Source organism: Solanum stenotomum, chromosome 2, assembly GCF_019186545.1.
Source record: "Solanum stenotomum isolate F172 chromosome 2, ASM1918654v1, whole genome shotgun sequence".
NCBI classification, from domain to species: Eukaryota; Viridiplantae; Streptophyta; class Magnoliopsida; order Solanales; family Solanaceae; genus Solanum; species Solanum stenotomum.
Genome location: NC_064283.1, coordinates 3,162,601 through 3,304,388, shown reverse-complemented (window position 1 = coordinate 3,304,388; position 141,788 = coordinate 3,162,601). Strand labels below are relative to the sequence as shown.

Sequence of the window (141,788 nt, the reverse complement as noted above, 5' to 3'; positions counted from 1 at the left end):
CACAATTCTTATCGATAGTCCTTTTCATTCAAGTCTTACCAGATTAGTATTTTTTTTTTCTTTGGAGCTAAAAAAAAGGACAATTATTTTCTTTTTTAAAAAACAAAAATTGGTGAGGGGAGAACACAGAAAGAAAAGGAAAAAAAAAACATTATATTTTGAATGTGGGATAACAGTTTTTATCTGTGAGTTACGATTTAAATACGTGACGATCTTTTTTTAAAAAAAAATGAATTTTCATTTATGACCACATTCTTTATTTTTAAAAATTCTTTATGATATTATTTTATCTGGTTCAGAAAAAGAAGAGTACTGTAGTTTTTTTATACTGAACTCTGACAAATGACAATTAGATGACAATTAAATTAACAACAAATTGTACAAGCATCCCTATTATTTTATTTTATTTTGAAAATGAGAGAATATAGCATTATCCACATTCAACAAACCAAATTATTCTTTTCTATGACTTTTGTAGGCAAAAATTCATTAATCCGACTAAATTTAAAAAATTCCATGTTACGTACATGGATTTCTACTATAAGGCCATGAAAGCAATCGCTTGGGGGTTACAAATTGAATGTTAACTAACTAGTTACTCGTATTACAGTGATTACACATGAATATAACCGAATGGATGAGAATTCACTATTCTTAATCATAGACTTAGACTCGAGCCTTGATAACAAAAAAATTGTAAAGCCTATAATATAAAACGTGAATTTAATTAGTTATATAGGTGAATTTTAAATATTAGATAGCTCAATAAAAAAAAAGGAAGATTGTGTATTATAGCAAATTATTAATTCAAAATAAATGTTATAGCTATAGTTTCATTTAATTTCAATTCGTAGCAAACACATTTTTTTTGCCATTATATTATCGCCTCTCTCCCCTGAATCTTGCTCTCCACTCTCAATTCTCTCTCTCGCCTCTCTCACTTTTATACAAATACAAATGTATAAATTGTGTTTGTGTTTGTATTTGTATAAAACGAGAGAGACTATATATACAAATACAAATGCATATCTCTCCATCTGATATACTTATAATTATATTTATACAAATATTCCCCTGCCCAGTTCTCTTTCGTCTTTCTCTCTCGTTTTATACAAACACAAATTATACAAATACAATGTACAATTTGTGTTTGTATAAAGCGAGAGAGATTTGATATATAAATGTTTTAACTCGATTCAATTGTATACAAATTCAAATTTTATGCAGATATGCAAACACAATCATTGATACATATACATAGTAGTTACATATATATATATCTAACAGATATAGATATACAATTCACCTCTCTCCACTTTCTGCCCTCTCTCGTTCGCCTCTTGCCAAATCTTGCTCGCCACTCTAGCCTAACACAAAGAACATATACATATACAAACACAATTTTCATAGACATAGATATTCGATTTATACAAATCGCTACGATTTATACACATTACTACGATTTTATATAAATCAGATGCGTGCGATTTAAACAAATCAGACGCTCCATAGTAACTATGTTTGTTATGGAGCGCAAATAACAAAATTGTAGCTATAGAACGCTAATATAATTTTAATTTTTGATATTCCTAAAATTTACTCTTAAAAAAATCAGTATGTTGTCACCAATTTGACTCTTCCCTCTATGATACTTTGCCTTCTCTTACTCCAAAAGTCAAGAATATAACTGTGAGTTTTTGCATTTCTACCCAAGCAAAATATTCTAAGAGGTACAAAATTATATGGACTCACTAACATTTATGGAAATTTATTTGCAAATAATGAAGGGAAGATATTATCAAAATTCATGATGGGTTTGGAGCTTAAAATTGACATTTCTCAAAAAGAAAGAAATAAACAAAGAAAAGGAGAAATTTTTTTAGACAAACTAGATTGACATTAATGTTAGTAACTAAAAAAAGAAAAGCAAAGTCCCCAAAGTAAAGCAAAGGGGTCACTCCTTAAGATGAAAAGGGTGATAGCTAATGAAGATTGTGACGGAGTGATAAATATTCTATTATTTTTAATTAGAAATTTTGGATTCAAATTTTAAGTATAAAATTATCTTTAGTAAAAAGTGTTTTACCTTCAAAATGAGATTTCTCGTCTCGAACTCAAATTGGGTGGATCCCAAAACATATCGGACACTAGTGAAAAAATAAATTAAAAAAAGGTAATGGCGCACGTTAATTTATGATGATACAGAAAGATGGGTTGTCTGGTAGCGTACGGCACTATGATGCACTTATTAGATGCGCATTTTAGCTTGCTTTTTCACAAAGCAAACTAATTTACCTTTCAATGCTCTTCACTCTTTCTCCACGAAACATATCTATATTAAAGTTAAAACCAATTTAGAAATTTTAATTAACAAATACGTAATATGGTTACATTAAATAATTAATTTTCGTGATAAAAGAGTGTTAAACTTAACATAAATATATAGTTTTAATTTTTTTTTATACGAAATCCTTAATCCTAACTAACTCAATTTAAGAAAGTATATCCGATTAGTTAACTAATACTCAAAATTAAATAAAAAGATAACAATTCACTCCCTCAACCAATGCGAGACAATTATAATACCTCCTTACACAACTTGAAACTGTAACATGAATAATATAACATAATAATCCACCATTAGTTTAACTAAAAGTACGATGAATCTAAATCTCATATCATACTTTTGAACTCAACAATGAATTCATTGAATAAATCATGTATTGTGTCAAAACTATAGGTGAAAGTAGTACTATATTGTTAATTTAATATTTTTCATATATACTATATATTTCTATTTAAAATTACAAAAGTATAATAAATATAAAATTTGAATATGAACCCATAATTCCAAAGTTCAATATGTCAAATTGTATAATTCTAAAAATAAAAATTCATCAAATTTAAATTCTGAATCTGTTTCTGATTCACCGAGATAATATTTAACACATGAGTTCATTCCCCCATACTCTCTTTATTAACACAACACAAGTAGAACAAATTACAGTCCCCCCACGCCTGCTCCATCTCACTCTGTGTGTGTATATATATATATATATTTATGAAACAATACATTATATATATACATATACATATGCAGGTCCTATTGTATCTAATAATGTTTGTTCTTGAGAAATGGTGAGTACGGATTATTGCAGAAGAAGAAATGGTGGGTTGGTGCTATTGACTTCACGCGGATCAAGAAAATGCTAGGATCCAACTCAACATTTTTTTGTCCTTTTTAGCCTATTGGGTCTCCAATTTTACCTCTTTCTTGAATTGAAATTCAAGTTTTCAATTTTTCACCATTGTTTCCCGCTTGTTCTGCATCTGCTCTGCTGCAATGAATTCATTCCTCTGAGCCTCTTATTCTCTCTGTTTTGTGTTTTTTCCTTCTTGGGTGTGAAAAAAGAAAGTTAAAAAGATGAATGCTAGAGTTAGAACCAGTCTGCAATCTATGAAAACTCCATCAAAGAATGTAAAGGTGAGATTTTTACTGAAATTTATGAGTAGAAAATTTCTGGGTGCTGATTTGTTTTTGTTTATCTTCTGGAAATTACCCAGAAAATTGTTTCTTACCCAATGAAATATTGTTTTTAAAAAATGAATCTTTATTGTCTTGTTGAAGTTTAGATGATCTAATTAGCTTAAGGTAGATTTGGGTTTGTAATTTGTGTTTTTACAGAATTATTTGAAAAAAAATGTGAGTTTTTATTTGATACTTATCCACATCAGTTTCATATTGTTGTTTGCTTTTTCCTCCTTTTTATCTGGATGTTTGTGCTTTATGCTTTTTCCGTTACATCTATAATTCCTTTTTTGTGGAAGCTGAGTTTGTTTTCTTGTTTGAAGGAGAAAGTGGAAATGCAAGGAAACAGGAAAATGAGTACTGAGAAAACACCGATAAATAGACGAAAAGCAATCAGGGAGAGAAAGATAGCATTGTTACAAGATGTGTGTAAACTCATTTGATTCTTGAATTGTTTAGCTTTGCAGTGAATCTGTAATTGGTGTTTAACTTGTTATTGTTATGTGTAAATTGTAGGTTGATAAGCTAAAGAAGAAACTCAGGCATGAGGAAAATGTGCATAGAGCTCTTGAAAGGGCGTTTACTCGACCTCTCGGTGCACTTCCTCGTCTTCCTCCTTATCTTCCTCCAAATGTTAGTATTATTTGTTCTTCAATGATGTTGTTGCAATGTATTGAATACAATTGATGTTGTTATAAGTTTGAAGATGAGATTTTCTTTGTTTCCACTTTGGCAATTGCAATTCTAAGTGTGATTATGTAATTGGAAATTCATAGACACTGGAGCTTCTTGCTGAAGTAGCTGTTTTGGAGGAGGAAGTCGTTAGGCTCGAAGAGAAAGTTGTGCATTTCAGGCAAGGATTGTATCATGAAGCTGTGTATATTTCGTCCTCCAAGAGGAATATGGATAATGTGACTGATACTGTTGAGCAAAATCAAGTGAAGAGTCCGAAGCAGAAGCAAACGAAGCTATCGCCCCAACTAGAATCGAATTCAGCTTCATTCTCGGGAAGACATTTGCCTTCTCTCTCTGGTAATCTCGTGGAACTGGAATTCATTGTTGTTCCAATTGTAAAAGGAAAATGATAGTCATGCTTGTCAAGGTAATGGAGTAAGAGAGTGAGTTTATCCTTATGAAATTCATATTTTTTCAGATGACGGCTGCTTAAAAGAGAATCACTCATTGTCTTCCACGAAAAGCAAGCATCGATCAGTAAATGCGAAAGTGAAAACTGTCAGAACACCTGTTAAGAAGCTTCCTGCTGAGAACAGATTAGCAGAGAAACGCGTAGATCCTCAGAAATTGCAGGTTGATAATTCGGTGACCTTCATTTTTTCCAAACTTAGAATCTTGTGCAGCATAACAGATATAGATTTTTTTACAATTGCAGCTGGAGGATCAAGTAATGTACCATGGGAGTCTGGAAGAGAGAATTTTTGTTACTCAAGATAGAAAACTGTCACCAGATGAAAGTCCAAACACAATCTCGGAAAATATTTTGAAATGCTTGTCGAATATTTTCCTCAGAATGAGCTCTAGGAAGGGCAGGACTACAGCAGATACATTGCCTTCATTGACAGGATATAATTCATGTGAGAGCATTGAGAAGAAAGAGTTTGGAGATCCTTATGGAATATGTTCAAAGTTTGAAAGGAGAGATATCGGTCCATATAAGCATTTATATGCAGTTGAAGCTTCTTCTGTCAATCCAAATCGAACAACAATATCTGTATTCCTAGTTCGTCGACTGAAGTAAGTTGGTAAATATATAGCTTAGTGAGACTATATAATATTTCAAGATATTCTATTAGGATGTTTTCTCACATATATTAGTCCTCTTTTCAGACTTCTGCTTGAGAAACTTGCGTCAGCGAACTTACAGGGCCTTAGCCACCAAGAAAAGCTGGCTTTCTGGATCAACATTTACAATTCATGCATGATGAATGTAAGATTTTAGATTTCAACAGTTTAGCGTGTTCTGTGTATACTGATTTATGAATACGCCACCTTCCAAATTCTGTTTTAATTATTACTCATTCCGTCATTCGGTTAACATTTCAGGCCTTCCTGGAGTATGGCCTACCTGAGAACCCTGAAATGGTTGTGGCATTGATGCAAAAGGTAATGCTTCGGTGTCCTATCCTATCCGTGCAATATCAATTGTACTCTCTCATTCGATAAGCCTGATAATTCAATCAGTTGATAATGATATGATGCATTTTCTTTGCTTTTTAATTGGTGAAATTCTCCCTTTCACAGGCAACGATAAAGGTTAGTGGACACTTGCTTAATGCCATAACCATTGAGCATTTCATTTTGAGGTTGCCTTATCACTCAAAATTTGTAAGTCTTTTCAACTTAGGGAATTACCTTTTGTCCTGTTCATGCTTCTTGAGTTTAACTTACAAGTCTACCATGTTTGCATGCTCTCACCAGACTTTTGCTAAGGGTGTAAAGAATGACGAGATGACTGCACGCAGCGTCTTTGGCTTGGAGCTTTCCGAACCATTGGTGACATTTGCGCTCTCTTGTGGAAGTTTTTCCTCTCCTGCTGTAAGTTATAAGAGCCTTTTACCTCAAAATTTATTTACATCTGATACTTCATATCATTGTAACAATCCCAACTGTGTTACATAATTTTCAACTTGTAAACACCACAAATGACCAACCTGAATCTTCATATTTTCTACTCTTCCGTGCCTCTGTTATACACAACAATGCTAATTCTGGAGCTGTCTTAAAACAGGTGAGAGTATACACAGCAGCAAATATTGAAAATGAGCTTCAAGTTGCAAAGAAGGAGTATTTGCAGGCATCCGTTGGTGTTTCAACATCAAAGAAGTTGGTAGCAATACCAAAGCTGTTGGACTGGTATCTGCTAGATTTTGCAAAGGATCTAGAGTCACTACTTGATTGGATATGCCTTCAACTTCCAAACGAACACGGAAAAGAAGCAATCAACTGCCTCGAGAGAAAGAATAACGAGCCTCTTTCCAACGTTCTCCAGATAGTGCCTTATGAATTTACTTTCCGGTACCTTTTACACATGTAAGTTTTGTTTCTCAATAACCAAACTAGACTTAAAAGTTTTTGGTGGTATAGTGAGGGATACAGATACATAGTTTAAGTTTTAAGTGTATATTTTGTAAGTAAATTTTGACACTTGTGAGGAGTAATTATTTATAGATTTCTAGCTGATTTACATAAAACCAACAATGTGGATTGAGTTCTTGATTGGGCTTTCTTTCTGTTTTCTTAGTTTTTTGGTTTGTTTTTATTTTAGCTGATTTTGTACATGAAAAAACCAAAATCTCTTTGGCTAAATTTCTTTTATGAAAAATGTATCCTTCCAAAAACATGGCAAGATAACAGCTCTTGAGTTTTAGTATAAACAATAAGAATTTTTTAGTTAATTTTTATTTTATGTCCAAGAACTGAAAAGATGGCCAACTGTATATTATAATAGAAAGTGGCATCAAGCAGATTGTGTGAATGGAGACACACTAATATACAAATCTGTCAAACATTGAATTAAATTGGATTTGTTACTAATATTATTTGAAGGAGATATGCAGCTGGATCTTCCTCCATAATGTCTACTAGAGACAAATATAGACACTAGAATCCCAATTGCCATTACATTATGTTCTATGTAGATCTATTTCTTTGGACTTTTCAAAAATGATGATATGTACGTGTTGGATTCTAAAAAAATAGTGCATCCTTTTAGAATCCAACATGCTGCGTTGTTATTTTTAGAGGATGGACAATGTGGCACAAAACATTCACCGAATAGAGTTAAGGTTTTTTATAATGTGTTGGGATTAATTTGTGCACACCTCGATTATTCATCAAGCACATGCATTAGGTAACTTAACTCTGTATGGAAAGAAATCACTTTGATATGTTTTTAATTAGGGGTGTACAAAACCGAATCAAACCGCAAACCGAGTCAACTCGAAAAAAAAAACCAGACTAGTGGTTTGGTTTTGAAAAAAAAAACCCGACTATATTTGGGTTGGTTTGGTTTTAACTAAAAAAAACCAATCCGAGACCAAACCAATCCGACATTATATAATATAATTTTAAAATTTTATTTTATACATAAAAATATTTACTTTGATATAATTTTAAATATTTCTTATACATTTTTATAGTTTTTATCTTTTAATATATTATTTCAAGTTTGAAACTTAGAATTATGAATGAGCCAATAAAAATTATAGTCCACAGATGTTGGTAATTATAATAAAGCTTAAATCAAAATCAAATTAATACTAATGCAAAAGAAAAAAAATTTCAACACTAAGAATAACAATAATATTGAATATTTGTTCTTTAGTTTTACATTGGTTTAGACAATTAAAATACATAATCTAATTTTAATTTCCTTTAATATTTAGTCATGTAACTAATACTTATTAAACTTAAATTTTAGCATGATTTAGTACTTTTAAATTATGATAATTTTCATTATGACTTGTTAATTTGCAATATTTGTTTTACACAATTTCATTATTATTATTTTTGTTGGATATTTTAGTGTCATTAATCATATCATACTGTGTTATATTTTTAAGAAACATCTTAGATAGTTGTATTTTGGTAGGACTAAAGAAATATTTAAAGTACAAGTAAATTATATGTTTGTATGAATACTTTACCGGAAAAACCCGAAATAACCCAAAAACCCCGAAAAAACCCGAGTTTTATTGGTTTGGTTTGGTTTATGAATTTAAAAATCCGACACAAATAATTTGATTTGATATTTGAAAAACCCGAACCAACCCGGCCATGTACACCCCTATTTTTAATGTTAGGTTTTGGCACAATATTGATTTATTTACAATCCTAAAACTTTTAAGTAATTGAAAGTGCTTAAATACTTATGGAAGAGTAGACTTTACCCTGAAAGTGTGAAAGAAAATGAGGTTACTATTAGGATATAAGAAGGTTGAGTGGGATTGGCTGAGTTGGGTGGCATTTGTGCACATAGTTATGGATGCATGGAACATGCCAAATGATGCTAGGCTGTTAATAATGTGCAAACTATGTATTGGATAGTGACTTAGGTCACAGATTTGTTTCATCAATTATTTACATTTGACTTTATTAAAGTGATCATCTACAATCAGAGGTTTTGGGTTTGAGTCTTCCTGAGTATGAAATTGTCTTTATTAAGAAGCGGTTTATCCCCTAACGTGGAACTTTCTAATGTAAATTCGGATTTAATTAAACGCCAATGTGGATATCAAACACCAAATGAAAAACAAAAAAAATAAAGACTTCATAAATGTGTTCAATAAAACTTTCATGAATCCTGTACTTACCCCTCCGGCCTCCACTTCTTCCTACTTTATTTTTGCTCATTAACGGAGGCGGACGTAGAGGTAGATGCAGAATTTGGATTATTTGAATTTTAGATTTTAGAACAACAATTTCAAATACTTATAATTGGATTATAAATTTAGAATATATATATTTGATTAGTTTATTAATACATAAATACTATTTGAACAATAATTACGATGAATTTGTTCTTATGTGGCATAGCTTGCTAGAGATATTTGGTTACTAATAATTTAGAGAACAGACCACGTTAGATAGTTGGTTGTTAAGTGCACTATATTAATGCATCATTAAGACTAGACTATATTAGATAGTTGCGTGTTTATCCATCATTTACTGTATTATTATATTTTCTTATTTTTTTTCACGGTTTTCGTATTATTTATTGGTGCTATTGTTCTATTTTCCATTTAAATACTTAATTTTTGATATGTTTTACTTGAAATAAGGGTCTATCAGAAATAGTTTCTCTACCTGCGCAAGGTAGGATAAGACTGCATACATATCATCCTCTTCAGATCACGCTGAATATATTGTTATTGTCCTTATCAATTGTATATATTCAATAGAAAGTGAAGTGAATTGATGTTAATAAGGAGAATCTTCATTGTATAAGTCTATAAGGCCCTTAAATTTAGCCCTAAAAGAGTTCTTATTTTGATTTTTGTTAAAAATGAAATCTAATATTCAAAATTAGAGAACCAACTATAAATGTGTGTCTAGTTCATGACATAATGCAAATTATTATGTTTTTGGTTAATATGGACTAGCTTACTTATGTAAACATAAAATTCTCTTCTAAAACCAAATGACAAAAAAACTATTTATCAATTTATAGATGTTGGAATATGAATAATCATATTATAGGACTAGTGTATGGTCCAATTTTCATACGTCTTGACTATTTCATCGATTTCTTGCTACTGATTATTAAGCTACCAGTACTCCAGTAGAACTGCATATAGGCATCTGATAACTTTAAAACTTGATCTCTTATTATAAAATTTTTACTAAACATTGAAGGGATTTAATTGGACTTTTACTTCTTAGAGATACAAGTGTCAACAACCCTCTCCTCATGACGGAGCCAGGATATTGAAAGGGAGTTCATACGAATCCCTTTCCTTGAAACGAAGTTGGTTTTGACTTCTTTGTATACTTATGTCTTTATATTTTAAATCTTGTAAAAATTCTAGCTCCGTCTCACGCCTTTTTTTTTACTTTGGGGGGAAAGGGCAAGAGTATGATTGAAGAAAACACACATGCTTGTTCAGAAAAGGACTTCACATGTTCATCCAGAATCCAATTTTGTCCCTAGCTCCACCCAAAAAAGTAAAGTCCTTAATTAGACATAATAAAAACTTAGTGGTCCTGAAGTTAACAAGTCATTTTCATGTGGGCCGGGTCATCATTTTGAAGTAAAGAACAAAATGCCTTTTCCCATAAAGTGGATAGTTACAGAGATATCCAGTAACAAAAGCTAAACTCTATCCATATCCAAACAAAATTGGGCCTGGGCCCGTACATTTCAAGGCCCATTAGATTTGCATGCTTCTGAATTTCTTGCAGGCAAGTCATAAATATCAACACACGTTGCTGACATTAAAAAGTACTAATAATTATAGACGTAGAATTGCAAGTTTCTTTTTAGAGATAATAATTTTTAGCCTTTGAATGGCCTAATCTTTAATTTAAGGGCGCGAGGCATAACATATGGAATATTACGATAACAATAATAATATATCCAATGTAATCCCACAAAGTAAGATTTGTGAGGGTAGACTGTACACAAACCTTGTCACTACCTTAGAGATAAAGAGAATGTTTCTGATAGACCAACGCTCAAGGAAAAAAGAGTCTTAAAGTAGTATAGAGAAGAAAATGACGGAAATGAAGACAACCACGACAAAATACTACAGACAACCTGACAAATTATCCTAAACAATTGTCATAACAAGCTACGATGATAAAAATTGTCTGAGGGATAAAAAACAATAACTACAAATGACCCGATAAAAATTGTCTAAGGGATAAAAATTAAAGACCAACACAAAATAGGAACAGAAGTGCAAATGACCCGATAAAAAATGGTCAATAACTGGGCTTGTCATTAGCTGGTCCAATCGTTGTTTGTGCATCATGGTTGCCCATTAGTCTTTTTTCCACAAGGCTATCCTTTTAGCCCATAAAACTTCATTTAGGCCCAATGAAGTATTTCTCAGTTTAATGATTAAATTTTAGGGAAAATTATAGAAATCACATACTTTTAAGGCAAAATTACAATTTATCCCTTAAAAGTTTATAATTACAGAAATCCCTCAAAATGGATACAATAATATAAGCGCTGATACATTAATCTGATGCGCGAGATACATTAATCGTTGAGTAAGATACATTACATTTTATACATGATACACTAATTTGATGTACATTTTATCGATGATACACTATCTGATGCGCGAGATACACTAATCTGATGCACATTTTTATAGATGATACACTATCTGATGCGCGAGATACACTAATCTGATGCGCGAGATACACTAATCTGATGTGCGAAAATGAGGGATTTTGGAGATTTGTAAAACTTATAGGGGATAATAGTAATAAGTAAATTAAAAGGTGGAATTTCTGCAATTTTTCCTAAATTTTAATTTGTTTCTTCTCTTTTTTTCTTTAAATTTCTCAATTTAACTCACAAGCAAAAAAATGATGAAAATATTTTCTTATGTTTGGAGATACGTGTAAAATGCTCTTTTAGATGTACTCTTGAAAAGTTTTAGTCACTTAAGTTTGTTGAAAGTGAGCATCTTTAACTTTCGTCAAATATTTAACCAATTCTATTTGTTAAATTTAATAAAATCCCGCTTGCTATATGGTGGGTCCAAGGAGCAGGAGAACCTCATTGGGGTAGTATTATTAAGTATTTTCTAGATAAGTGATGTAAATATAATCGAGTCATGAAATTTAGAGATAGTTTTTACCTATTTTGTAGCTTTTTATTGGTTATATATCAAATAATTATCCCGAAACTAACTATATTTTAAATGTATCTATCGTACTGACACGTGTCCAATGTGTCCTATTAGATTATAGTAGTATCAATTTAAGTTGAATTAATTTGCCACCTAAAAAATACCCCAACTTTTATTCTCTATAAATTATTTGGAAAATTTGACTGATCCCTAAAGTTGTTTAGATTTTAAACACCTTTGAGGCTAGTGGACAGGATTGAGAGTATTCTATTTTTTCAATTTCCATTTGATACTCGATGTAGGCACAATTAAATTAGATTCACATAATAAATAACTTCATTTAATTGTTTGAACTCGATCCCAAAATTATTTAGCCACAAGTTTGATGGTATGAATACGAGTTTTTGACTAAAAACATCCCTCAAATATACTCTAAATTTAAACAACATCCTTTTTACTATCACAATGAGCAAAAAAATCCCTTAACTATCCTAAAAATGGTCAGATTCACCTTCCATCTTTTTCTTGACAGAAACTAACGGTTAAATTCATTTCCTTTCACGTAAATGAAGCTAGATTAACTATGGATAAGTATGTGGCTTTTTTCACATATTAAAGATGTAATTCTTCTCACGTGAATATGATGAAAAATACATAGTAAAATATTTATAAAAATTTCACATAGTTTGTATCTTAAGAAGCAAAAAACGTCACATAAATTGAAATAAAAAAAAATATTTTTTATGCAATATCTAAATATGTTACTTTTATATTTTTAAAAATACAATAACTAGTGTTTATCAACAAAAATAAAATAAAAATAGACTACCTTCATACTTTAAATTCCCTCATTCTCTACTGTGAAGTTGAGGATGCAAACCTCTCTTCCTAGCTCATTCAATTTAGTTAGGATTGTCTAATACTACTATAAGCAAAGAGAAGAATGGGAGCAAATAAAATAGGGGATTTGTAGGTTGATCAACCGTTAATTTTTTTGATAAAAACTAATTAAAGGATGAATCTTGCCATTTTTAAGATAATTGAGGGATGTTTTTTGTTCATTGTGATAGTGCAAGGATGTGGTTTAAACATAGAGTATAGTTAAGGGATGTTTTTAATTTGGCCAAAGACTCGTATGAATACCAATTAAAATTATATTCTCCTCATGCATTAAATTGGAATTATTAGGTACAAAAGTCCAAATAACCGTCCCAACCACACTTGCACGAGTTGGATATTTTTTTAATAGTTGTATGTTTAATGCTCAGATATAATATTATTTCATTAGATACCATATCTTATATACTTTATTTTATTTTATTTTATTTTTCTTCAAACTTTGGTAAAAGCTGTTACGTATACTTGCGTTCTAGAAGGTGACTTTAAAAGACAAACTTTTTTTTTGCGGTAGTAAACTAGAAATTAAAGTCGTGAAACTTTTGCAATTTTCGTCATACTCATCATTACTTTAGGGTTAGAAAAATTATTAAAATTTACCAAATTTACCAAATATCTTCGATGTCTATATTTATTTTGGGACAAACTAATTCAATAAATAAATAATTAATGTTTTTCCAATATTAGGGTAGGGGCGCATATTTTCTCTCTGGAAATTATATTACCGCAAAGGAAAAAAAAACACTAATTAAGATGCTATTTAGATCCCGTAGGTTATAGTTTATACAATTGGTTAATTACTAACCATACAAACAAATTAAATAAATTATATCACTTTTTAGATATGTTATGCTTTTAAGAAATGCTTAAAGTTATTGACGGGAGGTTTATTCCGTCTAATTCATCTTAAAATTTATAGCTGATTGATTTGAAATTAAAGAAGGAATGATAACGACTTCATCTTAAGAGAAAATTAGAGGTTGTAAGACTTTAAGCGAATCAAAATGCAGGCATATAATAAATATCTAGACCTAATAAATATCTAAATCTAATTTTAAAATAGTTAATTTGAAATTAAATAAGGCATGATAACAACTTCATCTTAAGAGAAAATTAAAGGCTATAAGACTTTAAGCGAACCAGAATGCTGACATCTAATAAATATCTAAATCTAATTTAAAACTAGTTAACTTTAAATTAAAGAAGGCACGATAATGACTTCATCTTAAGAGAAAATTACAGCCTATAAGACTCTAAGCAAACCAGAATGCAGAGATATAATAAATATATAGATCTAATAAATATCTAAATCTATTTTATAGATAATTAATATGAAATTAAAGAAAGCATGATAACGACTTCATCTTAAGAGAAAATTAGAGGCTATAAGACTTTAAGCGAACCAAAATGCAGACATATAATAAATATCTAGACCTAATAAATGTCTAAATCTAATTTAAAGATAGTTAATTTGAATTAAATAAGGCATGATAACGACTTCATCTTAAGAGAAAATTATAGGCTATAAGACTTTAAGCGAACCAGAATGCAGACATATAATAAATATCCAAATCTAATTTAAAGCTAGTTAATTTTAAATTAAAGAAGACACAAAAACGACTTCATCTTAAGAGAAAATTACATAAATAAGACTTTAAGCGAACCAGAATGCAGACATATAATAAATATCTAGATCTAATAAATATCTAAATCTATTTTATAGCTAATTAATATGAAATTAAAGAAAACATGATAACGACTTCATCTTAAAAAAAAATTACAGACTGTAAAACTTTAAGCGAATCAAAATATATACATCTAGTAAATTTCTAGATCTATCTTTTGATACTCTAATGGGAGTAGTGTGCATTTTATGTGCCTAATCAAGGGGGGCAAGGTAGATCTAGTGGTGGCATGCTAAATTGCCAAGTATGGAAGGGGTTTGTAGTAGGTTACATATCGGGGGTCCATGTAGGGCTATATGATTTGCTAACCACAATCTAAGTCAATATCATAGCTTGAGCCAAACATATCTCTTGTTGAATCGTCTCAATTGATGTGTCACAATTTAAATTTTAAGAGTTAAACAATTTAAATTTGACTGTGAATTTGATCATGAAAATTTTAAATTTTCTGAAATCAAAATATTTTTAAAATATATAAAAAAATTACGATAAAAAACATATTTGTTCAAATTTCGATGTTTGAAAGATTCCACATAAATTAGAACAGATAACGTACTCAATATAAAAGCCTATCTAGAAGCTATGAACTAGTCATGAACAACCTATTTTTTGAACAATTAATTCAATTAAATATAAATGTCAAAGTAGAATAACAGCTGTAGGGGTAGTATGGTTCCAAAATTAGAGGATTAATAAATGTAATTCAGCTAATAAATAGAAGGAGTTTTCTTGTAGGTTGGTTGGTGTAGGATTGTTTAAAAGAAAATTAGGAATTTCAATCTAGAATTAGTTTGACTTTTGGTAGTTAACTTCTCTAGGTAATTAAATAATAAGCAACTTTTACGTATAACAAACATAAAAAATTTAGTATTGTATAATCTCACATTAATTTGAACTGAGTTCACCAATTAGTTTAAGTATTGTAAAAACTTATTTCCGATATTTATATTAGGGATGTACATGATCGGGTTGGTTCAGCTTTTTCATATATCAAACCAAACCATTTGTGTAAAAATTTTAAATTTATAAACCAAACCAAACTAATAAAATTTGGATTTTTCGGGTTTTTCAAACTCGGGTTAGTTCGGGTTTTTCAAATACCAAACCAAATCATTGTGTCAAATTTTTAAATTTATAAATTAAACCAAATTAATAAACCTCGGATTTTTATAGATTTTTTCGGTAAAGTTTGCATACAAACATATAATTAAGTTGTGCTCCAAATATTTCTTTAGTCCAACCAAAATACAATTATCTAAGGTGTTTCTTAAAAAAATAACACAAAATATGAGATGAGTACTGATGACACAAAAATATTCAATAAAAAATAATAATGAAATCATCATATAAAATAAATATTGCAAGTTATAATGAAAATGATCATAATTTAAAAGTACTAAATCATGCGAAAATAAGTTTAATAAGTATTAGTTACATTACTAATTATTTAAGGAAAATTAAATTTAGATTATGCATTTTAATTGTCTAAACCAATGTAAAACTAAAGAACAAATATTCAATATTATTGTCATTCTTAGTGTTGAATTGATTTTTTCTTTTTGCATTAGTATTAATTTGATTTTGATTTAAGTTTTGTTATAATTATCAACTTCTATGAACTATATTCTTTATTGGACTATTCCGAATTCTAAGTTTTAAACTTGAAATAATATATTAAAAGATAAAAACTATGAAATAGTATAAGAAATATTTTAAAATTATATCAAAGTAAATATTTTTTTCTATAAAATAAAATTTTAAAATTACATATCTAATGTCGGGTTGATTTGGTCTCGGGTTGGTTTTTTTTAGTTAAAACCAACCCAACCCAAATATAGTCGAGTTTTTTTTCCCAATACCAAACCAAGTCAAACCAAACCACTAGACGGGTTTTTTTCCGGTTTGACTCGATTTATGATTTGATTCGGTTTTCGGTTCGATTTTGTACACTCCTAATTTATATCATGTCCGAAATGCATATCATATTGTATTTGTATATATAGAATTTTAGTACTTAACTATAGTTAATTAATTTTAATTTTTTACTTTATTAAATTATTTCATCAATATATATTTAAAACTTCAACAACAATATCTCTTTAAATAAAATTAACTGACCATTCAATAAAGTGCAAGTGAATGATATTTTTGTACAAAAATTCAAAATTTTTAGTTTTTACACCTTGAGAAATAAAACTTTTAAAATGTAGACATCTTTTGGTAATATTATTGTTATTATTATTATTGTTACTACAATTATTATATTTTTATTATTATTAGTAGAAGAAAGGGTGTTCACCTTTTTATCAAAAATTATAATGTGCACATATGATTAAATTTTTGTTTTATGTATATATATAATTTTTTAGCAAAAAATGTCAAGCTAAATATTTTGGCTCCGCCACTAAATAATAGGACAGAAAACATTCCTCCACTTATAATTAGAGATCTCAAATTTAAAATTTATGAATAAAAAAATTCTAATAAAAAGCATTTTTAACTTTTAATCATTCCTACATGTTGCAAATGAGAATTTATTGATATTAATAACTTTTCCATTTGCATGCAATGATGCAAAATAATTCAACACAAAACAACAATTAGTCAAAGGAAATATATAGTTGTTGAAAAGGCAGAATTACTTTTTGTTATGTTAATTACTGAGCAGCAGTAATTTTGAAGCTTCGTTTTCCCTTATTATATTACCATTTACCACTAATAATCTTGCTTCCCACGTTAATTATATAGTATAATCAAAATATAATGATAATCCTATCTTTTATTATTCTAATTATCTCACTTGTAATCAATTTGTCTTCACATTAGCCAACCTACTATATAGTTTGAATATTACTAGAACATTTGTTTTAGAATAAACCACCCGTAAATCAGCAAAATTCACATAACTGTCCCTTCTATTTCTTTAATTAATTTTTTCTTTTAAAAAGCATCCCTTATTTATGCAATTAATCCAATATTATTTGTACTAATAACTTTCTTTTTAAAAATGAGCTCAACCTTTGATGAATTTATGCGGCGTTTTATTCATTATTTCGAAATTTAAAAAGAAAAAAAAGAAATAAATAAAATATTCGTCATTATTAGGCTCTTACTATTTTCATTTTTTAAACTTTCATCACCTTTTAATTCTCCAACAAGAAATAGACTAATATAGATTTCATACCCATACTTTAATAATATGGAGCCACCTTTGATAACGATCATTTTATCTCATTATGAATTTATCGATGCAAGGTTGGATCAATAAAGTATATCGAACACTACATTAAAAAAAAATAAAAAATTAACACAAATGACAGACCTAGGACTACGAGGATATGTTAATACAGTTCTGTAAACTATAGGGTGCTTTTTTGTAATTACACAAGATGATGAAGGTCATTACGCATGGCTCTACCCTATTCAATTATATGTAATTCTTCCATGTCATTTTCCAAGTATCTTTAACTTTTACTTGAAGGACAATCCAAAATTTATATAATTGTGGGTCATTAATGATCATATACCTTCATGACGGACTCCAAATTTTCATAAAGAGATTTAAAATATTAAAAATAAATATATAAACTATTCGAAGAGGATTCAACGTGTACTATTAATCATGTATGGATAATGTAATTTTTCATCGATGGAGTTTCATCCAAACCCTTTAGCTTCAGACTGGTTTCGCCCTGCCTTTAAAGGTGGAGTTAGAGTTTTAGTCAGAAATTCAACAAAGCTTAATAAATTTGATCCAAAAATTATATTTATATTATTCTTTAATAAAATATATACAAATAATGTATTTATGTAACGACCTGATTTTCGTCGTTATTGAAAAGCCAATGGGGAAAAAATTGGGGCCAGAAATTTTTTCGTAGTAACTTGGAATTTTTCAACCTTATCCAGATTTGGACGAAATTGGAGTCTTTGAGGTGTAGGGAAATCTGGTAACAATCGGGTGAAGTATTTGTGTTTTTGATTTCATGAGGGGATAGATAACTCGTAAAGGAATCCGTATGACTTTACGGAATTGAATTCGGATGAGTAGAACTCTCGAAATCGATCTTGGCATAAAGGTATTTTCTAAGCATCGTGGGTTAGAGGTGTGTTGTGAAATGAGAATTTTGGAATTCTTGAATTAGCTCTCTGGTTCGAGAATGCCGCCTTGGCGCCGCTATTTGCCACTTTGGTGGAGCCGCTGTGGCAGGGTGGTGGCCGTTGTGGCTAGCTCAGCGCGAATTAAAGTCATTAATAAACTCCTAAATGACCTCATTATGCACTTTTCGACTTTTAAAGCTAAAGAACAAACCCCAGGCGACTCCTACTCATTTTTTACCATTCTTGAGGCTAAAAGTAAGTTTTTCACTCCCCGAATTCGTTTTTCGATCAGTAGAACGTAATAGAATGGGTGAATATTGATGGGGGAGGGTTTTGTTATAGATTCAATGGTGGAAACAACCCTAAATTGAATAATTGGGATCAAGGGTATGATCTAGGGTTCATAGAATTGTTTGTAATTCGAGTAATTAGTGATTGTTTATTGATTCCCGTATTATATTGATTGTTTGTAGACCAAGGACAAGCAGAACGAATCTGGAAAGGGAAGGATCAACTTTCTTAAGGTTCAAGCTTGTTTCGAGGTAGGTGATGATTGTGATTCTATGATTGTGTGATGTATGTTTCTTTTTGCTTTATTATGAAACATGTATGTATATGAATGTTGCATTATTGATCACACTTGTGATTGTGATTATGGTGTGTTGAATGGATCAGTTGCCACATTCCGGCATAACTAACTTGGATCAGTTGCTACGTTTCGGCATAACTAACTTGGATCGGTTGCCACGTTTCGGCATAATTATGGGATCAGTTGCCACATTTCGGCATAATTATGGGATCAGTTGCCACGTTCCGGCATAATCATTGGATCGGGTACCACGTTTCGGTATGCTAATTGTTTGGGTTTAGGTTCCATGAGAGGACCATTGAATTGGGTTCCGTGAGAAGGTCATTGAATTGTGTTGTGTATCTACTTGTGATGAGTTCGTTCATATCTAATGATGATTGATATTGGAAAACGGTATGTTGCTCTAAATTGGTATAACTGTGATATGTGAGAATCGTGAAGTTGTTCATTGTTCGTATATGTTGATGATATTGTATATGTTCGATATGTACACATGATTATATTGTTGTATTGACTAATGTATGTTATTGGGATAGCTGTGTGACCCTACCTGTACACTGTGGTTTTGTACTGATACTGCACTTGCTCTTATTTTTGTTGAATACAGGGCATTTTCCGGCGGCTATTGGCAGACATCGTTTAGAAGATTAGTGATCGCCGATTCGAATTTAAGGGTGAGCCAGTTCTTCCGAGCTGCCTTGAGTTCTCTTTTTGTCTAGTCCATCCTATTCGGACTTAGACTAGTTCTTTAGATGATTTTTCTCGTTTAGACTTATGAATCTTGTCAGAGTTTTGGTATATTGACTTTCAAGTTCTAGGGGTTGAATTTCCGCATTTGTTAGTTAATTAATTTGTTTTCGTAGTTTAAATGCCTTAATTTTCTTAAAATTTATTTGTTTGGGTTATAGTAGTGGTTCTCCCACCAGAGGGTTTGTGTGGGTGCCAATCACGACGGTCTGGGTCGTGACAATTTAGATCACAATAAAATATATATTTTTTAAAAATATTTGAAAAAGTATTGAAAACACTCTTAAACATGACATGAATTAGTAGTTTCGTACTATTGACAACTTTAAAAATACACAGCTACTTGATTAACTAAACTTAAATACACTCTTAATCTTACCACGTGTATGAAATACACCCCACACTCCTACAATAGTTTGAGATTACTTGTCATGTCATGTGGTAGATCCGATCGGAGCTATATTTAAATTTATTTAATCAAATAGAAAAATATTTTTAAAGTTATTACTAGTTTAAGAACAAAACTAATAATTCACACCATGCACATATTCAAAGATATTTTTAATATCTCTCTCAAAATATCATAAATTCAAAATTCTGAATTGCAATTACGTAAAAATCAACCTAACATGTGTCCCAAGAAAACATGACAAATAATATTTGTAGAAAGGTAATAAAAGGCGGCTTTTTTCTTGATTAGAATTTAAACTCATTAACCCCACATTTTATTCAACAATATTTAGCTCTCCTCTTTCTTTCTTCTTCCTATAATCTTGTCTTCTCCAATTTCATTCTTTATATAAACATCTTAAAAAAACACCATTTCTCTGTTTCTCACAAACAGAAACCAGCAAAAAAAATTTAATTAAAAATGGAAGTTCTGATTCCATTTAACGATATGGATAATTTCGATTTCAATAGTGCAAGATCAACCCCATTTACTAGTCCACCATCAACACCAAAGCCCTTTAATGGCGATTTTTACTTCAGTGCTCCTCCAAGCCCAACTCATCTCTCCCAATTTTATAGCGAATTTGAAAGTTTATTCGTTGCTGATGCTGATGATAAGGCTGAAATTACTAGCCATGTTGATGAATTCGCTTTCGATGTTACTCAAGAATTGGGGATTGGCTCTGTTTCAGCTGAAGAATTGTTTGATGGTGGTATGATTAAACCATCCCCTGTTTTACAAACTCAAAAGAAAAACAGAGTAGGAGTTTCTGCGAAAAACAAAAAAGTTCAAGAAACAGAGTATTCAAGCAAAAGTAGTATAACAGAGAGAGAAAGCAGGGGAAAACAGAGAGGTTCGTCGAATGGGTTGTCGAATTCATCGAGCAGAAGATCAACAAGGTCACTTTCACCTATGAGAATTTCACAGTATTCATGGGAAGAAGAAGAAGATGAAGAAATGAAAAGTCAATCTTCGAAATCGAATGCGTCTACATGTTTAATTTTGTCCTCATCATCATCTAAAGGAAGTAAAAAATGGAGATTCAAAGATTTTTTCTTGTTTAGGAGTGCATCAGAAGGAAGAGCATCAGATAAAGATCCATTAAAGAAATATACAGCTGCTGGTTACAGAGAAGGAAAAAATTCGAGCTCTCGGGGAAATGAAAGCTCTGTTTCTTCTCTATCATCATCTAAATCAATTGTTAGAACAAAAAAGGGAAAAGTTTCAGCTCATGAATTGCATTACACAGTAAACAGAGCACTTTCATCAGATTTGAAAAAGAAGACTTTTTTGCCTTATAAACAGGGGATTTTGGGGCAATTGGCTTTTAATCCTGCTGTTCATGCATTGGCTAATGGCTTTGGATTATCAAGAAAATAATTTTTTTTGATATTCAATGTTCGAGCGGTGAAATCAATCACTCAAATCTCGATTAGGTGAGGTGCGACTTTTTTCAGAACCTATCAAAACACGAAATGTTTCAAATCTCAAGGGGTGAGGTGAGGTGCAACCGTTTCCACAACCTAGCCGAATGCGAAATATTTCATCCACCAAACTTTGTTATTAATTCCATTTGTTCTTTTCTTTTTTCTTTTTTTTTTGTATAGACAATATTTGTCTTATATTTCTTTTCTTTTTTTTTGTTTATGTAATGTTAGTTATTTTGTTTATGAGTAAAAGGAGTGGTTATTGTCTAAAAAAAAAAGTAGTGACACATATCCATATTCCTATGTAAGTTTTACTTTGGTAAGCTAGATTAGATGAATAATCCTTTTTTGAAAAGGAATTTAACTTTAATATACTATATATATATATACACTAATAATATTATTTAGTAAAAATTAGATCTCATACTTTTCAGGCAACTGCACCAAAAGTTTGAGTTTATGATCAATAGCAACTACAACATTATTATTCTATTATCATGGTTGAATTCTTATAGGTTTGTGCAAGTAGAACTCTAATTACTTTTCTCTTTTGATATATTTATTAATTCGTACTTTTTTTTAAATCGCAACAACAATAATGTCACAACTCACAATATGGGCATATCAATGACTACTAGCTCCTATAATTCAAGTACACATCAATTTTCAAATATTATTATTATTCGTTACATTTAAATGAGTGTGTGTGAAATTGAACCATTTTTTAATCCATCAAATATAAAGGGGGAGGAAGAAGAAAAAGTGTGCTAAAAGATAGTTTAGCCTATAGAACATTAGTTATTGCAATTTTTTTCAACTTATAGCATTTTTAGAGTTTTACCTCTAATACTTTACTATTGATTCAGACATTCGGTTATATAAATATTTTTCACACCTTTGATGCATAAAACTAAATTATATTTCAAAATTAATCTTACACTTTGTAAACTTGCAATCGCTGTCTTGTAGAGGCATACATAATAAATTTTGTTACATAATATAATAGTCCGCAAATCATAATAAGCAAAAAAATTGTCTTTCTTAAACATTCTCCTAGCATGGCAAAATGAATATCATGGGGAAAAACATGAGCATGTGCAATAATTTTGAAGACAAAAAATGTTAGTGGTACAATTTAGTCAACAATACGTGCAGTATACTTTTGACAATTCTCAACCCTTTAATAAATGACAAATATGGATCCATCAATTTATGATATGCTTTTGCATTAAATTAATATCATATATTGCAATTCGTTTTTCTCATGTCTTGTTAGTTGAGATGTCTATCTTTCTTCGTTTTCTAGTCACTCAATCATCATGATAATATCAACTATTAAGTATGTTTCAAATATTTCTTTTTTATAATGATTTTAAGTTTGAAGAATATTTGTGTGTTTTTCCTCTCAAAATCTACCTTAGTGTGCATATTATTTTCTAAATATAACACGCTATCAAATTATCGAAATTATTCTTCATGCCATGCTATTTTCAATAATTTCTTTGTTGAGACAATATTATTTTATACATATTAATCAAACATCTAGATCTTTATAAATTATATACCCTATAGTCAAACATTAATACATTTTTTTAATTTAAAGTAGAAATAAAGGTAAATTAAGGTAAGGTATTGTGTGTCAACAAAATATGCTATGTTACACCAATAAATGACAAATTTGACAGAAGGCCATTTTTGAAAAGTAGTGAATTTTTATTATTTTCGTATTTATTTGATGCAACTTGATGTGTATGATTATTCTGTTATAGTTCTATTTAATTGGCTGTGTAGATTTTATTTTTTTTAATTTTCTTTTGAACTTCTAGAAGAGCCAAATTTCTATCCACACGTAGATAAATAAATAAATAGAATATATAGAATACACAAAACTGACTATGACCGGTATCTTACTTATTCATTGAGTTTGTTTAGAAAAAACAATTAAAAATTCTAGTCTACCAGACGTACCATCAATATTGTTTGTGAAAGGTACTTAAAATAATTTCTAACTTCTCTCTACTAAACTAGCTGGTTTTGTATTAGTTTGGCCTAAAAAATTTAAGTTTGATCATACATCGTGGGTCCATAATCATTTTATTATATATTTATGTGGTTGATATATATCTTGATTATTGGTAGGATGTATCATTTACGGATTGAGGTTATTTATCCCTTAAATTTTTATTAGTGTAACATAACATATTGATTGTTTTGTTAGAATCAATAAAAAGAATTCAAAGAAAAATAATCATGCCCTAATAATGTATGTGAAACTCTTTATTTGATTTTTTTAATCATTATTCGATACTTGAATTAAAATTTAACTAAATTTAACCTTATATTGAAAAGACTCACTTTTGATTATGCAAAATCCTAACTTCATACGCTTAAATCTGAGACTTTTAATTATTTACCTTTTCATCCTAATCGCTGTTGGTCTATATGAACATCTTTACTATCTTGCGTTATATGAGGTGTTTTTACAATAGAAAAAAAAAACATAAAAATGGACAATAACAAGACACGTTTAAAATAGAGGCAGAGGGTTTATTTTTATTATTTTTTAACAGCAAAAATAGTAAAGTTTGATCTGTATTAGCTTAGAAATAAATATTTTTTAAAATTTCTAATGCAATTATCTCTGTGCACGTGTGCTAATTGCTTCCCTTGAAAATGTTGGATTTTAAAGGTATGAACAGGAAATGAAGGGTTGTGACTTTCCTGAATAGTTGTGACTATGCCGAAAGGTTGTGAACTTTATGAAAGGTTGTGTCCTTTCTAAAGGATTGTGACCGTTTGAAAGGTTATGCCTTTTCCAAAGTGTTGTCTTCTTTCTGAAAGGTTGTCTTCTTTACCCTTTGTTGGCTATAAATAGAGAGGTTTTCTCTCATTTTTCTGCATCGAATTCTTCCCTTCTTTTGCATACATTTCTTACAAAACAAAATCGATCGATCGTGTCTGTGTGTGATTCGTTGCTGTCATTTTGAGTTCGTTGAAATTATTGAAGTTTGAGGTACCGCTACTTCTTTAATGGTTAATCTGTTTTATCTTGGGAGGAATTAATCTGCAACCTCGGGTACTTGAGGGGATTAAATTTCTTAAGGACATACAGTGGGTTCTGTGGACTCGGATAGTTCTTTGTGTTTTTCTTTTCATCTTTTATTATTTCTGGTTTGCTAATCTGAATATTGGAGATAACAGAAAATTTACTAAAAGATTAATAAATGGTCAAATTTGCAAATCTTGCATGTGTTTAGTGTGTCTTAAGATGATGTTTAAGTTAAATGCTAAATTAAAACACGTTTTTACGTATTGGAAAAATAGCTATTAGGTTGGGTCAATCCATGCTAAGCTCGTTATTTCATTAGCTTGTTTTTCTCCTAATCTTTATTTATAACGTATAAATATGATATTAGAAAGACGGTAATTTTTTACATACAAAGGATTTTTAGATCATGGACAAAGAAAATTCATAAGCTCCGTGAGAATTCTCGATGACCCAATGACACAAGTCATAGACGTATCTGCCTTCGCTAAAATCAGAGACCTATAAATCTCCTAAATCAATATTTACACCAAAATACTACACTACAATTTTGAAGCTAATCAGTATATTTAATTACTGTTTAGCTAAATATATCATATTGCTCATTTTTGTCTATTTGCTCAAACTTTCCTAATCCAAATCAGTCTTTTCTTGTATTTTCTCCTTATGACATCATTTTTTTTGTTAAATAATAGACATTAATAGGAAGGATTAGAATAATATAATATCAAAAGGGACAAAATTTGCTTTAACTTGTTCTCCAATATTCTTTGAATTTTAGAAGAAGATAGGATATATAATTTTATAAACGATAAAACTTATGCACATGTAGTGTTTAGATCAAATCACTGCAATACTTTTAATATACACATTGTCACTTAATTGTTAGTCTCAATTTATTTTTAACTAAAAAAATAATTAAATTATTTGGTCTGTTATATCATGGATAGTTCACACTTTTATAAATGTATCTTTATATTTTTATCGAAACAGAAAGTTTCACCATGTTAAAAATGGGGTTAGCAGTGAAGTGAAAGAAAGAACATGCATTCATTTCTGAATGAATATTCATTGTTGAGTCTACTAAAAGAGGGACCAACCTCATCGTGGTGATAAGAGGACACCTTCCTTCCCACTTATATGATCATTGGGATCGGTCGGCTAGAGAACGGGGCAATTCTTCTTCAAAAGACAAAGTTGTCCCTTCTATTGACCGAACCCTCTGAAAATGGGGCTCTTCTATTCCCTGCAAGACATTTTGGATCAATATGTACCAGAAGTCCACGGGCCTTATTCCTGTCACACCCCAAATTCGGATGTGATGGCACGTGTCCATTTCCCACCGGACACGTCAGCCTAACCCAACCACAATGATAAAGCAGTAGAAATACGAGAATAAAAGATAATAAATAAGCGAAAGACTTTAATTAAGACTCAACACTACCCAGAATTTGGTTGTCACATGTACAAACCTCTAAATATAGAATTCGAATAAAAAATATACAAGTCTCATAATAAAGTTCTAGAATAGAACAGAACAGTAAATATAGATAACTTGAGGGCACGTCTGGAATGAACCGCTACCTCTCAATTAAGTCTGGAAGCTCTAATCTGAAGATGAGTAATAAGCCGGATCTGATAGAGTTGTCAACCTACACAACTGTGTAGAAGCAAGGGTGAGTACCGAAAATCACAGATACTCGCAAGTAACTCTAAACTAAGCAAAACTAACAGCTACAAACAACTCCTTTCAATCCCAACCGAACCACCGAAACTTCAATTTAGCAGCAAACCAACCAACCTATACTAAACAGATCATATTCAACAGCCAGAACCAACAGTATATCCTCATCAACCTCATATCAACAAATAAGAGCAAGTAGATCAAATTCCACATAAGAAGGGTAAATCGATACAATTCCAACATCACAGACAAAGATAAGGCAAATGCGATGCAAAATGCAGTAATGATGTCATGTAGTCGTGATGCATGTCTGTCCTACGATACACATCTGTTGACGTAATCAGTCCGCGCTGAATACTCAAATCAGAACCCATGGGGGCCACACATGAACCATGTATCACTGCCGGAACCAGATCCCATCGGTATCCAAATCGCTAGTCGGAGCTAGTCCATCTCATATATCTGTAGCCGGAGCTAGTCTCAACTGTGTCTCATATCCATCCATCCTCATATCAGTGTCAGAACTCATGCAACAGATAGTTCACACATGGGATGAATAATGAATATGCAATCACAATCATATCACGATCACATCATAGTATTACACATCATATGTCTCAATCATAACTATATCACGGTCACATCATAGTATTACACATCATCTGTCTCAATCACAACTATATCACGGTCACATCATAGTATTACACATCATCTGTCTCAATCACAACCATATCACGACCACATTATAGTATTACATATCATCTGTCTCAATCACAACCATATCACGACCACATCATAGTATTACACATAATCTGTCTCAACATCAATGTTTGTATCAATCATAGCCTACTCATGCTCTTCTATCCCCTCAATATCAGTTATCACATGACTTATTCAACAAATTCAAGTCACATATAACACATTTAGCTCGTTTTATTCCCCATCTTTCATTTACAACAATTTCAATCAACAAATAAGACCCATCCTCAATCCCCCTTACTCCCCAACACAATTAGGAAAGTAGTCATGCGTAGTCTAAGAGTTTAACAAAGTTTAGAAGTCACTAGTCTCAAAACACTTCAACTAGTAACTCAAATTTGAGTTTTACCCTTCTGAGCACGCTCCAAATCACCACAATCTATTCATAAATGGAATCCCACAATTAATACGAATCTAACAATACCAATATCGTGAAATTTGGAGAAAAAGGGTAAAATGGTCAAAAATCTCGTTCCGGAAAATATTCTCGAAATCTGGAAATTTTTAGTGAAAAATATTCCCCAAGAAATTTAGAATCTAATAGTGAAAACCATTTCGAAAAAGGAGTTGAAATGAGTTCACAAACTCAATTTGAAGGAAAATCCATGTTCTTGAAGAAACCCAAAATATTCGGATCCGAAACCCCGATTCGAAAATGAAATATTTCTTGAAAACCATCTTACCCATGCTTAGATAAGTTCAAATATGAAATTTCTTCAAAAACGGAGTTAAGATCGACCTTGAAATTCTCAATTTATCAAACTTTAACTTTACCGGGAAGGTCTAAATTGTACGCGGTTAATATGATGAAAATAATTGATGAATCAACAATTTTATATTAAAATCAGTTTACCCATAACATAAGGATCGTAAATATACCTTTTTCATCAAAAAGGGAGTCCAAATCGATAAAACCCCAATTTTCCCCAATAAACTTACGGATATGGAAAAAAAACCAGATAAAGAAATTATGAGAAAATATCGAATTGAAGATTGAATACTAACCCTCATATTAATTCAAGAAGAAACCCGTAAGAATCACTCCATTCCGATCTCTAGAACTCCCGATATGCTCAAAATACCAAATGAACACATTCTGAGATTTTTATAACAGTACATGACTGTTATGCACCAGAAAAACAGCAGTTAATCTTTCACTAAAAAGGCCGTAATTTCCTCATACGATAGTAAAATGACCCGATTCTTTTTTGTAAGTGTCTTAAATAATGATATGGACCTGCTCATTCAATCGGAGCTCAATTTCATGCTCGTTTGCCTAGTCAAATATCATTTTTACTCGGTAAACAATTATTTCTTATTTGTGATAAAAGTCCAATCTCGGGTTAGCGAAAATGCACCAAAATTTGCAGATAAGTCCTATAATTCATGCTCAAAATTTCAGAACCTTCGGAATAATTTTTCGACCTTTAAAACTAATAATGAACCCTTTAGTTGCCACAATTTGCTGAAATAGTGTCAAAGCATCCAAGAAGCTTAAAAGCTCACCCAAAACTCATTTGGCACTTCCCGAACACAAACCAAATATGCTACTAGCTTGAAAATGACATTTCGGACTCAATGAAATCGTCGGAATTTGAATTCGAGGTCTCCTTGACCCGGTATCCGATAAGGCGTCAAGAAACTAACTTTAGGCTCAAAAACTCGAAACGCACTCGGGGCCTCTAAAAATTCAACCAAGACTCATTCTAGACTTAGAATCACCCCCTGAATCCAACGGTGCCCTCGGAATTCCATTTCGAGCACCGGAACCTCGTTTGTTGACCAAAGTCAACTCTTGATCAAAATTTCACAATTTTAGCAACTTAGGACCTCAAATCTTCGTTTTAACTCCAAATTCGACTCCGTAAATTCTCATAGACCCGTTTCGACATTCTAAAACTGCTGGAATCGACGGAAATCCGATTCGAGTCTCGAAACTCCAAATGACTCGAAATAGCACTTTTAACCAAACTTTAACTCTTAAAAACTCAACTTTCCAAAAACTCAACTTTTCATCAATTTTCCTTCAAACCAACTTCGAAAATACAACAATTAGGACTCGGGGCAACTATCGGGAGGGGTAAAACGGTCATTTTATGAAAATTTTCAAAAATGACCTTTAGGGTCATTACAATTCCTTGGGCCTCAAATAGTTACAACTGGACTTCTAATTTGCATATTTTAAAAAAATAACCAGCCCAATATGGCCCACTGCTCAATTTGGACTACAGTCCAATTCTCAAAGCCCAACAAGGTTGTCAATTGAATGAATCAGCAAGCAATGCCCAATAAATTGTGACAGATCGTTTGATACGAGTAATAAGAAATAAAACACATGATTATTTTTATTCTGCATTTGATTACGAATATCAATTAGTTTTGAGGTTATTTATCCCACGATTTATACTTTATATGGTGGAGAAATTCCTTAAAACCTAATATCCTAGATCTCAAATGTTAGCATTTTCAAGAATCAACATTTGAAATTGTCAGGTACAAATACCGATTTTCAAATAAAGTAAAAAATATTTCGGAAAAAAAGTGAATACTCCCTCCGTCCACAATTGTTTGTTAGGGTAAGGTCATGCACATCCCTCAAGGAAAATTTAATACAAGGTGTAATTTGACTAATATAACCCTACTATATCAAGAATACCAAAAGTTCACATAACTTTTCAATTGAACTACACAATCATTAAGGGCAGAATTGGAAAAAAGTGACTAATTATTTCTTGATTGTTTAAATTGACAATTAATCTTCGACATCTATTTTTAGTATACCTACCAAACAATTGTGGACGGAGGGAGTAGTATTTATGGCCAAACGGGTCGAAAATTTTGTCATGTCACTATATAAAATAAGCCAAGTACTTGCTAGAACCTTCTTCGTAATGAGTAATTATGGCATTCCAAATATTATTATTTTCAGTATTTATTGTTTCCAGGAGGCATGTGTAATGTATTATTATCTCATCCTATTTGCAGTTTATATATATACTTTTTTCTATTGTTCATATCTTGTTTGATTCTCTTTTCATTTTACAAGTATATTTAATCCATTTGCGTATCTACAAGCAGCAGAATTGTATCAAAATTAGGTGACATTTGATAGAAAATGGGAATAAAAAAGAAGAATAAATATTTGTGAAGATCTTTTTTGGCCAAATTAATAAGTATCAATATGGGTACATTGTACTAAGACTTTTGTGGGATTTTTGTATAGGATGTAGGGAACCTTAAAGATTATTGTCTATGTGGTAAAGCTAATGTAAACACTTCCTATAAATGGTAAAATATTACAAGTTAACGTAATGTACTATCATATCATGATATTTCACAAAATGTAGTGATAAAAAAAGAGATTATAATACTTTTTTGAGTTTTGGTGCCTCGGTTATAGCTAATTTTAATTTATTGTAATAAATCAAATAACAATAATGAAATACAAAAGTAAGTTGAGCATGAATTCCGGCAACATCATTGAAATTTGGGAAGACACAGAATATTAATCGTATTTCAACTTCAAAGACGTATTTAAATTGTCACGATCCGAATTCATAAGTCGTGATGCCATCTATATTTTCCACCAATAGGTAAGCCAACCCAAGAATTTTACCAATTTAACTAAGTATTGATGTAAAAAGGTAAACAACAAGTAGAATATCTCCAACACTAAGGCCTTCATAAATACGAAATGCGGAAACTAAAATACCACCCAGAGAATTTGTGTCATAAGTACAAGAACTTCTAAATATGGTGCATGTCTGAAACTCAAATGGCAAGTCTAATCATAAGAGATATCCTGTCTGAGTACTAAAACAACAGAATAAATAAAAGATAGAGGGAGGTGTGGGTCACAGAACATTCAAACAGTGTTAGGACCGAAATAAGCAGGTGTAATGCGGAAGCTAGCAAAGCAAACCTCGAAAGACCACGAGTAAGAAGACAAACGAGAAACACACCAAAAGAGACAGATTTAACATGTTTCGATCAATCGACCTACGTCCACAAAGGAGATGAGCAATCCACTATAAATATGAGAGTACAAAATATAGAGAGAAACAACATCAACCAATTCACTCGGAATACAAGGAGGTACACAAAATTCTCCTCCATAACCGCAACTCTCAAAACCGTAGGACTACATTGCGAATGCTGATTAAGTTAGAAGGAACATACTTATATTTATAGAGTCCTAAAACATTTCCTACAAGAAAAGGACTACTCAAAATATTAAAACTTTTTCCTAAAAGGAAAAACTTATTTATGGTAAGAAATCAGGGCAAATAAATGTCAACAAGCAGCTCACCATAACTCCAAGATATTTCAAGCTCGGACTCAAAAAGTTCCACGAGATGCGCTCGTAATCAAAATTTAATATTTACATATGAGCAATTTCACCTTATTTTCACTTTTCACCTCCTTCATATGAAATTTCAAATAATGTTTCTAACCCCTAAGGCTGACACTATCTAGCAACTTTTTGTCATTTCGAAAAATATACTAATAAACATGTACATCAATAATGTTCTACCAGTACTATATAGTAAAATTAACACGTTTTCAATCACAAAAGAGAAGAAAGAATAATCAATTAGTCATAAAAGTAAATATTCTTAAAAAGATATGTTTGTGGTCCTTCACTTAATTCAATGTAGAGAGTTTTGGAACATATATATGAAAAAAAAAAAATCAATTTCAAAATTGACCTAAAGACTTTTTGTCCCAACAGCTCATCGATGAAAGAGACAATATGTCTACTAGGTGTTTAGGATAATATTTTGGTTAACAAGGGAAATATTCCAAGTTCAAGTTTTGTACATTACTTTTCTATTCACTAATCCAATTAGGAATAATAATTAAAAGAATTTAATTGAAAATTAATATTTCACTTGAAATATTTCTCGATTTACTTTCTTGAATTTCATATTATCGGCTTTGAAGATATATGGATCAGATTGTATTAAGAAATATTTTGTTGATTACTTAACATATATATCCCAAATATTACCTATGAACAAAAGTCATATTAAAATAATCTACATTTCCAAGATATCATAACTCAAGTCCATATGACATGTATGCTTTGTTTGGACCGGCTAAGTTTTATAGATTTTTTCCTTGGATTATGTCATCATCGAACCTAAAATCATTCACTTTTGATTGCTTAGATTATTTCTACTCTTTTCCAAATTATAAAAATTCCTTAAATTTGATAGAATTCAAATACATCTCAAATCGTCTCGATACATCGCGTTCCAATTTCGAATACATCACTAAACATTACGTCTTGACTTAGATTACATCACTCAACTCAACATTCCGATACATCACGAAATATAAAAGCTTGTCGGTTCTTCTGTTGACCCGACTCCATCACGGGTCTAAGAAAAAACTAGCCAAAGAAAGTAAATTGCCAACTGTTAGAGCCAAAAAAAAAAAAAAAAGTGGTACTGGTACAGGTTACAACTATGAACTACCTACCATAACCAATTTTATTGACTAGGAATAAGAAAAAAAGGACAACATTTTGTACTCCACTCATTATATGCCATATAAACAAAATTGTCCAATTCAAATAATTCAAGGGCAAAATCGATCTAATTTTTCTCTAGCGGGAAAGATAATTTGGAGTTATTAGAGTGATTTGATAATATTTTTGAGCTAGTTAACTAACGCCGAAGATAATCATATGCCAAGAACACGATAAAAGTAAAGTTGACCTATATTCAATAACTTAGAAATATTTTGACAGTTTAACCAGTATAAACAATATAGGTCCAAAATAACTCTAAAGTCATTCTCAGGGTGGCAAACAACTAGTTCGAATCGGCTATGAACAAATAAAAAATGAATCAGGTGAAAACAAATAAAATAATCGAGTTGCCCATACCTAGTGGAACCCTCTTAGCAATGTCATTCTAAATTTTTATTTTTTTAGTATGCTCAATCCATTTGTACCAAAATTAGGAGACAATTGATAGAAAATGGAATTAAAGGAGAACTAAATGTGCAAAGATTTTTTTGTCAGAGTATCAATTGGTACATTGTACTAAGACTAATGTAGTATTTTTGTACGGATGAAGGGAACCTTATAAATTATCTTGTGAATAAAGCTAAGGTAATTTATTTTTTTTTCCCTATAAATGGTAAAAAAAAAAATCAAATGATAATGTACTATTAGATGCTGAAAATTTATTAGTGATCCAAAAATTAATAATACTCTAAAAATTAATTATTAATGAGCTGGATCTTCTCTGTATTGTTTTATAAGTTGAAATGGTCAATTTAACAAGACTAAAATATTTAAGAGACAAAAGGGCCATCTTTATCTTCTTTGTGGATCAATTTAATTATATTAATGTTTCTGGAGACATGTATATATTAATTTTCATAATAGAATTTTGAAAATTCAAGAACGCATGCAACACATAGGTTCAAATACATGACTAAAGAATTCTCGAGTCATCGTTTATCTTTTAAGTTTAATATTTTTTTTTATAACAATGTGTTTTTAGGAGTTCGAAACATAAAGAACATGTTTTTCAAGCAAACCAACTGAGGGGCGATAAAATTTGAAAGAAAGTTAACAAGTTGAGGAATGTTTCCCAAGGCTGCCCGTTTGATGTGCCCCCGTTAAATTTTAGAGAAAACTACACAACTTGAACCGGACCTAATATATATATCCTCATTGCTTCCTTGTTCTATTCATTGAAGCATAAATGATACCATCAGAGTATATATATATACTCTGAATCTCTGATAGTATGAAATAGTCTTTTCACTGAAATAACTGTCTCTTCCTCCTTGATATCATCAGAGTATATTTATACTCTAATGGTATCAAGGAGTAAATGAGTAGTGTTTTCACTAAAGCATTGTTTCTTCCTCTTTAATACCATCATAGTATATATATATATATATATTTTGATGGTATCAAGTAAACGCAAATTAGTAGTTCAAAATAGGGGTGACCGCTTGAAAATAGTTTCTCTTTTTGAGGTACAAGTGTTTTTTCCAAAATTTTAACATGTCGCCCAACCTTAGGAGCATACCTCATTTGGTGTCTTTCGAGTTTCACAATCTTTTTGGTCCGTTTTTACTTGAAAAATATGTCCTATAACTAGACTTCGAATCACAATGAGATAAGAAAGAGATAAAAGTGAACAATAATTAAGATTATGTAGCTATAAAAAAAAAACATCTCAAAGTTGAATCCTAAATAAAGACTTAATTAATTGTCTCGTAATATTTTTCTACAAACAGCTCATAATCGATAGAGACAACACGAAAACCTTTTTATTTCAACTCATAGTCTACTATACTACCAATTTCATCATGAAGAAATTAAATGGGCAGTCTAATCTATTTGATACTTATAGAATGGAAAAATAAATGAATTTTGGATTTTATATAGAGAAAGAATGGTACAACCACCGTAACCAATTATGTTGACTATGAAAGATTCGAAAGGACAACAAAATTGTACGCCTCCCATGCATGTCTCACGCGTAAACAGCCAGTAATAATGCCATAACAAACGATCCATAACGATCGTGACAGAGTGATAAATATTTTCATTACTTGAGATTTATGCTCAATTCATGAGTATGAAAACCAAATCACCTTTATTAAAGAGTATTTAATCTTTAGTATGAAGTCTTGAGTTGCAAATCTAAATTTAATCGAACACCAATACATTGAACATCAATATGGTTTACAAACAAATAGTGTAAATTAGGCAGCAAATTGAATATAATGGTGAACTGAGCGGTAGTTTGGTTGGAAGGGAACACTTTGGGTCAATTAATTTGTACATATATATATATATTCACCTCCCCAATCTTAATTGGTACGGAACCAATCTCATAATGGACTACATATCGTAGATGATTAACTTTTTCGGTATCGTATAAAAATAATATTGAATATGCAGAGTATTATGTCATATCCCACAGTAAAGTTGGAATAAGCTATGTTTAGTTTTTATAAATATGGTGTATCACGTGTTAACAACACACTTCATGATAATGTACGGGCAACGAAACTATCCTTTCGAAACACTACTTATTTTTTCAATACGTACAAGAGTACAAGACCCCATATATATACTTAAGTCCAAGTCTTGCAGGGTACTTTTTACGTACTATTATTCACATTAAAGGTTAATTAAACTTTTATTAGTGTATGTATGTGTCACGAGATGGCACAACGTATTGTGCAGCCATATATAGTACTCAAATATTTTTTTATAATGTAATTAAACATTTCATAAGTCGATAAAATTTGAACTTTGATCAGAAACAAACTTCCAAATTATACAAATCTTTACTACTAATTGATAAAGTCCACCACGTAGAGATTCTGGCGTGAATTTAGAAAAATGCTATTGTTATAGTCGATTTTATGTCTTCCATTTAAAAAACTTTAAATTCTTTCCAAATAAAATGTCTAAACACAATTTGAAAAAATTGACATTCTTTTTCCAATTTCAACTTTAAAATTTTCGACGAGCTTGAATATCATAATAATCTAGTGTTAGCATATGATTATGTTCATTTCACTAGAAAAATGATTGTAAGCACTAGTTGCTACTAATAAGATTGAAAAATCAATATACTATTCATACAATTGTGAAAAAAGGTAAGCAAATAATCATGCAAGCCATTGATTCTTCTTTTGTCTTCTTTCTTGAGCTACTAACATGTCGACTTCATTAGTAAATTACAAAAAGAGTTAAAGAGAAAGGTCATTGTTTAATATGCACAAATTAAAGTCTAAAGAACAATTCAAAAATCCCTAGAGAGAGATCTCATAAAATTTACCTATGATCATTCAATTTTAAGTTTAATACGCAAAAAAATATCTTTTATCACGTAAAAAACATCTAGTTTTAGTCAAATTAACTATAGTAGTAATTTTTACTTACATTTTAATATATATTTTGACTTATAACACAAGAGAAGATGGAGTTAGATAACAACATACAATTCACTCAAATTCAGCAACTTTAACTTTTAAGTAAATATAACATATATACAATTTAAAATTTTCTAATTTGATTACTTATACATGAATTTGAATCATAATAATGTTCATATAGTAACTTTGTTAGCTCAATATGTAGGCAAAAAAGTATACTACTAATTAAAAAACTATAGGATATAAAATAATATGAGAGGACAAAAAGAGTGATTCTATGAGTAAAAATAGGGAGTGAAAGGACAAGGTAGTTTCGTCATGTAGGAGAAATAAACAACAAGTCGGTGACGCCCAGCTGTTCAACTGCCCAACTGCTTCTCTCCTTTTTCTAACAATCCATCAAACTATTTAATCAGAAATCTCAAATTTAAACTATTCGGATAAAAAATTTTGTATTCGAATTATGAACATAAGGATAATCTTGTCAAGAACATTGATTCTAAATTTTTATATTGTAATGTGTGATAACATATTATATTGTGTGATAATATGAATATCGAATATTGAATAACATATTATACTATTATTGAAAGGTTAATTTTCTGACAGGTGGACGGCTCTACCTCATTCTTTTCGGTTCAGATTTGCAAACGTGCGTCTTCTATTTCATCAATCTGTTGTGCAATGCAGCTATTATTAATTCATTTATCAAATGGAATAAGATTTAATAAATAAATATCCTTTTAACATATTGAGAAATGATTCAAGATGTCAATTTTTTCATATATTAAATTAAATAATTTATCCTTAATTCTACATATTAGATTGAAAATATACATCATTAATATATTGAAAATGACTTAAAAGTGTCCCCCTTCCACCCCAACTAGTCCAGAAGGTGGTTCCTCGAGCTTGTACCAACAGTACAAAGAAATTTCTATACTCCTCATGGGTGCACTACTAAGTATTAATTATATCTTAGTTTTTGTCAGTTTTTCAAGATATATATATATATACATATATATAATTTTTTTTGAAGTTAATGAGTGTATGCAAAGGCGGACCCACACCATTAGGAGGGGTGCACGTGCACTGCTAACTTTGGAAAAAATTGTGTATAGATGTGTATGTCTATTTTGAGAAACTGATAGAAACTAGAATATATAGTAAACAGTGCACCCATGAAAATCATAGTAGTACCCTTGTAATACAATTTAGAGAAACCACCCGTGAGAATAGGATTCAAATCCAATTAAAGTCCTTTTTCATTATTTTTATCTTATGTTTAGCTTGACTCATATTTGAGCTAAGATAGTATTAATACACCTAAAATTTTCAAATCTTGAGTTCGTCTCGTAATTGTTTGTGGTATACGCATGAATTGAATGAGTAGGAGGGAAACCATAATTTTCCCCAGACAAAACCGAAGGTGAAAAGTCAAAGGAATTCAGACTCCGAATCACGTGAGATTCTTTTCCAGGCTGTAAAGTGGGGTCCAGTCCTACGTGGACTTACTTGAAGTCATCCTTAAGCTCCTTAAATTAATTGGTTGATTTCACTAATCAATTAATCTGAACCGTTGATTTATACAAGATAGATCTGGATTTGGATTCCCAGCTGTTAATTCTGAAAAGTTAGTCAAAAAGTTGTTACCCCACTTGACATTTTCAATCAACTTTTTAATTTTTAAAACAAATGTTTAATTACTAATAATAGAATTATTTTTACCATTAATAAAACGGCGTTAGACTGATTATGATACTAATAAAACATAATTATGTTAATGTTGATTATGATAAAACAGCTAGCTAATTCGGCTTTACTGTCTCTCATGTTTTAAACGCTCCCTTGTTTTATGTAAAAAAATGTCTACCTACCTAGCTAGTACGAGAATGATTGATACATTGCCTTTTCCTTTATTTCCATATTTGCCCTTTCTCGTCAGAAAAAAAAACTTCTTTATATTTTGAATCTACAAAGTTTGTCCGTCCGACTGTTTGTTGTACTGATCGAGTGATAATACAAGAATGTTCTTTTGCTATGATGTGAATGGTTTAAATTGTCTAACAAATATTTCAACGAAGAGGTACAAGGTATATCAATCAATATATATAAATGACTAAGTGTCACTATTATCGTGTGATCGTAAGACTTTTTCAATGGATATTTTCTATTTACCTTACGATTGGATTAGATAGTTGCAAGTAACTTGATTGCCTCGTAGAAATAGGTGTTGGTGAATTATTTATCTATATTTCATCCAACGGATGGGGCTAACTAAGGTGTAGGCTATGGGTTCGTCCGAACCCAATGATTTTAGTTCACACTTTATAATATTTATCTTAAAAATTCATTGAATATGTATAACTTATTAATTTAGAATTCGATAACTTAAAATGATTAGTATTAACAATACATAAGATTTAAATTCTTATTCTAGCTCTGATTTCACCCAAGTATTGATGGAAAAATTTGTTTGGAAGAGGTATAAGCTATATCAATAAATGGTTATTATTGTCACGTCCTACTAAAACTTTTTTCAATATATAAATCTATTTACATTTTTACCTCTTACAATGAGCGGCTAAATGATTAGATCAAATTGTCACAAGTAACTTGATCATCTTACATGTCATTGAAACATAAGTTGAAAATGTATCGACCTATATTTCATTCAAGTATTAATGGATAAAATCTAGAATTTTGTAATAAAGCTAAAAATAGAGGTTACAATGCTCTATTTTTGGAAAAAATAAGAGTGAAACAAATAGAAAAAAACATAAAAATCCTTATTTTAGTCGATGATATATATACTAAACACAAATTGTCTACCTTCATCGAGTCTGAATAATAAATAAAATAAAAACAAATAAAATATTATATCAAAATGACTTCAAGAATCTTATAATCGTAGACCGACAATTTTGTTATTATTATATTGTTTAGATTAGGTTATAAAAATATTGAGAAGGAGTTTTTGCTTTCGTGAAGTAATAAAATGTAGTTCTAAGTAATTAATAAAGGAAATCATGTGAACATAGCTTTAGGATTAATTGTGACTGATGTACCAATATTGATCCTTTTATGAAATTTGTACCAATGTTGTTGTACGGAAGTTGTACAAAAAAAAAAGATCGTTAATTAAAGATCCCAACGATTCATTTATGAATCTGGACTATAAGACAAAACAGAATGCAGTGAAATTGAAGCAATAATACTTAAAAAGCTTCAATAATAACACTAAATTCAATGTATCCACAATTCCTCTTATTTTCTTAGACCTAATTTAATAGTAATAAATATAGTAATTTGTCTTCCTTCCCCTAGATTATTGGATATCCAAATTTGTCAAATTAATCTACGTAATAACGACAAAAAATCACCAGCTGCGACAAATCTGTTTTATATCACATTTAATATATGCCTCTCGAGTACGTGCTTAACAACGGATGGTTATTCATTCATTTTTAATTATCGATTTTGAGTCTGTAAGAAGGTGGTCATCATTTTTTATCCTAACTTTTCGGAATTGTTTGGTGTGAAATATAAGATAATAATTTCATGATAAAATATACGATTATTTTATTCTGTATTTGGTTGGAGGTATTACGTAGTTTTGATATTATTTATCCCACCATTTATGCCTTAGTAACGAAATAAGTTATATTATATACATGATGAAATAACTTATCCGTGAATATAATTAATCTCAAGATAACTTGTTCTCAACAAAACGACCTCTTAATGTCATAATCACCCTTAATGACCATTCGACTTTATGTTTTACAATATTACTGTCTCACTATTATGATATTTAATCTATTCATCACTAATTTCCACACTTATAAACAACTTTCTTTGAATAGATAGAGAAAAGGATGAGATAGAAAAATATTAGTGAAATTGGTATAGTGAAAGAATGAGTTGATAATAAAAAAGAAAAAGTGATTTCAAGGCTCCGAATTTTTTACTATATATAAAAAAGAAAATTATATGGACTAAAATTGTTCTTTCGGTGAAGTTTAGAATCTTCCATTGTAATTTAGAATGGTTTGAGCTATTAGATGTTGTTGAAAGGGACAAGAGTTATATTGTTAAATTGGAATCGTTGTAAACATAAATCTCCTTAAAAAAAGTGAGATATCTACAATCAATCTAAATATTTATTTTAAGGAAAAATGATAAATATACCCCCGAATTATCTTAAATGGTAATCAAATACCCTTCGTCATATTTTTGGGACATTGGTGCCTCTGTCGTCCAAAAACTAGAACATAAAATACCCTTTATACTAATTGACATACACGTGTCATAATCTTATCCACCGATCCGACATCGGATCAATGGATAAGATTGCGCCACATGTCTCTATTTAGTACTCCGTTAGAGTGAAGGACATATATGCTCTGATTTAGGAGTACCAATGTCCCATAAGTATGACGGAGGGTATCTGCATACCATTTATCGATGATATATTTATCTTTTTTCCCTTTATTTTATTATTATTCAACGGTAATTTATGATATATTTACCAAAAATATGAGATAAGCACAAACACCAAATAATAAGAAAAAGAGAAAACAGCTGGTTTGCAGATGTAGGCACCCTTTTTAGTTTTATACAAGTTATATAACCCCTACCAACTTTACACAAGGCACTTTCCAAGAACCACCCCTTCACCACAGTCCAAAAAACCTCTAATTCTACCTAAAATGGCTAAAAAATAAAGGCATTTTCTTATGTTCATGCATTTCTGCCTCACATAAATCTCTATATATACACCCTTTACATCACTTAACCCCACTTAACTCACTAAACTAAACATCATTATTCATCTTCTATCTCCATTTTCAAAAAAAAATTACATTATTTTTTCTGAAATGGATTTTTTTAACAGATGTTCAACTTCATCTTCTTCTTCCGAATCATCTTCATCAGAATCTTCGCTTTCTGGTAAAAACCCTAATAAATCTGAAAGAATAAAGGGGCCATGGAGTGCTGAAGAAGATAAGATTTTAACGAAACTTGTTGAGCGTTACGGAGCTCGGAATTGGTCTTTGATTAGTAAATACATAAAAGGTAGGTCCGGCAAATCCTGCCGGCTCCGGTGGTGTAATCAGTTAAGTCCTAATGTTGAACACCGGCCATTTTCTCCGGCGGAGGATGAAGCTATTTTAGCAGCTCATGCTAAATATGGGAACCGATGGGCAACCATTGCCCGATTACTTCCGGGTCGGACTGATAATGCGGTTAAAAATCACTGGAATTCGACATTAAAGAGGCGTTATCAGCAATTAATTCAGCAGCAAAATCAGAACCCAATTGGGTTTTCTGATGTGAAAATTAATGGGTCAGGATCCGGATCCGGATCTGGATTCGGGTCGTGTATGGAGTATTTAAATGCTGATGAGAGTCCAAAAGGCAATAATAATAATAATAATTACGCTGTTACGAATAATTGTAGCGGTGAATTTGATGATCCGATGACGACTTTGTCACTTGCGCCGCCGGGAATGGGCGGAGATGAGTTGCCGGAGAAGAAAACGGAGAGTTTTCCGGAGGGATTTTGGGATGTGATGAGAGGTGTTATTGCTAGAGAAGTGAGAGAATATGTTGCTTCTACGGGGTTTCCTAATTGAAAAACAAAAAGAAAAAAAATGTTTATTATATTAATTTGTCAATTTTAAAGTCGGGCTTTTAAGCTTTGATAATCACTTTTGATTGTTGATAAGTATGCTTATAAATTGATTAATTACATGTTAAATATGTTTTGGAAGCTTAGTCTTGAATTCCATCCTTCTTAATTGTTTTTAAGAACTATTTTATTTGCTTGCCTAATATGTTTTGTCTTTATAAGGGGTACCAAACGACCAAATTCCCAATAATATGTGTTTGGACGTGTAAGAGAGAATAATTTCTATTCAATTTATTAAAAAAATTTGGGACCTAACTAATTTATTATTGAATAGCAACATTCAGTAAAAATAAACAATTCGATACACTAAATTTTTCTGATGAATCACAAAAGAATCAATACATAGCCTCCTTAATCTGTACTTGTGTAACAAAATTGTTTCTATTACTTGAATTTGTAATCTGCGAGTCATATGACATGTACTTTACTAATTAAGTTGAGTCGTCCTTTGAAATGCTTGCCAGCATTAGTCCAAAATAAATTAGGGGTTTGGTTGTTGAATTTTTTGTTGTTCATCTTGTATTCCTAAGATACTTGGAACAAAACTTTGAAGAACTTGGTAAGAAACAACAAAGTTTAAAGAATATTTTTAAATTAGAAAATTAAAACTATTAGAGAAAATAAAATTAGAAACAAATTAGAAACAATATAAAAATATTTTTTCTCAAAGAAAGAAAATCGAGTCCACTTAATGCACAGTGTCCCCTTGATGAAATTATTCCCCTCAAGTACCCGAGGTTATTGGAATATATCCCCCCAGGATAGAACGATCTTACTCACCGGTGTATCAGTACCTAAAATCACAGTATCAGCGAACCACTTAACAACAGTAAAGTACACTTAGAATACTAGATTTAGTAGTAGTAGAAGAAGTCCAGAAAAATTCGTTTTTCTAAAATGAGAGAAAATCTCTCAATTTATAGAAAACAAAGGATAATATGAAAATGTTCTATTGTGCCTTACCGGAAAAGTCATAAACCTTTGGAAAAGTCATAATCTTTCGGAAAGATTACAACCTTTCATAAAAGTCCCAACTTTTCATAAAAATCGCAGCTCTTCATAAAAATTGCAACTCTTCATTTATCATTCACACCTTTTAAAACCCAACATTTCTATTATATAGTATATGAATTAAGTCATCAATAGTAATTTGTTTTATCTGCATCATGTTGTATTATTGTTAGTGACATATTTAAGATTTGGACAATGTGAGTTTCTAAGTTCAAAGTAAGTGTTTAAAATTGAACAGGCAAATTTATATCCACCACTTATTATCCAATTACTAATTGGGTGATTATACAAGTTATAAATCTCTAAAATTCAATAAAGTCAAACTTCTAAGCTTCTATTTTTGGTAGAACATCCCCTCTTATATCGAATGTACATCTAGTTGTCAATAATCTTTATTTCATTAGTTGTTAAGTTACATCAAATTTTAATTCTAAAAAATAAGTTGGGGCCTCTAACTAAGTCCACAAAGTAATAGAAAAAATAATAGAAGGTTAACTATCATTGTCTTTCACAAGACGTGTCGTTGTTTCACTTTGAGTTTCTTCCTTTGTAAATAAAACTGATGATACACTATAATGATAAAAAAAAAACACCTTATTTGTTGCAATACAATTTAAAATAAAAGGAATTCAATGGATTTCTCCTACCTATATGGTCAACTATATTTCTCGCGAGGCTTTACATTAATAAAAAATTATTTATACATGACATTTACATCAAATCATATAAATCACTATAGTTACAATATAATTACACGAGGAAAAGTGGGACAAAGAAAAAGATAGGAATATACAAAATATTTTCATTGTTTTGTCTTTTTAGTTTGGAAACAAAGTGTGTTAGAGGGAATGTTCCTACTAGTTGCTACTTTACATATTTTGGTTAAAGGCAAAAAACATGATCCATATTTTGAACGTGCTAGAGTCTGTTGTTCATGTGAACGCGTTTTTTTTTGGTAGCTTTACAACAGCAAATAACTAACCCATAGATAAAGTAGCAAAAGAATAAAATTGTCTGTCTTTTTCTCTAGAAAAATAATGAAAATCACGCATTCAAAGATATAATTATAAATTCATTTTAAAATAGATAAATAAATATTTTGAATGATATCTTGTATAGCCACGTCCAAGAAGTATCTAATACTAGTAGAAAAATTATAACTAATTCCACATACAACTACTTTCTGTTACAGTTCTAATTTTTTTTTAAAATCAAATTCTCCTATGTAAGGTTATTTCTTTGATAATTTGAAAGGCAAATCACATTTTTTCAAATATTTCTTTGATTGACCTCTATCACTCTTCAGACTCATCATAGTTAACCTCTAAGTGATGTGAGTATTTGTGCATCTCCTTTTTACATGTCTAAATCATCTCAGTCTCGTTTCTCTCATCTTGTTCACCATAAATGACATTTCTATTTTTTTCGGAATAACTTCGTTCCTAATACTATCACTACTCGTTTCTTACACATAGAGACGAAATCAAAATTTTAATCTTATGAGTTCTGAATTTTATAATGACGATTAAATAAATAGATTCTAAACTTAATATTTGTACATATTTAGTAAACTTCTTAATATAAATACACTATTTAAATAAAAATTACTGAATTCGACTGAATCCGTATATGATCTTCTAGCTCCACTTCTGCTCACACATTCATTCCAACATTCTCATTTATGCTACTTTTTTCCAAATACCTTGCCTATTCAAATATCATCTAAAACGGACGTATTTTGTTGTACGTGATTTACGTCCTAAAAATTCGTAACAGATAAGAATTTATAGCAACAAATTAACCAGCGGATTTTGTTCATAATAACTGTTATTTATAGCGAAATCAGCAGGGATTAGGGTTTTCATTATACCTTTCAACTTTCTTCTCTACCATCAACAAATCCATGGCGAAACGAAAAGAAGAGAAAATTGATTATTGCCCACAAGTCACAAGTCGAATTATTCTAAAGGAGATTCAAAAAGAGCTTAAAAAAACCAAAAATTCGAATACTAACATACTGCTCTCTCCATTATCTTTCCACGCCGTACTGAACATGACGGCCGTCGGAGCAAGGGGCGAAACATTGGATCAGATGCTTCGATTTCTCGGTGTTCGTGACATTAACGATTTGAATTCCAAGTTTTTAAATATGGCTACTGTTATTGAGAGTAATAGTAATGGTGGCCCTGATTTGAGTTTTCTTAATGGAATGTGGGTCGCTCATACACATGAAATCAGAGACTCTTTCAAACATTTAGCCACTACTCTCTATAAAATTGAGCCTAAAATTGTTGATTTTAAACTCAAGGTACACGCTCTGTTTAATTTCGTTGTTGTTACTATTCTTTTTTCTTAATATTGTATGCTTTATTAGTTCACATATTCTTCATTGTTGTATTTACTTTCTCATATCTACTTTGATGCACTTGGGTCATAGAGGTATAAATAAGTTCGGTGTACATTTTACTCTTACTGGATGGAACGCACTTGTGAAATTACACTGGATATATTGTTGTGGTCATTATGGGATATAAACTAAATTCAAGTACTCAATATCCACTTTGCTTAAAAGATTTGAAGAAATGTGAAATGTTTATTTTTATTGGGGTTTAGTTGAAAAATAGTTCTTGAACTAGTTAACCAAATTATAGAAGTACTGAATTACAAATGTCACTTTTGTTTTTCCTGGTTCTCGTTGGTGACTCTGGATACCGAGGCGAATTCAGGAATTGAACTTATAAATTTCATTGAATCACCAATGATGTGTTCGTTATTATTAGAACTCGATCATGTCTCTGTAGACTTTGTGAAATCTATTGCTTCTTTAGTCTCTGGATCATCATAGACATTATTTAAACAAAACTAATAGTAAGAGCTAGCTGAATCATCCTTCTTTAATTGGAACTAGTAGTCCGTTTTCAGTGGAAGACAGAGCCTAATTAAACTACCGTCTTCTTATGATGGTGCACCTCGGGTGTTCCTCATGTACTTCGTGTCCTTCCACCACTATTATCTGGTGTCTTTGCCTACCAAAGTTTATTCAATGGAGAAGATTGCTGGAATTTGAACTGTGTACTTTAACACATTGTATTACCTTACTGCAAGTTATATCTAGTACAATGCAGAACTCCATAAATAATTGAGTTTTGTATTATTCTGCAGCAAGCGGTGGTAAAAGATGTTAATACCTGGGCAGAGTCTGCATCGAAAGGACTTATAAAAGATATTCTAAAGCCCAACAACATCAGAGATACAACAAAGGTCCTTTTAGTGAATGCCCTCTACTTTAAAGGTACGTGGAATTTTGATGAAGAACGCACCATAGACAAAGACTTTTACCTACTCAATGGTGACAAGATTTCAGTTCCCTTCATGACTGGCTGCGACAAATTCACCTATGGATCATTTGAAGGCTATCAAGTCGCTAAAATTCCATATGAAATTGGGAAAAATGGCGATAACAGAGAGTTCTCGATGTCTATCTTCCTTCCAAATGAAAAAAATGGATTGCCTAGCTTATTGGAAAAAGTGAATTCTGATCCAAAATTCTTTACCCAAAAATTCAACCTTTGGTCTGCATCACTAGATGCATTTTACATCCCAAAGTTCAAATTCACATACACTGCGATGAAACAAGTTGTAAGAACAATGAAGGAAATGGGATTGACTCTGCCTTTCAGTAAAGAATGCAGGGAGATCACAGAGATTGTGAAACCGGATGGGCCATTCTTTGTCAATGGCATAATACAAAAAGCATTTATCGAAGTAAACGAGAAGGGTACTGAGGCAGCAGCTGTTACTGTGTTGTCCGATGATGACATGGGATGTTCGATGTATGAATCCCCTAGGCCAAGATTTGTAGCAGATCACCCTTTCTTGTTCATGGTTAGGGAAGAGGTTTCAAGATTGGTGCTTTTCGCTGGAGCTGTACTAAATCCATCAAATGATCATTCAGATGCTATTTCATCAAGTGATTCTGATGATAATTAAGGAAAATAAACAGGCATGGGAAGACTTGTTTTCGTATTTTTTTCAAAAAAATTGCTTATTGTTTAAAAACTTTGATGGTTTATGTTTTCCTAATTATTAGTCTTTCAGAGGTCCAACTTGAAATTTGAAGCATGTTTAGCTTCTTCTGTTGTTTCAATGAATCATAAGTGTGTTGGAGGGAATGCTCCTACTAGTTGCCACTTTACATATTTTGGTTAAAGGCAAAAACATGATTCATATTTTGACCTTACCTCTACCTACCTGTTAGTGATGTGAGTATTTGCATCTACTCTTGAAATATCTAAACCATCTCAGTCTCGCATTTCCTCATTTTGTTCACCATAAATGTCACTTTTACCTTGTTCTGAATATCTTCATTCCTAATACTATCACTACTCATTTTTCACACACCCATTTTCAACATGTCTATTCCGGCTACTTTCATCTTTCAAAAGTGCAAGTATTTTAATCGATCAACACTTTATCCCACACAACATAGCTAATCTAACAACCATCTTGTAAATCTTACCTTTAAATCTTAGTTCATCATATTTGTCACACAAGACACCAAATGCGAGCTACATTTAATCTACCCGCTCAAATATGATATGAAACTTCATCGTCGATCTCCCATTATCTTGAATAATCAACTCAAGGTATTTTGAAACTTCTTTTTTTAAAATAAATAAATAAATTATTTGGTAAATCTTGACCAAACCAATTGTTTTTATAACGATAAAATATGTGTAGTTTTTCTTTTAATTATCATCTCAAAAAATCTTTCTATTTTTTGTTCAAATATCATCTATAAAAAAAAGCTCAAAATAGTCTCCCTTATCTTTGGGATAAGATTCAAAGTCATCCTTGAATTTTAACATGGTGCACTAATATGTTTGCAATATTAATGCACTTTTATTCCTCTCCCAAATTTTTGCCCTCGCTTCCATAACTGCTTTGCTTTTCGATTTTAGGTTTTGATTTGAGTTCTCTTTATGTAGTTGATGTTCTCTCCTCCCCCGATTTAGGAATTCATAGTTCCTCCTTTTTGCGGTTTAGCGCGTATGTATGTATGTGTTCCTATTGATTATTAAGATTTGTTTTGGTACTGCATGTGTGAACCCAGTTTCTGATTTTGGGTCGAACATAATTTTGGCTTCGTACCAACCACGCATATTTTAATCAACCAAACAGACGGAAATTGAAAACCATAGTTTAGAAAATGTTTACTTCATACCAACCACATCCTAATAAGTCTATACCCTATAAAACCAAATATAAGTCAAGAGGTCTAACCTGAAAAAGCTTTAAAGTAGACAGAGCCGCTATGTTGCTCGGACTCTTCAAAAATGTCAACGGATGCGTGTCGGATTCGCCAAAAGTAGTGTATTTTTGGAGAATCTGACATCAAAAGTGGAGAGTCCGCGCAACTAAGGACAAAGCCATAACTACATTAACACATCAATTTTCATAACTTCATCAACTACTTAACAAAACCTATGCTGCTCGAATTCTTCAAAAATGTCAAGGGGTGCGTGTCAGATTCAGCAAAAGTAATGTATTTTTGGGGAATCCGACACAAATGAGGCATCGAAAGTGAAGAATCGGTGCAACTTAGAACAAAACACATCCATTCGAGAGAGGGAGGGAGATATATTGGAGACTAACATGTTTTATACATGAGAAAGATTACCAAGGAAAGTGCAGTTGCTTCTAGGATATTACTATAATAACAAGGCATATCTTTCGTTTCGGGTGTGGTCCAATTTCAGTTCCCATCACAAGGATTTACCTTAAAATCTTAATCTTTGTTCCCCAATTGAGCAGCTCACTACAAGAAAATATACTTATTGCTACGAAAACTAAGCTATGAATTCAAATATCGTAGCTATTACCTAGTAATAGCCATAAAAATTCAAATTTCGTGGCTATCTAAAAATTCGTCAAATTTCTTAGCCACGAATATAAAGTTTACAAAGCAAAATCCTTGTATTTGCTATAATTGCTAACAATCATGGCAATAATTATCTAAATAGCTACAATTTTATTGCTACAATAAAATTCTATAGCTAATTATAACTTTTTTGCGACCCAATAAAAATAATTGTAGCACTAGCAACTCTTTAGCCATAATAAGTTATTTGAAACAAAATATTGTGGCTAAGTAAATAATTTTGCTTCAAGTTATAAAAAGATGTGACAATAGTTATATGATATAGCCATAGAATTTTTGCTATAGTAAAATTTCGTAGCTAATTACTATTTTTTTGCCACGAATTTTAATTTACCGTAGTAATAATAACCTATTAGCCACAATAAATTATTTGAAGAAATATTTGTAGCTAAATAAATAATTTAGCTTTAAGTTATAAAATATTATGGCAATAATTCATAAATTGACAATTAATTTGAGATAACTATTTTTATTAATGTGAACAACTAATATGAGTCGATGGTCTTCCTACCTTCACGAGATAGTGGTAACGTCTAGGTACACTCTATTCTTCTTAGACCCACTTATGAGATTTCACTAGGTATGTTATTATTATTGTTATTGGACAATTAATATGAGACATAAGAAGTATAAGTTAAAAATTTATTTTGAAAAGCAGAATAGATAATATATTTGTTTTATTATTGTTAATATTATTAATTATTTTTATTTTTATGAGACAATTTTCTTTGTTATTATCGATAACAATTGTTAATTTTATCATAACAATTGTTGTATTTGTTATATATAAAAGAATATTGTATTTGTTAATTTTAAAATAAGCAAAAATAATAACTATAAAAGCAAAGCATTAATCTTCACCAAAAATAACTCTCCAACCGTCTCCCCCCTTCCCCATTTAGATCCAAAAACTCTTACCCCAAAAAATTAAAACTTGCAAAAGATCAAAAGTTTCCCCCAAAATTTTAAAACCCATTTAATAAAAACCTAGATATCCTTTCCACTCTTCCCATATCCTTCTTGTCCACCCCTTCCTCCTTTGTTCAATTTTTTTGCTTCTAATGTTTTTTTTTTTCTTTTTGTAGGTTTTACCTAGCATTCTCCAGGCAGATGAGATAAGTTTTCACAATATAAAGTTTTTGTTTACTCAGTCGTATGCTCTAAATTTTCTATTATATATAGGTTCAAGAAAAGATTGAACCACAAATAATTTATCATACACAAATATATTATATATTTTGCATGAGATTATTGTCCTAGTTTGAGTCGATGGGTATTACAATGGATTGTATATGTTTATTAATGTAAAATAAATTTTCTGATTAGGTATGAGTTTTATAATTGATACTAAAATTTGAGATCCATATCTACAGGTTTTAAGAAGTTTAAAAGTACAGGTTTGCTTACTCCTTTGTTTTCTTTGTATTTTTGTTATTTGCTAAACATTTTTGTAAAAAAATGATCATAGACAATTATATTTTTTCCTTGAAATTTTAAATCATTACATTCTTGATGATAAAATATTTACCATTATTGATAGGCATATTTATGGAATAAGGGCATATAAATGACAAATTGGAACTAATGTTGATCAAGCTAAGGTGCAATTGAAGATTGTGGACGAAAAGATAGGTGAAGACTATGTTACTTTAGACTCAAACAAGACGATGTCTTACAAGAATTGTATATTATGACTATTCTCAAATTTTAGAATACAATTATATGTAAGTTGAGAATTATTTTGGAATCTCAAAAATGTATTCATGGTTACATTATGTATGTTTTTTGACTAACAAAGCTTGTGGAAAATCCTTTCAAATTTATAGTAACAAAATTGTTGAAATTTATTTTTGAGCTACATTATAAAAATTCTTGTGATTAATAATGTTTATGTCACTATTCTTCAATTTGTAGTAATGAATTTTTGTAATTATGACTAAATCTTTTATGTAATTATAAAAAATAAGGCGACACATTTTCACTTTTCATAGCAAAATTAAAAATACTAGCTATAGTTTATGTATGTCATGGCAAAAAGTTTCAAATCTTAGCTTTGTGAAAAAATATTTGTGGCAAATGCTTTAATTTTATAGCTATAATTTTTAAAATTTGTAGATAAATACAAGTATCCTTGCCACAAGATTAAAAATATAAAATAGCCACAAATTTTAAATTTTCATAGAAAATAAATCAAGTCATTTGCTACAATAGAATATATTGTGTCTACAATATAAAACTTGCTATAGATTTAATTTGTTGTGGCAAAAGAGTAAAAATATTTTTCTACAAGTATATATTTTGTAGCAAGAATTTTGTACTATTATAGCTACAACTCAATTTTTTTAGCAGCTATAAGTATTAGTCCTTAGCCACAGACCATGTAAAGTTTGTAGCTAACTTTTAGCCACCCTACATCTTGCCACGAATGCTACGAAAAAATATTTTATGGCAAAAGCGTTTAGCTATAGAAAATTTCATATTTAGCTACAATGTGTTTTTTAGCTTTAAATGCATTTTCTTGTAATGGCTATTTTTGTAAGAGTTGTTGGATTTTAAAGGTATGAACAGTAAATGAAGGGTTGTGACTCTCCTAAAGGGTTGTGATATGCCGAAGAGTTGTGACCTTTATGATATGTTGTGTCCTTTCTAAAGGTGTGACCATTTGAAAGGTTGTGCCTTTTTCAAAGTGTTGTGACCTTTTTAAAAGGTTGTCTTTTTTACAAAGAGTTGTGTCCTTTACCCTTTGTTGGCTATAAATAGAGAGATTTTTTCTCATTTTTCTGCATTGAATTCTTCCATTCTTTTGCATACATTTCTTAAAAACAAATCGATTGATCGTGTCTATGTGTGTGATTCGTTGCTGTCATTTTGAGTTCGTTAAAATTATCGAAGTTTGAGGTACTACTATTTCTTTAATGGTTAATCCGTTTTATCTTGGGAGGAATTAATCTGCAACCTCAGGTACTTGAAGGGATTAAATTTCTTAAGGATACACAGTGAGTTTTGTGGACTCAGATAGTTCTTTTCTTTTTCTTTTCATCTTTTATTATTTTGGTTTGCTAATTTAAATACAGGAGACAACAGGAGCTTCCTCTGCCAATCAAAGTAAATGGGCATCAACTTACATTAAATAAAAGATGAAAAATTTCAAATCTTTATCCTTAGGAAGATGACCAGTTGGTGCTTCAATGTTGCCTGCTCTGAAGCAAATAATTATGCTGAAGAAGATGACAAAGAAATTCAAAAATCTTGACATGGTCTCTTAGACTTCAACAGCTTGAGTACACAAATCATATGAAAATTAAAGAGATTTTTGGGTCTTTTTTGTGAGGAAGAAATTAAATAGAGATGTTATGTTTCACCTTTTTTATTATTGCTCTACATCAGCCTCTATGTCGTGCCACTCTTCAATTAACATAAATTTATATTTTCGTATGATAATTTCTGATATGTTTTTGTAAATACCTTCTTTTATGAGAAGCAATGATGCTGCACCTTTTTTATTACTACTCTACATCAGCCTTTATGCCGTGCTGCTGTTTAACTAACATAAATTTATATTTTCGTGCGATGATATCTTGTCACTGCTGGAAAAAAGGGAACTTTTCATCTTGTTTCTTATAACTAAAAGATGAAGAGACATACTTAGGATGAGTAGGTTTTCCCCTACCCTACTTAGATCAATATGTATTAATAGGTAGAGATAAAATCAACAAGTTATTTTGGAAGACCTATAATCTTTCCAAAGAGTTGCATTGCATCAACATCAAGATAGTTTTTTTAAAAAAAATAAAATAAAATATAAATTTATTTTTATGAGTTATGTATAGAAAAGGAAATATAATTTCAAGACTTCTTGTGAGCAAAAAGGATTCCTTTTCAATTAAATAGAGGAAAATAGCTAATTATGATATATATCAATTATCAATTGTTATTACTTAACAACCATAAATTAATACAAGTTGGTATATTATATTATCTTTCCTTCGTTAATATATCCATTACCAATTGTTATTATTTAACTACCATAAATTAATACAAGAGTGTGAATGTTGAAAATTAATGGCAATTGTAAAAATTATGCAAACCACAAAGTATAACAAACAAATTACATTATATTCCTACTCTTTCATAAATTACATAAATTTCTTTATTTTAATACCTTTCAGATACATAATTGGGAAGCGCAAATACTTTAATTTAAATATTTCTGTTATCAAATTATTGCGCTAAATTAGGGACTAAAAACAAAAAATATAATTGAATCCCACAAATCAAGTGTACGTTTGTTTCTTCTAACAATCAGTCGTTCACAAAAAAGTAACATAACTAAAAAATTAAAATTTCAAGTTGTCAAATTGTGTCTCCCTGTTCTTCCAAAAAACTGCAAAAGCTTGATCCTAAAAAAATCTAGAGTGGAGAGAAATTGTTGGTTCATTCCGGCGAGCCACCCTCTCTATGGCCGGAAGATGCAAGATTGATGGTCTTCGGACATAGCAGCTATAAATTTCTATTTTTGTTTTGTTTTTATGGCTATTTTTTCTTTTTATTTTCTTTTGGTTTGGGATGTTGTTTTGGCTTCTTGAACCTTTGGTGTCAAGGGCGTTTATTAATTTTATATTTGGTACAATTGCAGCTATGTATTAGTGTGTTATGCAGTTCCAATGGAATCAATGTCGGACAAAAGTGATTGGTCAGTTTCAGATTGTGTTTTGGAAGAAGTTGTGTTGCCAACAAGATACAAAAGAATGTCCAGTAGATCAAGAAAAAAAGGAAGAAAAATTCAGATGAAAAACTAACATCAAACATGAATTGTTGTGGGTGATGTGGACAAGAAGACCACAATCGAAGAACTTGTACTTTCTTCCCGATAGAATCTTGATCAATACTTTTTTGGAGTACTTTTTTTTTCAGATCTAATAATTTTCAAATGATAACATTTCTTTCCACTGTTACAAATGTTTACATTAAAAAGTACTTTTAGCTTACTAATTTCTGATTCAATAAATTTAATTGTTATGTTATTCAGTTCTGCTTATATTTTTTTATTGTTAATTTTTGATAAAGTGAATCTGGTATACATATTGTGTATTGTTTTGTGTTTGATACAAAGTTATTTTTAAAATATACGTTACATTGGTTAAGTAATTAATGTATATGTAACTGCTAATAAGTACTGAAAATACTATTACATTGCATTGATTTGTTTAACATAATGAATTTGATACTTAATTCTTTGAAAATTTTTGTATCGGATAATATAGTAAGTGTTGTGATATGTACCGAATAAGAGTTGTGATGTGTATAGGATAAGAGCCATAACGTTAAAAGATACTAAATATATTACAAAATTAGAGGATTGTAACAATTGTAAGTATATAGTATCAAGTTTTGTGAGACACATCAATTAGTGATTTTGAAAGCATGATAAATAATAATTGTGTATCATATACATAATATATTTTTTGGCAAATTTGTATCAACTTATAATATAGAATCAAGTGTAGTCATTTGTACCAAATTTATAAGAGACGTAATGTTAAAAGGTACTAAATATATTGAAAATTAACTAATTTGTATCAAGTATAAAAATATAGTATCAGGTGTTGTGATACATACAAATTTTGTTATATCGGAAGTAATCGTGTATCATATACATAATAAAGTTTTGAAAAATCTTGTATCTGCTAACAATATAGTATCAACTATAGTGATGTGTACTATACTTATAAGAGACAAAATTTAACAAGGTATTAAATATATTGAAAACAAAATGAAAAGCGAAATAAATAATTTTCAACATAAAAACTCTTCACATTTAGAAGTAGTATCTTCAAACGGGAAGAAATACTCAAAAAAACACTAATTAATGTATCTTAAAAATAATATCATTAACAACTGTCGGTGAATCGATATATAAAAATCTATTCTACATTAACAAGATCATCTTCTGTTGGTGGAGTGTAGTCACTCTTCGGCCTTGTAGGATCATCATTCTCGCTAACATATTTCGCCTTGGCCTTGTTGAGACCATACTTTCATAACAATGTTGCATATTTAGTGCGAAGATAGTCACTTCGAAAATCATTAGATGGGATGTTGGTTTCACCGCTCAGAAATTCAACAAAAACAACAAAAATATTTCGCAGTCACTACAAAAAAGAAGAAGATACATTATAAAAACAGATCAAATGTGTAAGTAATGAAAAATTGATTCAATAGTTACATATTGTCGTTTCCTTGTTGCATAATATCTTGAACAAATTCCACCTCAAACGAATGTTATGGATTCAATAGTAACATGTGAATACATAAAATTACAGAAAAATAAAAAAAATAGTAAAATACATACGTTGATAATGCAGATCTGGATATGGCCGGGGCAACCTTTCTACCCCTTTTCTTAGGTGTTTTTCCATGTGCCTCCTTTTAAGGTTTTGACTTCTTAGAACTTTGCTTAGCCATTGTTATAGGATCATGCAACCTATTAGAGAGGATCTTCATAATAAGAGATTCGATTAGCGTTAGCTGTGACTATTTGGGTAATCTCAATACTAAAAGACGGATGATCCATAAAGTATAAGAAAATATGGAAAAAAAAAGTTGAAGATGAAGAGACTATCTATTTCAAACTCTGAAATTAGTTGAATGGAGAGAGAATTAGTTTGAAATTCAAAATTGGAGTAATGAATCTGTTGAGAATAATGGGGGAGAAAATTTTGGAGAGGAAATCGTGGGTTGTGGGAAAATCTGAGGAGAAATTATTGGAGTAAATTTAGGGGTGGGAAAGTAAGATTTAGACTTCTTCAAGAATAATGTATTCGGTGGTTTAGTTTTGTGGAAACAATAGGAATTTTAATATTTTTTTAAAATAGTAGGGAAATATTGAGAATATGTTAACTAGGCGTGTGCATTCTAGTAATTTTTCCTAATATTTATAGGGAAATCAGCAGGAACTAGGGTTTTCATTATAACTTTCAACTTTCTTCCTACCGATCAACAAATCCATGGCGAAACGAAAAGAAGAGAAAATTGATTATTGCCCACAAGTTACAAGTCGAATTATTCAAAAAGAGATTCAAAAAGAGCTTAAAAAAACCAAAAATTCGAATACTAACATACTGCTCTCTCCATTATCTTTCCACGCCGTACTGAACATGACGGCCGTCGGAGCAAGGGGCGATACATTGGATCAGATGCTTCGATTTCTCGGTGTTCGTGACATTGACGATTTAAATTCCAAGTTCTTAAATATGGCTAATGTTATTGAGAGCAATAGTAATGGTGGCCCTGATTTGAGTTTTCTTAATGGAATGTGGGTCGCATATACTCATGAAATCAGAGACTCTTTCAAACATTTAGCCACTACTCTCTATAAAATTGAGCCTAAAATTGTTGATTTTAACCTCAGGGTAAGTGTTCTGTTTAATTTCATCCTGATTGCTTTGTATTGTTTGTCTTATTACTTGTTGTGTTTTCTTTATTGTTGTATTTCCTTTTTCATATCATAGTTACGTACACCCTACTCTTTTTAGAACCCCCTAACACCTGGTTTGGATGGTTGTCACGCATTGTATCATATTGTAGGTGTTACTTCAATTTTATTGTATCGTGTCAATTTGGTGTGATCATGTTATTATCTTAATATTTCTTTCTATATTTTATAAGAGTTTTATTTTATCATTTACCAAGAACATAGAATCTATCCAAATATTTTATTCATTAAAACAATATAGTATGATAGAATACAACAATATACAATATAATACAATACTATTCATTATGAAACAATACGTAACAACCATTCGAACAAAAGCGTAATGGAGTTACACGGGATATGTTAGTTGTTGTCATTATATTTGTATATTTTTTGAGATATTTGTTTACAGAAAAAAGATGTCAGGAAGTTGCTTATTAATTTTAATTTTTAACTTGCTGTTATAATGTCAAACATTTCTGAGATTTGAAGAAATGTGAAAATATTATTTTTATTGGTGTGCTTGACACAAGTGAACCAAAGTTTAGAAGCACTGAATTAAAAATGTCACTTTTGTTATTCCTTGTTTTCATTTGTGACTCTAGAGACAGAGGCGTATTCAGGATATAAATTTATAGGCTCTGCTGGAATTCGAGCGACCTAATTCCACACGGTTTTCTGACAAATTGCAGGATCAATATGCCATAGTTTCCCCTTGTCTGCAAGCTATTAATTAGTGTACAATGTTGATGAATTCCATAAATAATTGACTTTTATTATTGTGAAGGAAGAGGTGGCAGAAGATGTTAACATCTGGGCAGAGACTGCATCAAGAGGCCTTATCAAAGATATTCTAAAGCCAAAGTACATCACAGATGATACAAAGGTCCTTTTAGCGAACGCCCTCTATTTTAAAGGTACGTGGGATTTTGATGAAGAATGCACCATAGACAGAGACTTTTACCTACTCAATGGTGACAAGATTTCAGTTCCCTTCATGACTGGCTGCGACAATTTCACCTATGGATCATTTGAAGGCTATCAAGTTGCTAAAATTCCATATGAAATTGGAAAAAATGGCGATAACAAAGACTTCTCTATGTTTATCTTCCTTCCAAATGAAAAGAATGGATTGCCTAGCTTATTGGAAAAAGTGAATTCTGATCCAAAATTCTTTACCCAAAATTTCAACCTTTGTTCTGTGTCACTTGATGCATTCTACATCCCAAAGTTTAAATTCACGTACACTGCGATGAAACAAGTTATAAGAACAATGAGGGAAATGGGATTGACTCTTCCTTTTGATGACAAGTGCATGGAGCTCACAGAGATTGTGAAACCTGAGGGGCCATTCTTTGTCAACAGGATAATACAAAAAGCATTTATCGAAGTAAACGAGAAGGGTACTGAGGCAGCAGTTGTTACTGTGGTGTCCGATGATGACATGGGGTGTTCGATGTATGAAGCCCCTAGGCCAAAATTTGTAGCAGATCACCCTTTCTTGTTCATGGTAAGGGAAGAGGTTTCAAGATTGGTACTTTTCACTGGAGCTGTACTAAATCCATCAAATTGTAATTCAGATACTAATTCATCAAGTGATTCAGATGATTGTTAAGGACGAAAAAGAGGCATGAGAGGACTTGTTTTCGAATTTTTTTAAAAAAAATTTGCTATTTGTTTAAGAACTTTGATAGTTTATGTTTTCCTTATTAGTCTGAAAGACTCAGAGGTTCTACTTAGAATTTGAAGCATGTTTAGCTTGTAAAATTGAATTGTTTTGTTTGAGGTAAGTACAACAAAATTCTTTGACTTGCTAGTTGCTCTTGATATATGTATATTTAAAAATGCTTATAACTTCTACGTGAAGGTTCAACGTCTAATATATATATATATATATATAAACTAATCCTTTGGTATCGTCCTATCGATTGTCAAGCAAACCTTAGTCGTAACAACCTAGGCTAATTCCATTTCGAAAAAACACAAAACAAAAGAGATGCTCAAGAAAATCTCCAATCCTAATTACATGTTTTAAAGCGTGCAGACCTAGATCCGAAGTGGACAACGTCATTAGTGAATTGGGCTGTTACAATCGTCCAATGGAAGTATAAAAAATGCATTTCTAAAAGTACAAAAAATTCAAAATAAAAAATGCATAATAGTTGGTTTAACTTTAGGATTAATTACCTATATACACATCTTTATGTTCCATAATTCCCATTATTCCCTCTCATTTCTAAAAATTTCCAAAATCCCTTATTTTACTCCCAAAATCAAAATTCTTGATACATAACTCCCCAGTCCCCAAACCCACATTTATTACTTCCTGATTTCACTCCACAAATCTCTCCCAATTTATTTCCATGATCTTTTCAGTTAATTGCTTCATTAGTTTGAAATTTGAAATCAGTCTCTTTCCTGTCAAAACAATTTCTCTCAAAACTTCAACTGCTCATATCCCATCTTTTGTGCAATCATAGTATTGTGTCAATGGCTACCAACGCTAGTTCATATCAAAATGCAACAACCAAATCTATGCTGCTACCGGAGATCGAGTTCATGCTATCGATGCCAGTTCAGATCGAAATGCGATAGCTAAACTTGTGCTATTACTGGAGATCAGGCTCATCATTTGTTATCAATTTCTTCTTCTTCAACCTTGAAAGCTAAGGTTGTTAAAACCACCAAAAAGGGGGGGGGGGGGGCAAAAATTATGAAATTATTGATACAAAAATAATGTTCAATAGTGTATCATTCAAACATGTATTTTTTCAGTATGCATCATATACAAAAGTTTACTAAAATGTATCAGATACAAACATAAGATAAATGTCAAGTTACTAAGTTAACTGTACTCCTTTCTTTGTATCATGTTTAAGGGTTGGACAATTTTTGTATCACGTTCAACTGGTGGGCATTTTTGTATCATGCGTGGAGTTTTTGGAATTATGTGAAATTATACAAAAATAATGTTTATTGGTGTATCATTCAAAACATGTATTATTCAGTATGTATCATATACATAAAATTTACTAGAATGTATCAGATACACACCTAAGATACATTGCAAGTTACTAATTAAACTGTACTCATTAATATATTTGTTAACAATTGTTTGTTCTAAAACTAAAAATACAAATTGATGATACTATCAAGAATCAACAAGAAATGGAGGATGTTTCAGAACTCTAACCCACAGAAATGGAGGATGTTTCAGAACTCTAACCCACAGAAATGGAGGATGTTTCAGAACTCTAACCCACAGATGTAAATATTTATGATACTATCAAGAATCAACAAGAAATTGAGGATTTTTCAGTTGTCCAATCCACAGATGAAAATATTCATGTTACTACAGAAGCAAGTGAGTAATTGAATGTATTAGTATGATCAGAAAATTTAGTACTATGATACATTATCAGATGTTTGATACATCAAAATTTGCAATGTATCCTTGACTTATATATTGTAAAATTCAGACTCGTTTTTTTCATCTTTAATACAATTTTACACCCATGTCGTTCTTAATTTTCAATGGAGATGAGTTATTACCTTCTATGATGTATCTGATTTCCAAGTTTTACATAATCTCATTGATCTCCAACTCAACTGAAATGGTGGCTTTGAGATTCATAAATGAAATCGATTGTCCAACAACAATTCCATCACTTTTGTAGCCTTCATAACTCATCTCGCTTACCTAAATTCTTATATCTCTCAACAAAATCGATATATTCATATTGTATTTGCCAATTTTATCGAGTAATTTGAATTCTTCACTATTTGGACTGCAATGGCGGCATGATGGAGATGCTGAAAATTTGAATTTTGAAAGATGTGAATCTGTTAAAGATTGGGATGAATTGATAACAATCACTTATGCTTGAATCATGGGATTTAGAATCAATTTTAGGTTAATTTTCCTAATAAAGCGCAATAGCCAGCTAGTTTCCTTATTAGGTGCAACTGCCAGCTTTTGCAATGTATCACACATAATATATCCGGACGAAACTTATGTATCCGGATGACTTTTATTTTAAGGGATTTTTGTAAAATAGAAAAAAATAGGGATAAAATGTAATTTAGGTTTTACACTATGAGATTTATGTAAGTTATACTTAACTTTATATTATATGGAAATTCCATTTTTGGTCTTGTAACTATTATTGGGCTTAATATTTCTCTCCTCCTTAGGCCTATTGGGCCTGTTACTTTTTTTCTTCTTCTGGGCCTATAGCTCGAAAAGGGCTGTAGGTGAAGCCCTAATAGTGTATTACCCATTGATCGGAAAAAGCTGAAATCTGGGAGTTGTACAGCAAATCGATCAACTGAGAGAGCAAAGATGAATTCAATGGTGGCTTTGGGGAAGAAATTCACGAGAAATATTCAAGATAACAAACGTAGATTGTTGTCTGCTAAGTATGAATTGAGGCGAAAGTTGTATAAAGCTTTTGTTCAAGATCCTCAACTTCCTCCTGAAATGCGAGAAGCTCATCAGTACAAGCTTGCCAAGTTGCCCAGAAATAGTTCCTTTACGCGAATCAGAAATCGGTGCATTTTTACTGGTCGACCTCGTGCAGTTTATGAAAAGTTTCGAATGTCTCGTATTGTTTTTCGTGGTTTGGCTGCCCGTGGTGCTTTGCAGGGTGTAAAGAAAGCTTCTTGGTAGACAATACAATACCCAGGTAAATTTGATTATTGGGTTTTTATTTATTTTTTTCACTTTGATTATGCCTGTGTTTTGCTGGAATAATTTAGTGCAAAAAACTTGTTTGAATTTGAATTCTGCATCTGGGTTCTGTGTGGTCGAGCCAGTGTTATCGCTGACTTTGAGCAAAAGGTGTTTGTTGAAATGTTTCACTGAGAATTAATCTTCTTGTTGAAATCCTGTTTTAGTAGGATGACATAGTTTATTTCTTCATAGGGCAAGGGTAGTGAATCAGAACTATTGTAGCAACTTTTTTAGTATTTACATCACCTACATGAAATTATATGTTCAGAATGAAATGAAATAGATACAAAAATGGAAATGCATACAATGAAGTGGACACAGATTAAGCCTTTTGCTGTACTACCAATGGAGCTAGCCTAGTGGCAACTAGTGTTCACAGAAAAAGATTAAGCCTTTTGCTGTTACTTCTACATATTTATCACCATGAGAACATGGATTTATATTGCTATGCACCTTCACTGAATGTTAATGAAAGAAAGCCTTAGCATCCTAATCTCATTTACTGAAATGGGGGTGGGTTTCCAAGATTTAGAATACAGAACATTGAGAGCCTTAGGGATGATTTTATTTATTGACGTTGAATGAGATTGCAATTATCTAGGGGTTTCATATATTTGTGATGAGGACGAGTTTGCATTTTAAAAGAAGTTTGAAACTGCATGGTTGTTTGAATTATTCACATCAACAAAATACTAAGTTGTTGCGCTAAATTGCTAGCACAATATGGCTTTTCGGCCTCCTGCTAGTCCCTTCATTCCCTGTCTTACACAGGCTTAAAGGAGCACCTATGGTGGATTAGTTATTTATTTTTAAAAAGGAAGCTTATTTGGCGTAGGGATCAGACACTACTACCTCTGAGGTAGGAGTAAGATCCGTGTACACTCCCTCCCAAACCCCACTTTGTGGAAGTGGAGCCTACATTGCGTATGTTTTTGTTGTCGTTGATTAGACACGAATCATACAATTAATAAAATTAAGGTTAGGTGGGAGATGTCATGTGTTGCTACCAAGAGTCATAAATAAGTTCCTGGCTCACCCCTATCTCTAAAGGGGCTTACTAACGAGCGGAGTGCCTATGACCGTGGTAGCTGCAAGCCTCCTTGGCTTTCTCTATTGTCTTCTTTTACTTTGCCCTCCTCTTGCAATTGACACTTTCAGCTCTGCTACATCTTGTTTGTTGCAATACCTTTAAAATATGATGTTCCTTCTTCTGAGGCGTACTTTATTTGAACATTGTTTTCCTTAACAAGATCGATCATTTTATATTATGACATGATGATGTTCGTGTTGTTACCACAGGTTTTCTTCTTTTCAAGAATTAGGAGCCTACCAGATCACTGCTAGTGGATCTCATATACTAGAGCCAAGTAGATTACTGTGGGGCAAAGTTTTCTATTTCAGGAGTTGTCTCGTCTTTTTTCAAATAAATTGTCATATTACAATCTCTAGCTCATCCCACATCCGGGGTTTTGGCCATGCCAGTATATTTTTCTTCATTTTTGCCTCAAGATTTCTGCATGTTCTTAATCTGCTTGATAGAACCTTATTTAAAACTTCTCACTGTCTTGCAACTTTTGATTATATGAAAGACCTGAATGATTAGTCTGTACTCAATGTCTAGCTATGAACTGCTTATCAGGGATTCGCATGCATCTGTCCAGATAGTTCACGTGACATTCGAATCTTTGCCAGAGGAAAGCTTGGTATTTAAGTTACATGTTCAAATACCGCTAGTATTTAAGTGGATAAGGATAGAGAGACATGTAATCCATTGAGTTTCAAACCTTGCAACATTGGCATCATGGATATTTTGGTTATCAAAAAGAAAAAAGGGAAGTCCTTTATATGTACTACTAATATAAAACTACAACAGATATTGGATATAACAGTATTCTCAAACAGTTACCCTGCAATTGCTTGATCCTTAAGATTATGAAATACAGACTAGTATAGTACAGGTTCTTCATCCCAACCAGTAGAATATTCTCTCAATTGATAAATGCAAGAAGAGGCTCTATACTATTAATGATGTACATCGAAAAAGAAAAAACGAAAAACATTATCCCTTCCAAGTTATCTTTCAATCTCTTTGGCCTGCAAACAACTTTCCTGATTTGGAAGGAACAGCATTAGAGCCAGGTGCATTTATCAAACTTCCATTATGTGACATGTAGAAATGGTTGTAATTGATTCTGGTAACCAGATCTGCCAAATGTGGAAACTGTCCCACGTTGAGCTTGAAAGATAGAATCTGAAATTTTGCAAAATGATATTAAGAACCAATCAAGTCCGCGATATTGAAGTAGTTATAACATTCGGATTAGAATAAAACAAGGGAGAAAAAAGAGCTTACTCTCACGAGGAAAGCTATGCAGTCATCAAACTGTTTCTCTATCCTATTGATTTCCATTTCACACCTTGCCTTGATAGCTGAAACTGCCCCTCCACTGCTAAGAGTCTGCTGTACTGAATAGAAATCGAGAGCTAATCCAAGAATACTGTTGATACGGCTAGCAATCAATGCCCACTGGGAAAAGGAAATTGTTTTCGGTTAACCTCTCATGGCTTGATTCTTCATTCCATGTTTTGGGAAGGGGGGAAAACAAATAAATAGTGCATCCATGTGAAAATACCAGTTTTTCTGGAACAGCAAAGCACTGCCTTTGAATAGACATCAAGTAAGCCTCGTGTATTTCGATGACTTCATCCAATGATCTTGCTGCAGCCAAACCTTCACAGAGTTCACCCCATGCACTGTGATACACCTACATGGTAGGAAACACTTCACAGTGTTAAAATGTAGCAACAATTGATTGCAAAGGCCAATCTACTACTGTATTTAATGTTATAACAGTCGAGTGCAGATATTGAACAGACAACTTTTTCCTATTTCTATGAGCTTGTGAAATCACGATTTATGTTAGAAATTGCATTTACCTTATAATAGGGGTCTAAGCTCCGCTAACAATACACAAAGTAGAAATGCAGTAACATATGTGATCGTAGTAATTATTTATGAAAACAGACAAGAATATAAAGGCAACCTATAAATTTCTTCTTTCCAGAAACAAAATCACCATGTTTCAATAATTTTCCATCAATACTGGTGCCCTATACACAAATTTCTTCACAAATCAAGTGGCAGGATTCATGAATCCAAAATGTACCCCAAATGTGGCAGAAATTCCACCAAAAAATTACTATCAAAGAGAGAGAATGAATACCCTGTCCATCACATAGTGGTGGAAGGCATCCACAAAATGTAGCAGTTTTTGTTCCAGTAACCAATGATGCTTGCGGTTAATAGATGCTGAACTTCTGTCCTGAAAGAAAAAGTTGCTATAATTACGTAACTAGACTTGACATTTTAATAAGAGCAAGTAAATGAATTGGTTAGAAGCCATAAAGTACATCATTCTTGAAGAAAATGGACCTTGGGTTTAATTCAATCCCAAAAGGGTAGTTAATGAGGTGAGCATTGTCCAAGACCATATAAGTAGACAACCATCCCATCTTTTAATTAATGTCGAGCACTTTTAACACCCCCATACCTTGGGGCTAACTCAACTCCAAAAGCTAGTTCATGAGGTGAGGGTTGTCCAAGATCATACAAGCAGACAAATAGTGCATCCGTCAACCAATGTGGGATACTAAACATAATTGTTATTGAAATAGCTAGCAATTGTTATTTGGGATCCAAATTAACCAAAATTAGATAACATAGAGCAAACCTTCCACATCCACCTCCGAGCTTTATCAAGAACAAATTTTGCACGTCTGACCTTCAGTAAGAACCTCATAACCTAAAGAAGACAACAAACTGCTTAGAAGAGCATTCAAATTGATTGCACCTTAAGGGTAACTACAGTAGTCCATTGGCTACCTGATTATACTTCTTTATTGCTTCTGTATTAGCAATAAGCTCAAGGGGCCAAGGAACCTGTTACATTTCAACATTATTACAATATGACGAGGTTGTAAGACACCAAAGATCAGACAGCCTAAAGCACCAGAAAACAAGTAGCATACCTTGTATGTAAACATGAGTGAATCCAGACCATCAATGCCAAAATTTTGCCCTCGACTCTTGCGAGGCGTCGAAGTTGGAAGAGGCATACCACGCCGGTCATCCTCAATAGTGGCATTATTTCTTGTTACAGATACAACTAATGAATCGGGGGTGCTTAATAGTGCGGCATCAGCAGAGTATCGGATTGATTCCTGAATTATAAACAAAGGTTAAGTAAAACATAGGATAGGAGTTTCCTCACTTGCAGACACAAAGAACTGAAATTAGAGAAGTCAGTAGCAGATAACAACTAGGACGAATAGGAGAGGGAAACACCTCCAACAATTGGATTCTACAGACGTCAAAGGCTGCAGTAGTTTTTGTTCAACCCCTGCTCATTAGGATAAAGCAAATGGTCTACGAAATCTTTTATCCTCCTTTTCAGATATTATATAGAGGTCACTCAGTCCTACTCACACAGTTCTTCCTTTTTTCTATTTTGGAATAGTCAGCTCGCACAACATAGTTTTTTTTCCCTGTTTAACACAAATAACATTCTTTCCTTTTCTTTTGTATGAGCAGTGCTCTTGTCTTGATATGTTGGAACATGCCTTTCTGGTGGAAAACAGGATGTTCGGTAAAGATAAACATGGCAAGGCTTTATTGCATTACTTAATTAATTGATGGGAAAAAGGACAAATATACCCCCGAACTATCGTAAATGGTATGCAGATACCCTCTGTCATACTTTTGGGACATTGGTGCCCTTGTCGTCCAAAAACTAGAGCAAATATACCCTTTATACTAACGGACATACGCGTGTCATAATTTTATCCACCGACCCGACATTTATTAAATATCGGATCGACGGATAAGATTGTGCCACGTGTCCCTATTTGGTCTTCCGTTAGAGTGAAAGGCATATATGCTCTAGTTTTTGGACAGCAGGGGCACTAATGTCCCAAAAGTATGACGGAGGGTATCTACATACCATTTACGATAGTTCAAGGGTATATTTGTCCTTTTTCCCTTAATTGAAAGAAAACCACTTGCATAAATAATGATATGATGGGTATTACTCCCTAGGGATCTTCAGTGTTCCATATAATCTCCCTGTAAAGCAAAAATAGGTAATAAGGCCCCTAGCGATTTCAAAACAATGCGATTTAACACGCCGCAGCCTCCCAACTAGTTTCATGGATGTTGCATGAATTTACCCTCTAAGAACCTCATTAAAGTATTAAAACCCTTCTGTTCCTATGTCTAAACTCTATCTACATTGAAATACTCATCCACCTATTGTTGCTTCTCCAGCCTAAAATAACAGAAGTAAAGGCTTTTTAGATAACTTAATCCATGTAAACTACCAAGTAGTCTCGTACAACTAAAAATTATCTTATTTCAAGGTAATGTAGTTAATTGAAATTTGTTTCAAAATATTGTCCACTATATTACAGCTTAGTCTATGTTAATTACCAAGTAGCTTAGTGACTAATTATCTAATGATGTTTCATTGATTGATTGATGTTTGTCTCAAAATATTGTCTAGTATATTTGATTATGCATGTAAAATGATATTACCACTAGATTTCACTTTGACAACATAAGAGAAGAATCTTCATAGAAAATTCTGCCAACAGATAGAAGGGAACTAATGAATCAAGGAAAAGGATTGAGTGGTCAGACCTGCAGTGTCGTATTTAATTCAAAATCATCATCCAAACTTTCTCCTTTGTCTAGTTTATTGAAGACCACTGTCAAGAAGTGCTGCAGCAGATCACCTGAAGAAAGCAATATAATAATCCTGTAAAGAATGCCAATGATGATTGACTACTAACAAACTAGCTTAACAAAAAGCAATGTGTACCTGAGCCTAACAAGTATATAGCACGCAGCACTTCCAGCTCTTCTAGCAGTCTCCACTCAGACAGTAATTTTGACAAAATATTTCTGCCAATACAATCAGCCTGCAGGATATAACAAGAGGCAATCGAACATATTAAGCCTCAACCATGTAATTATAAAAAGGTATTTCAGATGACTACATGCTACTACCTGTTTCTTTATGAAGACAATAAGGCATTCTTGAAGAATAACCGTAGGCAACGGAGTATTCCTTGGTTCGACCCTCCCAATCCAGTTTAAGGTCCTTGAAGGGAGTGTGCTATTTTCCTGAAAAGGAAATACCTCCGATACATGATCATCCTCCTGTTCAGAAATCATGTTAATTTTTAAATTTTAAAACAATGGAGTAACAGCTAAACTAAGACAAGTACTTGCCATAACCAGCCAGAAGAATTGATATGAACTATTTAAATTAAGTTCACTTAAGAAACATATGAAAAGCCTAATCTTGACAGAGCTGCACTTCCAACTGAAGGTCCTCAACAATTTAACGAATATGTTAAATTTCAAAAGCGAAACTTCTAGCCACTCAATAATACAGAAATGTCTGTTATAACCCATGTCCCATGCTTAATGCATGGATTGATATCCCAAATGAGGTTGTGCAGATTCCCAAGGGAAGAAGCAAGAGAGGGATGGTGGAAGATCGAGAGCTATGCAATTACATGCTGCACTCAGAAAACGCACTAAGTTGAAGTCTTGCATGGCAAGGATGATGCTGGAAATTCAAGAAAAGCTGTAATTTAAAGGTCATGGTGAATTTGATGGCATGCTAAGCACAAACTTCAACCTCGACAATTAAATAATAAGCAGTAACAATCTGTTAGAAATGACTTTCTTTATGGAAGAAACTATAAAATTTTAATCAGTTAATTAGGGCAGTTGGTCTCAGAATAAGTTATCCACCCTTGCTGAAGAACACTACATCTAAATTTCTACCATAATAAAGTAGGAGTGTGAAAAAACAAAAAAACACTTGGCTGGACTAGAAAATTTTTGGACGGATTTACAATTTAGACTACATTATCACATCCATTGTTTTGAAAGTTGTTTTTACAGGTGTAAAGTACTACATATTTATATGATATGACCTGGTATAATATTAGGCTAAATAGCAAATCATAGATAAATGACCTCTTACCAGCGCCATAGGAAGTGGCGGTGAGTAATGCTAAGCATGTCAAAAACAAGTTAAACAATTTCTGCTTTTATAACTACTGAGGTTACAGGATATAAGTACCTGAAAAGGAGGAAGAAGAGTTGGAAAGGGGAACAACTCCTCCAGAAAAGTGACATCTTCCTTTAATCGATCACGTTCAGATTCACCAAACTGAAAACCGAAGGTATAGTTTGTGCTTTTGGTTGCCACAAATGATCCAGCACTTCCATTGAATATTGCCTGCCTTAATCCCTCATCATTAAGAGGGGGAAGGAAAAACTCTCTAGATAAATTCAATGGACCCCAAGCATCCCTATTTGCATGAAGAAAATTTTGGCTAGTAGTTATAGCTGGATTTTCAGGACGGAATCCTAAGGATAGAATATCATTTCCATCAAAAGCTAGCTTATCTCCTTCTACAACAAAGCTATCCACTTCCTCTCCAAGAGCATGACATGAAATGTGATTAGCTTTTCCTTTCTGAGCCATGGTATCAACCAAGAACTTACACCATTCTTTATCTGAGCATGTCATCTCTTGGAAGCTCTCGTTATTTCTTTCTACTTTTTGCCTTCCAGTAAATGATTTAACTAATGGAACAATTTTCTTCTCCTTCAAAAAGTATTCAGATATGTGATCCCCATAGCCAATAAGAGCTGATAAGGTGACACAAAAGATCTCTGACAAGCTTAACCCAGCAATACGGCCACTGGCAGATACTGAGGATGTCATACGAGTATGTTGTACAAGCTGCAATGACTTTCCAGCAGAGATAATATCCCTGGCTATCTCTTTCATAAACAGAGGACACACATCTAAATCTCTCCCATTTGCCCCTTTTTCTTTGGCCAAACCAGACACATCATTAGGCTCTTTTCTACTCACGTCGTTTGTCCGCTTTATTGAAAGCAAAGAATCAGTGACACGACCAGTATCCAATTTTGCAGATCTCAGCAGATAGCTCTTCTCCCAAAACTCAGACTCCTCAACTGCAATTCGTTTGTTAGCATGAAAGAACATCTGCATAAAAAGCATACATGCATAAGATTGTCTTAGAGAATGTCAATGTCTAAACATAGGTGTTGCTGAACTGTTTTCTATAAGCATAACTATGAAAATCACTCGGTCAGTCTTGTAATATCCCTAAGTCACTCTTTCCAGAGTTCCATCGTGTGACTCATAAGTTCAATGCCCGATAGTCCACACTTTTGAATATCTCGTTTTTTCTTATAAATTGGGGAATTAAAATACTCTTTCTCCACTAATGAGCATCCTACCACTTCTTAATATAGCATTAAATAGCTTGGTAGCCATCCTACTCCAACCTTACAAGACACTTCCATACCTCTATTCAGGGCAGGGCTAAGATAATCACAATCATATAAATAAAAAAATTGTTTAACAGTAAAATTTTATATCTCATCATTGATCAATAGGGTACGAGATTTTGCTACAAGAAAAAGAAGCTTATATTTGAGGTTTGGATATGAGGAACAAGTCTCTTATAAGTTGCAAGTTGCTATTATATGAACATCTTCAGCATTCCATTTGCTCTTATACATGTGTGCAGATAAAAAATGGCGGGGCATCTACTATCACAAGCCATTACTGAGTTTCACAAGTTTAATGTAAATGTGTCCATTTTCTTTCTAATGATGTTGAAGCATGCAGATATAAACGTGCTCCTGGAAGCTATTATTCTGATCTATGTTGAAAGCTATATGAAATCATTTCATTATTCCATTAACATGACTATTAATAGAAACTTACCTCCTCAAAGGGGTCGTCCAGAATTCCTTCATAAAGCCATGAATCAAGGCCCTCAATGTATGGCAAAAGAGTGCTGACAAATGCATGTAATATCATCCTGTAAGCATCCTCCTGAAATTATTTACTCCAGATAATAAATTATAACATGAAGGACTCAGCAAATATGTCCAATAAAGGAAAGCAGTTTCAAACCTCGCCACCTTGCACAAGACAAACTTCAGTCAGCTTCTTATATAAATAATTAAGAATATGCACAGCAATAGCTGTGGCAGAGCTAGGTGAATCAGTTTCATCATAAGCTTGTGGAATGGCTTCTTGCACTACTTGAAACAAAAACTCGGCTCCTGCACACAAACTAATATCGCATGATAAATCTTGTTAGGAACTTCTATTAAAAACCCCTAAGAAAGGACAGAAAAAAGAACTGTCAGCAAGACCAGTCAAACAAGTGAGCTGTTAAAATTCTTTTGGGTAAGGCATGCAAAAGGGGAGCGCCATTGGACTCTCCCTTGGCATTTCAAAAGGAAACAGGGTTTCGTGAAAACATGTACTAGGAGTTTTCTCTTCAACTCCTAGTAGTTTTAACTACCCAAAGATGGAAAAAAATTCCTCTTGCCACCCTTTTGTTTATATGATATTTAGCTCATCATAACTATACCTCTATCACAACAAAAAACAACTACATATCCCTTTATCTTCGCTTAGTAACCAATTTAGCTGTATCATCCTTGACTCAAATTCCATTTACTTCTATGACGAGTACACTACGTAATCTTCATTCTTCCAATCTTCTTTCCATAACTTCTTTCATTTGATAACCTCTTTTTCTTTATTCTTTTTTAAGACAAATCGCAAACGCCAGGGGTGTATTTGGACATTTTCACCCTTTTTCTTTTCATTATGCTTAATCACACTAGCATCACTGAACTACACCATGCTATATTTTTCGAAACTTTCATTTCACAAGGTAATTCATTTGTATTCTATTTACCAACCTTGATAAAGAACTTGACAATCCCAAGAGCGTTGGAGTAGTTAAACTACATGAGTCGACCACCTTCATCTCCTCTTTCAACGCACCATTTCGCAACCACTGCTCCATAAAAAGAAGGAAAAAGTTGTCTTCTTTCTATATCAATGCATACACATAGAAACACTCACAAGTGCAAACATGTTGAGCAACTTACTGTTAGCCAAGTGGAGATAGAGCAACAAAATGCCCTCAAAGTAGGTGGTGGAGGAGGCACAGATTTCTCAACCTCCTGAATTCTACTTTCTACCATCTTTAAACATGTTGCCGCATAGGTAAACTGATTAAGAACATGATAAAGACTAGTATGCGAAAGATGGCTAACATATATCCCACTCCGAACACGAAATCGATGCCCTAATTCATCCCAATACAACATTGTACTCGAAAACCCTTGTAATATTTGCAGCACATTTCGCACCTAAAGACGAAAAATCACAAATGGGCGAAAAGGGGTAAATTAAAGATGAAAACTTTCAGCAAATTCGAATCAATCAACTAAAACTGAGTCGGCTATACGAATCCTCATAGCGTAATATGAAAAGGGTATGAAAAAAATGAACTTACTAAATCAAATTCGTTAGTTCGTAAGGAGGAAATTGGCTTCGCAAAGTGTAACCCGTCGGAATATGAAGTGTATAATTTTCCGATTAAACTCTGGGGAGCTTCCATTTTTCTGTTGTCTACAGTAGATAACACTACAATTTGTGAATGTTTTCATGGATCCATTTCAGTCTGAAGTTACAAATTGCTCCCATAATGCTGCAGGAAAATTCTGCCCCGCTTTCTGATTCAAAACAAAGGGTAAAATGAAAAGGAGGAGAATAGAAGGGGGAATGTGTCTCAATTTTCCAAAATTGTAGTTTTTCTTTTTTTTTCCCTTCTTCTAATTGAGTGTGGTATCAGTATCGGGCTCGACTAGATTTAAATTTATCCTTGAAAATTTTAGTATCCCACATTGAGGGTAGAATACCTTGAGAAGGGTAATTTTATATAGAGTGTTATGGATGAAGAAGTATTTGTTACTTCGCCACAACTCTCTCATTACAATTAGAGAAAAAATTCTGAACGACTAGGGTTCTTATTACAATTAGAGAAAATTTTCTTAACGACTATGTATTGTTTGCTTGTTGATTAGAGATGAGTTATTTATGTATTAAAACTAGCATAATTGTGTACATTGTTTGGTTGTAAAAATGACGGAGAAAGATACTCATATTGAATTTAGCATAAATCATTTAATTGTGTACACTAATCATGTTTTCAATCTAAAATACACTATTAACTCCAGAATCATCTTCAGTTCTTCATGAATCTGTTACAAAGATATGTTTGCCTTCAAATACAAACATCAATACTACACAGAAGATGTGGATGCATTCGGGAATTGAGATCTCTCCCACTAATGGCAACATTTTGACTAATCATCCAACTGAAGTTCTCTGTATCTAATTCTCCTGATCTGTACATGAGTTTTCCCCCTCTCCATTCATTTATGATCTTATACAGAGGTTTGGAATTTCCTTTCCTATGATTCTATAAGGACTTCTGTTTTCAGGTCCCAGGCGAAAGCTACTAGGGACGCTTGATTGGCTGGCTGCACGTGAACTCGAGTTCAGCTCCATTGAAGAAATACAGGGAAAGACTTCAAGTGCAGAACGTGGAGAATGGTGAGAAGCTGCTCCATATTCACAGGTTTCAGGTTGAGTTTGCCGGCAAGTTTCACTGGAAGAGACACAGTTTAACTTGCATAAGATGGACGTGACAGTCAATGGCACAACACAAGATATAGTATCTAGCTGCAATTGTAGATACTAATACGCGAAAAAAATAATCTCACAGAATAAAGTGTTTGGTATATAACATGACAAACACAAGACAGTTATTACCTGCTACATGGTGATTTTGCATGCCTGCCAGATGTTCCTGGTAACAGTGGTTTTTGTTCCTTTTTATGGTTGATTGGGTTCTTAGGACTCAGGGTATCCTGAAATGTAATGAATTCAGAGTTTAAAATCATTTGGATTTTTTTTTTTAGAGAATCTCACAAATAATACAGTGACGTTAACCCTTAATGTCACATCAGTAGCAGGCTAGCAGCATGTACCACTCACATGGAATTTCTTCCCCGGAGAATCCTCTGAGCAACCAGCAACATTGATACTATGCTCAAGGGAACTAGTACTACGTAAAAAAGCATGTTCAAGTAGCATCATAGCTGATGGCCTATCTGCAGGTTTCCTCCGAAAGCAGCACTGAAGGAAATCTTTTCCTTCTGGTGATAATTTTTCTGGTATAGGTGGTGATTTGTTCAAGACACCGAACATTGCTTGCACCTAATAAAGCCAAAGCATGAACATTAAGACACTTACAGAAACCAATTCACGAAAGCCTGAAAAGTAAGAACATAGCTCTGGCTTTATTGAGATTAAGCCAATCAGTCAGCCTTGCTCGTATATTAACAAGCTATGATTCTATATTGACAACCTAAAAGTTCACAAATATATTTAAGCTTGTAATGCGATTACATTGTTCTCAAAATGAGATGCTTTAAACACTTACCCAACTAAGTTCTCCCCAAGGGGGCTGTCCAGTAAACATCTCAATAACAGTACAACCCAGGCTCCATATATCAACAGCTAAGGCAAGCTCTGGATTAGCATCTTTGCGCAACACAGCCTGCATTACCTGCATATAAAGTTAAGTCCAGACATAAGTACAAACCAATTAATAAAGGGGAAAGAAAACTGAAGCCAGGCAGAGGCAGTAGCCGCGAAATAGCTTAACAATGCCCACCTCTGGAGCCATCCAGTGAGGGCTCCCTTTCAGAGAAAGATCAGTTGCACAGCTTGAAAGCTGGGAAAAAGAGAAACGTTATAAATTACAGCGGTAAGATATGCATGAAAAATAATCGATGAAAGATCAAGCTCATTCATTTTCACCACAGATCAGGGTTTACAAGAAAAATACTAAATTAGAACGAACATAGAAAGTAGCATTTTCAGTTTGGCATTAGACTTCTGAAAGCTTACATGTTTTGCTAACCCAAAATCTGCAAGCTTGACAACACCAGATGCATCTACAAGCAAATTTGCTCCCTTAATGTCCCTACTCAGAAAAAATCATTGAAACCAACCATTAGACTGAGCATCACTGTCAACGAAAAGTTTTTTTAAAAAAATGGTAAAAGAAAATAGTCTCTTCCTTGCTTATAACAAGGAATTGCAACACAGACGCTTTAGTGTTCCGTTAATGAATCTTTAAATCAAGTGACATATACCACATCGATGTAACCCAGTATCTACCTGTGTATTGTCTTAGTGCTATGCAAGTAAGCCAACCCTGATACAATATGCCTAGTAAAGTTTCGAACTATTGACTCTGTCATAGCTCCGCAATGTTCCCGAACATACTTATTAATTGAACCAGGGTGCACATATTCCAAATATATGCAAAAGCGGTCTTCCATCTGAACAACAACAACAACATTTATCTTTCAATATTCTAAAGAAATACCTGAACATGGCAAGAGAAAGATAAATGTTCTTACTATTTCACTGCCATAATATTGAACAATATTTTGGTGCTTTAACTGCTGGAGAACTCTTATTTCCTACAACAGAAGTAAGGAAGAAACTGAATCGATTTAGAATAGCATAAACAAGTGAAAAACATGTCATAGTCTTTGCAATCCATCACAAACTATGTATAAGCTAGTAGAATAAAAAACTCCACAATATGAAGCCCTCAAACTTTTTTCCCAAGTCAGTTACCAACATTCCAAAAATATTTTCTCAATGATGCAAAACGTGAAAGAGGCTTATGAAGTCAAAGAATATGATCAATAAAATTAGCTCCATGGATACGATATTGATTTTTGCATCTTCAGGCACATGATAGTTAGCTCAAAGTTGGACATAACCTTAAGTTGACTAATTTGCTAATGCAAGTTAGACAACCAGGACATATTATATAACATGCTTAGTAAGTACTTGTTTTAAAGTTCACTTCACTTAACAAAGATTTGGCCTTTAAAATATGTTTTCTCTCACTGTGTATCTCATACAATTGCAGTTTATATACAAATTTTGATTATGTAGCCTAAGAAGACATGAGGACGTCACCTGTTCTAACTGCTTTATACATTCAGCAGATTTAGGATCATCAGGAGTAAGATCAACTTCTTTCATTGCACATAAAGCACCGGTTTCACTGTAAAAGGAAGAAAAACAAAAGAAGCAAATGTTACATTCCTACCGAGTTACTTACTAAGCAAGCTCTATCCCTTACCAGTTAGTAGCTTCATATACACTTCCAAATGTACCACGACCTAAAAGCTTCCCCTTTAGCCATTGACCCTTTGCTGGTGATACACATGGTTTATCCATATTGCTGTGTATGGTACATGATTCTGGTTGTCGTGGAACTCCTGGTGGAAGGGGTAGTGGATGCACATTGTTGTTGTTAGCTTCATTCCAACCTAGAGAACTTTCCGGAAGAGATTTATGATGTGAATGCACAGCACCACTTCTGCTGTTCCTGATTCTGTTAGCTGAACTTGGTAAAATTGGGCTACTCAGTGGAGAATGATCAGCGCTATTTATAGCCCTTGTGGGTGAAAGTTGGAAAGAGTAAGCCTCTGAAGGTGATGATGAGGCCTGATGCAAGGGATGATGAAAAAGGTCCTGTGTACTAAACCTTTTTGGGCTTCGGACGGGGCTTGTAAAACCACTACTCGGGGCACTTCTAACAGGAACATTCAACCTGAATTCAACGCCCTCAGCATTCAGATCCTGAGGGAACCCCCTACGCCGATAAGTTGGAGTAGATGATCTTGGATGCTGAGAACTTTTCACCTCAGCTGGAGTTCGACCAAAAGTTTCCCTGCAACTCGCAACAGGTTAACATTTCCGCGTTCGGTTTTTGTTCTTACAAAATCATCATAGCTAATCGAACATTTTCCCCCAAAAACAAAGTAGCACACTACAAATCATCATTTGAAACAACTACAAACCACATGCTCTTTCACAATTCCAAACCTGCCTTTATGGTGAACCTTATAAAGGTTACTGCAGTTAATCCACAACCGAAAAAAGGAAAAAATGGTTCTTTTTTGGTAATGACCTATAAAGTGTTACTGCAATCAATCCACCCCAAAAACTACTTCAAATTCGAACCAACTACCTACTACTACTAAATCCCTTTACATACAGAGTTACCTATGGTGAAAAGCTTTCATCGTCAAACCGAAAATAACTACCCCTCAATCCCAAACCAGTATGAATCGGCTAAACAATACTTCACCCAGAAAGGTAGCATTTTTTTTACTTAAAGCATGAAACATGCATGTAAGAAAAAACTCAAAAGTTTGATAAACATACCCAGCATGTCAATTTGTTTGACTGGTTATGACTTGACACGAAGTTTAACAAACCACTTTTGAATCTCGTGATCTTAAACTAAATATATAAAATATATCAAAATATCATTTAATCTCTTAAATATGTAAGGTGGAAAGTTACAATCAAAGGGTTACCAAAAATGGAAAGACTCATTCATTTCGAAACAGACTAAAACGAAAAGTAAGACTAAAATTTGAAATTGAGTATAAATTCTGAACAATGGGTTCAATTTTCAAGACTAACCTGGCAAGAGGAGGACTTAAAAGCTCCCTGTCAACTCTACCCCGCAAATTAGAGTCAACCGAGTTCTGTTTAGGCAGAGAATTGAGCTCAGGGAGCGGCAACGGCAGTGGCACAGCAGAGGAGTTAGAACAGTGACGGAGGTGGTGGTGAGACGACCTAGAACCCGACCCGAAATCAGCGTAAGAATCAGGAGAACCCGGCAAAGACTTTGAACGTTCATCAATAATCAGTGCCTGAATATTAGGTCTCCGCAAACCAAGATCCTCATCACTAACATGTCTCAACTTCCTCTGCCTAGTAAGCTTCCTTCCGCCGCCGTAAATCCGCCGGGTATTCGGTGAATCGGCCGGAGAAGAAGTAGTACTAGCAGTAGTAGAAGAAGAAGAAGAAGAGTGTTGAGAACTTGAAGATAGTGAAAATGCTTTCCATAAAGACGGCATTTTTCATGGCAAACAAATACAGAGAAAAAAAAAAATGAGACTACCCAGAAATGAGTAATGGGATTTTAATGAAGCAATGCATTGAAAGAGAATTTTTTGTCAATGTTTGAATGTTTCTTAAGTGAAAAAGAAGGATGATTATAATTTGTTGTTACAAGTCAGAAACACGATTTCTTGTATTTCTGTAAAGTCAAAATTACCAGTAGTAATCGTTTCAATTTATGTGATATAATTGAACTTAAAATTTATGATTTAAAATAAGTTATTTATATTTATGTGTATGTAAATTATTTTAAAAGAGAAATATTAAAAATACTTTGAACTTGGTGTAAAATATTAGTTCCATTCTCAAACTAATAACAATCTTAAAAATGCTCTTTACTTGACTAATAAACTTAGATATACCCTGATCTGCCACATGACATAGCACGTGATCTCAAACTCTTGTAGGAGTATCAGACCTTCAGTTAAAAAAATTGTGAAAAGTATTGAAAACATCTCTAAATTTGGCGAGAATTTAAAAGTGTATTTCTCTTATGTTGCAAGATCGGGGGAGTATTTAAGTTCAATTAGTCAAGTAAAGAGGGGTATATCTAATTAAACTTAGATATACCCTGATCTGCTATATGACATAATAAGTTATCTCAAATTTTCGTAGAAATATGAAACTCTTAAAAAAATTGAGAGAAGTGTTGAAAACACCCTAAATTTGATGAGAATTTAGGGATGTATTTCATCATATTGTAAGATCATAATGTATTTAAGTACAATTACCAAGTAAAAAACTATTTTATAAGATTATCAATAATTTAAAAATAAAACTAATAAATTTATAAAAATATTTTTAATACTTATCTCTTATTTTATAGGGAATAAAGGGAGAGTATATATTTTGTGAGTACAGGTGTGTAAATATATGAAAGGATTTTCCATGGTATTACGAGGTCAGGGTTGACCCTTGACAAAAGAAAAAACGAGGAGCGTGTTAATTAAAATTGAGTAACTCCAAAAGTACGCTGAAAAAAACATGCTGGTGTTTGCTTTGCTCCCTGGTAACAGCCCTATTCTTTCGTATTTATATTAGAGCTTTGATTAAATTTAATGAAAAAATTTAAATTTTAACTAGGAAATTGAAAATATGAAAAATGGTCATGAGAACTATTGACTTTTTTTGGAGTAAGTTTAAGTTAGTGTTTAGTTATAATATTTTTAAATCCAATTTGGAGTTTAGATTCTAAACTTGGAAAAGTACTTCGAACTTATTTTTCAAACTCCAGCACTTACAACAACAACAACAATCCATCATGCATGTGTGATCCCACAAATAGGGATTGAAAAAGATAGACGGTTTTTAATAGATTATTAGCTTAAAATGATTATTTTTTACCTTTATTCGTGTAAATTCTTGACGAAGTGCTTTCTTTTCTCTTTTATTTGAAAAGTATAATCAAATACAATTTCATCTTTTAACTTCATAAAACTCAAACAAAGTAATAAACTAGAAATTTATACTCATATTCAAAATTTGAATTCAAAACTTTTAATTAAACATGTATGAAATATTTACCACGCCACAATAATCTCATTGATATTGACAAGTGAATTAGTGCATTAAAAAAACATTAATTGGAACGCGTTATTTATATTTATTACTATATAGTGTAGAATTAGAAAGAAATGAAAGCTGAGAGTCACTGCCACTTTGACACTTCAACACTCCTTGCTAGCCCTGCCGCTGCCGACCCAGTCAACTCACGTTCCATTTTTGTGACAAGTGATAACAATTGACACGTATATTATTTGTCTCAATTTATATTTCGTATTTTCATGTTCAAATTATATAAATTTTGATCGAGATATATTTTTTTTTAGTATATAAACATGAAAAAAATTTCAACCTATATACTTTTATTTAGTTTTCAGTTAAATTAGTATGTCTAATCGTATAGTTTTTCCTATACGTAGTGACATTGAAGCCATATTTGTTGGGTGAGGGGAACCAATGACAAAATTAAAGAAAATTAAGAACGATTTTCAATTTTATAATTTTAAATATAATAATACATACTATAAATTAACACAAAGGAAATAATTGTTGATCTGGAATGCATAGTAAGAAACATATTATACGAGGTAAAATACATGGATATTAAGGAAAATATTACATTGTTTGACATCAATTTCTTTTTACATAGATATTGTGTTGTGAACCAAATTGACCCTGTAAGTGCCTACGGGCTATTAGAGAGTTTTATTTGGGATTCAGACTCATTTACATCTTGTTAAAAAGGATTAGGAGTTAGAAGAACGGTTCTGAAAATTATGTCGAAGCTTCTCTCATTTCCATTCTCGATTTTAGTATCTCATCCCCTTCTGATTACCTTTTTACTCTGTATAATCTCCTTAGTTAATGTTGCTATTACCTTTGTTGCTCAGATTCTAAGTTATAACTTGTATTCAGTGATCTTATAATATATATCAGTGCTTGTGTTGGAAATCTGATTTATTTCACATTGTGCAAGTTTTTTTTTATATAATCAAATCAAGTTGTCTATAAGAACACAATAATACAACAAAGTCGATACAATAATTTTAAAGATATAGCAATGACGTGCTATAATAAGGGGGAGAGTTGATTTTTTAGGTCATTAACAATTACTTATTATTTTTTATTTTTACATGTAAAATATCTGAAAAGCTATTTTTTTCTTTAGTTCAAATCGTAGTGACTTACGGATCTTAAGTCCTCTCTATAGTAATGTGAAATATTATTTGGAATATATATACTTGAAATATGTGTAACAACCAAATACTATTTTTGATCCTCTCTTCTTCTTTTCTTTATGTTCATACTCCATCAAAATTCAATATTTCATACCTCGTGAATCATGACTAACAAAGGATGTTTTTTGTGGGGAAAAAAAAAAGAGAAGAAGAAAAGATTCTCTTATTTATTTGGAATGCCATTACTTTTCCTAAAAAGTTTTAGAGTATATTACAAGTGTAACTTGTGAAGTTGTAATTGGTGAAACATATGATGTTTTGACCATTGAGGAAAAAATGACAAAAAAAAAAGCTCTTATGTTTGCACTTTGCGCGTAGGTTAAATAGTTCTTTAAAAAATTAAAATATGAAGTAAGCTATACAATTAGCTAAAAAACAACAGTAGTAATTAGTAACTGTAATCATTTTTAGCTATACTCTTTTTTAATTAGCATACTGACTAAGAATTTGAAACATATAAGAGATGCATAGATGATGTAAGTAAGTTGAACTAGTCAAATTAGATTGATCATTGAAATTCTTTTATATTGTCAATATAAAAAAAGTTTAAGTTCTAATTTCTTTTCACCAATTATTAAAGGACTCATATTTAATTTTTGACCTCTTAAGAAAAGTTGTGAAAGTGTGTACATTTAGCCAGGAGTTTCTTCTTCATTGGTTTTAGTTAAAGAAACTTGAAGAATACCATTATTTGTTTCATTGATTTTGTTTGTATAAAAATAAAAGTGATATATTAATTTTTAAAGGTTAGAATTGAATCTAACATCTGATGACTAGCTTTAATCGGCTAAATATCAAATTTGAAGTTATCTAGTGTTGATTTGTGCAAATAATCCATTATTTTGGGTGTCAGAAAAGGTCAAGTTGGGCCAAAACTAGCTTGATAAAAAAAGGAAACTTACGTAAATCTCATTAATGTAGGAGTTAATTACTAGATACACTCTAGTTTGTAATATTAGATATCATATCAAATTTTAGTACGTCCAGCTACTAGATAGACACGAATCACACCAAATACACTCTCCTATCCGGTGTGATTCACATGTATCTAGGATACATAATGAATTTCGCTCGCCTCTCTCTCTAGTAGCAATAACACATGTATCTAAGTGTATCTTCTTTAATAAATGGTAGAAAACTCTTAATTAGTGGTAAGATGCGTAATATATTGAAAGTATAGATAATAATAATACAAAGTGAAGTATGTCTAATTATGTAGTTTTTCCATGAAAAAACCAATCCGAATTAGAAGGTAGAAACCTGGGTTGGGTTGGGTTGGGTTGGAGATGTTAAGAGAGTTGGGCCGGACTCAATTTTTGGCCCGCGAGATCAGTAGTGGTGCCGATCCATCGGGGCACCGACCCGATTGATTAGCTTTTCCTTTTTAATTAGTTATAATTAAACATGTGATTAATTAGTGATTGTAAGAGACTCAAAACACCCGCCGAAAAAAAATAAGCTGCCACATTTCCATGGCAGCAGCCGCCCGTTCCTCCGCCGTATTCAAACGGGCAGCTTCAACCGCCGCCCAAGTTCTCCGACACCAGAACTTCTCCTCAGCGGCGGCGGCAGCAGCGGATATTCACCGGCCGGGGGATTTCTACTGCGACGATAGTGAAGGCGAAGAAAGTGCAGTGTATCAGCATACCCTCAAATTCCAACGCCCGTCAACCATAAAACAACACCAGCTTCTCCATAACTCCGTCAGTCTCATAGGAAAAATTGATTACCCATTCAAAAGAGTTAACACTAAAAACGGCTCTTTTGGGGTTCATACTTTACTCAGTGTCTCCGGTTCTTCTCAATCCCGTTCGTCTTTTAAGTGAGACTCTAATTTAACTACTATTTGCAAATTAATTACTATAACTATTAATCGAGTGATCGTCTGAGAAATTTTAACACTCTGCAGAGTTATGTTGAAGATGTGGGATGAAATAGCGGAAGTGTCAATGGAGCATTTGAAATCGAATGACTTGGTATACGTTTGGGGTCATTTGGGATCATACATCAAGACTGATGAGAATGGTAAACATAAGATGAGATACCAGGTTTGTAACCAGAAAAATGGTGAAAATTGGATAAAAATTTCAGCTTTGATATAGGTTAACAGCTTTGATACAAATTTGTCTAGTATTTGTTATAGGTTAACTATGATGTAGGGAATCTTAGTAGCTCAGTTGTTTGTTTATCTAAACTTTCGCCTTGTTATTGAGGGTTCGATTCCCTACCTTGTATTTTGTCCACAACATGCAATGATTGTTGTTAACGTGGCTGATTTTTTGTAAGGGCCTATGGGCTAGAATTGGTGAAGGAGACGGATTCGGTTGGTATTATTGGGCCAAGTAAAATGTTGGAGAGTTTTATTTGGGATCCAGGCCTAAATAGCAATTGGTTAAAAAGGATTGTGTTAGAAAGAAGAGTTCTATGCCTATTATGTTGAAGCTTTGGCTCAGTCTGTTATCCCCTCATCTCCCTTCTATGTTCTAATATCTCATCTCCTTTTGGTTACCTTTTTCCATGTTATTTCTCATTAGTATTGTTCAATATTACCTCTTTGCTCCAATTCTCAGTTGTAATTTGGATTCGGTAGATATAATATACGTTAGTGTTGTGTTGAGAAATTTGGATTGTTAGTAATGACCTGGGCATGTTGGTTATCCAGCAAGCGTAGGACTGCCCATTGTGTTATGATCTAGGACTATGACAACTTTCAGTTATTTCTGAAAAAGCTCGACTGAATTGCAATAAGGAGGACAAGAGTATAGGAAGTACTTGGTTACAAAGTTGCAAGTACCTTTCTTTTGTTTAACGAACTAAGTGACCTTTTTGGTTGGGACACCGAGGCGAGGATAAAATGATACAGAAAAGTGCACAAAGTCTATTTACTCCTCATGAGATTATCATTATCTGCCTTTTGGCTTATTAATGTTTTAGATTTCTGTAAGAATTCATCTTCAGATGCAATTCTCTTTCAAACTCGATCTATTTTGCTATTTAGTAGCATTGTGACATTCTATGATAACGAGAGTGATGGTATTATTGCAGCATAGCCAACTCATTAAGAGAAACCCAGTTGTCTTCTTATAACGTTCCATTTATTCTCTTTGACATAGCACACAACTTTATCTTTCAGAGAAGTGATTAATTAGAATTGCATCTGCCATTTGGTGTTTAGCTTTCCTATATGAGTTGCCTTTTTTTTCCGGGTGGGTGGGGGGATATGATCAGCTTTGAATATCTCTTAAAAGACAATGGCTAATAGAGGAAGTTGTGACATAAGTGCACCTATTCATTAACAGTCAAATTTTCTCCTGGATCTTCAAAGAACAAAAAGGATGGAAACAAGAAATACTCTCAAGAAAACATGATCCCGCATTAGATGTGTTTTTGTAAATTTGAGATCCTGTGCTGAACAAAATGCTTTTTCTTTTTCCATATTTTTATGTAGCTTGTGCTGCACAAAAATGTTTTCATTTCATGTTTTCATGTCCTGATTCTTTTGTGAAGGTAGATGTGAAGGAAATAAATTTCGTGACTCCAGATGTTCAAGCCTTAGCAACCCCAGAATTTCAGAAGAAAGAATCAAGAGGTACATGTTGCCTTTCCTAGCATTTTTTATTAGTTATGATGTTCATAGATTGTAACCAATTGGCAGACATTTTCTATATCAGAGTGCCATGGGCCTAAATAGAGCATTGTACATGCAGCATGTCTGAATAATTGAAAAGTAGCAGACAGTAGGAGGATAACTTCTAAATTTCTAAAATGAAGCTTCAGAAGTAATATAAATCAAATATTAACTTTTGACACATTCACTATAGCCTAATTTTAAAATCTAAAAGTATGATTTTACCAAGTATAGGAAAATACACCTTATTGTGAGATACTCGTTGTCACTTCCACCTTTCAATTCTTCGAGTTAAAATGGATGGGGTGGGAATTTCTGTCCTGACAACAGAAAGAATAAACAACTAAAAAGACTTTATAAAATGCTCACATAATCCAGGTATTGGTGATCCTGTTTTTTATAGTTCTCTTGCCCCCTATGACCATTACATTTGGTTGATTATTGGAACTAATGGGATATTGAGACATGAACTGAACTATGAACTTGCTCAGAAAATCCTCCAACAATTTGCTGCTTTGGATGATGTTCTGAATCATTTGACACTTTTTTTAGCACTAAACCAAAATGCTTGGTTGCCCAGTAATCCAATCAATCAAGCTTTAGAGTGATTGACGGTGCAGGACTGTGCATGTTGGGTATTGAAATTTGTTGATCCTACATATATATGCTTCTTCGAACTCGTTAACTCATTTCTGGATCCATTTACTTGCGTTCTCAGGTGAAGATGAATTGGAGAACTACAGGAACCGGATCCAATTGTGGCAAATTTTCTTAGCTAGCCCTTTTGAATGGATGGACTTCAGGAAGAGTAAAGTCAATCCTAAATACCCAGACTTTAAGAACAGAGATACTGGTGAAGTTCTCTGGCTCAGGACAGATGATCCACCATGGATAAAAAGACAGTTGGATATCCTAGATTCAAGATTTTCTTACGAAAGTTTCTAAGAACAATTAAGCTCCATCAAAGACATGTCCTTTTGAAGGGTCCAGACCAATGCTGAAACCTGGTCGAAGAGAAGTTCCACGGGTCTTCACAAACATCAAAGGTACTGTTGGCTATGTGCATACTTCGTATAATACAACTTGCTTTGGTAAATAGAACAGGATCTATCCCCATTATAAATGAGAAGAAAGCCACTGTTTGTTTATGTCACAAGTTATGTAATCTTAGCAGTAGTACTAGTTGTTTAGTGCTGCTTCTTGAAAAATATGTCTTGTACATAAGCTTCTTGTAAGATCAATACTTGTAATATGAAATTTCTTGACCGTTTCCATGTTACCAACGTATGCTGGTTCGTCTCATGAACACTATGCTTATCGAGTTCATATCGAGGATCAGTTCCTTCGTCATTATTTTGCGTGGGAGCTTATAGTTAAGTTAATAAAAATAAGGGCAAATACGAGACAAAGTATTTCTTGTATGCCTAGTAATACATGGCAAATTTAAGCATTTCCCTATTTATATATGGGATATTTTGAGGTATAGATATTTTTTATATAGTCTTCCAGAAGGATTTAAGTGTTAATACACTTGTAAAACACTATAATCAGATAATTGAAGTGAGTTAGAAAATTCTTTAGTGTTGACTATGAAATAAGTCGGGTTAAATTTATCATAAAAAATCAAGATTTTTATTAGGAGAATTCAAAATATATCGTGAAATTTTTCGAAGCAAAGGTTTATGTGCGTAAATAATTGATGTATTTGGTGGGGAAAATCATTTCTTATCTCCTATAGTTCAATTTTTCACTTCATCAGTGGAATACAAAATAATGAACCTACCATTTTGAGTCTTTATTAGGATGACTTTTATAGACTTTCGTATCCAATTTGAACTTCTTAAGTCCCTAATATATGTCCAAATATATAGTGAAAGAAAAGTCATGGTATGCCAATATACGATAAGTTAATTTATCCATTGGTCTAAAATGACAATTATTACTATAGTCTATAATATTATATATCCTTTAATTATGTGATGAGTAAAAGTACATGAAATATCGCATATTTTAAGAGTAATTATGTAGTTTGATATTTTATTTTATGTTCTATCTCGCATAAAGTAATATATAATTTTTTTTTTTTGTATAATTGAATGTATATTGTCAACCAAATACAAAGTTATGTAGATTTTTAATCTTAGGAAGATGAATTTAACCTATAATCTAGTACTTACAATTCCATGATGCATATTAATGTTTCCTTCCATCTCGTAAAATTTGTGGTGGAGTGATAAGTATTCCTCCATCTTAAATCAGAGAATATAGATTCAAATATTGTGAATATATCTAGTCGCCTTTGATAGGAAATGGTTGTCCTCAAAGTGAACCTTCCAATGCGAGTTTGAATCAATCAGGTCTCAAAGCAAATCTTAGACGTATAGATTTTTAGATATTTTTGAACACTACAATTTAACTTGTAGCATTCATTTCTTTTTAGTTTTTTTACACAACTACCAACTTTGATACAACTTCAAACATCTGGTATTTGAATTAAGGTTTATCAAACTTAACTTCCGACACAATATCTGAAGTTATATAGGAGTGAAACTCAAACAAAAATGGTTCATGAACTTTCAAGCAAAAATGATTAAATACAATCACATATGCTAAAGTTCAGACAATGACTACATGTGCCTAAACTTCAAGTCATTTTAAATTTCAAACATTTTGTCTGAAACTTAAGCTTTATCAAGTTTAACTTCAGACACCACGTAATATTATTTTAAAATAAATAAATTTGTAAATTATTATGCACTATAAATATAATTTAAATGATAATCTCAAAATCGAATATTTGTGCACGTTGGCCATCTTAGACAAATTAGTGAGTCAATTGTCCTTGTGGGACAGGGCAACAGTATTAGCAGCCTCAAGTAAAATGGGCCCATTAATAGCCGTGTTGACCGGGTCGGTTTACCTAAGGACCACATCCAATATTAGAAAATAATCACTTCCTTTGTTCTATTTTTAGTATCCTAATAAAAATTAAAAGAAAATGTCTAGCCATACTTAAAAAGAAATAAATTACTAACGATTACAAAGTAGTCATTTTAAATTTTAAAAGATATCATCTGCAAGAATCTATTTCCAAGAACTTCACTTAAATGAGATACAAGAAGGAGTTTCAATTTTTGGTTTAATGGAAAAAGATTATCGATGTTTATTCTTTTTTTTATAATATTGTAAAGCGATACAATGATTTAGAAAAGTATATATATCCGGATTGATCCATATGAATAACCGGAGTCTAATTTCTTTAGTAGCCTATGTCAATGAAAGATTATCAATTTATTTGCGTACCTTTTACTTCCATGTTTCATCTTTATACTACAACCATTTGTAAACCTAGTTTTCCTTTTGATGTGGATTGACAATTAGTTAGTTCAAATAAAAGTGAGACAAGAAGTCACGTTTAGTGACGTCGCTACAATATTTAATAGATAAAAGTACATTTTTTGATGTGAATTTTAATAAATTGTAATTTCAAATCAATAAACTTTTTTATAAAAAGTAAAAGCGTCATTACGATTTTTGGACTTTTGGGTTTTGAATGCGGACTTAATTTTCAAGCTCAATCGTGCCAATATCTTAAAGTCTTGGAGATAATAATTTATGATTAGTGGTATGATTAGACTTTTTTTAAGTCTCGAATTAGTAATATGTCTCAGATTAGTGTTGAATTTATTGTACTGGACGGGAGATTCAAAGGGAGAAATTATTTAATTATAGTAAAATATTGATGCAAAATTACAGATTAAAACAATTATTGTTAAATCAGATAATGACAATTGGTATTATGGGCCCAAATAACCGTGTTGTAGTTTATTGTTGCTTCTGTACTTACAAAACAGTTTCATTAAGTTACGTGAACAATATTTATACTGTCATTTGTCATTGAATATAAAGTAAATTACTTACATTATTAATATTAATATAATAAGTCTTCGTAGTACAAGGAGATCTACCTAACACTGTTCTTTCACATTATATAACTTTTACATTATTGATGAAAATTTAATTTCAACGTTGTAATTTCCTCTCCCATTTTTGCCCCGCACCCCTCACCCCATGAGAACCTTCTTTAATTTCTGATTTTTTTTCAACTTTATACTACAACTGGCTTGTTTACTTGTTTTTCTTCTGGTGGACTAGACTCCATTATGCTCAAGTCTTGGAGGTCATATTGTGCTCATAGACTAGGTCTGAACTCAATTATGCTAAAGTTGATGATATGATGCCTTTTAACTCTCATGAAATGTGATCGGATAAAATAAGTGGAGCAGGGAGTTATTCGAGAGCGACAAAATATCTAGATGAATTGTAATTTAATTTAACTTGTTGCGATTGGATAGTAGGTTTAGAGACTTTATTATAATGTTGATTTTTAGGTAAGATGTACTAATCTTGTTCCTTACACCATGAAGCAACATATATATATATATAACAAAAGAAAGTATAATTAAAATGGATTAGTCCAAAAACATTCTTAAGAAATTTAACAGAATGGTCATTATCAGACTTTGGTAACCAACTCGGTTGCATTAATTATGTTAATTGTTAAGATAAAATAAATATTCTTTCGATAACATTTATTTATTTAAAAATTATATTTTTTGTGGTGCTGACACGTAAGCGTTTTTTCTTCTCCTATTATATATAGATAGATTTAAAGTACGTTTATTAAACAAAACAAGAAGGGCTTAACATATTCTTATAGGAGTAGTTCTTGTTTTTAATATCTTTCACCCTTTATTTTATTTTTATTTTTCTTGTCATATATATATATATATTGTTTCTTTACATTATTTTCCTTATTAGCTGTTGTTATATGTTTTTTAATATTTTCTTCTTTATATTTAAATTTGTTATATTTGAGCGGAAAATCTTCAGAAAAAAACTTCTTTTACTCTATGAAGTACTAGTTTGATCTATGTATTCTTTACCTTTCTCAGACACCATTTTTGATATTTTACTTTATTTATAGTTTTTGTAATTACACAAAATATATAACTGGAAAAAAAAATTGGGAGGGTTAAATTTGTCATTTAACATAGTACTCCAGTAGCATAATAACATCACTCAAAACTTCAACTTCTTCAAGCAGAATGTAAAATCAGTTTGAAGTCCCCAAACATGGCGGTGACGGACTTTTTCGTCGGCGAAATCACCACCGAACTCATAAAAAACCTTCTGCTAATAGTTAAAAAATCCACCTTATGCCGTTCAAGCGCCGAGAATCTCATCGACAGCATCAATGGTCTCCTTCCAATCATCCAAGAAATCAAACAAACCGGTGTTGAACTTCCACAGATACGTCAAACTCAGATCGACGATTTCTCCAAACTTCTCCGAGATGGTTACGAACTCGCCGGAAAAGTTATCCACTCCGGCCGTTGGAACATGTACAGGTGTCACCTTCTCATTCGACTCTAATTACAGTGAATTGAACCTCTTCCTGCTCTAATTAGGGTTATTGAATTGTGCGAATCTGTTAGAAATTACTTAATTTATATTATGCCTTGATACAGGAACCTACAGTTGGCTAGGAAAATGGAGAGGCTGGAGAAAAGAGTAGCGAGGTTCATGCAAGTTACAATGCAAGCTCATGTACTAGCGGATGTTCATCATGTTAGGTTTAGTATGGAGCAGAGATTTGACGTGCTTGAGCATAGGCTTAAAGCTATAAAAATCGGAGTTGACGATAGTAGTGGTGGTGGTGGTGGAGGAGGAGGGTGTTTAGGGGAAGCTGTGAAAAGAATGGAAGAAGATGAGAAATGGTTTGAGCATAGTTTTGTAAATTTAGGTGCTGGGATTGAATTGGGGAAGAGGAAAGTGAAGGAGATGCTGATGGGTGAACAGGATAGAGGTGTGTTTGAGATTTGTGGAATTGGAGGTAGTGGCAAAACTACCTTGGCTAAAGAGATTTGTAAAGATGATCAAGTTAAAAGTAAGTAATTAATCCCAGAAAAGTTTCTCATGTAGAGTACTTTAGCTTTTTGCGGGGTTGATTTCTCGAAAGGTTAATCAACTAATAGTTATTATCTATCACTTTTCGTTCTTGATTCTGATGCAAAGAAAGTGGCTTTATTAGATATTAACTATTAGTTGAGTGGACATCCGTGAAATCAACTCATGTTTTGCGTTGCTGATGATCGAGTTATTAGAAGTTAATAATCACACAAAAGTTTCTCATTTCATTTTGTTTTTACTCTTCTGTTGCGGATGAACAGTGGATAAAAGTTGAAAACTCTATTGGCTATTATCTCTGTTTTATCAGTTGAATTCTAATAGAGATCAATTTTGCATGTAAAGGACTCATCAAAAGTTTTGATTGGAATACAGTTTAAATTGGTCTTAAAAACCTTTTCTTTAAATAATGGTATGGTGTCTGGGCCATGTTGTTCCAGGTTATTTCAAGGACAAGATTTTCTTTTTCACTGTTTCTCAATCTCCAAACGTGGAGCAATTAAGGAAAATGATTTGGGAAAAGATATCAGGGTGCAATCTCCATGGCTATGGATATGGGGAGATGTTACCCCAGTGGAACCTACAGTACCAATGGAATACGAAATCTGCATCCCCAGTACTCTTGATTCTTGATGATGTGTGGTCTGCATCTGTGCTAGAGCCACTAATTTTCAAGATCCCCGGCTGCAAGATCCTAGTTGTATCGCGTATCAAGTTTCCTCCATCAATCATCGACTGTATTTATGATTTAGAGTTGTTAAGGGAAGATGAAGCTATGTCCTTATTATGCCATTTTGCATTTGGACACAATTCCTTTCCGCGTGGTTTCAGCCAAAAGCTTGTCAAAGAGGTATTAGTGTATGTTTTTGGCAGCATATTAGTTTTTCTTTGCAAAAACTTCTTGTTATACTTGAGTTAAGCTAACTAAAGCTGCTTGGACTTTTTAGATTGTGGATGAATGTGAAGGGCTTCCTTTGGCTCTTAAGGTCATTGGATCTTCATTAAAGGGAAAACCTGAGATGTTCTGGATAAGTGCAAAAAACAGATTATCACGATGCCAACCTGTCTGCGAGTCTCATGAACTGCAGTTGCTTGAGCGAATGAAATTGAGTATTGACTGTTTGCCTGAGAAGGTGAGAGAGTGTTTCCTGGACTTGGGTGCTTTCCCAGAAGACAAAAGGATTCCTCTTGATGTTCTAATTAACATGTGGGTGGAGCTACATGATATTGATGAGGAGGAGGCTTTTCACATTCTTGTTGAACTTTCAGACAAAAATCTCCTAAATCTAGTCAAAGATGCACGGTAAGCGGTGGACTCAAATCTCCTCAAACAATCTTTTAATTTTTGTTAGAAGGTGATTGTTTATGGAAAAAATCAATATGTTGATAGTCTTCAATGTGGTCTTCATGTGGCAGAGCTGGAGACATGTATACAAGTTACTATGAGATATCGGTGTTTCAGCATGATGTATTACGAGACCTAGCAATTCAGATGAGCAACCGTGATGATATAAATCAGAGAAAGCGATTGGTTATGCCACGAAGAGACGTAAGCTTTCCAAGAGAATGGGAAAGAAATGTGGACGAACCTTTCCATGCACGAGTTATCTCTGTGCATACAGGTATTTTAGATCCTTGGTTACTGCTGATTGCTTAATAATGAAAAGTTTATCATGTGATATAAACAGAAATATTTCTCTTTAATGCAGATGAAATGAGAGAAATGGACTGGTTCAGAATGGATTGCCCAAAAGCTGAAGTACTGATTCTCAATTTTGCCTCATCTGAGTACTTCTTGCCTCCTTTCCTGGAGAATATGCCAAAGCTAAGGGCATTGATAATCATAAACTATAGTGCTGGCAATGCAGTTCTTCATAACATGTCTGTATTCAGTCATTTAACCAACTTGAGAAGCCTTTGGTTCGAGAAGATATCCATCACTCACTTATCTGACTCCACAAATCCTCTCAATAACTTGCGGAAGATATCTCTAGTGCTTTGTGACATGAAAAACAGCTTAGATGAGTCAGATGTGGACCTCCCTGGTTTGTTCCCACAGCTTTCTGAGTTCACAATGGATCATTGCATCAACTTCAATAAGCTGCCATCAAGTATTTGCCGGTTGCATAAGCTCAACAGCCTTAGTATCACTAATTGTGATAGTCTTTATGAACTTCCATCTGATTTAGGTGAATTACAAACTCTACAAGTTTTAAGGATATATGCCTGTCCACATCTGAAAAGGCTTCCCCCTGGAATTGGTCATCTGGTGAAGCTGAAGTATCTTGACATTTCACAATGTGTTGGTTTGAGATGTCTCCCTGAAGCAATTGGTTGCTGTAGAAACTTGGAGAAGATTGATATGAGGGAGTGCCCTCAAATTGACAGTTTGCCAAGCGCTCTATCCTTTCTTGAATCATTACGTTGTGTTATTTGTGACGATGAAGTTTTTTGTCAATGGAAAGATGTTGAGAAGGCTGTACCAGGTCTCTGTGTACAGGTTGCCGAGGAGTGCTATACTCTTGACTGGCTATCTCAGTAATCAAGTTTTCAATTCCCTTATCTTGGGTTTCTTTCGTGTAAATGTAGTAAGGCTCAGTCAATTTTCCAGTTCTGTATTTTCCCCTTTACATGGGGTTCATTGCATCTCTTGTAAATAATATATAGCAATATGTAAATATGTAGATGGACTACATCTCAATAGCTGATCTTTCCTTTTACTTTAAAACCATAATGCTGGAAGCAAAATTACCACAGGTAATCCAAGACTAAGGCGAGTTATCTGCTATAACATGTTTATGTTGATAGTGTAAATCCGGTGAGATATACATTCTAGTACGCCCGCTCTCAATTCAAGACTTGCAACGTTTAAATTCTGAATCCATCGTGGCAGTTTGGTCCAAATTTTACATTTATAGTAAGAAATTCAACGAGAAGTAACGTGGTTCAAAATTTAAGAAGTTAAAATCTTGGAGTCCTTTTTTCATCATGAAGCAGAAAATGATAGTTGAAGTAAACGTGTGGACCCTGCTACGGTGCTAATAAGTTATCATGATCACTGAAACTATGAAAGTAAAGACACTATTTAATGAGGTTCATGGAACCAAAAAGATTCAGTAAATCAAATGTGGGGACCTTTTGCTAGTTTTTTCTTGAGATGATTGGGAAAGAAGTGAGGTTTGTTCAAAGAATTTGATAAATTTTCCACCAAAATTTGGTAGTGTTCACATCCAACATATTGCTTTCAACGAATTTTTTGACCCATAGACATTGAGCACAAATGTCATTTTAGTTAACCACTCTTGTGTGACTTCATTTTCATAAGGTAAGTTGGCAAAGGAACCACATTCTCATAAGATTTAATTCGATCTTCATAGAGTTTTCGAGATATTCTTTAAAACAGTTTTGTAATAGCATTTATAACCTTTTCCGGTTTTAATAGACAACCTAACAGGTATATGTTTATATGAATTAGCTTATGGTCTCCCCCAGCAATAACATATTCATGGTTAATATTCCAGCTGTCTAAAAACTTTGCTTAATAACATGAGAAATATAAACTTAAATTCTACTGGTTATGCATCATCAAAACCTGCAGGCCTTAAATGTTTGATGTTCACAAATTTCTTGTCACAATTGAAAAGTAAATAAAAACAATGGACTAAAGTTGTGAGCTAAAAATAAATTTTGTCATACAGATTTGATACAGTCATATACATGGATGTATAAGTTATCACAGAAATCTACTTGGGATGTACTCATTAATTCTAAGAGGGTAACTATAAAACTCCTCATTTCTGCTATCTCCTTTCCTCCTCTGGAAGGGAACCAACCACGGAACACCTCTATCGTCGTACGAGTGTCTTGCTTCGAGTGTGTTGTCTACTACTGTCCCGACAATCGTTGCAACAGTAGGAGGTGAAGAGAATATTGTGTTCAATATGTCATTAAACTGCAAAAAACATTGGACTAGTTTTAAGTTTTAGATTGTCAATGATGGTGTAAAAGAAATGCCTACATGAACTAGTCGCTTATAAGGTAATTGCAAGTACAACTCATTATCCTAAAATCTACTGTCAAATGCATATCACAAAATTATAACGAGGGATCATGTGAAGTAATGGTTCTTACCCATCCAGCTGGAGTTCTAACAGGTCCATGACCAGTGATATCTGTGTTCATCACGAAGTATTGAGGTATAGATAGACCGAGGAATAGAGAGATTCCGAGCACATATATATTCCGCATGGAGTTTTTGTTCGCAAATTGGATGAAGGAAATACCAATAGCAGCTGCAGAAAATACTTCCATTCTTTAGTTATTGTTAATTAGATGACAAGAAGATCAACAAGCTGCTAAGGGAGAAGTCACTTACCTACCATACCGTATAAGATGCAGTAGATAGCTGCAAATATGGGCAAAGGAATTTGAGCAAAGAATGCTCCAAATTTTCCTGAATAATAACAACTTGCGTTAATCATTACTAGTCGTAAAACATAATCTGAGATGAAGAAAGCAAGGGACAGGGTGGCGGAGAGAAGGAGGGAGAGTTTATGTCGAACCAAATATGGAGAAGAAGATCATGAAAGCAGTAGAAATCTGAACAACTCTTCTACTCCCGACACGAGTTAGTCCCAGAAGGCCGACATTTTCACTGCAGTTTTGTATCATCCGTAAATTAGGAATGAAGCACCACAATATTAAAACTTAAGTGGCTTTAGGCTGTAGCCTACACCTGAGTTCCCCGATGTTATGTAGTGTAAAAGACTTGGAACAAGATAAACTAAATCTAACTGAAAAGCATGCCATTGATACTATTTATCAACCAAATTGATCAAAACCCTTACACAGATGCAGTAGTACCAACCACAGCACCAAAGAACCCGTCAAAGAGCTGTCCTATACCCTGGATAAGAAGCAAACCACAACTGAACGACTTTCTAATGAAGAAGAGTTAATCGGAGGGTTAAATTAGTAGAAAAATTGTGCTCAAGTGAAGGCATTGCTGAATCACTTGGTGGATGTCACACCTGTAAGCCAATGCTTCTACTCACAACATGCGCCGGAGGGGGTGTCGCCCCTGAAAGCCTTGATGCAGCATAAAAAGTTGCTGTTGACTGCAAATAAATATTAGAGGTAAATTTGAAAGAGATCATAACATCAACAACTGCTTAAGTGGATGCCACAAACAATTCGGATTCGGATCGATGCAAGATCAAGAAGAATATACATAGAAGACTTAAAGGTGAACAAAATAGCTAGAGGGAACGACAACTAAGTGATTATAGCAGAAAACAATCCTCGGGTATGGTTCTCTTCTAAAGCCGTAATTTGTTAGTGGAACCAATTACTAAAACTCGTGTTACTAAAAGCAAATTTAATTCAAAGGGGAAGGAACAACATTTAAAATGAGAAGCGAACCTCTGCTGATGATACAAGTGCAGCACCCATCATTCCGAAGACATGGCTAGCTCTGAATATGGGAGTCCCCCACTGGAAAGGGTAAGGAACTTTGATCCTACACGCAGCAAAACATACATGTCAGAAGAAGAAAGAAAGCTGAAGACATTGTCATTATTTAATCCAGCTGAGTACCATGGAGCCGATGACAAGAGGAACGAATGGTCAATTCGGCAGCTCATCTTAGTTTGCTCCTTCACATGGTTGTAAGCACCGGCAACAGTAAGAATAGCAGCAAAAGCCCAGATAAGCCCAATGCAGAGGAGCAAAGCAAACCTTTCAAGTATGGATTGGGCAACTGGATGTACACGTTGCATATACTGCAGATGACTTGACCAACATTACAATCTTCCAGTAAAGCGAAAGAAAATAAAAAATACAGTCGATGAAATATATTACCTGCTGGGAAATGACAAGTAGAATTAACATGGGAAGGCCAATCTCTATACAATCAGCCACCTGATCAAATTATAGGATCATAAAGAAAACTGGATGAGGTTTATGCAACTCTTCGAGTAATGAAACTTTTAGATATTTGGGATATAATACCTGAGGAAAGGCCCTAGCAGACAAACCAAGACCTACAACACAGACAAGTGGTGTAATGACAACAGGACTGAAAAACCTGCAGACATGAAGAAGGATGGCATGTCATACCTCCAACAGGAGAAGTAATAAAACGATGAAACATAATGGGAAGGCAATGGAAAGACAGAAAGACAATTCCAAAGATCAAAACCAAAACTAATGGTCCTTTTAATAAGTATTCAGAAGCAGAAAACACAACTTACCTCGTAAGTTTTCCCCAAACTTGGCCATATCCAAGTATTATGTTGATAATGGAAGACACTATGAGTGACCCTTGAATAGCTCTCATAGTGTGCTCGAATCTCTACAAACAACAATATGAGGGTAATGCATTAGAGATATCATCAGTAATTACCCCCGGTCATGAGCATTGACAACATACTTCACAGTTCACATTAACAACACAAACCCCCAAACTTTGAGGTAAAACACAGAGGAAGTAAAGCCAGAATCTGAAACCATGGTGCTTAATCATTATGGGCATGGTGAATGTGAGAAGTAGATTAAAGTAATTTTTCTGTTTCTTCACGAGAGAAGTAGATCCATGGAAGCAGCATGCTTCGACTGTAAGATTCATGCACTCTATGTAATTCCAAGAACACGCACTAAAGGCCTTCTAGGACACCATGTCTTTTTTTATTCTTCAAGCTGTGGCTTTGACTTATCCTAATTCTTAAACAAGATTAAAATTTCATCATCATTTCTGCGTATAATCTTGTCTTCCACTATGATACCTATCAGTTTTTTTTTGTACGGGAGAACATCTTGTCATCGAATATCATCTATAAACAAAGAATTTATCTCGGAACAAGCTACTTACCCAACAAAAAGTAGTCATCTGGTAGCTCCGTCATGTAAAACATTAAGCTTATCCCCCAAATAGGGCTTGCTTATCTTAAATTGATACGACTATGATTTCATCAGCAGTTTCGTATATGAGAATATCTTGTCTTCTATTGTACTTCTGCTTTCCACTAATCTCACTTTTGAACAAGTGAAGGAAAACTATATTTTTCAGATTAGATTTCCCACTGAGATCAAGAAATTCAAAGAAATGAAAGTTTTGCCTTATCAGCGGACTGCTTTAGATATCCACTTTTTATTTAAACCTATGATTCTAGCCGACTTACATTGGATCTTATCAGTATAATTTAAGAAAGCAAAAATAAAATCCACCATACAATATCAAAGAATTAATATTAGAGTAATAAAGGTAAGGTGATGTATGATTTAACTGAATTTATGATCTTAGAAAAATTAGAACAAGACCAGACAAGAGTTCATGAACATAATTCTTGAACCTGCCTATAAACAATCTAACTCTTTGTTGACAACTGTCTATGAGTTCAACAACATAAGCCTTGGCCAGACGGGCAACACATATTGGCTAGTACTGTCCGCCAACAGTGCAAGGTATTTGATTCTCTATCAAGATCGTAGAAGCTCTGCTACTAATTTGACGAAAGATAATTTATTCATAAACTCAATACATTTCTTTGACTTCTCTACCATTCTCCACTACTCTCTGCATTATGAAAATAACTAGCAATATCCCTATTTAAAATAATAAAAAACCTACTATATAATTCTGACTACAAATCCTATTTAGACATGAAATGAATAAACTAATAATATCAAGTCCGAAACAAATTTGGTTTACTACAACTTCAAATTATTCTTCAACCGTGTCTAATCACTGAAATAGGGGGATGGACCTACTAAGGGTGTGATAAAAGAAAAATGATAGGTCTCCATAAAATACATTATACAAGTAATAGAGATAATACCTAAATAATAAATTTTATTACCTGATGCTCACTCCTGAAAGTACTGTCAGAGAGATCGTTAATGACCGACAGAGCTGATATGATGTAAGCAAATGACGGACCCATCACAGTGGGAAGTCTTGTACCAAAAAGCGTTTGCAGAAGAGTATTCACTCCTGAAGTGAAAAGCAAAGACTGGATAACTCGAGCTTTGTCACCCTGCTCATAAAGATAAAGAGCTCACGATGTCAATTACATCGAAAAGGTATCTCCAATACAAACAAGGGAAGTGCTAGAGATATACCGGACCCCCACCCATCTGAGGTACCAGCACGGTGGCAATCATTACTGTAGTTCCAAGCATAACTATGTAGTGTTGGAAAGCCAGCAAAACAGTTTGTGCTGCAAAATGTAGAATCATGCAACTGATTAGAGAAAAAGGCCAATAATATAATCAGGTTTCAGAATCTGCAACTCATTTACAGGTGGTGGAAACTTCAAATTGTAAAATCATTCTTTGGGAGGATAAGTTAGATCATGAAATTGCTATGGCCACAGTTTTCTGAAATTCTTTTATTTCTTTATTTGATAACAAGTAAAAATTCCAATTTACAGGAACAAGGCAAATATAATCAGAAGCGATTGCTCCAAGAGGGCCATATGCGGCATAAACACAGAAGTGCAAACCAGATCTTATTGCTCGATAGGAAACATTTGTTCTATCAAAAGTATATTCCTACGGATGGTAAAATACAAGAATTGTCCTTTAGCTGAAGCAGGTGATGTTGAGGGAAATCTAGCAATGGTTAAGAGGATCTTTTGTCATTATCAGAATTCAGTCACTTCATGGAAAGACTGCAACTCCTTTCGGTTGGGAAATTATTTATTGTATGAATGCAAATTTCACATTTATGGAAAGCCTTCCATGATACATTTCATACATCTGCATCTTAAGCAAGAAGATTGCCACCACTCAACTCCCCATAAACAGTTCGATTCTTAAATCTTCAGATGATATACAGCTTCCCCAAGAGAAAAAGAGAACATGTTTCAACTAGATACCAGAAACAAAAACATTTTACTCGGCGGTCGGAGCAATCTCAACTCCAAACATTGGAGGAATGGGGAGCTTTGTAAAATCACCATGCCTACTATGATTCCGATTCCTTCACCTGACGATTGTCATAAAAGCATAAGCACCAACTGACTCACATGAAGAAGTGATCATTACATGTTTTGGACGATTCAGAAGCTATAATGAATTTAAAGTCGATAACGTCTGCAGAGACTTTCCCTTTTCCTCATTATCCTTGAACCCCACTACCCTTGGAAGCGATTAAGCTCATTAAGATGGCCTACGTCATTTGAGAAAATGCCTCCCTCATCATCTCCTCTTTTTGGAAGGTAGCGGCCCTTTCGTCTATCTAATCTTTGGCTCATCTGAATAGCTTTAAATTTATTTGTACATATATTATTCACCGTGCCACATTAAATATTTGCAACCAAAATGCATCAGAAAGTGTAGATCCATACCCATGCAACGTCACATTCCATGCAAAAGAAGAAAACCTCTGACAGGCTTATCTAATTCTACTGGCGCACATGAAAGGGACTCTCTTCACTGAATTCATAGCTCACATTAATAATTGATGAGCAAAATGAGTAAACTAAGTAATGTCATCGGAGCTTGGCAAGCGATGTCAATATAGGTTCACAGTCTGGGGATTAGCTCAAGTTGGCAACATTATTGGGGTATTTTGATCAATCCCATTTCCATTGCTGTCCTGCTCGAGGAAACCTCCAAGTTATCAATTCTCCCCGTTGGAAGGGAGACATAACTCTTCAGTAATTCACTATTCTGACAGTTAATCTTACTATAACCGGAACAATTCAACCTCTCTTGTTTTCGTGATTCTCTCACAATAAGAGCAAAGAGAGCTAGATTGTATAGAGAATTAGAATCGAATAATTTGTACCAAAGAAAAGAATACAAAAAGGACCTCAGCAAAGAAGCTTTACTTTCTCAAAGATAACAACAGCACACAAGTTCCAACAGTCAGAAACTAAAACATAGATATATTTAAAAAAAGAGACCATAGAAAGGTTGAACCTTTTACAAGTTGATTCTTGTTCAGCAAAAAGGTTTTCAGTAGGAATACTTTTAGATTTTAAAATTCACTCAAACCATGAAAATGAAAACACAAACTTCACAAAAAGGAAGGTGTCAATTTTTCATCTTTATATTTACAAGTAGATTCTTGTTCAGCAAAATTCTTACTTTTAGATTTTACAATTCTCCCTAACCAAGAAAATAAAAACACAAACTTTACAACAAAAACATCAATTTCAATCCCAATACTTTAAGATTATAAAATTCAACCAAACCCAAGAATGAAAAAGACACAAACTTTAACAAAACAAAGTGTCAATTTTTCCTCTTTATCTTTTCAGTAAGGCATATAAATAGCTAAAATTAAAGAAATGAAAAAGAATACTAACGCCAAGAAGGATTTGAGTGTATGCAATAGTGAAGCTGAAGTAGTTGCTCTGCCGGAGGAAACATAGGTCCTCTGGCTGAACCAAGTGGCATTGCTGGTGGCGCCGCCGCCTGTTGCGGCGGTGGCTGGTGGTTGTGCTCATGATTATGTGTCTCCCCCATAATTCTCTCTCTCAAAAAAATCTAAAGAATGGGGCTAAAGGTGGAATCTTTAAACTTAGTTTCCAAGAATCAGCACCGACATGAAATCTGAGCTTAAAAATTGAGTCTTTTTTCCCTTTTCTTGAAATGACAAACATTAATTACAACAGTAAATGAAATTTAAATCCTCAAGATCAGATTTTGAGATTAATAAGTACTGAAACATGCAGATAATAGACACCCCATTTTTATTTTATTTTTAAATTATTATTTTTTAGTACTCTATAGTTATAATCTATTTTTATTTATTTCTGAGAAGGGATAATAAGAGGAGGGAAAAAAGATTACATTTTTAACGTAAACTGGTTAAGGTATTTGTTATTTTCGAGGAACATAACGCATAGCATGGGAAGGAAGGAGACATCCCGCGTGGGTTCCACGAATTTCGATGTCCTACTTTGTAAGTACACTTGATTCTTCAGTTATTTACGACATTGACACTTTTGTACTTTTTTAATGACGTAAATTATTAATTTTATTTTTAAATTATTAATAGTCTTAAAACACTTTTTTAGTTGACTAACTGAACTTAATTACACCTCTAATCTTGCGATCTGAGTGAAATACACCCCTATATTCTCGTCAAGTTTATGAGTGTTTTCAACACTTCTTTTAGTTTTTTATTAAGAATTTCATACTTCTATAAGAATTTGAAACCATTTGATATGTCATGTGGCAAATTAGGGGTGAATCTAAATTTAATTAATCAAGTAAAGAGTTATTTTAAGGCTGTCAATACAAGGAAAATAAAACTAATAATTCGCTTTAAGTTTAAGAGTGTTTCCAATACTTTTCTAATAAATATATTTAAGATTTAAAAATAATAAAATCTTATCTAATTAAAATGTGTAACTGATAATTTCATCATTATAGTTTAGAAGATATTTATGCGTGGTCTCTAAAATAATAGTTGATTTAAATAAGTTAAGGACAATAGGAGTTTAAGAATTTTAAAAGATATAAGAAGGATGAAAAGGGAAAAGGCTTTTATGGAAGAAAATAGACACACAATAAAAAACAAATCATTCACTTTTTTTTTTTTTTTTTTTTTTGAATATTCTAGTTTGAATTGAAATGATGATGGTGCAAGGACTAAAGAGAATATAGGGGAAATAATTAAAGGCAAGGAAAATGAGAAGAAAACAAATTAGGAGCTTATTTAAGTACTTTTTTTCCTGTAAAGTGTCTGCCATTAGCAAATAAAAACAGACACACCTTTGTCTAGTTATAACCTTATCTTTTCCTAATTACCCAAACTCTTCGATCAAATTCTCAAAACATATCTTAGCATTAATCAAATTAAATATTTGATGTGACACATGAAATGAACAATGAACTTAAATACACACTTGAATTATTATTGACAGTCATAAAAATATTTTTTTATTTGATTAAACTTAAATACACCGTCAATCTTACTATATGAGCATACATTCCTAAATTCTGGCCAAGTTTAGAAATATTTGATTATCTATTATTCATATAAGTAGTAAAATTCTGATATATTTCCATTGTGCATATTAGGGGTGTTCACGGGTTGGTTTGGATCGGTTATTGGTCAAAATCAAAATCAGACCAACTTAATCGGTTTTAAAATTATCAAAACCAAACCAAACCAAATATAATATAGATTTATCGGTTTGGTGGTTATCGGTTTCGGTTTGGTTTGGTTCGGTTATTCGGTTATTAACTATACACAAAAAAAAAAAAAAACAATTCATTCAAAAAGTGAAATAAATGACAACAATCCTTCAAAACAAAAAATAGTTGGAATGACTTAAATTACCGAACTTTCGATCACTAAATTTACTATCAATAAAGCTTTAAAATTCACTATATTGGCCTAGAAGGAAGAGACAATAACATTTCCAGTCTTACATAGAATTGTCATAGACACTCATATGCATGAAATCAATAAGATAAATGTTTTCACCTTGGGCATTCTTGCTTTCAATAACTAAAGTATAAAGAAATTTTAATGAAAACATATATAAGATCTTCAAAATTGTTTATAAAACAATATATTAAGTATGTATATTAATAAAATATATGTATATAATTTATCGGTTTGATTCGGTTATTTCTTCAGTTTTTTTGAATAAAACCATAACCAAACCAAATACTATTGGTTTTCAAAAATCTAAAACCAAACCAAACCAAACCCAAATAAAATTGGTTTTATTTTATCGATTTGGTTTGGTTTTTCGGTTTGGATCGGTTTTTATCCAAACCGTGAACATCCCTAATGCATATAATTTTCCAACATTATTCAGGGACGAAACTAATAATTTACGTTAAATTTAGAGTGTTTTCAGAACTTCTTTCCTATTAATTTCATGACAATGTTAGCAATGGTATTAACTGGTAAATTTGCAACAAAAATAGCTCCAAATTGGGTAAATAATACGGTTGAAACTTCACGCCAGCACGTGGTATTCGTATGGTGTGTGGGAACAACTGCGGCTAAATGTGTCCTTAGAATTCTTTGTACTTTGGATCTCACTTATTATATATTATTATTCACATTATTTGATCATATATTATACTTAGATATCGGAGCTCGTACTAGCACGGGTCCAATATATATCATTTTTTGTTTCAATTTATGTGACAAAGACAAAATTAATGAGTTAATCAAATTTTAGTATTAATTTAAAATAGTTTAAATTTTTAATTATTATTAACTATGGTAAAAAAAAATTATTGTCTTTTAACATTCTAAATTGCTAATTATTATTATATGATTTGTAATATCTTTTACGCAATTTTCAAATAATAAAGGTTATTTCTTCTTTCTCAATTTATGTGGTACTAATAAAATTTTGAGATTCAATCAATTTTTTTTTGTCTTTAAAATATTATATTGTTAATTACTGTAAATTATTGTACTTTCTAAGTAATTTTCAAATAATATATATTATTTCATTTGTCCAATTTATGTGTCACCGATAAAATTTAAAGAGTTAATCATATCTTTTACATTTTTTTTTATATCTTTTGAATATTTAAGTAAATAATTATTGTGATTTATAATATTTTATACAATTATTTTAAAAAAATTAAACAACAAACAAAACGAATTCATCATATGAAAATTACCAAAGCATCCTTCAATACATCAATAATGGGTCCCACTTTTTGTTTTAAAAAATATGCATACTGGGAGGATATTTTTGTCCAAAGTGAAAATAGAATAAGTATAAAGTATTAAAGTCTTTTAAAATTTTAAATTATTAATTCTTATTGTATGATTTGTAATACTTTTACGCCATTTTCAAATAATAGAGGTCATTCTTCTTTCTCAATTTATGTAGTACTAAAAAAATTTTGAGATTCAATCAATTTTTTTTGTCTTTGAAATATTTCTAGCTGTTAATTACTGCAATTTATAGTACTTTCTATGAAATTTTCATATAATATATATTATTTCATTTGTCCCAATTTATGTGTCACCGGTAAAATTTGAAGAGTCAATAAGATCTTTTATATATTTTTATATCTTTTAAATATTTAAGTAATTAATTATCGTGATTTATAATATTTTATATAATTATTTAGTATAGTAAAATAAATTTAAAAGAAACAAACAAAACGAATTCATCACAGGAAATTACCAAAGTATCCTTCAATACATCAATAATGGGTCCCACTTTTTGTATTTAAGAAATTGCACATTCGAAGGATATTTTTGTCCAAAGTGGAAATATTGTGTAAAAAATGTGTATTTATTGTGATTTTGAATGTTTTGTGGGGTAATAGGACGCACACAGAGTTAAGGTGTCTTTTTGAAAATCTGGAACAACTTCAAGTATCACTTAATGTTTTTTTCTCAAAATTTAATTTACTTTCGTAAACTATGTGTCAGATCAAAATGAGATTAACAAATTCAAAAGAAATGAGTAATAAATAGTTCATACAATGACATATTTATTATTTAAAAGAAGTACTCCTTTTGGTTGAAAGCTAACAAGATAGTTACAATGTAACTAAATACTATAAAAATCTTTGCATTGTAGCTTATTATATATAGAATATATTACTATACTATTACCCTTTTACCAACTTTTGCTATTTTTACTCAATTTGAGTTTCTACGTTTAGTTATAATTAATGAACTTGTTCGCGCTTCGCGCAAAGTGAATGGTCGTTTTATAAATTTATTATAATTAAAAAATTAAAAGAAGAATAAATAAATTGAAAGAAATAATGTCAGCCGTAAATTTTAATTAATTGAAGATAAAAAAAAATAAACTTTAAGTAAAGAAATAAAATAAAAGATAAAATTAAAAAAGAAAGAAATTTGTAAAATACTTATTCTCTCCTAATTTGATATCAATTACTATAAAGATCTTTTAGTAAGAGAAATGATCTAAAAATTCAAAAAGGCAAATAAAATTCTGTAATTTCTTTTTGCATTTTTTAAGAAGTTATAATAATAATAATAATAATAATAATAAAAAAGTGATTTAAGGAAATAATATAAATTACATTAATGATGAGATTAAGGAAAGAAGTAAAAGAAATCAATAACATTGATGATAATAGGAATTAAATATGGTCATTCTTGATATATTTTCTTACTTTTTCTAAAATAAATTAGTGTTTAGAAATTAAAAAAAGAACTTCAAAAAATAAAATAAAATTGAGGAATATTTTATTTTGGAAGAATAATTTTATTTAAGGGAAAATTTCGTAAATGTTGATAAAATTTAATTTAAAAAAATATAAAAATCTAATAGAAAATATAAAGAAAAAAAGTGATTTAAGGAAACAATATAAATAAAATTAATATTGATGAGATTAAGGGAAGGAAGTAAATTTTAATAGCATTGATGATGATAGGAATTAAATATTGTCATCTTTGATATTTTTTTTAAATTTTTTTTTAAAAACCAGTCTTTTGAAATTTTTAATAAAAAACTCCAACAAATAGAATAAAAATGTGAGGCATAATTTCTTTTGAAAGAATAACTTTATTTCTGAGAAATCATTTTAATAAAAATATAAGTTAAAAGAAGAAAGAAATTAGTAAAATAAATAAGTTGAAAGAAATAATGTCAGCAGTAAATTTTAATTAATTGAAGGTAAATAAAAAAATAAACTTTAAGTAAAGAGACATAAAAAAAATAAGATAAAATTAAAAAAGAAAGAAACTTGTAGAATACTTATTCTCTACTAATTTGATATATATATATATATATATAAAGGAGAGATAAAGATCTTTTAGCAAAAGAAATGATCTAAAAATTAAAAAGGCAAACAAAATTCTGTAAATGTTTTTTGCAATTTTTATGAAGTTATAATAATAACCAAAAAAAAGAGAAAAATAAGTGATTTAAGGAAATACTATAAATAACATTAATGATGAGATTAAGGAAAGAAGTAAAAGAAAACAATAGCATTTATTATAATAGGAATTAAATATGGTCATTCTTGATATATTTTCTTACTTTTTCTAAAAAAATCAGTCTTTAGAAATAAAAAAAAAAACTCCATAAAATAAAACAAAAATTTGAGGCATATTTTATTTTGGAAGAATAATTTTAATTAAGGGAAAATTTCGTGAATATTGATAAAATTTAATTAAAAAAATATGAAACTTTAATAGAAAATATAAAGAAAAAAAGTGATTTAAGGAAACAATATAAATAAAATTAATATTGATGAGATTAAGGGAAGGAAGTAAATTAAATTAATAGCATTGATGATGGTAGGAATTAAATATTGTCATCTTTGATATTTTTTCTTAATTTTTTTTTTTAAATCAGTCTTTTGAAAATTTTTAATAAAATCTCCAACAAATAAAATAAAAATGTGAGGCATAATTTCTTTTGAAAGAATAGCATTATTGCTGAGAAATTATTTTAATAAAAATATAAGTGAAAATGTTGATAAAATTTAATTAAAAATAAATATAAAATAAAATAAACTTTAATTATAGACACAAAAAAGAAGACAAAATAAAAGAAGAAAGAAATTAGTAAAATAAAAAGAAGAAAGAAATAATGTCAGCAATAAATTTTAATCAAGTAAAGATAAATAAAAATATAAACTTTAAGTAAAGGCACATAAAAAAATTAAGACAAAATAAAAAAAAAGAAGAAATTAGTAGAATACTTATTCTTCTCCAAAATTGATACGAATTTCATAAATAAATTGATTTTTTCTCCAAATAATTCTTCTTACCCTTTGAAACGCTAATCACTCTTCTTACAAATTTCTCAATCAAAATGATTTTTATTCTCAATAGTCATCTCCTTTAGGAGGAATCAACATTCTTCCAAAAAGTCTTTTACTTTGAAGAGAAACTTTTTGTTACGTGAAATTTCTCCTTACACTTGTATCTTCTGAAGGATCACAACATACTCCTCCTTTCTCTTTTTGTAAAGCAATCACAAGACTAGAAATTAGTTGGTCATCTCAGCAACATAATCAACATTCTTTCAAAATGCCTTTTATTTTGAAGAGAAACTTTTGTTACATGACCTTTTTCCTTACATCAATATTTTCTGAAGGATCATGAATTCGTTGGACATCTCAGTAAAGGAATTTGATACTCATATATTCATTACATCATCAGAAGAAGAGATAAAGTGAAGGAATCCATTGTTGTTGGGTACAAATACTCTAATATTTTTATTTTATAGGCTAAGTAAATATAAATTGTTACTAAAAATGAAAAGTTTTAGTCTTTTCATCTTTCAATTTTTTGTCTTTTCATCTTCCATTTACTTAAATGTGTATTAGTGTGAGGAAAGTCTTAAAGAAACATGATTAATTGGGTAGTGTATTTAAATGTTTTCAGTTTTTAAGAATACAAATAAATTATAGAAATCAAAGATAAAATATCAAAAAAAGAAGAAAAAGATAAATAGAAATGAAGGCCATAGAGAGGTGTCACGTCAAATTATCTATATTCAACTTTATATATATATATANTATATATATATATAGATTTTGAATATTCCATACGTTTTTGAAATGGTAATTCATGTAAAGATAAAAGTTATCGATACTAGGATCAAACACTTATTATCATGTGTCAAAAGCTATAGCTGATAGCAAATGCACAATTTTATAAACAAGCTCATATTCGATTATAACTCTGATCCGAGCCATCTATTCATCATGGGCCTTGCCATAGGTAGGTCTTTTTCAAAAAATGTTTGTTTACGGTCAAACACCAAAATATGACTTTTAGAAGACACCAAACACATCCTATATAACCTATTTTTTTTCAATTTGGATGACTAGAATAATAGATTCATTATAATTTTCACTTTTTGATTTTAGCAAGTTTTGTTTTAAAAGACAGAGAAAGGGAATGAAATTGTTTATAAATTTCTTTTAAAGAAAAATATTTGATGGGATAGTTGAAAATTCATCTAAAAGTCAAAACACAAATGTCACTTGAAAAGTAGTAGTACTAAAAGGTCGGCACCGGCCTTTGCTCACATACATGCACACTAATTATATCAATTCAATTCAAGTCGTGTGGTATTTGATTTGCTTTTATAAGGTATAATGATACTGAAATTCCAGAAATAGCCTCTTTTGCCATTTATTTATAGTTCACATTTGACAAGGAGTGAAAAGTTTGTAACTAGAGATCTTCAAATAAAATTCACTACAATAAAGTTTAAAGAAGTGAAGGAGAGCAACACCAAACTTTGGGGTTGATTTCTCAAATGATGACTCAAGTGTAATAGTTGTTATTTTTGAAAGTTAACTTTTCTTTGACAAAGAAAGTGACTTTCTGAAGCTCTTTTAAATGGATATTTAAGACTGCAATATGTTCTGTTCCTTTCTTGTTTAAATTATGGACTTTATTGATGATTAAAATCAACTTACTGCAAGATACTGCGATAAAGAACAAGAGGCTATAATTAGTAAAGACTTGTAAATAGTAGAGAAAATGGTTTAAAACCCCCCAGTCTATATCTGAAATTCCAACTACACACTCCAACTTCACGAGTGTCCTATTACCCTAAACTTCATATTTCTCTATTTTCTACACACTTAAACGCTGACCTCAACACATAAACCAAACAAATAGTCCACGTGATTGCACGTGCCGGATCCCCCACCTCTTCAACTCCCAATTTTTGTTTTTTCCCCATTTCCCTCCTAAAACGTAAAAGATCCAAAAAATATCCTTTTTCCTTTTTATCTCCTTCACCATTTGCTGTGTATTTTGAACTTGATGATCGAAGGATTTTGTTGTGTATTTTGAACTTGATTTCGTAGTTATCAACTAATTTTGGGTTTGATTCATCCATACAAAGCTTATTCGAGTTTTCATTTGCCATTTTTGATGAATTTCGAGAAAATTCAAAATTCAAATTAGAGACCTAAATAAGAAATTAGAGCAGATTACAAACCCTAAATTCAAGATTTGAAGTAGAAATGAACATACATAACTAAACCCTACTTATTTTTGAGAGAAAATCGTGAATTTTTTCTAAAAGAAACAAGGGTTAATGGTGGGGAAAAAGAAACAATGGTTTATTGAAGGGTGGGGAAGATGACTGTTGGAGAAAGAAGAAATTTTCGTCAAAATTCACCTTCTAACGCGCCTAAAGGAGGTGAGAACACCTCCTGTAGCGTTTAAGTGTGTAGAAAATAGAGAAATATGAAGTTCAGGGAGGTAATAGGACACCCGTGAATTTGAAGTGTGTAGTTGAGATTTTGGGTATAGGTTGGGGGGGGTGGGGTTTAGACCATTTTTTTCAAATTTAGATGGTGTGTGCTAGTAACAAATTTATAACTTGCTTTAGATGAGGCCATTTTGAAATAAATATTATACATCTAAATTGAAGTATTACAGACCTTTGATGTCAATTATTTCATAGTACACTGTAGGGCATTACAAGTCACCCTGAACTTCAAACGTACAAAGAGCAGTTGGCAAATTTTACTCACAGTATTGGTAAGATAGAAGGACAGGGAGGTGGTTTGAGCTAACTCTGGGTACTAAAGTAGTCCGAGGGATACAAAGAAGATACAAACAACATATATCAACCTTCATATAGTGGAATACGACTTACTCTGCAAGAGGATTAAGCACACTACCAACAAACAGTACCACGCCTGTTGCATCTTCTCTAATCAGGAAGAGATATGGATGATCAGCAATGAAGTCTACTTTCTCTTCGACCAGCAATCCTCTTAGTTTAACAACACCAGCAGTTGCAGCTGCAGCTTCTGTTCCCTCTTCATTTACCTCAATAAAGGACTTGTGAAAGATGCTAGAAACATAAAGGTTACTGCCAACAGGGGAGTCTACCATCTCAGTGAGGCCATCACCAGAGAAAGGCAATACTAGGCCAAGCCCTTTCAGAACATTAGAAGCTTCAAATCCAAACGATATTTTAAATTTGGGGATACGGAATTCACCAACTCCAACCTTTTGATATGGAAGGTGTCGCTCCAAGAATTGGGATTCAGAACTGACCTTGTCTACCAAAGCTGGCAATCCATCATTGGCATCAGGCAGAAAGAAGTACATGGAGAAATGACGCCTATCCTCACCTTGTTTATACGGAAGGCTCAACACCTTGAAACCATCAAAAGCTTTTACATACTGCTTCTTCTTGCTAGTCATGAAGGGCACTTGAATAGATGTTCCATTGAGAAGGTGGAACTCACTTTCCTTGGTCACTGATGCATCGAATTTCTCATCCCAGGCTCCTTTAAAGTACAATGCATTTGCAAACACAAGTCTTGTTGAACTGTCAACTGAGTCAGCTGGAAGTATTTCTTTGATAAGCCCACTTGTTTCCTTTTCAGCCCATTGATTCACTTGACTGGCAACCTCAACAGCCTACAAGTCATCCAAAATTTTGTGATAAAAATTTATTCAAAAGAATTCTTTTTAGTTTTTATTTACTTCAATGCTATCCTTTTAATCTGAGTCCAGCTCCAACTGCTGGGTGACTAATGTTTATATAGGTCAGTAAAACTATCCATGCTAAGGCTGCAGAGAAACAGAAATGTTTGAAGAGTATAGCCAGTTTTTTAAGCAATGAATGTAGAACTACTTCGATCTCCAAAGAAGGTAGCAATACATCAGTATTTGAGATTAAAGTGAATTGTAAGCATAGTGAAGATGTATGAGACACCATTTACTGGCCTGCTGTTTATCAGTAATGTAAATGCATACCCTATCTGTTCATAGTTCAGTCTCCAGCTAAAAGGAAAAGGTACAGATAAAGATAAAAGCTGAAGCCGCTAAATTTCCAATGTCAAAAAGATGAAGTGCACTAAAAGTCTTTATCTTAGCTAAAAGTAGAAATGACAATCCCTCAAGCATAGACATTAAGCACACTGAATTTCTTATGTAACAAACAAAGAAACAGGACCACTTCGGTTGATCCTGCATCTCCTGATGCTACCGAATACAGGAAAGTAAGTGGAAAGTTGCAATACTTGTCTTTTACTAGGCCTGATGTTTCTTACTCGGTGAACAAATTGTCTCAATTTATGCATGCTCCATCTGATACACACTGGAAGACTGTTAAACACCTCATTTCATATCTCTAAAGCACTGCTAACTATGGCCTTCGAATTGCTCCAAGCACCAGTCTAAATCTCTCTGTGTTTTCTGATCCTGACTGGGCTGGCAAACTCACTGATCGAAATTCCAGCACAGGTTATGTTATTTTTCTTGGCCTTACTTCAGTTTGTTGGTCATCAAGAAAACAACTTCCTAGTTCCGACCAGTTGGCTGACGCTCTCACCATACAGCTTCCAAAAAGCTCCTTTCTTAGCCATTTGTTAGTACTTGTTTTATTGCATAGGTTGTATTTTTTGTTTCCACCATTTTAGGAGTTTTTGTTATTTTATTTCCCTTGTTTACTAGTTTAGTTTCCACCATTTGTTACTACTTCTTAAACTCCGTATCAAGTTAAAACAGACAAACAAATTAAAACGGAGGTAGTACTTGGAGCTGAATAGCATCAAAATTTCCCCATAAACAACTCCAAATTCAACAGATCTCCTCATATAACAGTTATCCCATCAAGCATTTCTTAACTGAATGAATCAATTATGTTTGAAACAAAATAACTAAATACAAATGGGGTGTTAAAAATCTAACCTTTTTCTGAAAATCAACAGAAGAAGAAGTAGCCTTATAAACATTGTCCACAATCTGTTTGAAAGAATGCTTAAGAGGCAAAGTCTGTTCAACCCAGACGCTATTAGCAACCGAAAGGCGAGGCCCACCACTAGGGCTTCCATCAGCAAAGACAACATCAACAATCTGAGAAGAAAGAGAGTTGAGTTCATCAGTAGACTTCGATTTGAGGAAACTGAGCAATTGGTCACGGGTCGGGCCATTTGAACCCGCTGCTATGAGACCCAACACTACATGGATCGACAAAGGGGAGAAGACCATGTTGGTGTCCCCTTTAACCTCAGTGGAGAAAACATGCTTGGCTAGTGTTAAGGATACGCCTGTTTGGTTGCTGATTGATTCTTGAAGGTCCATTGCTATGGAGATTTTTGAGTTTGTGTGTGAAGAATTTAAAGAGTCAACAAAAAAGAAATGGTACAGTAGATACACGTTTTGAAGATTGAAATAGTATTAAAAGTCAATACTTAGCATAGAAGTATGGAATTTGTACCACGTTATCAAAAGGACAAAAGAAAATTGTTTATAGAATGGAATAATGTTATCTTCGTTTAAATTAGTTTGTCGAAGCATTTGAGTTTGATTATTATAATAGTGGTGTTCGGGCTAGTTGATGGATTTATGCATATTGTTGATTTTAGTGTGTTATTATTTAAGTTAGGGAAAAGGGCCTGATATACCCCTCAACTTTGTCATTTAGAGCTGATATGCCCCTCGTTATGAAAGTGGCTTATATATACCCTTACCGTTATACAAACGGCTCACATATACCCCTACAGTTACAAAATGAGCTCACATATACCTTTTATTTAACGGAAGTGAAAAAGTTAGTTTTAAATTTATATTTTTGACTTTTAATTTTCTTAAAAATTATTTAGGGGTATATATGATTCTTCTCGCAAAGTTCAAGGTATATTGTAATCTTTTTTATACATAAATTATTTTTTGACTTCTTTTATTATAATTATTTGAGTTTCTTATTCTTATTTTATTTTTTTCTTTCATTCCTTAGTGTAAAGAAAAAAATTTAAAACTATTTTTTTGTGGCCATATTATAATTTAAAATTTTATTTTTTTGGTCTATATTGTAATTTAATTTTTGTATTTGAAGAAAACAATTTGGTCTATAATAAGTTTTATAAGAATATTAGTGAAACATAAATAAATTTGACCATCAAAATAATAAATCTAAATTAGTCATTGAAACCAAAAAAAAAAATTAAAAAAATATATATGTTTGAGGAGGATTAAATATACTCATATGGGATTATATTTTTTTTAAAAAATAATAAAAATTTAACCTGAAATTAATTTTTTTCATTTCCGTTAGAGGAAAAGGGTATATGTGAGCCATTTGTATATAAGTAGGGGTATATATGAGCCACTTTCATAACGAGGGGTATATCAGCTCTAAATGACAAAGTTAAGGGGTATATCAGACCCTTTTCCCTTTAAGTTATTATATTTTTAAAGCGATAATTTGGTATGTGGATTAGATTAGTATTTTGACATCATAATAATATACAATCTCCTATGACTTTATGAAGGTAGGGAAATCATTAGAGTCTAGACTATTTGTTCCTTTTTCATTTTGGTATGATTCAGGATGAGAATTTTCAACCATCTCACTATCATTCATATTCGTAAATAGGCTAATTGTTAGTATTTAACCGGAAGAAAATAATTATATACCATTCAGTATTTTCTTTGTATCTGCCTTCATATTTTTGTTAAAAAAACATTAACCTCACTCCGAACTCCTAAGTAAAGCTTGTGGGGTTAAAGTGTAAGCTAACCCTTAGTTTTTAATTAATTTATATTCTTTTGCAGGATTGACTTGCATACTATACATGCGAATTATTCATTAGTTTCGTCTCAAAACTAAACATGACATGTATTATGTTTTTGGACCGAGGACAATATAAATTTGTCTTTTTAATTACGCTAAAATGTCAGTTGTCACGTACACTTCCATTTTCAAAGTTTGCTAGCTTAGAAGCTTGTGAGTCCAACTTGATCGGACTTACAAGCTTGACCATCTTGGTCAGGACTCAGGGGAGTCAATCAAATACTACTTATAAGTTATAACAAATGACAACCAAAGAGAAAAATGAAGAACAAACTTGAATACAAACAAACTGAGGGACAGCTTATGTAGTTGAGACAATATGAAATTCATACTAAAATAAAGGTAACATCAAAGTAACTAACTAAAATTGATGAATGGAAGTAGTGAAGCAACATGCTAAACAACAAGAGGATTCAACAGAGTCCCCATGAACAAAACAGCACCAGCAGTCTCATCTTTCACAAGGAACAAGAAGGGATGATCAGCAACAAAGTCTATCTCCTCCTCTTTAACCATCGTCAATGAGCACCCAAACGTATTCATAGCTACAGTAACAGCTGCAGCTTCTGTACCTTCCTCGTTCACTTCAATAAACGACTTGTGAAAAACATGTGTAACTACCAGAGGCAAATTCTCGCCCACCATCTCAGTGAGACCGGCAGTAAAAGGTAATGTGAGGCCGAGTCCCTTTAGAACATTAGAAGCTTCAAGTCCAAAAGATATATTGAACTTAGGGATAAGAAACTTGCGCACTCTAACTTTTGTTAACGGAATATGTTGATCTAAACATCCAGGTTCTGAACTAATTTTCTCCAGTAAAGCTGGTAATCCATCATGTGCATCTGGGAGAAACATATACATGCTGATAAATCGCTTGTCCTCACCCTGCTTATAAGGAAGTTTTAACACTTTGAAACCATTAAACACCTTCACATATTGCCATTTTCGGCTGGTCATTAGGGGTGCTTGAACAGATCCTCCATTGAGGAGATGGAACTCGTGGTCTTTTGTATCTGAAGCATCAAATTTCTCATTCCAGGCTCCTTTGAAATATAGTGCATTCGCCAAGATCAGCTGAGTCCCGCCAGTGACTACACCAGGAGGAAGAATCTGTTTGATGAGACCATTTGTTTTCTCTGCAGCCCACTTATTGACTTCAGCAGCAACCTCATCAGCCTTAATAACAAACAGAGAACATAAAATTAGCAGCCTATTAACAGAATATAACTGAAATTAAGAGAAATAAACAAGATCTCCTATATGCACATTAGGTTCATTTGTTCATATTCTGTAAACCATCATGCTCATAATATTTTATTATGTGGCCCACTTTCTACTTCGAGAGTCAAACTTTTCAATTTTAATTGAATTTGGACATGAAATTATTAATTCTTTTGACATAAACTTTACAAATATATTACCGACTATATACGTAAGAACTACGTTAAATCACAATAACTAACAATTCAAAACATTTTACAAGGTATGTTAAAAAATCGAGGTAAAGGAAAACTTGTTACAAAAGGTGCCAAGGGGAGTATTATCACGTAATATCCAACATTTCTAATGTGCTAATACTCATCGAGAGTCAAAACTTTTCAATTTTGACATAAAATCACATATTCAAAGACTATGTAAAAACTAAAACGTACTATAAATCTTGTTTGATTTTTCAAAATTCGAAAGATGCCTCATAAATTTGGTATGGAGAGAAGTATCAGATAATATCAAATATTACGTGTATGCAATTAATTTTTCTAATGAGTGAAGGATTAAGACGAATTACCTTGTACCGAATATCAACAGAAGCTGCAGCAGCCTTATAAACATTGTCCATCACCTGTTTGAAAGAATGCTTAAACGAGAGAGTTTGATCAATCCAAGCTCCATTAGCAACGGACAAACGAGGACCTCCCACAGGGCTTCCGTCGGCTAAAACATCAGCAATAACCCGAGCATAAACAGAGTTAAGTTCTTCAACAGAGTTAAATTTGAGAAAACTCAACAATTGATCCAATGTAGCACCACTGGATCCAGAAGCAATAAGGCCGAGAACCATTTGAATTGAGAGTGGAGAAAACACCATATTTGCATTTTTAGACGGATCGTAATCGGGTTTTCCATAGTTGTTGAAGAATAAATGCTTTGCGAGCATGGAAGAAACGTGGCTCTGCTTTTGAAGCAATGCGCGGCGATGCATAAAGTTGAATTGAGAACTGAAATCCATAACTTTTTTTGTGTGATGAATGAAATTGAAGTTGAGAGAGACGACTCTTTATAAAGGAGTTGGTTAGCGTTGTGTTAATAACGTGCTCGTAATACTTACGCTACTGTTTATTTTTCTGCTGTAATTAATTAAATTTAAGGTATGGGTTAATTATTTGCTTTTAACATACGCAGGATTGATAATTAAACGCCTCTAATTACTTGATTTTAGTTATGTAGGAGTTGATTAGCGTTTGTGCTAATTAATACCGTGTTTTGTGATTATAATTGGATGCATGAAAAGTGGAGTAATACTTAAGCTACGCTTTTAACCGACGCCTTTACTTAATTTCCCAATTTTAGTTACCTCTTCGTCCGTTTAAAAAAAAAAGATCTACTTTCTTTTTTAGTTTATTTATAAAAGAATGATTATTTTCTTTTTTTGCAGCACTTTAACTTCAACTTTCCACGTGACATATTTAAGATCACAAGACTAAAATTTTAAAATCCAAATTGTATGCTTAAATAAAACTTTAACTTCATAAACATAGTATATATAAAAAACTTTTTATTACTTTCAAACTTTGAATCATATCAAAATGAACAAACAAATTAAGCACAAATGAAATCTCTATGAAAGATTGACAATTCACGCTGCCTTAATTCGTTCTCTCGAAACTCAAACTTAAAACAAACTTGACATGAATTATTACGTTAGTCAATCCTAGGGGTGTTTTAATTAGTACTAGGCACTGGGACGCCAAGTTTGGGGTGTTGTCACCACTTCACTCTTATTCGTTGCTTGAGTAGGCTAACCATCTAGAGGATTCATTACACTCCCAAGGAACAATACGACACCAGTAGATTCATCTTTTATAAGGAACAGGAATGGATGATCAGCAACAAAGTCGATTTCCTTCTCAATAAACAAGGACAATGGCATTATTAGAGTAACCGTAACAGCTGCAGCTTCGGTGCCTTCCTCATTTACCTCAATGAAGGACTTGTGAAAAACTTTTGAAACAGATAGATTCTCAGGTAAAGTAGAATCAACCATCTCAGTGAGACCACCACCGCAGAAAGGTAACGTGAGGCCAAGTCCCTTTAGAATGTCGGAAGCTTCAAACTCGAAAGTTATTTTGAATTTAGGGATAAGAAAATTGCCCACACTAACTTTTCTTAACGGAACGTGGTGAGTTAAGAATCCAGGTTCTGTACTGATTTTGTCAAATAAAGCTGGTAATCCATCATGTGCATCTGGGAGAATGAAGTACATTGAGAAGCAACGCGTATCTGTGCCCTGTTTATAAGGAAGCCTCAACACTTTAAAGCCATTAAATACTGCTATGTACTGCTTCTTCTTGCTAGTCATGAAGGGTGCTCGAATAGGCAGTCCATCGAGGAGATGGAACTCGTGGTCTTTTGTTTCTGAAGCATCGAACTTCTCATTCCATTCACCTTTGAAATATAGTGCATTGGCCAAGATCAGCCTTGTCATGTTGTCCACTGCATCACGATCAAGAATCTCTTCGATGAGACCATTTGTCTTCATTTTAGTCCACTGGTTGACTTGATTGACAACTTCAGCAGCCTTAATCAAATTGGCAAGACAAACATGGAATGATAGAATTAGATATTTCATATTAGTAATTGCAGTCATTTGTATTCATATCACATAACAACGTTTGGAGGCTTATAAAAAGGAAATCGGTGCACTAAACTCCCCCTGATGCGCGTGGTACAGTGAAAGGCTAGACCATAAAAGTCTATTTCACGCAGTTGTATCTTGCATTTTCACAGCTTAATCCGATGACCTCCTGGTCACATGACAACAACTTTACCAGCCACACCAAGGCTCCCTTCGTTTGGATGCTTAAAAAGTAAGACAAACAAATTGAAGCGAAGAGAGTAATATTTGAATGAAATGAAATTAATAAAGGCCTAACCTTGTTTTGAAAATCAACATACTCTGAAGCAGCCTTGTAAACATTATCCACAACCTGCTTGAAAGAAGGCTTTAAAGGCAGCCTTTGGTCGATCCAAATACTATTAGCAACAGACAATTGCGGACCTCCATTGGGGCTGCCATCAGAAAAGACGACACTGGCAATATGTGAATAAAGAGAGTTGAGCTCATCGATGGATCTGGACTTGAGGAAACAGAGAAGCTGATCCTGAGTAGGTCCATTAGAACCAGCAGCAATAAGGCCAAGAACTATTTGAATTGAGAGAGGAGAAAGCATCAGGTTTGTATCGCCTTTAACTGCGTTGGAGAAAACATGCTTAGCAAGCATGAAAGAAATATCCGTCTGGCTGGTGATTGACTCGTGAAGATCTATATTTGCACACGAACAAGATGAAGAGGAAGAAGGAGGCTTAGTGAGTAGAATGAATGATCACAAAGTTGAAAGCTTTGCAAGAATTTATATACTATACTGTTACTTAACAGGTGGGGTTTTGCATTTGAATTGATTCAGTACACAGGAAGTAATCAATGGAAGGAACACGTAGCACTGACTTTCCACAACAAAACTCAATTATTATATGGTCAACAATGTTGATTGATTGGGACCAACAGAAGCTGCTGTTAGATGGAAACAACACCAAAATAACACGGAGAAGGAAAGTAGAGCATGTCGCACCAGGGGTTGACATATAAGTTATACTAATTAAGTAATACAGTGACCTAAACAATTATGAAAGCTCCATCAAACAATTGCTTATTGATCATTACCTTCACAATTTAAAAGTAAATGAAAATATTATGTAGGAAAAGCCAAGTAAATGACATAAATGAGAATCAAATCTAGAGTAAACTCTTTTAAGTTTTTGCTTAAACTCTATATCATATCGAAATACACACGCACATATTAAGCATAGAAGAGTCAATTATATAAGGTGCCAAAGACAGTACAAGATCTCATCAAAATAATACACAAACCAGGAAACTGGTTATTTAGATACATAGCATCTCTCATCAAACAGAAACACAAGTGAGGAAACTGTAAACTTTCCTTTACAAAGTTTTATATAATCATGCAATATGGTCTAATTAACCAGTTAGAGGATTCAGCACGCTCCCTATGAACAACACAACACCAGTAGTGTTGTCTCTTATAAGGAACAGGAATGGATGGTCAGCAACAAAGTCGATTTCTTTCTCAATTATAAAAGACGTAGTCATTACTACACTAGCGGTAACAGCTGCAGCTTCGGTGCCTTCCTCATTTACCTCAATGAAAGACTTGTGAAAAACTTTTGAAACAGATAGATTCTCAGGTAAAGTGGAATCAACCATCTCAGTGAGACCACCACCGCAGAAAGGTAACGTTAGGCCAAGTCCCTTTAGAATGTCGGAAGCTTCAAACTCGAAAGTTATTTTGAATTTAGGGATAAGAAACTTGCCCACACTAACTTTTCTTAACGGAACGCGGTGATTTAAGAATCCAGGTTCTGTACTGATTTTGTCAAATAAAGCTGGTAATCCATCATGTGCATCTGGAAGAATGAAGTACATTGAGAAGCAACGCGTATCTGTTCCCTGTTTATAAGGAAGCCTCAATACTTTAAAGCCATTAAATGCTGCTATGTACTGCTTCTTCTTGCTAGTCATGAAGGGTACTCGAATAGGCAATCCATCGAGGAGATGGAACTCGTGGTCTTTTGTTTCTGAAGCATCGAACTTCTCATTCCATTCACCTTTGAAATATAGTGCATTGGCCAAGATCAGCCTTGTCATGTTGTCCACTGCATCACGATCAAGAATCTGTTCGATGAGACCATTTGTCTTCATTTTAGTCCACTGATTGACTTGATCGGCAACCTCAGCAGCCTTAATCAAATTGGCAAGACAAACATGGAATGACAGAATTAGACATTTCATATTAGTAATTGCAGTCATTTGTACTCAAATTCACATAACAACGTTTGGAGGCTTATAAAAGGGAAATCGGTGCACTAAGCTCCCCTGATGCGCGTGGTACAGTGAAAGGCTAGACCATAAGAGTCTATTTCACACAGTTGTATCTTGCATTTCTGCAAGAAACTGTTTTCACAGATTGATCTGATGACCTCCTCTGGTCACACGATAACAACTTTACCAGCCACGCTAAGGCTCCCTTCGTTTAGAGGCTTAAAAAGTAAGACAAACAAATTGAAGCGGAGAGATTAATATTTGAATGAAAGAATAAGGCCTAACCTTATTTTGAAAATCAACATACTCTGAAGCCGCCTTGTAAACATTATCCACGACCTGCTTGAAAGAAGGCTTTAAAGGCAGCCTTTGGTCGATCCAAATGCCATTAGCAATGGACAATCGCGGACCTCCATTGGGGCTACCATCAGCAAAGACAACACTGACAATATGTGAATAAAGAGAGTTGAGCTCATCAATGGATTTGGACTTGAGGAAAGAGAGTAGCTGATCCTGAGTAGGTCCATTAGAACCAGCAGCAATAAGGCCAAGAACTATTTGAATTGAGAGAGGAGAAAGCACCAGGTTGGTATGGCCTTTAACTGCGTTGGAGAAAACATGCTTAGCAAGCATGAAAGAAATATCCGTCTGGCTGGAGATTGACTCGTGAAGATCCATATTTGCACACGAACAAGTAGAAGAAGAAGGAGGCTTAGTGAGTAGAATGAATGATCACAAGGCTGAAAGCTTTGCAAGAATTTATATACTATACAGGAATTGATTCAGTACACAGGAAGTAATCAATGGAAGGAACGAGTAGCACTGACTTTCCACAACAAAAATCAATTATTATATGGTCAATGTTGATTGATTGGGACCAACAGAAGCTGTTAGATGGAAACAACACCAAAATAGCACGGAGAAGGAAAGTAGAGCATGTCCCACCAGGGGTTGACTTCAGAGTTATCAACCTGTTGTTTCCGAAGCACATAATGGTGACATTTTGCATCTCTATTTAAGGATTTGAGTCACTCAAATAACAATTATTATCTCAGGAAATCACATATTCCAATTTTTTTTCAACCAAGAAAGTGATTATCTGAGATAATAATTATCGGTTAAGTGACCATATGAAAAATCAACTCCTCTAGTCAACAGACTTTCGTGTTATTTTTCATTTTAGTTATTAAGTTGTTTTGATCAAATCAGCTTCAAGGTCCAGGTGGATGTTAAGGTATATAATATCTAAAGAAGAACGAGTACAAGAAAGAGAAAATGACATGTTACTTTAAGGATAATTTTTAATATGCATTAGACATATAGATTATCATTAAGTAATACTGTTTATTTAGATACATAGCATCTCTCATCAAACAGAAACACAAGTGAGGAAACCGTAAACTGTCCTTTACAAAGTTTTATATAATCATGCAATATGGTCTAATTAACCAGCTAGAGGATTCAGCACGCTCCCTATGAACAACACAACACCAGTAGCGTCGTCTCTTATAAGGAACAGGAATGGATGGTCAGCAACAAAGTCGATTTCCTTCTCAATTATCAAGGACTTAGTCATTACCACACTAGCTGTAACAGCTGCAGCTTCGGTTCCTTCTTCATTTACCTCAATGAACGACTTGTGAAAAATCTGTGAAACAAACAACCTGCCACCTAACGCGGAATCCACCATCTCAGTGAGGCCACCACTAGAGAAAGGCGAAGTGACACCAAGTCCCTTTAGAACCTTAGAAGCTTCAAAACCAAAAGTTGTTTTGAATTTAGGGATAAGTAACTTGCGCATTTTAGCCTTTTCAAACGGAACATGGTGGTTTAAAAATCCTGGTTCTGAACTGATTTTGTCTATTAAAGCTGGTAATCCATCACGAGCATCTGGCAAAATTAGATACATGCAGAAACGACGTGTAGTATCTCTACCTTGTTTGTAATGAAGTACCAATACTTTAAAGCCATCAAAGGCTACTGCATACTGCTTCTTATTGCTGGTCATGAAAGGTGCTTTAATAGACCCTCCTCTGAGGAGATGGAATTCATAGTCTTTTGTTTCTGAAGCATTGAATTTGTCGTTCCACGCACCTTTAAAATATAGCGCGTTTGCAAAGATGAGCCTTGTCATATTGTTTACTGTGTCATGAGGAAGTATCTCTTTGATGAGATCATTTGTCTTCATTTTAGCCCATTGATTGACTTGATTGGCAACCTCAGTAGCCTAAATCAATTAGTAAAACAAACAGATTTTACGACAGAATTAACATTATGCTTTAGTTAACAAAGAGGAATTTCAATGAAACAAATTACAATAAGGCCTACCTTGTTTTGAAAATCAACAGAATTTGAAGCAGCCTTGTAAATGTTATCCACAACCTTTTTAAAAGAAGGCTTAAAAGGCAGTGTTTGATCGATCCAAACACCATTAGCAACGGACAAACGTGGACCTCCATTTGGGCTGCCATCAACAAAGACAATATTGACAATATGAGAATACAGAGAATTGAGTTCATTGATGGATTTGGACTTGAGGAAACAGAGAAGTTGATCCTTAGTTGGCCCCTTTGATCCTGCAGCTATCAGTGCTAGTACTATTTGAATTGAGAGAGGAGAGAACACGAGGTTGGTATCGCCTTTAATCTCTTTAGAAAAGACATGCTTTGCGAGAATGAAAGAAACATCCGTTTGGGTGGTGATCAATTCACTCATTTCCATATCAATATGTTGATCATCGAAAGAACTAGACGAGTAAGAATGAGAGTGACGAGAGCGAGAGTGAGTCAGTCCCATGACGGGTATATGGCACCACACACGATATCAAAGGTGAAAAAAGCTTTGGAAGAATTTATACACTAAAATAACTAGTACTATTACTTAACATGTGGAATTTTGTATTTGAATCAATTACATAGAATCGAGAAATGGCAAATAAAGAAAATGACTGATCATTAAGCTTGATTCTCAGAAGATTGCGTTCATACACGTAACACTCACTTTCAACAAGCTAAGTAGAGTCAAGATATTGTTATTTATTGATTGGATAAGCATGTAGCTTGAAAATTAAGCAGATACTTTTTCTTCTTTTTTATTTATGGTCTATCTGGTATAACATGAATTGTTAAAGCTCATGTCATATAATTCCATATCGGTAGCATCACTCATTCCTTTCCTCTTTGTAATTTTATTTTCTTAAAAAACAAAAAATCGACGAGTAAAATTATATGACCAATACTCATATGCCAATCGAATACTATAACAAGTGACAAACTAAGACGTACACAACTGCTGTAGTTAAGATAATATGATATTCATACTAAAATAAATGTAACATCAATGTAACTAACTAGAATTGACGAATGGAAGTAGTGAAGCAGCATGCTAAACAGCAAGAGGATTCAACAGAGTCCCCATGAACAGAACAGCACCGGTAGTCTCATCTTTCACCAGGAACAAGAATGGATGATCAGCAACAAAGTCTATCTCCTCTTTAACCATCATCATTGAGCAACCGGCCAGCATCGTCATAGCAGTAACAGCTGCAGCTTCTGTACCTTCCTCGTTTACTTCAATAAACGACTTGTGAAAAACTTGTGAAACTGCCAGAGGCTCATCCGCGTCCACCATCTCAGTGAGACCATCAATAAAAGGTAATGTGAGGCCGAGTCCCTTTAGAACCTTAGAAGCTTCAAATCCAAAAGATATTTTGAACTTAGGGATAAGAAACTTGCCCACACTGACTTTTCTAGACGGAATGTGGTGATCTAAGAATCCAGGTTTTGAAGTGATTTTGTCAAGTAAATCTGGTAATCCGTCATGTGCATCAGGGAGAATAAAATACATGCTTAACTTCTGATGTGTGTCTATGCCCCTTTTATAGGGAAGCAACAACACTTTAAAGCCCTTGAAGACTCTAATGTATTGCTTCTTCCAGCTAGTCATGAAGGGTGCTCGAATAGACTTTCCATTGACGAGATGGAATTTATGGTCTTTCGTTTTAGAAGCATTGAACTTCTCATCCCATACTCCTTTAAAATAGAGTGCATTGGCCAAGATGAGCCTTGTCATATTGTCTACTGCGCCATGAGGAAGGATCTCTTCGATGAGTCCATTTGTATTCTTTTTAGCCCATCGATTGACTTTATTGACAACCTTAGCAGGCTTTGAGGTGAAGACAAACAGAGTACGACAAGAATTAGTACATATATAGATACACTCAAAAATCTTATAACAAAGATTCAACAAAAAGGACAACTTCATAGTCAGATTGATGGATTAACAACAGTATAATCTAAATATTAATTGATATTGACTATATGAATTATCAGTATTAATTATGTTTAATTCAAGTCCATAGCACCGGCCACAACAACAACAATATCAATCTACAAATATCTAAAATTAATTGACATTCAATGGAATACATGGTCAGGCTGGCTTACACGCTCCTCGACTATTCCAACAAGTCATGGCTACCTCCCTAACTCTGTCCACCAAAGCTTGGCTAGATTGACGAAATTACCTAATGTTTTTCTCACTCCATTATATAATGGATACAGTCAAGTTGATTTTTTTCTGCCACTATTCACAACAAACAATACAACACAGGATAAAACAATATATTATGAAACAACGGGTAGCAACAATCCAAACAAGCTGAAGGACTAACCTTGTTCTGAAAATCAACAGATTTTGAAGTAGCCTTGTAAACCTTCTTCACAATCTCCTTAAAAGAAGGCTTAAAAGGCGTTGATCGGTCGATCCAAGCACCATTAGCAACGGACAAAATCGGACCACCATTGGGGCTTCCATCAGCAAAAACGTTGTTGACAATATGAGAATACAGAGAATTAAGTTCATCAATGGATTTGGACTTGAGAAAACAGAGTAGCTGGTCCTTAGTTGGTTCGTTTGAGCCGGAGGCGATTAAGCCAAGAATTATTTGAATTGACAGAGGAGAGAACACCAGATTCGAAACACCTTTAACTTCTTTGGAGAAAACTTGTTCAGTTAGCCTGAAAGAAACGTCCGTTTGGTTTGTGACAAACTGTTCCATATCGATATTTGCTTGCGAAGAAGATGTATGAGTGACTTTTCTTTTTCTTTTCGTCATCATTGCTTCATCCATGGTTTCAAAGTTGAAAGCTTTGCAAGAATTTGACGTGAATAATATGTAATTTGATGAATATTGCACGTTAAATATGATGGTAGTTTCTTGTAGCCCAAGTTTACAAGTTTTACTTTAATTAGGAGATTGTGTACCATAAATATGGAGAATTTTATACAAAAACCTAAGATTTTAAGTTGTTAAATTCTTATTTGGTATACTTTTTAGCACTCTTAACTCTAAAAAGTAATTAATAAAATTCATAAACACACAACTGGAACATATTTCCTCATCATCAGATCTAGTCTTACTTGCATTCGATGTTTACATCAAACCAAGCAATTTAATTGTGGCGATTAGCAATTCGAGTAACTGCGCAACAATACTGAATCTAGATTTTGAACTGATTTTGTTATATTAAAACAGGTAGTACCATTATAAGCATTACGCAAAAACAGGTACATGGAAAAGTCGCACTTATTATCATGGCCTTGATGATATGGAAGATGCGAAACTTTGAAACCAGTATTATCTTTAACAACTTGCTCTGTTTCACTAGTCTTGAAGAGAGTCGCTATTAAATTCCTAACTTATGAATTTTGGCTTATAAGTCAAAAACCGAGGTACTCCTTTGTCTTTGAAGCATTGAATTTCTCATTCCAGGTTCCGCTGAAGTACAAGTACAAAGCATTGACATATATGAACCAACTGGGCCACATAAATTGGGACGGAGAAACTACTTTTTCAAATTAAAGTTGACAAAAATTTCCTTCTAACTATTAGTTGAAGCAAGTGTTACTGAACAAGAGTTGAAATATTCTTTACAAAAATGAATAACGAAATTTATTGATAAAATATGAAGTCTTTGGACAACTCAAGGTCACACTTCATCAGTTATTTTCTAATAACACTTTAATTTAAACATAAACCCTTAAAGTTCTTAAGCAAATACTAATTTAAGAAACTAATCATCCAAATCACTTGATGAATGATCATTTGATGGATCTAGTACAGCTCCAGTGAAAAGCACCAATCTTGAAACCTCTTCCCTTATCATGAACAAGAAAGGGTGATCGGCTACAAATCTTGGTGCCTCATACATCGAAAATCCCATGTCATCATCTGATTCCTCAGTAACAGCTGCTGCCTCAGTACCCTTCTCATTTACTTCGATAAATGCCTTTTGTATTATCCTGTTGATAAAGAATGGCCCATGAGGTTCCACGATCCCTGTTAACTCATTGCAATTGTTATCAAAAGGAAGAGTCAATCCCATCTCCTTCATTGTTCTTATAACTTGTTTCATTGCACTGTACGAGAATTTGAACTTTGGGATGTAGAATGCATCAAGTGGTTCAGCCGAAAGACTGAAGCCTTGGGTAAAGAAACTTGGATCAGAATTCACTTTTTCCAATAAGCTAGGTAATCCATCTTTTTCATTTGGAAGGAAAATAAACATAGAGAAGACTTTTTTATCGTCTTTTTTTCCAGTTTGATATGGAATTTTAGCAACTTGATAGCCTTCAAATGATCCATATTTGTAATCGTAGCAGCCAGTCATGAAGGGAACTGAGATTTTGTCACCGTTGAGAAGGTAAAAGTCTTTGTCAATGGTGCGTTCTTGATCAAAGTTCCATGTACCTTTAAAATACAGAGCATTTGTGAGAATGACCTTTGTTTTATCATTGATGTGATTTGGCTTTATAATGTTTGTGATAAGGCCTCTTGATGCAGACTCTACCCAGGTGTTAACTTCTTCTACCACTTCTTCCTGCAGCATAATGAATTCATTCTTTTTATTTGCTATGCACAAATCCATTCATAAGTTAATACTGAACTCAATTTATTTTTGGAGTTCAACATTATACACAAAATATAGCTTGAAGGTAAAACATTTGACATGGGAAATATAATATATTTTGGATACATCAAATTGGTATGAAAACCATGCGAAAGTACGTGGTTCAAATTACAGCTGAACTTTGGTAGGCAAAGACACCAGATACTTGAAATAGTGGTGGAAGGACACAAGTACATTCGAGGTGCACTATCATAAGAGGGAAGAAGTTTAGGCTCTATCTTCCACTGTAAACGGACTACTATTCCAATCAAGGAGGGATCATTCATGCTCTAAATAGCTAATAGTTTGTTGAAATGATGTTTATGATAATTCAAGATCTACTTCTCAACTAAACCACCAATACAAATAATTTCACTTTTCTGTAAGCAAATTTCAAAAACATTGCAAAGAAAATTAAATTTTCAGCTTGTTTGAATGGTTGTTAACTTTTGTGTTGTACTAGTTTAAAGGGATAAAAAGGACAAAGTGAAGATACAATAACCAAGTCTATTCATGTTGTGGAAATGACAAAAGTTAAAACAATTCATAAGATCCCCAGGGAAAAACTATAAAGCAGAATTAGTTTCATCACATAAATTCAGGCACATGTTACAACTCATTAGAGAGCATATCTGAGATTAAATTAAAAATAATAGATGGGAGATTATGATAAGATGACTCATACTACAACACAATACTCTCAGCAGCTATAATTGAAACGGCATTTCCATCCTTACCTTCATAGCCGGAACTCCTTCATCATCTAACAGGAAAAATGTAAAGGATTCCAATAGATCTAGAGCTAATGTACTATTTTTTATAGTAGGTAGGAAAAAATACCATCTATCCAACCATTTATTCATCGAAACAATACATTACAATTATGACAAGATAGATAAAATTTCAAAAGATTAATCAATGCACCATCTATCCAAACGTTTATTCATCAAAAAAATACATTACATGATAGATAAAACTTCAAAAGATTAATCAGAGCACTTACCTTGCGTTCAAAATCAACAACTTTAGGATCAATTTCATAGAGAGTGTTGGCTAATTGTTTGTAAGAGTCTCTGATTTCATGTGTATGAGCCACCCACATTCCATTAAGGAAACTCAAAGCAGGGCCACCATTACTATTTCTCTCCATAACAGAAGACAAATTTGAAAATTTCGAATTCAAATCATCAATGTCCTGAACACCGAGAAATCGAAGCATCTGATTCAATGTATCTCCCGTTGCTCCGGCAGCCGTCATGTTCAGTACGGCGTGGAAAGACAGTGGAGAGAGCAATATGTTAGTATTCGAATTTTTAGTTTTTCTAAGCTCCTTTTGAATCTCCTTTAGAAGGATACGACTTGTGACCTGTGCACAATGATCAATTTTCTCTTCTTTTCGTTTCGCCATGGATTTGTTGATCTGTAGGGAAGAAAGTTGAAAGGTATATTAAAAACCTTAATCCCTGCTGATTTCGCTATAAATAGCAGTTATTCTGAACAAAATTCGCTGTTTTTTCTAACGTTGCTTCTTCAGCAAGTTTTTACCTTTTCTTCGAAACTAATTTTTTTATATATATTTTTTTAATTTAATCTTTTTTAAAAGGAAATAAGAAACATGTGTTAAAAGTTTAAAATCATATATTATTAAAAGTGAGAAAAAAAAAAAACTCTCTTACGCTTGGCAGCAGCTCCGGCGAATTCATCTGCTTATCTGTCACCGTTCTCCGGTGAGGTCTACTAAGGCTTATAGCTCAAAGATGGGTGTTAAAGCAAGGAAGAAAACAATAACGAAGAAATTGAAAAATGGAGCAAGCGATAAAGTAATGTATCTCAATCAATTTTTTGGACTTTGAAAAAAAAAAAAAAAGTAAAAAAATAATAATATCTACTCTCATTCTTTGATTTATTTTAAACCTATTTAAAAGTTATCTTATTTTGTAAGTGTGTCCATTAATAAAAATATGTATAAGCACATAAATTTACTCAAACAAAATAGAATAAAGTTAAGAAATAAAACTTTACTAATTTGAAACACCCTTATTTTCTTTTCCCTTTTTTTTTTGCATGTATTCGTATTTTTCTTTAACGTTATTATGAATAGAATATATATATATAGGTATCTACTTGTTAGGAATTAGAATTTATGTAGGAATGAGTTTTTAGTATTTGGGTAATTTTAGGATTGTTTTTTTAGTTAGATTTAAAATAGGAGATAAAATTTTATGGGATTTAGGATTAATTTTAGAAAGAAAATTCCAATTTTTTCTTTTTTTTGCGTGCTACACTTTTTTTAATTATTATTATTTTTTTATTCTGTTTCTCTCTCTTCTTAAAAAAATTTATAATTATTTTCACGTTTCCCTTTTTAACTTTCCCTTCTTTTTTTTGTTTAACTTTTTATCTTTTATAAAAAAAATTACGTCTGTTCCTTTTATTTATTTATTTATTTCTAATTTTTAGTTTCATTTTTTTTTTCACAAATCTTTTTATAATGGTTAAAATAATTTTTAGGTATATACATCACCATAATACATAATTTTTAGACTGATGAAAATTATGATTTATACATGGTTAAAATAATTTTTAGGTATATATAGTAGATGCCGAACCCCTTCGACTACTTCGTGTGTTTATCTTTTCACATTTTGAACCCCTTTATTGAAAATACTGGCTCTACTACTAATCACCGATGAATTTGGCCTATAATTTATATGAGTTATTTTCATTAAAAAAAACAATTGGGAGTAAATTGAAAAAGAAATAACTAATAAAAGTGGAAACAGGGTTTTGAGTATATCCAGATTCAAATACAACTTCTTATATTTGAAATTGCCATCCAAATACTGATTTTTAAATAAAGTAACATTTTTTTGTGAAATAAATAAATAAATAATTTTCGTGTTCAAACGGGTCCTAAATCTCACAAGTCCTACAAAACTAAGAAAAGATTACTAAAAGAGATGTGTGTCCCCAACAAAGATATATAGAGGAACTTTTTTCATGCCATTAGCATTTTTTTTAATGTATTTTCAATAATTAAATGACGGGTTTTTTTTATTACTATTTTTATGTTTAAACAGTGGTGATCATGATTATATGGAACTTTTTCAATCCACACAAACATGGATAAAGTCTCTAAATTACTCTATTGTCGATGATTGGCGTCAATGGAACACAAATAATCAAGTTGCTGGGTAATTAATCTCCAAATTTAACATCCTTAATTACAATTATGAATTATTAATTAAAACTAATCATTATGTGAGTTGATAATGCTTAATTATTTTTCTATTATCGTATCCTTGTAGTTATACGAGATCTTACTCCAACAAAATGACTTATGCAACATTGAAGGTATGGAATTAATTGTAGAAATAAGTTTCATGAAAAATGAAAAATAATTAATTTGTCTCAATTTAGTAAGATTGGTTTTATTTTATATTTGTATTTTACTTTGCATTTTATTTATTTTTCTTTAATAGGGATCCGGACACACATCTTGTACGGATAAACCTGAAGAATGTTTTGCTATGTTCAAAAGATGGATAAGTCACAATCCTCTATAATGTTATCCTTCTTTACGGAAGACATCCAATCTTTTATGTTCTACATTTCATTGTTCAAAAAGATGGATAAGTCACAATCCTCTATAATGTTATTATTCTTTACGAAAGACATCCAATCTTTTATGTTCCACATTTCATTTTTCATACTAGAAGAGCAATAAATAGAAATTGCAAGGTTCAAAAGATTCTTCAACCCCCCCCCCCCCCCCCCCCCCCCCCCCCCCCCCCCCCCCCCCCCCCCCCCCCCCCCCCCCCCCCCCCCCCCCCCCCCCCCCCCTTTTTTTTTGCTCTCTTGCCGATACGAATTCACAACCAGGTGCTTACCATACTAATAACTCCCTTTTGTCCACGATTACAGACATTTTAGTTTAAAGAAATGAATGGATTTAATTACTACATGTGACAAATCAGAATAGCCATGCAATTATTTTAAATTGCAAAAAATTATCAGGTTTTGGCTGTTAATTTGAGAAGTAGTCTTGAGCCAAAAATAGATGGGAATACTTTTACCCCTTTTCGGTAGTTAAAATATATCAAACCTTTTTTAAAAGAAAAAGTGGCACAAAAATTGAAGAAAAGGTGTATAACTCATAGGTAAGGTGCAACAAATTGACACAGTGAAACACCAACTACACTTATATTAATACCCTTTCTCTCAACTTACAAGTAGTAGATATATTCAAGTCCCTAGAATCAGAAATACAAGAGGAAATTGCAGGAGTAGCAAAACTAATGATAGAAGAAGAAGGAGGTGAGGAACTTAGAAGAAATTGAGAGAGAAAGAGTGTCCAGTGATAACAAAAAGTACTCTGCCCTGCACTGCTCCACTCACGATGCTTTATGCCTACTGCTTTGCCAATTTTACCCCTTTTTACGTGAACTTCCCCCTTTCCACACGTAATCACCAAGTCTTTTAGGAGGAATGACCTTTCTAGCAGTCTTACGTGGCAGTCCCATGTGCTCATCCTGAGTGGCATCCCAGTCAACAATCGTCTCATTCACAACATAAGGCATGAAAACATTTTATAAATGCAAGTTAACATCACTAGATACATAGTTTTAAGTTTATGATTCTGAATTTCAAAACAAAATAACAATTAGTTGGGATAATTTTTCATACATATTAAGTAAAAAAAATTCTTAACAAAAGCACACAAATACATTGGATTTTGCAAACCTCATAACTTCAACATAAGATCCACCCCTGATAATCATCTAGATCTTTTCAACTAGAAGTCCATGCAAGTCTTGAATGAAGTTATCAATGTAGTTACTCATGAAGCCAGGACTCGAAAGAAGTTCCTTCCATTTCCTATGATTCTCTTTCACTAAACAACCGATTTGGCTATCTTTATCCATCACACATTTCACAGCCTTGCACAAATTCTCCTTTGTAAACAAATCATTTTCATCCTTCTCCACTTCTACACCAACCTTAAGGTGTTGTTCCATAAGCCTAGCAGTAAAAATGTGATCAATAGGCCTTGGCAAAAGTACCAATTGACAATCACACAGCACCAAAGACTCCCACATCGACCCATAACCACAGTGAGTGACGAAACAACCAACTGATTTGTGTCTTAAAATCTCCAATTGTGGCACCCAACAATCAAGAATCAGTCCATTTTCCTGAACCCTTTGTTTGAATCCCTCTGGCAAAGCTTCTTCTACTGAATTTGTCCCTTCAGGTGGCTTAACAACTAAAAGAAATGGTAACTCAGTCAGTTCAAAGCCTAAAACAAGTTGTTGAAACTGTTTCTTTTCAAGAATCATTTGGCTCCCAAATGCACAGAACACTACTGATCCTGGTTCGAATTTCTCGAGCCAATTTGATAATTCATGTTGCTCCTTTTTGGGCTTGGGAATTACAGGTCCAGCGTAAAGGACTGGCTTTTCAAGTAGTGTTACTACGTAGTCACAAAAGATTCCTTCAATCTCTCTACATGTTTTCACAGCTATTACATCGCATTGTGTAAATCCCTTGCTCAATCGTTCTTGAAACGTCACCCCCTTGCCATATTCATGAAATAGAAATGATAACAACTTAGCTTCACTTTCATGCAACACCACAGTAGTAGAAGGGTAACCTGGAGGGAGATAGATACCACATCTTTAGAGAGCAGAATGAAATTGCAAATTTACTATTATAATGCATATATTTGAAAATTTATAATCACAAATAATACATATATTTGAAAATTTATAATCACAAACATTTATTTATAGAAGTAACACGGAATCCAGGAAGAAGGGTGACCTGGTGGTGGCTTTACTAGCTCAGCAGCAGTTGATGTCATAAAAGTAGCCTTGTCCGGTGATATAGACATTGCAGCAGGGGAAACAAGTAGGTAAAACAGAGTCTTGATACCCCCAATTTCTCGTGCTAAATCAGGAATCCAATAAGCAAAATCAAAGAAAACGAAATGGGGTTTTAGATTTTGAAGAAAAGACTTGATTTCATCATACAATTCATCAAAAGCTGTTGCTAATAGACTCTCCAAAGATCTATGAACATCAGCTGTAGTCTCTGCTCCATATGGAAGGCCATCAACATGAGGTATTGTCAATTTATGGAATTTGATGAGATTTGGGTAAAGGTTGAGTTTTTGAAGTTTAGTTTCTGCATTTCTGGGCAACAAGAATGAGATTTTGTGACCTCTTTGCAAGTTCATTTGACAGATTCATATATGGGATCAAATGCCCTAAAGCAAGCCATGGAAACATCACTATTTCCAGCTTTGACTCTCCCATCCTTAGATGAATTGCTACCTCTTGAGATAAATTCATAAACTTCAATCAAATATAGTATAATTTTAATTTTAAACTTAATTCTGAAATATTCTATCTTGTATCTGGCATATTAATAATAACTGATGACAAAGTGGTAGTTGTTTAGTCTTTTCCAGAGTTTTAAAAAATATTAAACGAGAGTAGTGTGGTTATATTAAAAAAAAAAAAAGTCTGATGAACCCCTGTACTTATACGAGTTTGTATTATAGACCCTTCTACTTAACTCTTTATCAATTGAATCCTTAAATTAGGTAAAACTCCATATATTGAACCCCTCTGACCGTTGACTAAGCTTATGTGGCATTAAGATGGCTGAATAGGTAAGAGTGTGTGGCGTGTAGTGTGACTACATGCCTGCTTGAGTGATATCATATTTAAATTTAAAAAAATTAAAATTATAAAATAATAAATTGAAAAAAGAAATTAAAAAATATGAAATCTTCTTCTTCATTGTTGAGTCTTTTATCAACCGTGTGGAGTTAAAATATTATTTTATTTAATTAAAAATAGTGAGTTAAAAGATTATTTAACCATTTTTTTAATATTTTTAATTATTTTTTAAAAAAATAGTTAATGAATATAATTATGACATGTTATTCATTTAAATGACGTGGATTTGACATGTCATTTATATAAGAGAGAGTCAACTACACACATGACAGGAGGGGTTTAAAAATCTTCTTTTGATTGAGTTTAAGAACTCAATTGATAAAGAGTTAAGTAGAAGGGTCCATAATATAAATTCATACAAGTATAATGGTCCATTAGATCATTTCTCCATTATTATTAGTGAATTTTGTCAACCCCATAACTTCAACAATCGATTCACATATGCTAATTATGTAAGTATTTTCAACTAGAAGTCCATGCAAGTTGTGAATGAAGTTCTCAATATATTTACTCATGAATCCCGCACTCGAAAGAAGTTACTTCCATTTCCTATGATTTTCCTTCGCTAATTATGTGTCTAAAGTTAGATGATAAAGAAAAATATATTTAAATATAGGGAAAAAAGTTTGAAAAATACTTTAACTTTGATCGAAATTGTTGTCATGATACCAAACTTTATGGATGATCTTTTACCCCCTGCACTATTTAATAGTGTATTTTAAAGCTATATATGCGCGCCCACGTGGACATCATAAATATTGCATCATTATAGATAGTAACGTGTCCACGTGGCACATATATACCTTTAAAATACACTATTAAATAGTGTAGGGAGGTAAAAGGTCCTCCATAAAGTTTGGTATCGTAACAACAATTTCGGCCAAAGTTGAAATATTTTTCAAAATTTTCCAATAAAAATATATATACATGAAGAGAGTACATATGATTCTTTGGTGAAGGGCCTAAAATGCCCCTCAAGTATTTAAATTGGTATAAAATTACCCTCCATCCACCTATCGGCCCTAAAATATCCCTGACGTCCATCTTTTGGCTCAAAAATACCCTTATATCTAACGGATCACTCTCATTAGGTGGATGAAGGGTAATATTGTACCGAATCTCATAGTTTAAGGGCATTTTAGGCCATTTTCTGTTAAAATAATTTGAAATTACTTAATATATAAGCTCACATGATTGACTTGATTTTGAATTTCATAGTAAATTTAAAATTATAAAAAGGTTAAGCATCTACTCTCTAAACTACTCCCTCCCTGGTTCTTCACATCCTATCTCTTCCATTTTTTTTCTATTTGGATCTTGTCCACAATTTTTTTTTTTTTTTAAATTTATGACAAACAAGAGAGAAAAAAGGGAGGAAAATAATGATGCATTCATATAGAAATAATTAGTTCAATAAAAGATGACTTAATCAAGCAAATATGTACAAATATTACATTTTTTTGTGTGTACCCAAAATTAAAAATAAAAGAATAAAAATAATCATTACTTTTATCCCCACCCTCATTCCATCATGACAATAATACTAATTAAAAGAATATAAATATGTGAGTTCATTTCAAGTTTGAGTCCCGGATATCCTAATTAAAAATAAGAAATTAAAAAAGGAATAAAATAGATAATGAACAAGACATTTGGATAATTGAGAGAAAATTTTATATTAATGAAAATAATAATATTTTTAGATGGACAATCAGTCGCGGTAAGTATGAATTTTAGTTGGATCCCCATTTATGAGTTGAGTTACGTTATGATGAATTGGGGTTGATTTAAAATAGGTCAATATGAAGATATCATGAAATTATTATTTTTCAATATTATTTTCAAGTGTATCGGGTCAAAGTATGAATCATAAGTGGTTTTATAGAAAAATAGAATTTTTTAACAATATCATTTTTATTATTTATTTGAAGAGGGTTTAAATTTGGACCAATCACATTAAGCAATTTAATAAATAAATATTTAATAATTTTACTTAAAGGGAGCTACTAAAAATAAGGGCAAATATGAGCCAAAGGATTAACATCGAGGATATTTTTGAGCCAAAAGGTGGACGTGAGGGGTATTTTAGGGACGATAGATGGATGGAAGATAGTTTGTACCAATTCAAATTCTTGAGGGGCATTTTAGGGCCTTCTCCGATGATTCTTTTAAGCGTAGAAGGGCAAATATGACCTCTCCCACACAAAAATTTAAGTTAGAACCAAAATCATTTATTGACTTAGCTAGAGGTTTGGTGGATCAGAATTTAATAACCAAAATCATTGAATTTATTCTTTTCAAAATTTTGATGTACTATAAAATTATATTTTATTCTAAATTTTTAGATAACATAAATTACAAGCAAATGTTATTTATTATATATATTAATGGACAATTTTAATAAAAGTGAAAACATTAATGAAATACAATTATATATCTATAACATAAAAGTAGATTCTTTGAATTATCATTTAAATAGTTTACATTCTACTGTGAAAAATAATGATTTTAAATTACATATTTAAAGTCATAAAATTTAAAAAATAAAATAAAAAATATTGTTAATTCAAGATGGAAGTACTATTTTTGTCAATAATATAATTTTAGATGTTTTTGATTTAGTTACTCGTTTAACATGTGCACCTTTTATTTTCCTGATGATTATTTTTTTAATAGAATTATAAATTATAACAAAATTAACTGCAACAAATTCAACCGTAAACAAGTAATATATTAATGAATTTTTAAGTACGTAATTTCTAAAACTTGTTATTATAAATAAAACTAAAATCATAATTATTTAATTATTAATTAATTATTTCAGTGGCTCTTCTGCCATTGTCATTGTTTATTTGATCTTGATATTGCTCGAATTTTAAGAAAATTGAACTTTACTTTATTTATTTTATATTCTATATGACTGTGTAATTAATTAAGTATGTATGTTGGAATTGATAAAGATGAGGAGGTGCAACTACTCTTTTGGTTATTGTTGCTCTTCTGTCATTATTATGAGAACCGAAAAGGGTCAAAATTGCCCCCGAACTATATGAAACAGACCATTTATATCCTTCGTTACATTTTGGGATAAAAAATGCCCCTATTGTTATCCTAAGAGACCACAAATACCCTCAAGAGTTAACACCCCAATTTTTTTTTGACGTGGCAAGCCACGTGGGACTAATCCTTCCACCTAAGCGTTGCCAACTAGGATTCACTACAAAAGATCTAGACCTTTAGTGGCAACAACAGTCACCACAAAAGCCTAGAAAATTGTCACTAAAAGTTTTTAACATTAAATTCTAATTTTGTGTTGTTTTCTTCATTGTTTTTAAAAAACCAAATATGATATCAATTAAGTAGGAGTTTGAAGACACTATATGTTTTATTTTTATGTCATATGTAAATGTATAAAATGTACAATGATGCATTATATATATATATATATATATATATATAGTAGGAGATTTGAATCGAGAAGTAATTTTGATTATTTTTTGTAATAATATTGGATGTTTTTAATATGGATATTGCAAGTTATTTATTTTAGAAAATTAGGTCGCAATCGAAAATTAATTATCATATTTTTTTGTTGAAAAAATAGGTTTTACTAGCGAATGGTTGTTGGAGCCTTAGTCGCCACTAAAAATCACTCATAACCTTTAGTGGCAATATTTTGGGATTTTGTGGCAACTTTGTCGCCACTAAAAGCAAGTTCTTTTGTAGTAAATCTTAGTTGGCAATGCTTAGGTGGAGGGATTAGTCCCATGTGGCTTGCCACGTCACTAAAAAATTGGGATGTTAACTCTTGAGGGTATTTGTGGTCTCCTGGGATAACTGTGGGGGTATTTTTTATCCCAAAATGTATTGGAGGGTATAAATGGTCTATTTCGCATAGTTTATGGGCAATTTTGACCCTTTTCCGTTATGAGAAAATAGACAAATGGCCCCAATTATTAGTCAATTTTCAATTATACATTTATATTTTATGGAGGTCCTATTATTCCTCTAATTTTTTTATTTTCGATAATTTACGATCCTTAAACGCTGACATGTCCAAGAAGTTGAATACACCTTTTGTAGGCATGTAAGGGTTCAACAAAAAGACAAAAAATGACTAAAATTGAATTTAATAGTCCATGTGGCAGTCTCTCATTGGAGATTATATAATTAATTTTTTATTATTCTTTCCATTTTCTTATATCACAAAATTGTTATATCCACTTCATGATTTCTTCAAGTTTTTCTCTAAGTCCTTCAATGGTGGTCTTCTAAATTTCGTCTCAAAGAGCTCCAAATCAATTTGTAGCTACTGATCTATGCTTAGTTAATCATACATCAACCGTTTTTAGCAACAACAATCACCTAACTCGTAAGAAACTTTTATATATGTAGCTCAAAAATGGAGTTCAAGGTTTTTTCTCTAAACCCCTCATAATATTAGCAAAAAAAAGAAAAAAAAAAAGTCAAACCACAATGAACCAACAATGGTGAATTTGAAATTTCACTTTCTTATTTCATTCTTACCAAATTTGTTTTTTTGCTCCCATATTTGTGAATACTTATTGTGGATTTTTTTATTTTGAGTTCGATTTCAAATTGAAAGTGTATGTGGACTAGGTGTGGAGTTGTTCTTCTTCTTTAATTTGGTGTAGAGATTTTTTCCTCATTTTCTCTTATTATTCTCTAAAGAAATCATTAGTATTTTGGAAAAACAATCTCTATTTGAAAGCATTTTTTGTAAATTTTAATTTTCAGATTTGATAAACATGAAAACTTTACACAATTTTACAGATGATTATTAAATTATTATTTTGATTAGGTTTATAATTTACAGGGAAAAAAAATGACGTTAAAGTGATTCATAGTGTGTGCTGCACATCTTTGACATAAAACTGGTTATGACTTTTTAGGGAGATGATTATTCCATATTTAAATAGTTTAGGGAGTAATAGAAACCCGTATAGAATAAGTGTGTAGTTGAGAATTAACTAATAGGTTGAGGGGGCTTTTGACTATTTTCTCTCATTATTATTGTTTATTTGATCTTGATCTTGTTCTAATTTTAAAATAAAATTAAAAAAAAATTAATAAAATATATATACTCACTTCATTCATTTGTGAAAATCTATAATTTTTTATTAAAAGTGAAAATTTATTTGTGAAATAGTAGACAAGTAAAAATAAATAAAAAGATGTTATAAATCCATTGCATTGTGTGGATTATCCATTAGATTTATCCAAGAATTAATTGGATTCATATATGGGTGCTTCCAAGGTGATAAGAACCTTAAGGGATAACTATGTATCTACTACTTTGGTGACCTTTGGGAGTGATATCTCAACTGTTGGGTTTTATTTGCCCTGAATTTCTTACCATAAATAGGGTTTCCTTTTAGGAAAAAGTTTTGGATTGGCTAATCCTTTTCTTGTAGGAAAAGGTTTAGGACTCTATAAATAGAGGTTTGTTCCTTCTAACTTAATCAGCATTCACAATGTAGTCTTAAGGGCTTTGAGAGTTTTGGTTAGGGGGAATATTTGTGGGTCACAAGCTTGATACGTTATCACTTGTGTGAACCTCCCATGTATTCCGAGTGAATTGGTTGAGGTTATTTCTCTCTATATTTTGTACTCTAATGTTTATATAGTGGATTGCTCATCTCCTTTGTGAACGTAGGTCGATTGACCGAACCACGTTAAATCTTTGTGTCTTTGTATATTTCTCGTTTGTCTTCTTACTCATGGTCTTTCGAGGTTTGCTTTGCTAGCTTCCGCATTACACCTGCTTATTTCGGTCCTAACAAGTGATATCAGAGCCAGATTCAATGATGGAGTCAGGTTCAGTGGTTCGATAATCGATGATTGAACCAGGTTAGAAAGATGGGTGTTCATCTTGGCGGGCGTAGTTCTAGCCGCAACCTTTTTGACAGTAATGAAGATTTTTGTTGGAGAAATTGTTTCAGAGAAGTTCTCTGTGTTGATACATATATTTGATGGAGGAGATTATGGAGAGGAGAAGCAAGTTGTTGAAGATTATGTGAAGAAGGTGGACAAATTTATTTTGTCAGAAATTCAAGCCAAAGGGGAGATTTGTTGGGTTTTATTTGCCCTGAATTTCTTACCATAAATAGGTTTTCCTTTTAGGAAAAAGTTTTGGATTGGCTAGTCTTTTTCTTGTTGGAAAAGGTTTAGGACTCTATAAATCGAGGTTTGTTCCTTTTAACTTAATCAACAGTCACAATGTAGTCTTAAGGGCTTTGAGAGTTTTGGTTAGGGGGAATACTTGTGGGTCACAAGCTTGATACGTTATCACTTGTGTGACCTCCCATGTATTCCGAGTGAATTGGTTGAGGTTATTTCTCTCTATATTTTGTACTCTCATGTTTATATAGTGGATTGCTCATCTCCTTTATGGACGTAGGTCGATTGACCGAACCACATTAAATCTTTGTGTTTTTGTATATTTCTCGTTTGTCTTCTTACTCATGGTCTTTCGAGGTTTTGCTTTGCTAGCTTCCACATTACACCTACTTATTTCGGTCCTAACATCAACATTATAAATAGAGATATCATTCACCATTTGGAACACACTTGAATAAGAAGAAAAGTCCTCTCTTCTATCTACATTTCTTGCCTTCTTCTCTTTATACTTATATTATTCTGAGCTTGATTTTATAACACGTTATCAGCACGGATTGTTTCTAGTTTCAATTTTGTTCACCACATCATCCAAGTTGAGTTTTATACCAATAATTTGATTGTGATGATGAAAAGAAGGAGTAAACAGTTATTGATCAAATTGATCCAACAAAACAAAGAAAAAGAAAATCAACAAATATGATGTTAATTCGTATAGTAAATCTGGACATATGCTATATATGTTGCTTTATTAAGATGCTAGAGTACAGAGGTAAGTTTTATTTACATATTAAGTTTTACTTTATTTAATAAGTTGATTTAAGTTTGCAGATGAATCAGCGATAAGGAAATTCGCTATGCAAGATTAGATACACCTATACTCATGTGGCAAATGGTGGAGGGAGACGAACTTGTGACATACAAGAATAATTTTCTTTCATGTCTTATCGAAATTTAGTTCACTTATTTATATAGAACAAGAAAATGATAATATTTTTAAAAGCTCTTGTGTTAGTTCTATTTATTTTGGTTTATATGTCATTAGTTGAAGGGTAAGACGATGGATTCAAGTTTCATCGCACCAAAGGGGATAAGACATCGATTTAAATTTTGGTGCACCATGATGATAAAATATTGGGTTCGAATCCCATAAAATTATGGCCTAACACGCCTCATATGGATAAGACATTGAGTTTGTGTCTCAATGCACCATAGTGATGATAAAATCATGACTAAGACAAAAATAGAATATTTCTAATGAAAAGTCTTGAAATTCGGTCCATTGAATTTGCACCATTCCTTGAAAAGAATGTGGTAGCAACATATGATAACTTTGAAATCCGACTGTTGACTTGCTCCATTCTATCGTATGAATGTGGTAGCAGTGAATAATTAGTCTGAAAGATGACAAATGATTAACGATATGAATAAGGGCGTGGAGGGACGGAATTATAATAGTCATCATTGTGGTAATTATAAAAGGAAGAACAGTAAGGGTTCTCCAAGTGGTCCTTCAAAATGTGAAGGTAATTTTTATCTTCAAAATGCTATGAAAGGTCATTGAACTTGTGATTGTTGTCGACCTAATAATGTGATAAGTTTATAAATCCTCCATCAAAAGAAAGAATATAAAGTGATGATGGACTTTATGTTTCAAAGTGATGTTAAGGTGGGTCATGTAAATATGTCAAATATAAAGATATGACATGTATAAGTGGTTATGGTCAACTCATGAAGAGATTGTGACTTGTGATAAGAATCATGAATGCTCGACTATTTTGAAAGTGAATGAGTCAAGGTATAATAAAAATATTATGATTTGGATATATGTCACAACTCACCTCCACGGGAGGTTTGAGAGAAACAAATAAATTTTTATTTGGCAGAAATGGTCATTGATCATGTACGTTTATACGTCATAAATATTATGGTATGTTTATTATGAACTACCGAAAGGGGAAAAAGAAAGAAGTAATTCTTGCCTATAAAGGTTGTGGCCATGACCAAAATAATATTATTGTATGGCAATACAAATTTGTCATTGATTATGTACCTATGGTACAACAAAAGTAAAGCAAGAAAAATGTCTTGCTCGTAATAATTTTGACCATGACAATAGTAATATAAGTTTCTCCTTGAAGGAGATGTTCACCATATGGATGGTGTCATGGAATATGTGATAATACACAAAATTAATTGCAAGCTCTAATGAGTTGTATTATTACCATAGAAATAATATTGGGATTGTAGTAAGTCTCAAAAGAAACTTTTTAAGTTTCGAATGAATTGAAAAGAAATATTGAGACTATAATTAATTATGAAAAGATTTAATATTTGTAGATTACTATAATCAAAGTGGGTTATAAATATTTATGTAAAAGATTACCCTTTTTTTTCTCTTGTTTGTTGCACACAAACATGGACATGCACTGTCGTGTATTGTTGGTATATTTTATATAGGTTTTAAAGGTGCAGGTGGTGTGTAGTTGAGGGGAAAGTGGGTAAGTGGGGTCATTAGAGAGGAAAGTGGGGTAGGTTATTATTATTATTTTTTAATATAATATAATATTACACTTTAAAAAAAAACTAATCAAAAATTAAGCAGCTAATAATAATATAATAAACTATAATTAAGAGACACTAATTTATTTATTAAAATTTAAATTAACAGAAAACATCTATATATTTTTTGTAAGTTTTCATTCCATTTTTTTTAATAATTGAAACAAAACATACCTTAAAGTGTGACTCTATTTTTGTAGTTTTCAAATCTTTTAAAATAAACTTAATAAAATACGATAAACATAAAGTATCTAATTTAGATTTAAAAGAAATATTTAAGGAATAAAAATGGTGTAAAACTTTAGGTTTGATAAAAAATTAGGTGTTCACAAGATCATCATATTCTTTTCCTTTATTTCATCAATTGTTCTCTTTTCTTCTTCCTAGATAATGATATAGATACATGTCGTCAAGAAGCTAAT

At 32.4% G+C, this 141,788-nt stretch overlaps 17 protein-coding genes and 1 pseudogene across 22 annotated transcripts; 7 read left to right on the top strand and 11 right to left on the bottom strand.

The window, feature by feature from the left end:
- Positions 1–3,015: 3,015 nt before the first annotated feature.
- LOC125855547 (uncharacterized) lies at positions 3,016–6,885 on the top strand. Of its 2 annotated transcripts, none has more exons than XM_049535277.1 (11): positions 3,016–3,484; positions 3,853–3,954; positions 4,046–4,162; positions 4,306–4,561; positions 4,683–4,837; positions 4,920–5,281; positions 5,375–5,474; positions 5,591–5,650; positions 5,789–5,872; positions 5,966–6,082; positions 6,276–6,885. In XM_049535277.1, the coding sequence occupies exons 1-11, from the start codon at positions 3,425–3,427 to the stop codon at positions 6,579–6,581; spliced, it is 1,719 nt and encodes a 572-aa protein (XP_049391234.1). In that variant the 5' UTR covers positions 3,016–3,424; the 3' UTR covers positions 6,582–6,885. The 2 variants fall into 2 exon arrangements, with proteins under 2 accessions (XP_049391234.1, XP_049391235.1); XM_049535278.1 differs by having other exon boundaries at positions 3,028–3,484; positions 3,856–3,954.
- Positions 6,886–20,560: 13,675 nt separating this feature from the next.
- LOC125856818 (uncharacterized) lies at positions 20,561–21,710 on the top strand. Its single transcript, XM_049536461.1, has one exon. It carries the CDS (start codon positions 20,744–20,746, stop codon positions 21,701–21,703), a length of 960 nt encoding a protein of 319 aa, XP_049392418.1. The 5' UTR covers positions 20,561–20,743; the 3' UTR covers positions 21,704–21,710.
- A 19,098-nt stretch (positions 21,711–40,808) lies between these two features.
- LOC125856879 (transcription factor MYB73-like) lies at positions 40,809–41,942 on the top strand. Its single transcript, XM_049536531.1, has one exon. The coding sequence runs from the start codon at positions 41,042–41,044 to the stop codon at positions 41,798–41,800; it is 759 nt and encodes a 252-aa protein (XP_049392488.1). The 5' UTR covers positions 40,809–41,041; the 3' UTR covers positions 41,801–41,942.
- A 2,683-nt stretch (positions 41,943–44,625) lies between these two features.
- Positions 44,626–58,146, top strand: LOC125857130 (serpin-ZX-like). 3 transcript variants are annotated; one of them, XM_049536805.1, is made up of 3 exons: positions 44,626–45,175; positions 46,030–46,764; positions 57,808–58,146. In XM_049536805.1, the coding sequence occupies exons 1-3, from the start codon at positions 44,771–44,773 to the stop codon at positions 57,898–57,900; spliced, it is 1,233 nt and encodes a 410-aa protein (XP_049392762.1). In that variant the 5' UTR covers positions 44,626–44,770; the 3' UTR covers positions 57,901–58,146. The 3 variants fall into 3 exon arrangements, with proteins under 3 accessions (XP_049392762.1, XP_049392761.1, XP_049392760.1); XM_049536804.1 differs by lacking the exon at positions 46,030–46,764 and having other exon boundaries at positions 44,651–45,175; positions 57,073–58,120; XM_049536803.1 differs by lacking the exons at positions 44,626–45,175; positions 46,030–46,764 and adding an exon at positions 55,732–56,220 and having other exon boundaries at positions 57,073–58,117.
- A 2,413-nt stretch (positions 58,147–60,559) lies between these two features.
- LOC125854725 (ribosomal protein S14, mitochondrial) lies at positions 60,560–62,626 on the top strand. The gene is made up of 2 exons (XM_049534307.1): positions 60,560–60,970; positions 62,317–62,626. The coding sequence occupies exon 1, from the start codon at positions 60,628–60,630 to the stop codon at positions 60,952–60,954; it is 327 nt and encodes a 108-aa protein (XP_049390264.1). The 5' UTR covers positions 60,560–60,627; the 3' UTR covers positions 60,955–60,970; positions 62,317–62,626.
- Positions 62,627–62,889: 263 nt separating this feature from the next.
- Positions 62,890–71,737, bottom strand: LOC125854724 (uncharacterized). The gene is made up of 16 exons (XM_049534306.1): positions 71,458–71,737; positions 71,048–71,311; positions 70,856–70,953; positions 70,053–70,215; positions 69,861–69,971; positions 68,172–69,110; positions 67,082–67,234; positions 66,894–66,993; positions 66,713–66,807; positions 65,047–65,238; positions 64,901–64,957; positions 64,749–64,820; positions 64,242–64,340; positions 63,651–63,782; positions 63,371–63,544; positions 62,890–63,268 (listed from the first exon to the last, which is right to left on the bottom strand). Exons 1-16 carry the CDS (start codon positions 71,560–71,562, stop codon positions 63,098–63,100), a joined length of 2,925 nt encoding a protein of 974 aa, XP_049390263.1. The 5' UTR covers positions 71,563–71,737; the 3' UTR covers positions 62,890–63,097.
- A 341-nt stretch (positions 71,738–72,078) lies between these two features.
- LOC125855456 (mitogen-activated protein kinase kinase kinase 5-like) lies at positions 72,079–77,081 on the bottom strand. 3 transcript variants are annotated; one of them, XM_049535177.1, is made up of 11 exons: positions 76,536–77,077; positions 75,181–75,774; positions 75,015–75,102; positions 74,441–74,503; positions 74,196–74,359; positions 73,923–73,998; positions 73,687–73,746; positions 73,453–73,578; positions 73,005–73,226; positions 72,780–72,877; positions 72,079–72,615 (listed from the first exon to the last, which is right to left on the bottom strand). In XM_049535177.1, exons 1-11 carry the CDS (start codon positions 76,973–76,975, stop codon positions 72,384–72,386), a joined length of 2,163 nt encoding a protein of 720 aa, XP_049391134.1. In that variant the 5' UTR covers positions 76,976–77,077; the 3' UTR covers positions 72,079–72,383. The 3 variants fall into 3 exon arrangements, 2 of the variants coding, with proteins under 2 accessions (XP_049391134.1, XP_049391135.1); XR_007445491.1 differs by having other exon boundaries at positions 72,553–72,615; positions 72,998–73,226; positions 76,536–77,081; XM_049535178.1 differs by lacking the exon at positions 73,687–73,746 and having other exon boundaries at positions 76,536–77,078.
- Positions 77,082–81,190: 4,109 nt separating this feature from the next.
- On the top strand, positions 81,191–84,669 carry LOC125856678 (protein OSB1, mitochondrial-like). Its single transcript, XM_049536274.1, has 4 exons — positions 81,191–81,581; positions 81,669–81,807; positions 83,267–83,348; positions 84,106–84,669. Exons 1-4 carry the CDS (start codon positions 81,232–81,234, stop codon positions 84,330–84,332), a joined length of 798 nt encoding a protein of 265 aa, XP_049392231.1. The 5' UTR covers positions 81,191–81,231; the 3' UTR covers positions 84,333–84,669.
- A 3,760-nt stretch (positions 84,670–88,429) lies between these two features.
- LOC125854440 (probable disease resistance protein At4g33300) lies at positions 88,430–92,058 on the top strand. Its single transcript, XM_049533986.1, has 6 exons — positions 88,430–88,798; positions 88,919–89,337; positions 89,798–90,207; positions 90,305–90,660; positions 90,774–90,979; positions 91,067–92,058. The coding sequence occupies exons 1-6, from the start codon at positions 88,524–88,526 to the stop codon at positions 91,897–91,899; spliced, it is 2,499 nt and encodes an 832-aa protein (XP_049389943.1). The 5' UTR covers positions 88,430–88,523; the 3' UTR covers positions 91,900–92,058.
- Positions 92,059–93,024: 966 nt separating this feature from the next.
- LOC125855368 (nucleobase-ascorbate transporter 3) lies at positions 93,025–100,195 on the bottom strand. Its single transcript, XM_049535088.1, has 14 exons — positions 99,671–100,195; positions 97,476–97,573; positions 97,214–97,390; positions 95,609–95,709; positions 95,367–95,442; positions 95,217–95,276; positions 94,953–95,137; positions 94,779–94,875; positions 94,388–94,474; positions 94,205–94,263; positions 93,920–94,011; positions 93,733–93,810; positions 93,489–93,649; positions 93,025–93,309 (listed from the first exon to the last, which is right to left on the bottom strand). Exons 1-14 carry the CDS (start codon positions 99,828–99,830, stop codon positions 93,091–93,093), a joined length of 1,650 nt encoding a protein of 549 aa, XP_049391045.1. The 5' UTR covers positions 99,831–100,195; the 3' UTR covers positions 93,025–93,090.
- Positions 100,196–108,655: 8,460 nt separating this feature from the next.
- Positions 108,656–111,479, bottom strand: LOC125855307 (serpin-ZX-like). The gene is made up of 2 exons (XM_049535021.1): positions 110,968–111,479; positions 108,656–109,692 (listed from the first exon to the last, which is right to left on the bottom strand). The coding sequence occupies exons 1-2, from the start codon at positions 111,358–111,360 to the stop codon at positions 108,913–108,915; spliced, it is 1,173 nt and encodes a 390-aa protein (XP_049390978.1). The 5' UTR covers positions 111,361–111,479; the 3' UTR covers positions 108,656–108,912.
- A 1,629-nt stretch (positions 111,480–113,108) lies between these two features.
- LOC125855385 (serpin-ZX-like) lies at positions 113,109–115,416 on the bottom strand. The gene is made up of 2 exons (XM_049535105.1): positions 114,639–115,416; positions 113,109–114,028 (listed from the first exon to the last, which is right to left on the bottom strand). The coding sequence occupies exons 1-2, from the start codon at positions 115,077–115,079 to the stop codon at positions 113,249–113,251; spliced, it is 1,221 nt and encodes a 406-aa protein (XP_049391062.1). The 5' UTR covers positions 115,080–115,416; the 3' UTR covers positions 113,109–113,248.
- A 194-nt stretch (positions 115,417–115,610) lies between these two features.
- LOC125855154 (serpin-ZX-like) lies at positions 115,611–117,640 on the bottom strand. The gene is made up of 2 exons (XM_049534835.1): positions 117,004–117,640; positions 115,611–116,648 (listed from the first exon to the last, which is right to left on the bottom strand). Exons 1-2 carry the CDS (start codon positions 117,349–117,351, stop codon positions 115,869–115,871), a joined length of 1,128 nt encoding a protein of 375 aa, XP_049390792.1. The 5' UTR covers positions 117,352–117,640; the 3' UTR covers positions 115,611–115,868.
- Positions 117,641–117,927: 287 nt separating this feature from the next.
- Positions 117,928–119,675, bottom strand: LOC125855153 (serpin-ZX-like). Its single transcript, XM_049534834.1, has 2 exons — positions 119,256–119,675; positions 117,928–118,889 (listed from the first exon to the last, which is right to left on the bottom strand). Exons 1-2 carry the CDS (start codon positions 119,646–119,648, stop codon positions 118,110–118,112), a joined length of 1,173 nt encoding a protein of 390 aa, XP_049390791.1. The 5' UTR covers positions 119,649–119,675; the 3' UTR covers positions 117,928–118,109.
- A 592-nt stretch (positions 119,676–120,267) lies between these two features.
- On the bottom strand, positions 120,268–121,809 carry LOC125855152 (serpin-ZX-like). The gene is made up of 2 exons (XM_049534833.1): positions 121,299–121,809; positions 120,268–121,197 (listed from the first exon to the last, which is right to left on the bottom strand). Exons 1-2 carry the CDS (start codon positions 121,764–121,766, stop codon positions 120,415–120,417), a joined length of 1,251 nt encoding a protein of 416 aa, XP_049390790.1. The 5' UTR covers positions 121,767–121,809; the 3' UTR covers positions 120,268–120,414.
- Positions 121,810–122,227: 418 nt separating this feature from the next.
- LOC125854707 (serpin-ZX-like) lies at positions 122,228–124,101 on the bottom strand. Its single transcript, XM_049534290.1, has 2 exons — positions 123,643–124,101; positions 122,228–123,134 (listed from the first exon to the last, which is right to left on the bottom strand). The coding sequence occupies exons 1-2, from the start codon at positions 124,099–124,101 to the stop codon at positions 122,355–122,357; spliced, it is 1,239 nt and encodes a 412-aa protein (XP_049390247.1). The 3' UTR covers positions 122,228–122,354.
- Positions 124,102–124,934: 833 nt separating this feature from the next.
- LOC125855489 (serpin-ZX-like) lies at positions 124,935–127,363 on the bottom strand. The gene is made up of 2 exons (XM_049535212.1): positions 126,924–127,363; positions 124,935–125,851 (listed from the first exon to the last, which is right to left on the bottom strand). Exons 1-2 carry the CDS (start codon positions 127,326–127,328, stop codon positions 125,045–125,047), a joined length of 1,212 nt encoding a protein of 403 aa, XP_049391169.1. The 5' UTR covers positions 127,329–127,363; the 3' UTR covers positions 124,935–125,044.
- A 3,293-nt stretch (positions 127,364–130,656) lies between these two features.
- LOC125854706 (UDP-glycosyltransferase 79B6-like) lies at positions 130,657–132,237 on the bottom strand (annotated as a pseudogene).
- Positions 132,238–141,788: the final 9,551 nt, after the last annotated feature.

What these genes read in the sequence shown, in the direction of transcription:
- LOC125855153 (XM_049534834.1), bottom strand. Translation starts at nt 119,648, where the DNA reads ATGGATCTTCACGAGTCAATCTCCAGCCAGACGGATATTTCTTTCATG. An exon ending in ATGTTGATTTTCAAAATAAG is followed by an intron (nt 118,890 to 119,255) that starts GTTAGGCCTTAT and finishes AATTTGATTAAG; the next exon opens with GCTGCTGAGGTTGCCGATCA.
- LOC125855154 (XM_049534835.1), bottom strand. Translation starts at nt 117,351, where the DNA reads ATGCTTGCTAAGCATGTTTTCTCCAACGCAGTTAAAGGCGATACAAAC. An exon ending in ATGTTGATTTTCAAAACAAG is followed by an intron (nt 116,649 to 117,003) that starts GTTAGGCCTTTA and finishes AATTTGATTAAG; the next exon opens with GCTGCTGAAGTTGTCAATCA.
- LOC125855547 (XM_049535277.1), top strand. Translation starts at nt 3,425, where the DNA reads ATGAATGCTAGAGTTAGAACCAGTCTGCAATCTATGAAAACTCCATCA. An exon ending in CTCCTTATCTTCCTCCAAAT is followed by an intron (nt 4,163 to 4,305) that starts GTTAGTATTATT and finishes GGAAATTCATAG; the next exon opens with ACACTGGAGCTTCTTGCTGA. An exon ending in TAGATCCTCAGAAATTGCAG is followed by an intron (nt 4,838 to 4,919) that starts GTTGATAATTCG and finishes TTACAATTGCAG; the next exon opens with CTGGAGGATCAAGTAATGTA.
- LOC125855385 (XM_049535105.1), bottom strand. Translation starts at nt 115,079, where the DNA reads ATGGATTTCAGTTCTCAATTCAACTTTATGCATCGCCGCGCATTGCTT. An exon ending in CTGTTGATATTCGGTACAAG is followed by an intron (nt 114,029 to 114,638) that starts GTAATTCGTCTT and finishes TTTGTTATTAAG; the next exon opens with GCTGATGAGGTTGCTGCTGA.
- LOC125856818 (XM_049536461.1), top strand. Translation starts at nt 20,744, where the DNA reads ATGGAAGTTCTGATTCCATTTAACGATATGGATAATTTCGATTTCAAT.
- LOC125855307 (XM_049535021.1), bottom strand. Translation starts at nt 111,360, where the DNA reads ATGGACCTTCAAGAATCAATCAGCAACCAAACAGGCGTATCCTTAACA. An exon ending in CTGTTGATTTTCAGAAAAAG is followed by an intron (nt 109,693 to 110,967) that starts GTTAGATTTTTA and finishes GATGACTTGTAG; the next exon opens with GCTGTTGAGGTTGCCAGTCA.
- LOC125854725 (XM_049534307.1), top strand. Translation starts at nt 60,628, where the DNA reads ATGAATTCAATGGTGGCTTTGGGGAAGAAATTCACGAGAAATATTCAA.
- LOC125854724 (XM_049534306.1), bottom strand. Translation starts at nt 71,562, where the DNA reads ATGGAAGCTCCCCAGAGTTTAATCGGAAAATTATACACTTCATATTCC. An exon ending in TTGTCAAGTTCTTTATCAAG is followed by an intron (nt 70,216 to 70,855) that starts GTTGGTAAATAG and finishes ATGCGATATTAG; the next exon opens with TTTGTGTGCAGGAGCCGAGT. An exon ending in TTGCTGTTCCAGAAAAACTG is followed by an intron (nt 63,545 to 63,650) that starts GTATTTTCACAT and finishes TCCTTTTCCCAG; the next exon opens with TGGGCATTGATTGCTAGCCG.
- LOC125854440 (XM_049533986.1), top strand. Translation starts at nt 88,524, where the DNA reads ATGGCGGTGACGGACTTTTTCGTCGGCGAAATCACCACCGAACTCATA. An exon ending in AATCTAGTCAAAGATGCACG is followed by an intron (nt 90,661 to 90,773) that starts GTAAGCGGTGGA and finishes TTCATGTGGCAG; the next exon opens with AGCTGGAGACATGTATACAA. An exon ending in AGTTATCTCTGTGCATACAG is followed by an intron (nt 90,980 to 91,066) that starts GTATTTTAGATC and finishes TCTTTAATGCAG; the next exon opens with ATGAAATGAGAGAAATGGAC.
- LOC125855368 (XM_049535088.1), bottom strand. Translation starts at nt 99,830, where the DNA reads ATGGGGGAGACACATAATCATGAGCACAACCACCAGCCACCGCCGCAA. An exon ending in ACACTCAAATCCTTCTTGGC is followed by an intron (nt 97,574 to 99,670) that starts GTTAGTATTCTT and finishes TACATTTTGCAG; the next exon opens with CACAAACTGTTTTGCTGGCT. An exon ending in GTTGGTACTACTGCATCTGT is followed by an intron (nt 94,012 to 94,204) that starts GTAAGGGTTTTG and finishes ACAAAACTGCAG; the next exon opens with TGAAAATGTCGGCCTTCTGG.
- LOC125855456 (XM_049535177.1), bottom strand. Translation starts at nt 76,975, where the DNA reads ATGCCGTCTTTATGGAAAGCATTTTCACTATCTTCAAGTTCTCAACAC. An exon ending in GTATAAAGCAGTTAGAACAG is followed by an intron (nt 74,504 to 75,014) that starts GTGACGTCCTCA and finishes CTTCTGTTGTAG; the next exon opens with GAAATAAGAGTTCTCCAGCA. An exon ending in CTTGGGGAGAACTTAGTTGG is followed by an intron (nt 73,227 to 73,452) that starts GTAAGTGTTTAA and finishes TGGCTTTATTAG; the next exon opens with GTGCAAGCAATGTTCGGTGT.
- LOC125856678 (XM_049536274.1), top strand. Translation starts at nt 81,232, where the DNA reads ATGGCAGCAGCCGCCCGTTCCTCCGCCGTATTCAAACGGGCAGCTTCA. An exon ending in CAATCCCGTTCGTCTTTTAA is followed by an intron (nt 81,582 to 81,668) that starts GTGAGACTCTAA and finishes AACACTCTGCAG; the next exon opens with AGTTATGTTGAAGATGTGGG. An exon ending in AACATAAGATGAGATACCAG is followed by an intron (nt 81,808 to 83,266) that starts GTTTGTAACCAG and finishes TCTTTTGTGAAG; the next exon opens with GTAGATGTGAAGGAAATAAA.
- LOC125854707 (XM_049534290.1), bottom strand. Translation starts at nt 124,101, where the DNA reads ATGGATGAAGCAATGATGACGAAAAGAAAAAGAAAAGTCACTCATACA. An exon ending in CTGTTGATTTTCAGAACAAG is followed by an intron (nt 123,135 to 123,642) that starts GTTAGTCCTTCA and finishes TTCACCTCAAAG; the next exon opens with CCTGCTAAGGTTGTCAATAA.
- LOC125855489 (XM_049535212.1), bottom strand. Translation starts at nt 127,328, where the DNA reads ATGGCGAAACGAAAAGAAGAGAAAATTGATCATTGTGCACAGGTCACA. An exon ending in TTGTTGATTTTGAACGCAAG is followed by an intron (nt 125,852 to 126,923) that starts GTAAGTGCTCTG and finishes ATTATGCTGCAG; the next exon opens with GAAGAAGTGGTAGAAGAAGT.
- LOC125856879 (XM_049536531.1), top strand. Translation starts at nt 41,042, where the DNA reads ATGGATTTTTTTAACAGATGTTCAACTTCATCTTCTTCTTCCGAATCA.
- LOC125855152 (XM_049534833.1), bottom strand. Translation starts at nt 121,766, where the DNA reads ATGGGACTGACTCACTCTCGCTCTCGTCACTCTCATTCTTACTCGTCT. An exon ending in CTGTTGATTTTCAAAACAAG is followed by an intron (nt 121,198 to 121,298) that starts GTAGGCCTTATT and finishes TAATTGATTTAG; the next exon opens with GCTACTGAGGTTGCCAATCA.
- LOC125857130 (XM_049536805.1), top strand. Translation starts at nt 44,771, where the DNA reads ATGGCGAAACGAAAAGAAGAGAAAATTGATTATTGCCCACAAGTCACA. An exon ending in TTGTTGATTTTAAACTCAAG is followed by an intron (nt 45,176 to 46,029) that starts GTACACGCTCTG and finishes ATTATTCTGCAG; the next exon opens with CAAGCGGTGGTAAAAGATGT. An exon ending in TGTTCATGGTTAGGGAAGAG is followed by an intron (nt 46,765 to 57,807) that starts GTTTCAAGATTG and finishes GTAAGGGAAGAG; the next exon opens with GTTTCAAGATTGGTACTTTT.